This window comes from Pongo abelii, chromosome 19 (assembly GCF_028885655.2).
Source record: "Pongo abelii isolate AG06213 chromosome 19, NHGRI_mPonAbe1-v2.0_pri, whole genome shotgun sequence".
Taxonomy (NCBI): Eukaryota; Metazoa; Chordata; class Mammalia; order Primates; family Hominidae; genus Pongo; species Pongo abelii.
This window is the reverse complement of record NC_072004.2, coordinates 87,519,380-87,663,558: the sequence shown is the minus strand read 5'-3', so window position 1 is coordinate 87,663,558 and position 144,179 is coordinate 87,519,380.

Sequence of the window (144,179 nt, the reverse complement as noted above, 5' to 3'; positions counted from 1 at the left end):
CCCTGCTCGGTCTTTGTCATTGCCCAGTGGGCTGAAGGTCTTTGGGTTCCACAGAGAGTAGCAGGTGGTATGCAGGTAGCAGAGACAGGGAGATGCAGCACCCGCAGGTGCACCCTGGCTTGGATGAGCACATTGGAGGGAAGCAAAGCAGCAAAGTCTTCCCCAGGAATCACCTGCAAAACTTAAGGCATAAGCATAGTGCCCAGGAGCAAAAGCCCATCTGCACTGAACCAGTACCAAGACAAGTGGTTTCACTTCTTTGATTATCAAATTTCACAAGCTTTTTGGGGAGAAGAAGCAGGGCATCATCTTTGGAACCTTCAATATCTCCTCTACGCCTCATTGACATGAAGTTGTACAGTGAGTCTGGAATTCTCAATTGAACTTTGGGTCCAGCCAACTGTAATCAACCTTCTTGTCTAGATAGAATTCCAACATTCAGTTCCCCCTTGGTTACTATTGGATTTGGATATCTTCATCATGTCCACCACCCAAGTCTTTTTTATTTTTTAGGTTTTTATTCTGAAACAACTTCAAACTTCCAGAAAAATCTCAAATATAGTACAAGGAAATTTTTTCATGAGCCATTTGAGAGTGAGTGGCCCATGTGATACTGCATCCCCACAAAAACATTCCTGTGTAATTCTACAAATGGCATAGCTTTCTACATGGCAACATAGCTCCATCCTACATGTCTATAATGCAGCCATCACAACTTGGAAATTAACTTTGATAACTTATTGCCACTTAATATTCAGAGCTCAATCACCTTCACCCATTGTTCCAATAACGTCTTTTGTAGCAAAAAGATCCAGTTGTCATTTATTCATCATGTTTGATTTGAACCATAACAGTTTCTCAGTCTTTCCTTGACTTTCATGGCATTGACAGTTTTAAAGGCTGTAGGCCAACTATTCTTGGGATATCTCTCAATTTCAGTTTGTCTGATGATCCCTAATTATTAGATTTAGGGGATGCGTCTTTGGCAGGGATGTTACATGATGCTGTGTCCTTGTTAGATTCTGGCACATGGTACACAGGTGGGCCTGTCTGAGTCCTCCATCATAAAGTTATCCCTTTCCCCTATGTCATTAGTAAACATTTTTCTTTTGGTGGAGAGGTATTTTGAGACTATGAAAATGTTCTGTTTCTCATACAATTTTCGATTAATTTATATCAATATGTGGACTTGAAGATTCCTATTTTCTTCATTACCCATATGCCATTACTTCATTATTAATTTTGTTGCTCAGATTATCCCAGATTTGGCAAGTAGAACCTCCTCTGAGCTGACTTTTGTGCCTTTTTTTTTGACGTGTCCTCATCATTTCTCTTTTTCTTTTTTTTTTTTTTTTTTGAGACGGAATATTGCTCTGTTGCCCAGGCTGGAGTGCAATGGTGTGATCTCGGCTCACCGCAACCTCTGCCTCCCAGGCTCAAGTGATTCTCCTGCCTCTGCCTCCTGAGGAGCTGGGATTACAGGCATGTGCCACCATGCCTGGCTAATTTTGTATTTTTAGTAGAGACAGGGTTTCTCCATGGTGGTCAGGCTGGTCTCGAACTCCCGACTTCAGGGCATTCGCCCACCTTGGCCTCCCAAAGTGCTGGGATTACAGTGCCCAGCCTGTCCTCATCATTTCTGAGCACCTCCTTGATTTATGGAACAATGATCCAGGTTCATCTTGTACTTTCCCTGCCCCAGCCTGGAAATCAGCCATTTCTCCAAGGAGCCTTGGTTCCGTTTAGTGGAGAATAATACATAGGAAACAGATCTGGGAACTAAGTGTGCTCGTTTGCTGTTGGGATGTTGCCGCTCCCAGGCCCTCTCTGCAGAATCATGAGCATAGACATATGTGGAAGTGTATGCCACACACACACACACACACACACACGAACATACACGTACTGACATTTACATCTATATTTATTTCCGTATTTATCTATGTGTATTGAAAAGCTCACGTTCACATTATTATCTTCATTTTCAGTCCAGCACCTGGGGTTTATTCTCGTTTTCTCCTTTCCTACAGGTGGTACTCCTTTCCCCACAGTGAGGAATTTGTCTTTTGTTATCTTTAGTCCATTTACTTATTTAATTAATCCCCCTGCAGATAACCCAATCCCTCATCACTGTGGTCACCTTCTGCTCCACCTGGATGACTCTTCATCCTGCACAGGCTCCAGTACCCATGCTGGGCCCTTCCCCAGGTGTAGACACCTTCCTCACCCTTTGGGCCTGACATCCGAACTTGGGTCACTGTGGCTCATCCCTGCCTTCTAGTGTGGACAGCTACACTAATGGCTTTCGACCTGATGTGTTCCAGAAAGGAAGAGGAAGAAGGAAAGAAAAGGATGGAGAAAACTATACATGGTCTTTGCAGTGAGAATTTAGTGCCCAGAGTATAGGAAACCATGTAGGCAGTTTGGTCTATTAAATCTATTTTAATGAGGCATATTTTTGTTGGACTGAGCTATATTGCATTAAGATCACTTGTAGTTTCTCCCCGTCTTCTCTTTGCTTCCCTCCCCAAATGACACTGTGATTGCCTCAGGTTCCTCTACCCAAAAGCCAGGGCTTGCTCCTTGCTTTAACTCACTGTCCACTCAGATTAGCGTTTGGAGAGTTTCCTTTGGTGACTGGAAGGGGAAGACAAATCCCTAGTGGCAGCTTCTGTGCCTCCCCCCACTCCTTTTTGGCAGTCTCCCTGTGCCTTCTACTCCTCTATGGCCACTTTCACAGGCTGAGTTTCCAGCTCTTTGCCCACCCTTTCCCCTCTGGAAGCCCCATTCTGTTTGGGAACAAAGTGCCTGGGAGTCATGAAAAGCAGGATGGGGAAAGCCAAGGCCACCCCGATCCTGGCCTGGCTTGTTTAATGCTGTGGGGCCACATTCCTTCTACTCCCTAGGCCCAACCTCATTCTCCTGAGGTTGGGAAAAAGAATAGGGCCCACTGCCCAGTCACTGAGAACAGGCCCTCTGATGCCCCTGGAGGATTTGGGATTAGCTTGCAAAAGCAAAGGGCCATCTGACTCTGCCACCAGAGCTATTTCTACCCTGTGACACCACTTGCCACAGCCTCCCCATCACTCTCAGGCGTGGCCACCGTCTCTTTTTCTCTGACCCTGTGTCAAGGTCTGTTGTCCATTCTGCTGTTTGGTCCACTGTGGGAAGGAGGCAGAGATGTCAGCATGGACTGATGAGTAGGCAGGAAGGCCCAGAAAGAGGGAGCTGTGGTGCCAAAGAAAACCAGCCATTTCACCCCAAAGGATGTGGGGACAAAGGCCAACTCTGCATGTCAGGTTTGGGTTTTATGTGTCTCCATAGGTCCTGTTTGGCTGGAACTTTACATGAAAGATGGGGACAGCTAGTTTTCTTCTCTGAGTCATGGGAGAGAAAGAACACGGCTCCTTGGGGACTTCTAAATGCCAGAGACAGAGAACTCAAAGATGGCTCCAGAGACATGCAGGATATTGGTGTATTGGCGTTTCCACCTCAGCTCCATTACGTCCCTTCCCTGCTCTAAGATTCTTGAATGATGTGAATCCTTCCCTAGAGAATGCAGTGGCCTGGTCATAACTTGTTAAATGCTGTAATTAAAATAGTTCTCTTATTAACTTGGTGATAACGCTTTTTTTCCCTCCTCCTCTGAAATTACATGTTAGCATTTTGTTAATTAAATTTCCAGTTCCAACAGAACTGCCATGTGGTTTTCAGGGGGCCCTCTTCCTGGGGGGGGGGGGGAGCAGGAAGGTGGATGAGCAGGTCAGACTGGTTCTCATCTTTTCTGGGGCCAAACGCCTCTTCTGCAAGGAGAAGATGGAGAGAAGAAAACAGAAGCACTCTACACCTATACAAGGTAGCCAGATTTAGCAAATAAAAGTAAAAGACACTCAGTTAAATTTGAATTTCAGATAAACAACCAATAATTTTTTTTAGGGTTAAGTATGTCCCAAAGATTGCATGGGCCATACTTATGCCAAAACCGTATGGATTATTTCTCTTATAGTAAGACTCAGGCATCCTGTATTTTCTCTGGCAATGCCACATCTACATCTAAACCTTGACTCACAGCTCCAGAGAAGAAAGGTTTTCTGTTCCAGAGAAGAAAGTGTATAATGATTCTTTAATTATTGAATTAGCATCAGGGGTGGTTTTTATTCCTTTAGTCAGCTCCTTATTCTCATACTCTCAAAACATTTTACAGTTATGTGTTTTATTAATACTGGTATGATGATCAGTGTGGATCTATTGCTCTCTTAATCTTTTAAATCGTATCTGGGATGTACCAGGTACTGTACAAGAGGCTGGAGTCACAAAAGTTAATAAGACAGACTTTCATTTACAAAGCCAGATGGTGGCTTTGTAAATAAAACTTTATTGGAACACAGCCACACCCATGTATTTCCTGTTTATGACTGCTTTCACCTCCAGTGCTGAGTTGAATAGTTGTGACCCAGACTGTGTACCCTGAAAACCTAAAATGTTTACTTGCTGGCCCTTAACAGAAAGTTTGCTAACTTGACCTAGAAGAAGAGGTAGTCAAATATGCTAAGAGAGATGTAAGCAAAGTGTGTGCGAACCACAAAGGGTACTCAACCCTTCTGTGCCACTGTGAATGTATCAGAGCTCACATTGGAGCTGAATTTTAAAGGAGTTATCAACAGGTGGGAAGGGGAGAGGGACTGAAATCTGAAGGGGAAGAAACAGCATCTGCAGAAGCACAAAAGGTACTTTGGGGCTATGTCCTGGGGATGTGGAGGGTGTGCGGGTGAAGGGTGGGAAAATACCTCCTTTCAAGTTCTTAGTATGTCAAATGTTTACACATATTCAGTTCTATAATGTACACAGCAGATCTTGAAGTTGAAATTCGAATCCATATTTTATACAGGAGTCACTGAAGGCTCAGAGAGTTGAATTTAATTGTCCAAAGTCTCAAAGAAGGAAGGAGAAGGGTCATGATACTAACTCAGAGTGGACCTGTCTAGAGCAGTCATTCCCAGCAACCTCTATGCCAGCAGTCCCCAACCTTTTTGGTGCCAGGAACCGGTTTTGTGGAAGAGAGTTTTTCCATGGACCCAGTATGGGCAGAGTGTGAGGTGTGGGATGGTTTCAGGATGAAACTGTTCTACCTCAGATCATCAGGCATTAGATTCTCATAAGGAGCACACAACCTAGATCCCTCACATGTGCAGTTCACAATAGGGTTCATGTTCCTATGAGAATCTAATGCCACCACTGATCTGACAGGAGGTGGAGGTCAGGCAGCAACGCTCGCTTGCCCACTACTCACCTCCTGCTGTGGGACCTGGTTCGTAACATGGTATCGGTCCATGGCCTGGGGGCTGGGGACTTCTGCTCTATGCTGCATTGCATGATGCACATGCCCATTGTGACCAACCAACCGAGGGTTCCTGGAGGACAGGGAACATCTCTCACTCTACAGCAGTGCTTCACAACTGGGGATGAATTTGCCCTCTGAGGGACATTGGGCAATGTCTAGAGATATTTGGGTTGTCACAGTTTTGAAGGGAGGTGCTACTGGCATCTGGTGGTTAGAGGCCAGGGATGCTGTTAAACATCTTAGAATGCACAGGATGGCCCCATAACATGGAATGATCCACCCAAAATGTCAATCATGCCATGATTGAGAACCTTGCTCTACATCCCTATGCCCAACACAGGCAAACAAAGGGGCACTTGGTAAACATTTGTTGAACTGGAAAAAAGAAAGGTGTGTTTAGGGAATGGAGAAAAGTTTGGAGTCATTGGTGAGAAGGGTGTAATGGTAGAAGATGGTGCAAGAATATAAATTAGAATTGAATTGCAGGCATGCAACGTTTGACATAGAGGAGTTTTAATTTATTCTAAAGGAGGGACATTTTACTTTAGAAGAGTGACATCATTAGGTGTGCATTGGAGGGTTACACTGACTATATAATAAAGAGATTTGAGTAGGGAGAACTATCAGGTGGCCTCAACTAAGGCAACAGCAGTGGAAAGACAGAGGCAGAAACCATTTTGCAAGAAGTTAGAAGGTAGATTTAGCAGGAGTTGGATGTGTGAAGCAAGAGGGAGAGTCACGAAGATACTTGTTTGAACAGTTACGACACTGATTGAGGTAAGGGATATAGGAGGAGGGTAGACGAGGTGTGCATGCATAGGTGGAGGTGGGAGGGATGATGATGTTGGATTTGCTAATTTGGAGGTGGCTACAGAATTCCCTGTTCCCATGTGGCAATTTTCAGTAGGCCGCTGGAAATTTGAATCTGAAAACTGGTAAATAAGATTGATATGAAGGTATTGATTAGTGCACGTATATTTTTCACATTGATGTATATCCTTCCTTGCATAGTTTTGCCTGTTCTCCTTGCCAGACCATAAGTCCCCATTGTCAGAGATGGTGTAGAGGTGATGAGCTCAGACAGGATTGGGTTTGAATTCTGGCTCTACTGTGTTCTAGCCATGTAATACCAGGATGTTATTTTGGTTTTCTGAGCCATAAAATTTCCTTATCTCTCAAATGGGTGTAATATTAGCTACCTTAGGGGCTGTTATGAAGATTAGATGCAGTTTTGATTGTAAAGCATGTAGGATGTTTTCTGTAAAGGTAGCAGTTTATTTTTTTATTTTTACTTCCGGTGGGTATATAGTATATGCAGTAAGTGTATATATTTATGGGGTACCTCAGATGTTTTGATACGGGCATGCAATGTGAAATAAGCACATAATGAAGAATGGAGTATCCATCCCCTCAAGCGTTTATCCATTGAGTTGCAAACAATCCAATTACACTCTTTAAGTTATTTTAAAATGTACAGTTGTTTACTGTAGTTACTCAAATGTTTCTTTAATATTTTACTCTCTAATCCCAGTGTGCACATGTGCATGAGCACATACGTGCATGCACACACACGCACACACATGCACACACAAATGCACACATGCGCACATGCATACACACGCACACACACATGCACACACAGCCTAGTACAGGATTCTCTGAAGCTTGATGTTGTCCCTAGAGACCAACTATCTTTCCCCATTAAACTAAAATGAAAAAAAACTCATTGTGAAAACTCATTAAGCTTTACACGTATGTTTTATGCATTCTTTTTCTGTATGAATGTTGTTTTAATACGAAGCTGAAAGATGAAGAAACTGAGGCATGAGCAAGATGAAGGAAGCAAATTACTAATCACATTGTCCCCATGTCCAAATATAACAGAACATCATCAAAACGCTCCTTCAAAGATTGGCCCAATCCTAGCTGCTTCTCAACACTCTTTTTCTTTAGGAAAACTTGTCTTGGCTTAGTGTTTCTGTCTCTGTTGGAACAACAGGACTAGAAACCAAGTTGTGGACTGTCAAGACCTCTCTTGGATAATGGAATTTCCTTGATGTATCAAAATATTATTATTATTAGTTTGTTTTTTAGTGGGTGATGGGCTGGTCATTGAGAGATGAGATGGTCAATTCAGTTTTGGATGCTGGCTGGACGGATAGACTCACTGTCATTTAAAATGAACTTGTGACGGACTGGGAGAAATATATATGCAACATATGTGATAAAAGACTTGTATACAGAATACATAAAGGATTCTTACAATTCAGTGAGAAGGCAAACAACTCAATGAAGAATAGCAAAATATTCACCAAAGAAAATATACCAATGGTAAATAAGCACATGAAAAAAACCCTCCAAACCATTCATTAGCCATTGATCATGAAGGAAACACAACTTACATCCCTGAGATACCACACCACTAGAAGGGCTAATATTAAAAAAAGGAAAATCCTAGGCCGGGCGCTGTGGCTCATGCTTGTAATCCCAGCACTTTGGGAGGCTGAGGTGGGCAGATCAGGAGGTCAGGAGTTTGAGACCAGCCTGGCCAACATGGTGAAACCCCATCTCTACAAAAAATACAAAAATTAACTGGGCATGGTTGTGTGTGCCTCTAATCCCAGCTACTTGGGAGGCTGAGGTAGGAGAATCGCTTGACCCCGGGAGGCAGAGGTTGCAGTGAGCCGAGATTGTGCCACTGCACTCCAGCGTGGGCGACAGAGCGAGACTCCATCTCAAAAAAAAAATGAGAAATCCTGATAACATCAAGTGTTGGTAAAGATGTAAAGCAATTGAAACTCTCATACGTTGCTGGTGGGAATGCAAAATGGCAAAGCCACTTTAAAAAACAGCTTAGCTGTTTTTCATAACATTAAACATACACTTCCCATACCACTCAGTAATCCCAGTTCTTGATATTTACTCAAGAGAATGAAAACATATTCACATAAAGACTTGTACTCAAATATTCATAGCAGTTTTATTCCCCAAATTGGAAACAACCCAAATGTCCATTAGCTTGTGATATAACTGACCATGCAGGGAAAAACTACTCAGTAATAAAAAGAAACAGACTTCTGGTACACATAATGACATAGATGACTCTCCAAAGCTCTTTATGCTAAATAAATAAGCCAGACCCAAAGGACGACATACTGCATGCTTCCATTTAGACAAAATCCTAGAAAAGGCAAAACTATAGAGTCAGAAATCAGCTCAGTGGTTGCCAGGGACAGGCTGAGGGATGTGGATTGACTGTAAAGGGCACAAGAGAACCTTCTGGAGCAATGAAAAAGTTCCCTATCATGAGTGTGGTGTTGGTTTTGCAACACAGCTGTCAAACTCATCTAGTTGTAAATTTATAACAGGAGGCTTTGACTGTATATAAATTATACCTCAATAAAGCTAATTTTAACGAACAACCCATGATAATGACAACCTCCTGCCTCAGGACATGTCATTCTTGTTACCTGGAATGCCTTCCCCTTCTTGCACCTTTTGAGCCTGGCTCCCAATCCTAAATTTCCAAATCACTCTTTTTCTACTTCATTACTTCACTGGAATTGTAAAATTTCATTACTACAAAATTTTTGGTCCATGTTAACGTGTTGCTTTTTATAATTTTGCTGGTTTCATCAGTGCATATCTGACATTAAACCAATCCATTGATGATTATACCACTATCCTTAATTATTATTATTGATGGAAATAAATATCTTCAGTGCACACACTATAAGACATGACTCATGGCTGGGCACGTTGGCTCACACCTGTAATTCCAGCACTTTGGGAAGCTGAGGCGAGCGGATGGCTTGAGTTCAGGAGTTTAACACCAGCCTGGGCTGTAACATGGCAAAACCCCATCTCTACAAAAAATTAAAAAATTAGCCAGACATGGTGGCATGCACCTGTAGTGCCAGCTACGAGGGAGGCTGAGAGGTGGGAGGATTGCTTGAGCCCAGGAGGTCGAGGCTGCAGTGAGCCAAGATCATGCCACTGCACTCCAGCCTGGGCAATAGAGCAAGACCCTGTCGCAAATAAAGACATGGCCCAGAGTGGCATGGGTACCACTATGGGGTATGGGGACTGTAGCATGGACTACCTTCAATTACCTTCCCAGTGGCTGTCCTGGCCCATTTTGTACTCTAACCCAGAAAGCTTTACAGCACACCAAGGTACAGGGATTGTGGCTTAGAGCATAATCCAGTCACCTAGCTGGCTTAACTGTGGGTTAACTGCTTTCCCATCTGTAAAATAGGCATGATATTAGTACCTAGGGTGGTCAGGATTTAAATCAATTCCTGTGTTCCAACTGCTTTAAAAAATGCCTGGAACAGAATGGGCTCTATGTAAATGTTTTATTCAAATAATTTTTAAAAATATATTATTTCTAAGATTGGAATGCAAATTCATATTTAGCTGCTCACTTTTTTTTTACTCTGATATGAACTTATTTAAGAGTAAGGACTCCTTAAACATTCCCTGTGTAAACCTGGTGTGCTCTTCTAGCTTAGCTCCGATGGCATGGTCTGAAACTCTTGGTTGAGGTATTGCCCTTCGTTATAGATTTCTCCAGGGCAGGGTCTTTGTCCTAGTTATTTGCGTCCCCAGCACCCAGCACAGTTCTTGGATTACAAATAGTGCCTTGGTAGTGAGGGTTCCAACTGAGGTTCGGTGACATGCCTGAGGTTACACAGCGTTTAAGGGGCGAACTGAAGCCTCTTGAATACCAGTCCAGAAGTCTTGGGAGGGTGGACTTTCTCTGATTATTTTAATCAGCAGAGAATTCAGAAAAACAAGTCAGTTATCAGTTTTGAAACACATGTACTCAACTCTGCAGGTAAATTCATGGTTACATATGTTTCCTTGAGCTGTGAAGTTGAGTTCACACTCCTGAAGTCTATTGCAACTGGACTGTGATGGGAAGTGGCAGGTCTGAGATATCAAACTCCTGAAAGTGTAGTCAAGAGTTAATCAGGTCTCACCTTGGCCTTGGCTTGACTGTCTTCAGGGCTGGCATTTGGGACTCTGGACACTTGGAGCCCACTCTAAGCTTTGTTCCTGACTGACTCATCTTGGAAGACATATGTTCCACCCAGCAGGTCCACTTCCTTTGGTTGGTACCATGTCCCTGCTGTAACACAGGGATGAGCCTGCTTTGCATGGTTTGCTTCATCTCATGCAAACTTAGATGAGTTTGAACACTGTATTGCAAATCCAACACCACACTTATAATAGGGAACTCTTCCATCACTCTGGAAGGTTCTTGTGTGCCCTTTGCAATCAATCCACATCCCCTGGCCTGTCCCTAGCAACCACTGAGCTGCTTTCTATCTCTATAGCTTTGCCTTTTCTAGAATTTTGTCTAAATCTTCTCAGCCCAAGATACCTACCCACCCACTTCTGGACTCCACTAGTTACTAACCATTGATGTGGCTTCCTGAACAGATGCTTCCTATATCAATCTGACTAAAGCAATCAACAAAGGAAATCTCCTGAAACAACTTACAGATTTCAAAGTCAAACTGGAGTTACTTTTTAATTCACCCTTTAACACTCTATATTCTCCTTGATATGATGACAGTATCATCCAGAAAAGGGCAGAGTAGGTTACCTTGGTGTGATGGTATATTAGTCCGTTTTCATGCTGCTGATAAAGACATACCCGAGACTGGGCAATTTACAAAAGAAAGAGGTTTATTGGACTTACAATTCCACTCGGCTGGGGAGGCCTTGGAATCATGGCAGAAGGCAAGGAGGAGCAAGTCACATCTTACATGGGTGGCGGCAGGCAAAGACAGAGCTTGTGCAGAGAAATTCCCATTTTTAAAAACCATCAGATCTCGTGAGGCCCATTCACTAACAGCACAGGAAAGACCCGCCACCACGGGTCATCTCCTATCAGGTCTCTCCCACAACACGTGGGAATCGTGGGAGCTAGAAAATGAGATTTGGGTGGGGACACAGAACCAAACCATGAGGATGAGATTTGGGTGGGGACACAGAGAAAAACCATATCAGATGGTTAATATTAGGTGTCAGCTTGATTGGATTGAAGGATGCCTAGTTGGCTGGTGAAGTGTTGTTTCTGGATGTGTCTGTAAGGGTGTTGCTAGAGGAGACTGACAGTTGAGTTGGTGGACTGAGAGAGGAAGACTGACCCTCAATACAGGTGGGTGCCATCCAATTGGCTGCCAGTGCAGCTGGGATGAAGCAGGTGGAAGAGGGCAGGATAACCTTGCTTGCTGAATCTTCTGGCTTTCATCTTTCTCCCATGCTGGATGGTCCTCCTGCCCTTGGACCTCAGACTCCAGGTTCTTTGGTTTTTGGACTCTAGGACTTGCACCAGTGGCTTGCCAGGGGCTCTTGGCCCTTCCATCACAGTCTGAAGTCTGCACTGTCAGCTTCCCTGGTTTTGAAGGTTTCCAACTTGGACTGAGCCACTACTGGCTTTTCTCTTCCCCAGCTTGCATATGGCCTATCATGGGACTTTACCTTGTGATCATGTGGGCCAATTCTCCCTAATAAACTCCCTTTCATATAGACATAGATCCTATTAGTTCTGTCCCTCTGGAGAACCCTGACTAATACATTTGGTTTAAATCAACAAACGTTTATGGAGTACCTATCATGGGCCAAGTGCTGTACTTGTTTTTCCCTCAAGATTCTCAAGAAGTGACAGCAGCATCTGTCTTATCCCTGGTACTTAAATAAGACATCTCCCGTTGTCCTGGGAAGATCAAGCCATTGAGCATTTATGTGTCTCTGCCCTAGAGAGTTCCTAAGGCCAATCTTGAATTCTCCCCTCTCCTAGACTTTCAGAAGGATCAGTTCAGGAGGCAGGGCACTGCAGAGCTATAGGCCTCCTACCTGGACACCCTGTGTTGTCTGTTCAAGCAAGGAGGCTCCCCTCTAAGCCTGCAGGCTCCTTGCTGTCTGACCCCAGCCATCTACCCTTGCTTCAAATTACAAGTAGGACTAGAAGCCAAGAGCCAGCCCAATGCATCACCGTTCTAAGGAGACAAACCAAGCTGCCAGCCAGCAGGGCTTGGCTACAAAAGCTCAGGAAGCAGCAAGCTTATCCAGAGAAGATGATTTTGTTTCTAAATGCAGCTTCTCTCTCTGCAGAACCTACACATTTCTTCCAATTGCTTTTCTGTTTAAAGATGAGCAGTCTTGTTGGGGGTGCCATCGGGGTGTGTGTGTGTGTGTGTGATGGGGCATGCAATTGCATAGTAATTTGACTGACTTCATTTAAGATAAAGGCATGCCATTGGTTCAGTCCCCGTTAGGTTCTAATTAACCTGGCTCTATTCTGGAGCCACAGAAGACACTGCTGATCCAAGAAGACGCTCTTACAAATGAACCTTCATGGTCCAAAATCTTCATGGTCCACAGGGAGGAAGGATGTATAAGAGCTGTATTTGCATCCTTTACTCACAAAATATGTGAACAGCTTCCCTCCTCACCCTGCCGCCACCATCCTCCCACACAAAGACACACACTCAGCTTATATTTTGGTTTGTCAGCTACTTGATAAAAATTCTAGTAACGGGCAGAGGAGTGACTCCTTGGGGAGGGCCCTGCTAGTTCTTAATCTCAGCAGAGGTGGATAGATCTGGGGACCTGGGAGAAGCTAGGCTCTTGGAGATGCAGCCTTTGCTATTGGTTATTTTGTTGATGTGGATAAACTTTGGAATCCAGAAACTCTGAAAGGAAAGAGTTGTTGATTCTCTGATATTGCATTCATTCATTGATTCATTCATCACACATCCATTGAGCCCGTCCTGGTGGGGACAGGCACAGTGCTTCCTGTGAGAAGTATGTTAGTTTCATAGGCAACCCTGGGAGGGTCCATGGTCATTTCTGTAGAAAAGCCTTGGACTGGGAATCAAGAGACTGAATCTGTCCTGAGTCTTTTGCTCATTTGTTGGGTGACCTTGCACAAGTCACTTCCCATCCCCAGGATTTCAGGTTCTCGCCTGAGCTTCCCTCCAGCTCTGACGCTCTGCATTTCAGCTCCATAAAGCAGGGAGGACCCAGAAGCATGTGCCCGGACAAGCCTCCCTCTTCCCTCTGCTCCTGGCTAACTCTGAGGGCCAGGCTGGGTGTGGCTAGCTCTTACTTTCCCTTCAGGCTTCTCCTCAAGGTTTTCCCTCTTCTTTATCCTCGCTCCCCACAAAAGTAAGGGAGAGATGAACAGAGGAATATGGATGCAGAGAGAAGAATAACCAAAAACCAAAAAAAAAAAAAAATCCTCAAGATTTCCTGTAGCTGGTGAGGAATATCAGGTTTCAACCTGAACAAAAACGTGCTGTTGCACTGCCTGGCTATTGCCTGACTTTGGAACCCAAATGGGTGTTCTCTGTCAATTCAGAGATTGTGGTTCAGAGTGAAGACTGACTTATATACACATTGCCATGGCAACGTTTAGGTAAACTGGCTCAGAGGCCTGAGGATGGATATTATGGGATCGCTTCCTTTCTTCCTTTTTTTTTCTTTCCTCTCCACACTAGCCTAAGGTAAAGAACAGCTGAGCTGGGTTAAGTGATTCCTTTTTGGAGATTTCTTACCTTTGTACATATTTGGCTCTGAATTCATCAGTGAAAACTCAGCTGAGGTATCAGCTGAAGGCATGCTGGGGTCCTTGAGTTTTATTGATAACTACATGATGTCATTGATAATTCATGTTGAATGTGACTGATTATGTTGCTAAGGGGAGAAGGGAACTACGTGTGTGTGTGTGTGTGTGTGTGTGTGTGTAAACTGGATGGGGGGTGCTGGTTGTGACTTTAACTTGAATGTCTACCTTCTCCATTCAGATTTCATCTGTCTGTCCCAGATTCTCTTGGTAATGGTCGTATCCAGTGACACCCAAGTTTTCTTTCATTTGCTTGCCTGAATTTGAATCGTTGTCTACTTAGTGCCTGATAGTCACACACCAAGTAGGGCCTTGAAAAACTAAAATAAGCTTCCTCCAGGGAGACCCAGAGCAGATGCAGAAGACATCTTTGCCCCTTATCTCCTCTGGGGGTTGATGCTGGAGACCTTCAAAAGCCTATATAGAGAGCAATGGGGGTCTTGGATTCTCCTGGCTATTTTATTGTATTGCTTTTCTAACTTGGACTTCTAGGCTGCACACTTGAGGCATCAAACTTGCCTACATGCAGAAAGATTGGCCCAGTGAATACCTGTTCAGGGATTTCTGGAGCTCTTCTAAAGAAGGACAGGCGGCCTTTAAGCAGGATCAGAATCTCGCTTGTCAGAGTTCTGTGAGCCACACCAAGATGGGAATTAGGAAGGGAATCCACAAGGTAACACTGGTGGAATCTGATGGAGTTAGTTCTCCACTAGTCAAGTTCTCCACTCTGCACTTCTTCACAGTCTCCCTGGACTAGTAATATGTTTGTGAAATATAAACTTTTTTTTTTTTCAGACAGGGTCTCGCTCTGTCACCTAGGCTGGAGTGCAGTGGCATGATCTTGGCTCACTGCAACTTCAACTTCCGAGACTCAAGGGATCCTCCTACCTCAACCTCTTGAGTTCCTGGGACCACAGGCATGAACCACCATGCTCTGTTAATTTTTTGTATTTTTGGTAGAGATGGGGTTTTGCCATGTTGCCCAGGTTGGTCTAGAACTGAGCTCATCGCCACGTTGCCCAGGTTGGTCTAGAACTGAGCTCAAGAGATCTGCCTGCCTTGGCCTCCTGAAGTGCTAGGATTAGAGGCATGAGCTACCATGCCCGGCCTGAAATATAAACTTAATTCTCTTATTGAGTATAATCAAGACAGGATATTCTTTTCCAAAGATAAAATGCCAGAAAAGTTACAACTTCTATAGATGTGTGTCTTACATTTACAATAGACAGGTGCCAGAAATCCATGTGTATAGGAAAAATTTGAAGTTGGTGAATTTTAAATATATTTGGTGAAATTGTCAGAGGAAATTCTTGATGATTTCTTTGTAAAGTGCTCTACTTCTTCAAATGTTTCTGTTACCCAGATTTTTCTGCCTTTGGTTGGCTTGGAATTGAGTGTCCCCATAGCTTAGAACAAACAAAAAGTGAACTGGGCCTGGGGAAAAATCAGAGTAAGCAAAAAAGGTCTTTGGCCTCAATCTCTTCTTTTGAGATTTACTTAGCATATTTGGGATATGTGGATACCCTTTCTCCTGGTCTTTAAAATTGCTTAGGTCATATTTTTTCTTTAGAAATAAAATGCTTTTGTCAGGAATTCTTCTATTTTTCTTTTCCTTTTTTTTTTTTTTTGGAGACAGCATCTCGAGGGCAGTGCCACCATCAGAGCTCACTGCAGCCTTGAACTCCCAGGCTCAAGCAATCCTTCCCACCTCAGCCTCCTGAGTAGCTGAGACGACAGGAGTGTGCCACTATGCCTGGCTATTTATTTACTTATTTTTATAGAGATGGAGTCTCACTATTTTGCCCAGGCTGGTCTTGAACTCCTGGGGTCAAGTGATCTTCCCACCTCGGCCTCCCAAAGTGCTGGGATTATAGGCATGAGCCACCGCGCCTGGCCTATTTTTCATATTTTGGAAGCATCTATGGCACAGAGACAACTAAGAAACAAAGAGTTTCTATAATTACCTTTAAAAAGCATTTTGACCCCTATTTCTTTGAGACACTCGACTTCTTTGCCAGCTCTGATAATAAACCCCATTTTTGACATTCAGGGAGCAACTCAACAGGAAGAGGAAGCAGGAACTAACCAGAAGAAGACTGTGGGGATACTGGATGGAGAGGGAATAAATCCACTGTAGGTGGCCCAGGACCTTCTGACTCCAGGTTTGAGTCAACATGGAACTCCCAGGATGCTCCTCATTTAAAGAACTAGTGGCACTTGTTCTTTTGTGGGGAGAGGGGATAAAGAAGAGGGAAAACCTTCTCGTCTGGTCCTTCCTAGGCTCTAACCGATTTTAATATAACTCCATTCCTGGCACTATGGTCCTGGAAGCCAAAAGTGAACTCTTTTCTACTTTGATCCTTAGGGAAATTGGAGCAAATCAAGTTGCTTATTTAAAAAAAAAAATGTCAAGGGTGAGATTCCCTAGGGTGTGGTGTGAGGATTGTACTGGAAAAGGAGGAACACAGTCCAAGCAAACACTGCTGAGAAAGTCTTCCAGCTGGTTGGGTTCCTAATAGTTTCTCTGGGCAAAGGGGAGATCCACTGTCAGATAAAAAGCAACTCATCACCCTCTGAGCAGCAGCTGGGCAAAAGGCCAGGCTGGGGAGAACAATGATTTCTTCGCTCTTAAATTTGATGATTAGTTCGTATTTATTGGAAGCCTGTGATGCATTTAGCCTTGCAGCCAATGTGCAGAAGAAGGAGGCAGCCCGATGGGATTCATTTTTTCCTGTTCAGTTTTTCCAGTTTTCATCAACTGAGTCAGCATCTCCCTAGTTAAGAGTGGTTGAGCTGAATCTCATCTGATCCTCCTATAGCTACTAAAATGGCTCTTAATGCCTTCCCTCTCATTCCAGCCCCCAGATCAAACTGGCCTATGCATATCCACCCTCCCCAACAGCTCCCCCTTTCCTGCATCTCCATCAATGAGATGAAATGGCCTATTTCACTTAAAATACCTCCATGATTGTGGGTTTCTCATTACTGCCTGTAAACAGACCTCTCTAGTGTTTAACATGTTACTTTAATTAGCTTTAGGGATAGAAGGAAAAAGAGAGGGTGTCAGGGTCGGGGGACAGGTTTTCCTTTTTGTTTTTATTTTGTTTTGTTTTGTTTTGTTTTTTGAGATGGAGTTTTGCTCTTGTTGCCCAGGCTGGAGTGCAATGGCGCGATCTTGACTCACTGCAACCTCCACCTCCTGGGTTCAAGCGATTCTCCTGTCTCAGCCTCCTGAGTACCTGGGATTACAGGCGCATGCCACCATGCCCGGCTAATTTTTGTATTTTTAGTAGAGATGGGGTTTCACCATGTTAGCCGGGCTGGTCTTGAACTCCTGACCTCAGGTGATCCGCCCACCTCAGCCTCCCAAAATGCTGGGATTACAAGCGTGTGCCACTGCACCCAGCCTGTTTTTATTATTTATTGAGTGTTACTATCTGTTGGACTCCATGTTGTGTAAATTCCCATGCTCACTCCTCACAGCCTCTTTATGAGATAGGCCATCTTGTTGACTCAATTATACAAATGTGGAAACTGAGGCCGAGAAAGCCTCCATGGTTCCTGGGAGGAACCACTCTGGTACTGCCTCTGTGGCTTCGGGTCCTAGCCACAACTTGGTGTCCCGAAAGGTCAAAAGCCAGGGGAGAAGTACTAAGGGGTACCTTTGGTGTTTGTTTAGGAAAAGAACTGGGGAAACTCATCATAAAGCTCAGGTTTATAGAAATGTTTATAAGGCCAGGTCTGACATGCAAGGCGTCCTGAAGCTTGAGCATCCATTTAAAGCATGCATGCTTATGTTTGAATTTGCTCCTGAGACCAAATTGTAGCTCTCTTATGTTCAAATTGCACTTTTCACCAGTGCATTAAAACATCAGTTGCTGATAAACTCAGCCCAGATGCTCCCAGGAGAAGAGCTGCTTGTTCACTTGTTGAAGAAGCTAGTAGGCCGTCTGGAGGTTAGGCAGTCTTACCTAGTCAGATGTGTTGGTGACTCTCCCTGGGGATTACTGGTTCTGGTGGTCTCTGAGGTTGACCCTAATGCGAATTGTTTCGTCTCCTCTATTTTGCCCATTAGATGAGCCCTGGATGAAATGATTTGAATATGAATAAGCGCTACAGGGAGTTTACAAATGATGCCAAGATTTTTGCAATCCATTGCTGTTTTTCCTTCTGGGGATGAAGTGGGTGGTGGTTTACAGCCAGGTGCAGTGTAGTTTATAGACTGCCAGTGGTAGTGGAGGCCAAGAGCAGAGGGAGCTGATAATAACAAACAGTATCCTCTGGGGAATTTCATGGATGGTTCATGGAGGTCCCTGAGAAAGTCAAAGTAAAATGTAATTAAATCAAGTTTCCAAATAAAACACTCTGGGTCCAGAAGAGATTCATGATCTCGGAAGATTAATTAAACACATTGCTAGGTCCTGGGTTAGTACCGGGCATTCAGGGGGATCTGAAGGGAAAGTTGGATCCTGGTGGAGTGATTTCTCTTTTTCAGAAGAATTAGAATCCTGGGTTAGGGCAGCTGCTGAATGATCTGGAGGGAGTTATGATTGCCCAGAGGGTCATTTCGAGGTAAGCCTTTCCAAAAGAGCACTTCGGTGCAAGATGCAAGCATCATTAGGTTGAAATCAAGAGCGTAAGCCAGCCAGACCCCAGATGCTCTGGGATTCTAGCAGGCTAGCCAAGCAAGTGCATTTTCCCCTGCTCTGTGTCCCAGGAAGCTGGGCTGTCGGGACACTATCAAGAGGCTGCGTTGCCCTTGGGCTTCCGGTGGGGTTCAGCCAATGACAGTGAGGGGAGGAAAGTGAGGTAAGGATATTTCATTCCCCGAACCCCATCTTTCAGGATGACCTTGTGCTGGCTGCATCTCGCCAGAGTTCACAGCTACTGTGGAGCTGCATCATTCTTCCTCTAAGATCTTGCCCCTTCAGGCCTGGATAATGATAGTCCCCACTGTTTCTGGTCCTAGGGTACTGCACTGTTCCCTTCTAATTCTCAACATCTTGCCCACTCATTTGTAAGTAGTTCCTTTATTAAACTCTCCTGAAGTTACCCAATATAAGGGTGCCATCAGTTCCTACCTAAACCCTGAATGATACAAAAGTAGCTACTAATAGGATCCCCATTTCACAGGCAAGGAAACTGCAGTGTAGAGAGACTGAACAACTTGCCAGGGGCCATACCTTGTAAAAGGCCAAATTGGGATTTACATCCAGTTTTGTCTGATCTCAGAGCCTACTGATTGATGACTACACTTCAACGCTTCTGCAGGGCTCCTTACGGTGTCAGCAGTCTCTGACAAAGGCCACTAAGAATTCATTAGCCACTGGCCATTGCTCTTGAGGCCTTTCCTGCCACCCTTTCTGCCTCCTACGAGGTGAAATTGTGCAGATTCACCTGCTTCCTTATTCTACCACTGTTGGGAGAAAGGGCATGAGCCTGTCTGGTGGATAATCTGGACTTGGATGCAGACCACACAGCAGTGCCAAGAGGCCACTTGAGGAGTAACTGAGCTTGGCTTCACTGGCCCTGTGTCCCTCATCTGACACCATATGCAGTGCAGGGACACAGTAGGCAGGAAATGCTTTGTGGGACACAGTAATTGCAGAGCTACTCACTTAGCACTGGGGTCATTTCTGAGCCCATAGATTCATTCCAGGAGGCCCAGAGAATTGGCTCAAACCTCATCCTGCACTTCTCCAGAGCCAGGTCATAGAAAATGCAGGTGCATATGATCAAGAGGATGCTAGATTTTCACCTGGTTTTGTGCATTTTCATAATGCGCCCTCTTCCATTGGCGCTTAGATACTAACAGGTGCTTAGATACTAAGTGTAATTTACATGGTTCATATGCCTGACATGCAGTAAGCTCAGAATATTGTTGAAAAAAAAATGAATGAATGAATGGGCTAAGTGATCATACTTTGGGAGAGCTAAGAAAGTGGGGGATGGTGCTTATAAAATCATTTAATCACTTCCTATCCCTGTTTCAGACCACCAATTAAGGTCAAGGCTGAAAGAAGAAATTTGCTGGAAAAGGAATAATGCTGAGAGTACTTGGTAGGAAAATAATAAGTGATAATAACTGTCATTTTAAGCATGTGGTACATACCAGGCATCCTGCTTAGGTTTAAAATGCACTATCTCATTTATCTTTCCAACCCTGACATTGATGGAATTATCCTCATCTCGCAGATGAGCATCAAGCCTCAAAGAGAAAATTTATATCGCCTCCAAATTTACATTTCTACTAAGTGGCAGCATTGGGATTAAAAGCCAAATCCATCCTCAGACCTCAGAACTTTGGTTAATTATTCAGAGCTCTGGGTTGGATGCCTGGGAGTTATGGCTGCAAATCCAATCTTGTGGTTCAGAGCTGGATACCACTGTCACAGCCCACCACACCTAAAACCTCACCACCCAAAGAATTTCTCTCCCCATATGATTCCTTCCACTTTGTCCCCCCTCTTTGGAGGTTTCTTTCTTGCCAGTTTCCTCTTCTCATTGTGAAATGGTTTTCTCTCTGTTGCTGCCTGTCCCAGCCCTTAGGCGGGAGGTACTGAAACGGATTCACTAGCGTTTGCCCTGACCTGTCTGTCGCATCTCACACCACACCAGGGGATGCCGTGCCTCTCAGCTTTGTTAATCATTTCAATTTGACATTGTGTGTGTTTTATGGTCTTATTTCCGCCCCACTTTGCCCCCATTCAATGATGTTTACCTTTTAAAGCAACACTGGAAGGGAAAAGCTATTTCTACTGCCAGATGTTGAAAAAAAGAAGAAAAGAAAAACACTCCTCCCCCCCACTGCACACATTTCTGCCTCCAGTTTTTCCTCTGTAACACACACAGATAAATAGGAGAGATGAGCAAACTCCAGCTCTTTGTTTGAAATAACGAACAGCAGGGATCTTGTCCTTGGGTACGGAGCCCCTGAAAGCAATGTGTCTCACATTTTAACGCACATGTGAACCACCTGGGGGGGTCACGTGAAGATACAGATTCTGATTTAGTAGGTGTGGGTGGAACCTGAGATCTTGCATTTCATGCCAGGGAGTTGCAAGGTGATACTCTAAGTGAGGCTCCTAAGTTTCCCCAGTCCCCTTCATTTTGGTCCTCTATTTCTCTGTCCCCGATGTGACTCTCACTCAGGGAGATGTGCCATTGTCTCCGGAGCTCTTGTGGGCTTTCCAGACTGCGCCACATCTCCCACGAATGCTGCAGCTTGCTCAGTGGCATCGCCTTTTATGGCTTAGGTTGGAGTCTGTCTGCTAAGCCCTTCCAAGGATAACAGTTAGTTGTCACTGGCTTGGAGACAAAAGAAATGCATTTTGCTGGAGCCAGTTTTCCCCGAAACACTAATGGTACCTTTATCTCGGGTAATTAAAGCTCTGACTGATGAATGCGTAATTACGCATAAGCCCGTCTAAAATGATCGCCTTGGTCTTTCATCTTGAGCTCACCTCATTTAGAGAGGTAACAGTCTTTGGGTGTGCTTTACAGAGTAGCAGTTCTGAGGTGTCTGAGCTGGGTGGAGTCACTTGGGGGGCCGGCCACCTCTACAATTACTGTGGTTGTGTGAAGGCTGGAGCTCTCTCTTTGTCTCCATGAAGTAGTGGCTTTATGTGGCTGAAGGGGGCACTGGGAAAGTCAAGAAATGTGTTGGGGTTTGCCAGGCTGGAGGTTCAAGCTGTGGCCCATGGGTCTGGTCCCAATTTTGTATCTGAGTGCTTTGGGGTAAAGGGGGTGACAGGCCCGTGATCTGTCTTCTGCCCTTGGGCCACTGGGCACCTCTTCACCCTCCCTGTTTGGAAACAGGCTCATTCTTCTTACTCTGGCTACCATTGACCCTAGCTGTGCTAGTATCACTGTCATCCTGCGACCTTCCTTCCCCAGTCTGAGTCAGGGCTGATTTTAGTTGTTTTTTTTTGCCTCCTGGTTGAGTGCTCATGGAAGTACTCCAGAGTGCTAGGTCAATTTCTCGGTCTCAAAAACACTGAAGCAGAAAGAGGCCTAGAGAGTGGTGGCAGATCACATGAGTTCCAGACATAGATGAGCTGAAAACCCTCCTCTCCCTCACATGAGAACTGCAGCAAATGACAACTGTTAAGCCCTTCTGAGCCTCAAATTTCTCATGTGTGAAATTCTACTAACGTCATGGGATGGGTTAAATGAAATAAAGCCTGTACTGGCTTAGCACATGGTCTGGCTATTGTATTGGCTTAGCACATGGTTTGGCTATTGTATTAGCACAATACAATTGTCTGGTTATAGTACTGGCTTAGTACATGATCTGATTATTGTGTTGGCTTAGCATATGGTCTAGCTATTGCTTTTAGTATTTCTGTAACTTGGGAGGCCCATCGTATGCTCTGTGGGTTCTGTAGACCAATAGAAACTATTCAAATCACTACTTTTGAGCATTTTCTTCCTCCCTGATAGGTCTAAAATGCTACTGTACAATCTGAGACTCTCTGGGATCCCAAGGGACTTAAAAAAATAAATGTTGGGATGGGCTTACCTTGAGCTCTCATCTAATGTCCACAAACACAGGGACACTCACTTGAGGGGCAATTAGATTGGTATAAAAAAACAGCATATATCAGGAAAAATAATCTGAAGGCAACAAAAAATAATAGATGCTTAGTGGGTCATTACTACCTGCCATGCTCTGTGCTGTGTATCTTCCTACCACATTATTTTTGCAGTGATCCCACATGGTAGATAGTATCTTCATTGACTCCTGGAGATATGATGGCTTAGAGGGGTGGCTTCCTCCAGTTTATATCTCTACCAACTAACCTATAGAGGACCGTCCTATTCCATTAAAGACAGTGACACTATTGTCTTCTTATGCTGATCTTCTAGCTACTTTTGAATGTTTTCAGTTCACACTCAAGTTTCTCAAATGTACCTCCCTTCCCCTATAAGACATTCATTCTTCAATCTTCTGAAGCTAGGCTTCCCGCTCCCCACCTTGTAGTGATATTGTCACCCAATGGTCAACAATGACCTACTTCTTCAGTGCCAAACTCAAACATTTTCTTATTTATTTTTCTTCTTTTCTGGCACATACCACAGTTGATGAAAGCTCTTTCCTTGGACCCTAGGATGATATACCATACTGATTTACCTTCTTCCTCCTAATCACCACTTCTCTGTCTCTGCTGCCTCTTTTCTTTTTTTATGCTTACAAATGGGTCTTATTCCTATATCATATTCTCTGGGAAACTCATCTAGTGTCAGGATTTCAACCCTCTCCTGTATGCTTACCACTGTCTAAACTTGTATTTTTAAGCTTTGCATTTAACAAGCTACAGGCATGTATATCCTGGCTGTATCTCTCTAGATGTAGTGGCATGATCTCTAGCTCCACAAGTCTAAAATAGAAGTCTGTGTCCCTCTTTGATATTCCATTCACCTTTTGCTTTCTTAGCTTTTGCCAATGTCCCATGCCTCTTCAGGGAGAAATTTCAATTACTTTTGACTACCTTGTATTCCAACCCTCACAACTGACTTAATATCCAAGTGCTACAGCTTCAAATCTTGACCACCCAGTCCTGCTTCCTTTGTGAGACCCTGAACACCTCACACCTGGCTTATTGGAGTAGTTTGTCAAATGCTTTCACTCCTTCATCCACTCTCCAGACTGTGATACTCTATACCACACAGCCTAAGTATTCTGGAAATGCCACTTGCATTATATTGGTCTACTCAGAAAGCCTACAAAATAGGTGACACAGGCCTTAATTTGACTTGAGAAGTTCTCCATGATTTCCATGTCTTCCCAACCTGTTTTTCCCACTGATACCTATGAAAACTCTTGACTTAAGTCAACATAAACTATGTGTTAATTAGGATTAGGTTCAATTGCCAGTAACAGTATAATCCAAAATAACAGCGACTTAAATTGCACAGAAGCTTATTTCACTCTTGTTTTAAAAACCAGGTATAGGCAGCCCAGGACAGCAATGCCAGTTCTGCTCCACCAAAGGCTCAGAGACCCAGGCTCTTGCTTTCCTGTTGGTCTACTTTGGGTGACCTCCATTCCCAAGATCACCTTCATGATTGGCCAATTCAGATCCAGTTATCAAATCCACAGTACAGCCAACAAGAAGTGGGGCAGGAGTGAAGAAGGACACAGTCCTTCCCTTTAAGAACATTTTCTGGAAATTGTAGATATGGCTTCCATTTGGATCTCATTGGCCAAAATGTAGTCACATGACCACATCCAGGTGCAAAGGAGGCTGGGAAATTTCTTTCTTTTTTTGAACTGTGGTTGGCCATGTTTGTATCTGGCTGAGATTCAGGGTTTTATTACTAAAGCAAGAAGGTGACAAAGGGTATTGGGAACAACCAATAACCACTGCTACAGTCAACTATTTTTCCTCACAGGCTATGGATATTTTTGTCACTGTGCTATGGTGCATACTTGCCTCCCTTGCCTGATATCTTATCTAAATCTCTAAGAAACTTGTCAGAGAGACGTTTTCACAGAGTTGAATGAACACTGACCTTGGAGTCACACAGAACCAGGTTCAGATCCCAGCTTTACCACCCACAACTTGCTGTGAGACCTTGAACTCACAAAACATCTTTGAGCCTCAGTTTTCTTCTCTGCAAAATGGAGTAACAAAACTCATATTGCAAGGTTATTGTGAGGATCACATGGGGCAGTTTGGATTAAGTACATACCCCAATGTTTGGAATAGCATATATACTTCAGAAAGGAAAGTTACTTATCTTACCAATAATCATGATAATCAATATATTACCTCAAAAAACCCAAGTTCTTTTCTTTCACAGAGAACTTCCTATCTGTTCCAGTTTGCGAGAACCATTCCTTGCTTTGAACTCTTTTATTAATACACACTCTATTTGAGACACTGATGATAAAATTAATACATGCGGTTTGTGATTTTTTAAAGAAAATTTTTGAACCTCCAGAAAAGTTGAAAGAAAAGTACTTTGACTTTTCTTAATTGCTACTTTAAGTGATTATGTACATATGCCCGGTTTTCGCAACTAAATAAAATATCTCTTGAAGGCAATGACCATGTATTAAACAGGAAGCTTCCTTTGTTTTTGATCTTTTGTTTTTGTTGTTTTTTATCCTCTTAGTACCGCCAATGCTGCTTAAGAAAAAGGTGCATTTCACATCCCTCTGTCTACTCCTGTCTTTGATGATTTTTCACGGATGTCCAAATGGCTGAAGGCAACAATGACTGTGTAGGATAAGATTTATAAGACTTGTCAAAATTGTCTATTATTGTTTTAAGGGTGGTGATATGGTTTGTCTGTGTCTCCACCCAAATCTCATCTTGAATTGTAGCTCCCATAATCCCCACATGTCATGGGAGGGACCTGGTGGGAGGCAATTGAATCATGGAGATGGGTTTTCCTGTACTGTTCTCATAGTGAATAAGTCTCATGAGATCTGATGGTTTTGTAAAGGAAAGTTCCCCTGCACATGATCTCTTCCCTGCCTCCATGTAAGATGTGTCTTTGCAGAAAGTGAAGGCACCTTCTGCCATGACTGTGAGGCCTCCCCAGCCATGTGGAACTGCAAGTCCATTAAACCTCTTCTTCTTTACAAATTACCCTGTCTTGGGTATGTCTTTATTAGCGGTGTGAGAACAGACTAATACAGGTGGGCTCCAGGCAGATATTCCCTCCTTTCACTTCTTTGTACACATCATAACCTCCAGTGGTATTCTTCAAACAAACAAACAAAAACAAAAAACAGTTGCTATGTGAGTGAATGAATGAATGCTTAGATAAATGAATGGCTGTAGAGATTCAACTTAGGGTGACCAGGAAGTGACTCAGATGGTCAGTGAGAGAGCACAGACTCGGTCGTACATAAATCTAGGCCTCTACACAATATACTGCAAACAATAATGATCAGAGGCAATTGATGATCCTGAGGATGCTTCCTATTTTCTCCCCATTTTCCTTACGGAAGTATAAATTAACTAATTTTGATGCCACCTGGCAAATCCCCCTTTAAAGGAATTATATTACTAAGATATAATATACCCCTGGGGCTCTGTAATAGTTTGATTGATAAGAATTCATTTTCTTTCTTTCATGGGTACTACAGGGGGTTAAGATGGCTTCCCAAAGGCAATCAGAGAGAGCTAATACCCTTCAGCAACTCATCCCCTTGGCATGGTTCCATCCCATCTCTTTTGCAGTAGGTAGAAAGGATTATCTTGGAGGCTTGGACAAAATCACTCTCCAACTGCATACTTGTAAATAATAAACCATTGGTCCTACCATGTGCAGTGTGTTGGGTGCATACATTATCTCCACTTTTCACAAAACCTCCACGGTAGGTATTGCTCTTCCATTTTACAAGTGAATTAACTGAGAGTCAGAGAGGTTCACATGACTCAAAGGGGCAGAGACAAAAGTTAAACTCAAGTTTGTCTAACTCAAACCTTATTCTACTGTGGAAGACTCTCTGTGAATATTTAATTAACAAAGAACATGTTTCAGAAAACATAAAAGTTTGCTCCAGCAGGTCTGCAAGCAGGAAGTAAACATGCAGTAATGTCACATTTCAATACTAATCTGGGCGTTGTCTTGCCCCATCTCTCTGCTACCCATTGAACTTCCAGAAAATAAACTCTATGCTTGATGTCCAGTAGAGTCTTATTACTGCTCTTTGTCCAGGCTCTTGAAGACAGGAATTAGTACAGCCATTTATTATTATCTTAAAATTATTTGGACTTTATGAAATGGCCTTTTCTCAAATATCACTGCTTGGTTTAACATGAGAATCACAATTTTGGTGCAGAAGACCAGCTTGCCTCCGACAAAGCAAATGCTCACTAAGTCAGATCGTTTACACTCTCTCTTCTCTCTCTTGGCACATATTATATATATTTTACAGTCAGTAATATACACGTAGACCTATGACACACACACACAATAAACTGTGCAGATAAAGTGCCTTATTATGCCTCGTCTAGATCACCAAATAATGTGCCGGCTGAACAAAGGCTTTTAGCAGAATGATTGCAGAGTATACTCTCTTTTGTCTTGCTTTCTTCTCCTCTTTTCTTCTTTGCTACCCACCGCCCTCCACCTGCCCCACCTCCCCTGGCTCAAAGCACTCCATGCCGGGGCTACAAAGCATCACATTCCTCAACAGGTTTAATCTTTGTAACATTCCAGCATGCAAGTTATTAAGAGGAGATTGTGAGGAGCTGTGAGGATGATTTGATGGAGTCTTTTCCTGGATAAAAAGTTCTTGCCTGGGATTATCTTTACTTTATTTGCAGTAATCCCACTCATCCCCTCAGCTGGGTTTGTGGTTCTTGGGCTGGTGGGCTGGGGGCAGGTGCACCTAGTGTGATTTGCAGGGCTCAGCAGGGCCAATGGGAAGGTGGACAGCCTTGTTGGAGTAAACTGGGGAGGGGTCCAAAAACTCTACTCTGTGGAGAGAGTGCAGAGTTTGATAGTGCCCTGCTGAAACAGCCTGGCTTAGGGGAGTCTCTAATACTTTTTTTCGAAATGCAAAATTAGGCAAAACCACTTTATTGATTGTGAGTTTTCCATTAACAACAGGCTCTAACATACTAATGGGTAGTGCCCACGTCTTAAACAGGCAGTGCCTACCTCCCTGCCACCACCTTTTTTTAAAGCCCTTTTCATGTTTTTCTGTACTTGCTACCTCCAATTTTGTCTAAAAGAGACATGCATTTCACTTCTCTGTTTTCCAAATTATATGATTATTTCCATTAATGTTCAAATATATATAGGCAATGATATATATCCAAACAGATTTTAAGGCACATTGAATGTTATTTGTACCTCATATTAATGGGGAAGGTGGAAATCACTTTTTGATAAGGATTTTAGATGTCAATGGAAGATTTCTTTTCCATGAAAAGCGTATAGTGATAGACACTTAATAGTGTTGTATTGGCTGGGTGCAATAGCTCACACCTGTAATACCAGCACTTTGGGAGGCCGAGGTAGGAGAATTGCTTGAGCCCAGGAGTCCAAGACTACCCTGGGTCACATAGCGAGAACCTGTCTTTATAAAAATACAGAAATTAGCCTGGTGTGGTCCCAGCTACTTAGGAGGCGGAGGCAGGAGTATTGCTTGAGCCCAGGAGGTTGAGGCTGCAGTGAGCCGTGTTTGCACCACTGCACTTCAGCCTGGGAAAAAAACAAACAAAAAAATAGTGTTGTAACGGGCACTGAGCAGATAGCTGGCACGTGGTAGGCAGGAAACAGATGGGGCTACTGTGGCTGATGAGGAGATTGTGGATGAACCCAGAACATGCTGTGATTGCAGAGACTTACTTGCTTTGAGTGGCCACTAAGAGCAAATGGGTCATAGTTTCTGACCATGTCAGAGAGAATTTATTGAAATACAGTGACCAGAGCATCTGTTTTTGTTTTGTTTTGTTGTTTTGTTTTCAACAAAACAACTGAAGTGGCACAGCCTGGTATAGAAATCATATGGATGGATTGGAAGAGGGAATGACTAGGGCCTTGGAGTTAGACGATTGTAAATTCAACCAGAAGTGGTAAAATCTATTTCATCTATATTGGTAGCAAATAGAAAGGGAAAGAAAAGAATAGATAAACATTTCAAAGAAAAAGGGCATGTCTTAGTTACTTATTGCTACGAGAAGTGAAAAGGAGAGGGGAAAAAGTTCCATGCTTTCAAAACTGAGTGCCCAAGAATATGGGAATGAGGGAATGAAAAAAATGTAAAATGGCTTCATGGACTGATATAGGGATATTGAGAGGGGAAGCTGGTTTGAGAGAAGACAACCTGGATATATTAAGGTTCAGAGGAATGTTTAGGGACTAATGAAAACCACCCAACAGGCAGCTGGGGTATGAGGGATGAAGCTTGAACAAAAGTTTAGAACTTGACTTATAAATATGGGAACCACCAGTCCATCGGCCATAAATGAAAGCTCTGAGGATGAAGAAGCTCTCCCAGGGCTGGAGAGAAGAAAAATCCCATTACTAAATGAATAATCCCTACTTAAGATATAAGCAACTCATCAAAAGCAATGAAGTAAATAAATGAAGCCATGAAGAGCTCGGCTGTGAATCTGTGAAACCACTGAGTGTCCACTGTGAGAGATCAAGGACAGTGTCTCTTGTCAACTCTAGGGCATTCCCATGGCCGTACCAAGTAGTGGCAGTTACCAAGTAGATTGAATGCTGCAACCAGAGGCCTGTTTTCCTCTTGGCCCAGAGACCAGGTTTGAGTATCTAACTCAATGTCCTCTTCAATGCAGGACATCTGGCTCATCAAATTTCCTCTTTGGTGTCTTTCCCCGAAATATGCAGTCCTCATTTCTGCCCTTCCCTGAAAATCATGGGATTTGAAATACCCCACTTTGGGAATATTTGCAGATACATTTGGCTCATGGCACTTATATATAGAACCATTTTTTCTTCTCTAGGCCAAACGTTTATTGGAGTCCATGCTTACATTCTACTTAAGGGACTTCAAACTGGAAGAGTTGTATGGTGTTCTATGTTCAGAGACCAACCACTTAATTTACCTCAATCCCTGTTTTCTTATTTAAATAGCAGAGGTGGTCAAACAAGATCTTTAAAAGGCCCATCCATCACATTCTTTTTGAAAATGCTGTTATCATGTTTCTTCACATCTGATTTATCTTTGCATCTTCCATTGCCCATTATTCATATTGAATACTTAATAAATGTTTGTTGATTGAATAATTGGGGTACAAAGGCAAGAATAAAGTAGAATAGGGTTTACTCCTGAACACTGACTGTACTTCCTTCCTTCTCTTATAACGCAGTGTTTCTCAAAACGTGTTCCTCAAGATCCTAGCTCTGTAGGATCAGATATCACTGTTAAATTAAAAAGTGGTAGGCCGGGCACGGTGGCTCACGCCTGTAATCCCAGCACTTTGGAAGGCCGAGGCAGGTGGATCACGAGGTCAGGAGATCGAGACCCTCTTGAATAACATGGTGAAACCCCATCTCTACTAAAAATACAAAAAATTAGCCAGGTGTGGTGGCGGGCGCCTGTAGTCCCAGCTACTCGGGAGGCTGAGGCAGCAGAATGGCATGAACCTGGGAGGCGGAGCTTGTAGTGAGCCGAGATTGCACCACTGCACTCTAGCCTGGGCGACAGAGCAAGACTCCATCTCAAAAAAAAAAAAAAAAAGTCAAAAATGGTAGAATGTGTTTGTGTGTATGCAATTTCCCATAGAAAAATTCTGTCTTCTACTTACTTTGGGAAATTTTGTGTTCAAATTAGTGATGAGCTTGGCTGTCTTCTGCAGGACTTCTCAGAGCATTCACCACACTAATGTATATTGTAAATTTGCTAAAACTAGTTCTGCAGAAGCTCCTCCCCATCCTTTTTAAAATAATATTTTGAGGAACCAATTTTTAGATTGCACTTTGGGAATCCCACTGTGGTTGCTATAAAGTAAATTAGTTCAACCGTTGTGGGAGACAGTGTGGCATTTCCTCAAGGAAATAGAACTAGAAATACCATTTGACCCAGCAATCCCATTACTGGGTATATACCCAAAGGATTATAAATCATTCTACTATAAAGACACATGCACACGTATGTTTATTGTGGCACTACTCACAATAGCAAAGACTTGGAACCAACCCAAATGTCCATCGATAATAGACTGGATAAAGAAAATGGGGCACATATACACCATGGAATACTATGCAGCCATAAAAAAGAATGAGTTCATGTCCTTTGCAGGGACATGGATAAAGCTGGAAACCATCGTTCTCAGCAAACTATCACAAGAACAGAAAACCAAACACTGCATGTTCTCACTTATAAGTGGGAGTTGGACAATGATAACACATGGACACAGAGAGGGGAACATCACACACCGGGGCCTCTCGGGGGGTGGGGGGCTAGGGGAGGGATAACGTTACGAGAAACACCTAATGTAGCTGACAGGTTGATGGGTGCAGCAAACCAGCACGGCACGTGTATACCTATGTAACAAAACTGCACTTTCTGCGCATGTACCCCAGAACTTAAAGTATAATAAAAATAAAATACAATTGCCAGAATACATGTATTAAATAGATACATACATGCTAGAACCAAAATTCGTTGAGATCTTTCAGGATCTCAAATATATGAAAGGGACATTTAGAGAAGCAGTGGAGAGAAAGGCCTCTAATATGTGGACCATAGAAATAGGAAATGTCTATATATATATGGATCTTTGAAGCATGTTTCATCCCATTCAAAACCATGTTTGTACTGCAGGTTTGAAGCTCCTGTAAAGAGAAGTTAAATCAAACTCCGACACACCCTGAGTGCTATAAAATTACTCATGAGAAACTTGCTATCAATTACCAGAGTAAAACAATAGGGTGTTTTTTTTTTTTCTCTCTTTATTTAAAATACCGCTTCTCAGCAAGCAGTCATGAGAGTGCTGTCAAGGGCCGGATGTACTGTTTCCCAGCAGGATTAGACAGGTTGCTAGGGCTCACCCAGTGGGTGAATTTATGGCTTAGCTGGCTTCTGGGTGATACCAGACAGTCTTCTGAGGAGCTTAAGAAGAAAGACTAAGTGCATGTGACTGGTCTAATACTCTTCTTAAGATGTTGCCAACTCCTCAGGCTCACAGTGGTTGTCTGCACCCCTGCAGATTTCTGTTCTGACCCTGGTAGCCTAGGGGCTATGGATTTTTGTGCTACCTATTACTGCCCGCTTGCTGTTAGAGTGGAATAGAGGGTTCCCAAAGGACACTGGGAAGCAGCCCTATTGATTTCTGGGGCAAGCTGCCATATTGATTTCTGGGGCAAGCACTGTTCTTCTGCACTCTCAGGATAAGTGGGAAGAAAATGAGTTGGCAATGGAGTTGGGGTTTGTTCACTGCTCAATCCAAAGGGCAAATGGGAGTGTCTCAACAAATCACCACACTATAACACTTATAATGTTGCACCTGAAACTATATTCTCAACTAGGAAGGAACGTTAGCCATGAGACCCATGTTCTGGTCTTGACTAGTTAAGTAACCATTTGAGCATCATTTCACCTCCTGGGTCTCAGCATTCTCAGCTGAATACTGCCAACATTTACAAAGTACCTTCTGGCACTGAGTAATTTTGCTCACATTCCATAGGTATGATGCTCACATTGAGCATCAGTATCTGTGTCATACGCAATGGAGAAATTGGGCTCAGAAAGCTTAAATGGTTTGCCCAAGGGTCACACTGCAAGTGAAAGAGAGATTCAGGAACTAAACCCAGTGTATCACCCAAATTTGGTGCCTATATAAGTCCATTCTTGCATTGCTATAAAGAGCTACCTGAGACTGGGTAATCTATAAAGAAAAGAGGTTTAATTCATTCATGGTTTTTCAGGCTGCACAGGCTTTTGCTTCTGGGGAGGCCTCAGGAAACTTACAATCATGGTGGAAGGTGAAGGGGAAGCTGGCATGTCTTTCATGGCAAGAGCAGGAGGAAGAGAGCAAAGGGGGAGGTGCTACACACTTTTAAACAATCAGATCTCATGAGAACTCACTATAATGAGAAAGGCTAGGAGGAAACCGCCCCCAAGATCCATGCCTCTCACCAGTTCCCTCCGCCAAAACTGGGGATTACAACTGGACATGAGATTTGGGTGGGGACAAAAATCCAAACCATATCAGTGCCCTTCTTCCTCATGATACTGAAGAAATTGAACTTGACCATCAGCAGGTCCTTTCAGCTTTTAGCATGACCTTACCATAGGACCAATGACTGCTTGAGGGCCATCTACTACTCATGGCAATTGTGGAATCTAATGTTTAAGAGGGCTATCAGGAGTCTATCTCAGCCTTTCATCTGGATAATAAACAGACTTAGAGTTCTCTCTTCTAATGCACTCTTGGATCATTTGATCTCATTTTTAATCAACTTCGCTTTTGGTGAAGCACCTTTCTTGGTACATTTCCTCTGCTCTCTTCCTGCTACAGCTTAAGCTTAACTCATTGGAGCTTAATTACACAGGTCATTAGCTCAATAAATGCTAAATATTTCTCATCCAAGAAATGGGCCGCATAAGTTTCAACAGCTAGTACTGGCTCTCCCACTTTTAATAAGACTTACTTTCCTTTTACTCTCCTCATGTGTGGTTTCTATCTAAATCTCTCCTCTCCTCCCTCCTTCACAGTCCCCCAGGTCAGACACTGACATAGCTACAAGGTCATACTATTTGATTAACTGCATCAGATCCCTTGAGGTCTCTGCCTTCATACTTTCTGACTCCCCCTCTAGCTCTCTGAGTTGTCTATCAGCTTTTAATCTTCCGTTTTGCCTCTATCACTTTCCCTCTTCCTGTCTTGGTGTCAGTTCTCAAGCCTATGTGCAGAGAAGAAAAGTGAAAAAGTTAACAGTCTGAAATCTGATGCTCCACTAACCTGTCTAATCCTGTTGCCTGGTACAGCAGGGGCTGAAATACCTGCACTGCAGAATAATAACCACAGGACATGAAAAGAGAAGAGGAGGAGATGGGCACCCTCTCCTTTTCATTTATCCTGGCAAATGCTTGTCAACATCTACAAGGGTGCCTTAAGGTCAGGAGGCCAAGGCACTTCCAGGTTATTATTTCTCTTAGTATAGCTTGGGAAAGGTGCTTCTTTTACTTGGAGGAGGAGTGGCCAAAATGGCATGAGCTAAATAGAACTTTATGTTCTGAGAAGAGAAAACAAACCCAAGTGATGTGGATTACAATTGTGGACATATCCTCAATTAGGTTATGTGACCATGAAAGAATCACACTTGCTGTTCACTTTATCACTCGAATCACACAACTAATAATACTGTCACCATGAATCTCACAGATTGTAAAGTTAAAAAGAAAAGTAAGAGATGTGGGCTACGTGTGGTGGCTCACACCTGTAACCCCAGCACTTTGGGAGGCCAAGGCGGGTGGATCACCTGAGGTGAGGAGTTCAAGACCAGCCTGGCCAACATGGCGAAACCCTGTCTCTACTAAAAATATAAAAATTAGCTGAGTGTGGTGGTAGGTGCCTGTAGTCACAGCTACTTGGGAGGCCAAAGCAGGGAGAATCACTTGAACCCAGGAGGTGGAGGTTGCAGTGAGCTAAGATCAACCCACTGCACTCCAGCCTGGGTGAAAGAGTGAGACTCCATCTCAAAAAAAAAAAAAAAAAAAAAAAAAAGAGATGTGAAAAGACTTTCGAATAATAAATAAATCATGTGAATGATGGGATAGTTCTTTGCCCTGCAAGCATTGCTTTGTTGGTGAAGTTCTTCCAAGGGTGTATTAAACTCCCATGCGTTTCCCCTTTGGTGATACTATTTTGTGGTTTTATTTTGGGTAACCTATTCATACCTGTTTAAAGATGTGAGAATGATCAGCTGCCCGCTAATCACAGGGTTTATTTGAATAATCTGGCGGGCTAAGTGAACTTCCCCACCCCCCACTTTTTTTGGTTAAATGCACAACTCTTCCACATCTGTGAGCTCAGTTGAGAAGAGTATTCATCCTCTGCAGAAAAGACCAATTTTTCCATCGAGTGATGTGAGTAGCCAGCCCAGCCTTTTCTGATAAAACGCTTACCTCTTGCTTGTTGTCACTTTGCAGCAATGTAACATATCACACAATAGGGGAACTTCCAGGGCTCTTTTAGTTGTTACTTTTACTTCTATTTCATGTCATCATGAGAAGTTCAAGGTAAGCTTTGTTCACAGAAATAAAGACTCTGAAAAGCCACCTCTCAATTATCAGTTTGCAGTGGGATAAACTAGGGAGAGATTAGGTCATCAGCATTATCTAATTGTAACTGTCACTACCCACCCCCAGTGGATAAGTTACATCTGTTCATACTATACTGTTATTATATAAGGAAGTCTCTGAAAGGAATCACATACATTTTAGAACACAAATTCCAGGTTTGTTTGGTCTTTTTTTTTTTTTTGTAAACAGGCTCACTCTCTCACCCAGGCTGGAGGGCAGTGGTACAATCAGAGCTCACTGCAGCCTCCATCTCTAGGGCTCAAGTGATCCTCCTGCCTCAGTCTCCCAAGTAGCTGAGACCACAAGTGCACGCCAAGACACCCAGTTAATTTTTTTTTTTTAAACTTTTAATAGAGATGAGGTCTTGCTATGTTGCCCTTGCTGGTCTTGAACTCCTGGGCTCAAGCAGTCCTCCTGCCTCAGCCTCCCAAAGTGCTGGGATTATAGGCACACACTACCACACTCAGCCCAGGGTTATTGTTTTGAAAAGGGACAAATTCTACACCATGTGAACAGGAGGAACATGCATATAAGACTAGTTGGGCCATCTCTAAGAAAGTAACAGTGATGCTTGCTTTGGTGAAGAAGGCTTGCTTCTTAGGAAACTGGTAAGCAAATCAGCTGCATAACCCTACTAAAGAGGGTTTAACATAAACTTGAGCTCCCACCAGCTTCCCTACTCTTAGGACTCACTTTCTCCAGAGTTTTCAGACACATGTGGATAAGACGCTTCATTAGCACTCAGCAGGATGCTAAGATTGCAAGGCACAAAATAAGTAGGGAGTGAGGGGAAGGGTGGCTTCACTGAGAAAAAAAGTGTGGGATCCATATTGGAGGCAACCATTGATAAGGAAGATGAGGAGTGGGAGACAGGTCAGGAGGAGGAACTTGAAGACCAGCAGTGGTCGAGAGATTTCCTGGATGCAGGAGACATAAAAATGAATTCCAGGATTGCTTCCCCTCATTGGTGAGCTAGGGCTCTGAGACAGAACCAAGGACCATGTCCCGTACAGATCATGTATGCATGATATGTCCATGCTGTGTCCTTCATATTCAGGCTGTGTTCTTTTCTCATCACTTCTCTTTTCCATTCCACAGGTAATATGAGATTGAGGAATACACAACACGTAAATGTAAGCCAAATTGCCTTAGGTAGGAAGGGAAAGCAATGGCAAAATAAAGCATATTGTGTTCATCTCTAAAGGAAATAAAATATCTCTTTATGCACTCTTAGTGCAATTCTGTTCAGGTGGATAATAATGAGTAGCCGTTCAATCTCCAGGTTTGAAAATGGGGTGTCTTTCTTGGTCTTTTGTTTCTGCATGGTTCCGCCAAGATTTACAAAGACATCGAAGGCAGCTGTGACCAATGTCCTTTCCCTTTTCCGTGGGTCTCTGGGCCCTGCAGCAGTCGTCAGCTGGGCTTCAGTCACTTTTCCAAGAGTTACTTCCCTTCGTCTTAGAGGATGGGACTGGTTGAACTGGTTATTGCCAGCTTTCTTGAAAACATTTCCAGATAGGAATGAAGGTTCCTGCCAGGTGGTTGGAACAGGAAGAATTTCTAGGGAGGAGTTCCTGTTGGGTCTAGTTCTCAACTCACTAATTAAAATCTCCAGGTTACCAATTTGTTGGTTCCTTGTACCATATCATTGTCTTTGAGGAGGTTGTGCTAGTGTTGCCTTTGTCTGATTGGGAGATAAGGGTCTAGTCGTGATCCTCAGAGTTGTCTCCTCTCTTGTGTTCTTTTTTTCTCTGATCAAAATTCTGATTAAGAGAGTTGAGAATGACCCTTCATCTTGGATCCCTAGCCATCAGAAATCCAAGCCAATCTGAACCAAGCTTCTCTAAATTTAAGCAGAAGAGAATCACCGCTCATTGAGAACACTTCCTTTCCAAGAGGGGAAGTCATAACACATTGCCATCAACCTGCTTGCCAGTCAGCTTTGCAGGATGTGGGACCAGGTGGGAGAAAAATGCTGACTCTTATTTTTTATAGAAGACATTAGGGTGGAAAATCTGAGCACTGGGCTTGGTGTCAGAAGATGTGAGTTTGAAACTGGGCACTGTCATATGAATCTAGGAAGGTCATCTGAATTCTCTAAACCTTGATTTCTTTATCTGCAAAATTGGAGTAACAATACCCCCCTTGTCTCCTTCAGAGAGTTATTGATGGGGGAGAAAAATTAAAATGATTTTTTTGTGTGAAAAAACATAGAAAGTGAAAAGTGTAAAACATAGTGGGATGTTTCAATTACTCAAAGAATGAGAAGCCAGAGTGTGTCATAAATTTAATCCAAAATAAAAGATGCACCACCCCGCAACTCACTCCCTGATAAATCTTCTCATCTGAAGCAAAATAAAGCATATTGCAACCCTCTGGGGATCTTTGCTAAAAATGTTGACTACTGATCCAGGAGAATTACAGATTGGCTCTGGGTTTAACACTTTTGCACCCACCTGCTGTACAAAGACAGCCTTGTTCGCTTCATAGACAATCTCCTGTTGGCTTTTTGGGTGCCTTCATTTGAACTTGGATGTTTCTAGAGCATGTAAGGCTCACTCTTTAATTCGTTGTTTTAGGGACTTTAAATGCCAGTGTCACAGCATGAGTAGCTTATAATAAGACATTTTCCAGAAGCTCATGGCCCCAGCAGTGACTATGGTAGAAAGGGAGGCAGATCTCAACAGGCTGATGAGTGGGCATGTCCTACACCAGCCACAAGAAGAACCCCAGGCCAGCTGCCAAGTTTCAGCCAGGAGGGAACATCTCTCCTGGAGTTTATAACCCTGCAAAGGAGCGAGTCAATATGAAAAACTGCTCCACACCCTTAATACCACAACATTACTCATGAACACCTTGCTGTTAATTAACAGTGGTAAATACCACACTTATTTCATTTTGCTTACCATTTTCTCAAATAGCAACTCTCAGACACCCGGCAGTGGGATGGAGGGGGCAGTTTATCCCCATAGAGTTTTGGAGGCCTTGCCAAGACTGGAGCTCCAGTGGATTTGATGGGTCTGTCATCAAGGGGCAAACTGAATCCTGGTTTCACTGCCCACATTCTTGTACCAAATCTAGGGTATATGGCCATGACTTCTTTAGGAAGTTCAAGTTGGGACCTGCTGATCTTTGAATACTCCACCAAGTGCTTATTTGATTAAAAAAAAAAACAAAAAAAAAAACAAGTCTCCAATTGCCTGTGAACCTCCATGCTTCCTGAGAGGGCCTCCTGAATGATGGGGTAGCTCTTAGCTGATGTTGACATATGGTCTTCCCCCTTTCCCATTGCTTGGAAGCTCTGACCCAGGGAGCAATTTTCAACTCTGTATAGCAACTCGGTTTTCCCCATACAGACATACCCCCATCCCCACTGGATGTTCAAATCTGACATATCATGTAATGGCCCTTTAAGAATTTTTTTTATCCAAAAATCATGTATTGAAGACTTCATGACAGGCCCCGAAGAGACAAATTTGAAGAGGGCAGGACCGTGGTCTTCAGGAACTCAGAGTCAAGAAGGGTAGAAGAATGGGTAACAAGCTCAACCACTATGTTAACTCATATTTTCAATGATGGTAGAGGGTAAGGGTGCTATGGTAATCCATGAGGGAAAGTAGTTATTTTTGGAGGTAAGAAATGAAATGAAAATTAAGTTTTGAAAGTTGAATAGGAGTTTTTCAGGAAAAGAAGTTTTGGCATTTCAGGCAGAGAGAAAAGCACGTGCAAATATCTCGAGGTATAGAAGAACAAAGCATATTCCACACAGTGAAAACATAAACTTGTCTTGTTTTCTCTTCTTTTTTTTTGAGAAGGAGTCTCACTCTGTCACCCAGGCCAGAGTACAGCAGCACGATCTCCACTCACTGCAACCTCTGCCTCCCTGGTTCAAGTGATTCTCCTGCCTCAGCCTCCCCAGTAGCTGGGATTACAGGTATGCACCACCACACCCGGCTGATTTTTGTATTTTTAGTAGAGATGGGTTTTCACCATGTTGGCCAGGGTGGTCTCAAACTCTAGACCTCAAGTGATCCACCCACCTTGGCCTCCCAAAGTGCTGGGATTCCAGGCGTGAGCCACCACACCCAGTCAAACTTATCTTATTTTCTGATTCTTGCTTTCCTGAAGAATGTATATTAGGTTTGCTTACTTATATTATAGGCATATAATGAATTGCATTAAAGCTAACATGTTTTTGCTAACATGCTATGCATGCTTAAAACATTCTTCTATCATACCACAACAATACTGAACACAGACACTGGATATTCTATTTCTTTTATATTTCATGACTTCGTGCTCCTTACCTCAAATATGGGGCTCAATCTTGGCTCAGCACTCATAATCTCCATTTTTCCCAGGTCCATTGTCTTGGAAGGGAATAATTTTAAATTCCTTTCTTTCAGAATTGACTCCTATTCTCCCCATTTAACTATTGTGTGGGAGTGGGGTTGGAGGAGGGAGGGATGTAGAGCTCAGTGTTTTTTCTCTAGCCCACAACTCATTTCTCTCCTTCCTCCCTCGTGGGGCAGCTATCTAGGTCTTCCAGAGGCCGGTTCTCCTGTTCCATGGTCTTCATTTAGATTCTCAGCTCCTACCACCTCCACCTCATGTCTGACCTCCATGCTCCAATGGGAGTGCATTGTGTCCTTGGTGAGGTTAACATGAGGAGCTTGAGGGTGGTGAGATTTCTTGGCCAGAGTTCCATGGGACTTCAAATTCCATAAAGTGTTTCTGATTCATTCCTTCACCAGCCCATTGAGCTCCAGGTCCTGTGCTATGTGCTGGGGTTGCTACAATGCACAAGAAAAATGGCACCTGCCTCCATGCACCTTAGAGTCGCAGGGCCCTGATCAGGGGCACTTCTGTTGTGGCCAACAGTCATGCTCAGATCTGGGGATCTGGGTTCCCTAGTATCTAAGCCACCTTTCAAAAAGGGCACTCTATACACTGGAAAACCACATTTCCTTTTTGGAGGAGTTAAGAAGCCACCTTTGAGAACTTGGAGAACATCTTGGAGAACTCCAAGCCGTCTTGGAGAACTCCAAGATTCCAGCAAGGGTCAAGGTAGCCTCTGAACTGACACATAAGTTCTGGCGAGCAGGACTGCTGGGGAGAGAAGATGCTCTGGAGAGTTTTGGATGCTTTGGCTCCAAACAGCTTCAGAGTGAAAATCTTATTTAGGCAAGATACTTGGAAATCCAACCAGCATCTGAGTCGTCCTTGGCGGCAATGCATTTAATGTTTCTAAACTTGGACCCCATCACTCATAGGCTTTCACATGTCAGATGTCTAATTCCCAGTAGTAGTTTATGAGAAGGGACAAATGAAATGAACAGACAGCCTTTGAACGGACTGGCTGACCCGGTCACCAGATTGGGGCTCCACTAGTGTACATATCTACCACCAGACCTTGTCCACAAGCTGTTTAGAACCTCTCACCTCTCCCTTCTGTTGGGGCAGGGTGTCTGTTTTGTTCATTGCCATCTCTCCAGTGCTTAGGGGAGTGTCTGCAACAGAGTGAGTGTTCAAGAGATGTTTCTGGGCTGAGTGGCTGAATGTTCATTTTGACCCAGACACAACCATCCAGCTGCCAACACCTTGTGAGAAGGAAGGCCAGGTGCTTGTTCTTCTTTGGCTTAATAACAGTCTGCAGGTACTGTTGTCTTTTATATGCCTGCTTAGCTCATTGTGAATGCCCCATAAATATTAATTGATGGACAGGGAGCTCTGGGGTTTGGCTCCAGCCAGATCCAAGTACTATTTTTTGAGGAAGTTTATAAGAACAGAAGAAGGCAGGATATTATGTTGTGAGTTCTGGGACTCTCAGGACCCCCTCCTACTTCTCCCAGACCCAAAGCCTTAGGAGAAGTGGGTGGAGAGAGAAGGGAAGTACCTAATTATATTCATGAGTTATATAATTATGCTTTCAGGTTCTCACTGGTGGTGGGTTTTAAAGGAGTTTTGAATAATTTCCATTTTGAAATGCTTTGTTTCCTCAGGCTTTGTTTTATTCATTCTTTATTCATCATCCTTTGTCCTTCCGCAGTACCTTCCAGGAGGAATTATCTGACTATCAGCCTATGGACTTGGTAACTATCCACAACAAAACTGAGATCTGCATAGACTTGCCAATGGTTTAACAATAGGATCCAAATACCCTGAATCAAGCCCAAGCTTCTTAGCCTGTTGAAGTACCTTTCATGGTAGCACCTCCCTATGCACTAAAATAGTGGTTCTCAGTATCTTCTCCCCAGAGCAGCAGCCTCAGTATCACCTGGGAACTTGCTGGAAAGGCATTTGCTTGGGTTCCACACAGAACTCCCAGAAACTCTAGGGTGGGACCCAGCAAACTGTGTTTTTAACGAGCCCTCCAGGGTTTCTGATGCATGTCCAAGTTTGGAAGTCACTGCTTTAGGTTCTAGAGCCTACAATAATCCCAGCTAAGGTGACTGCATAACGGCCATCTAACTAGATCCCACCTCAGACCTACTAAATTAGAATCCCCAGGAGTGTAGACCAAGCATCAGATTATTGTTTATTTATTTTAGGCTCCATACAGGTTCTAATGATGCATGGGCATGGCCAAGTGCGACTATACTAAAGCAATTATGTGTTAGGAGCTGTTCCCATGAGCAAGACACCACATGAGAGGCAGCTGTGGGGACTAAGGTATGGACCTCATAGATACTGCCCAAGAACATAACCAGCTTTTGCATGTTGTCTACATCGCCTTGAAGGGCCTGACTGTGGCCAGGTATGCTGCCTATGAACATGCAGATGCTGTGATTTCCCATGCTTTCAAGACCAACTGAAATGGTTCTTGTGACATTTCAATTTGTCAGTTTGGGCAGAGAAGCCTGTTTGAATCTGCAGCTCCCTGAGGGGAAAGGCTGACATAATGAGAGACAAAAGGACATCCAGACAGAAGCACAGCTCAGTTTTCACTCACACTCAGCCTTGGTTGGGGTTTCTCTGGTCTTCCTCATCAGTCAGGACAGGAGTTCTCCAACTTTGGTGTGCAGCAGACTCACCCCAGGGAGCTAATAAAGACTCAGAGGCCCAGGCTCATGGAAGTAGGAGAGGGCCTGGGCTTTTGCATTTTTACAAAGTTCCCCGGTGATTTAAGAACTACTGCTGTAGGCCAGGCAGGCATATGTTTTCTGGAAAGAGCCAGATAGTTAATGTTTTAGGCTTTGCAGATTATGTGGTTGTTGCAACTACTCAGCTCTGGCATTGCATCAGGAAAGTTGCCTTAGACAAAATGTAAGTGAGTGAGTGTAGCTCTGTTTCAATGAGGCTTTATAAAATTGGATGATGGGCCATTTAGCCCATGGGTTGTAGTTTGCCAACCCCCGCTCTAGACAATGGATCTCAACTCTGACTACACACTTAATCATTGGGAAAGTTGTGTTTTTTTTTTTTTTTTTTTGGTTTTGATTGTTTTGCTTTTGTTTTTGTTTTAAATCAATGCCTTGGCCCATTCCCAAAGACTGGATTCAATTGTTCTGAGGTGGATCCCAAGAATTATTATTTCATTTTCTTAGTTAAGTCCCCTTTGATTCCAATGTGCAGCCAGGATCAAGAACCATGAACTTAAGTATTTATTTAATAGGTAGCCATTGAATAATTCAGCCACTGAAGAATAATTCAGCTTCATGTGCTGAGAATGTTAAAATATGAGCCAGATCATATTACTCTTTCATGTAACGCTTCCCAGTGTTTTCCATATGACTCATAATAAAACGGATGTCCTTGTCATGTCTTGCAGTGTCCTTCAAGACCTTGTCACTAGTGACCTCTTTGACCTCACCTCCTACTGCTCTGCTGCTTATATTCTCTGGTCGATCACACTAGCCCCCTTTCTCTCTCTAGAACATTTCAAACATTATCCTGAGTTAAGGTCTTTGCCTTTACAGTCTTCTATCAGAAAAGCTTCCATCGCAGTTATCTATTGCTGTATTACAAATCATCTCATCACTTAGTATCTTAAAATAGCAACAAGCATTTATTTTGTTCATGAATCAGAAAACTTTGCAGAAGTGGGCAGAGATGGCTGGTCTTTGCTCCACAAGCTATCAGCTGGGGTGGCTCAACTAGGCTTCACAGAAAGTTGGTGCTGGCTGTCAGCTGGGAGCTCAGCTGGGTCATTTACCTGCATCTTCAGTTTCTGTTCACATAGGCCTCTTCCAAGGGCTGCTTGAGCTTCCTTACAATATGGCAGCTGGGTACCAAGAGCAGGCATCCAATAGAAAAGAAGTGGAAGATGCTATTCTCTTAATGCCTGGACCCAGAAACTGACAAAACATTAATTCCACCATACTCTATTAATCAAAACAGTTACATAGCTCTCCCAGATTCAAGGGGAGGGGACATAGACACCCCTTCTCAATGGGAGGAGTATTCAAAGTGTTTGGGCCATCTTTTCTTTAACACAGCAACTTTACATATACATTCATGACTCACCTACTCTGACACTTCCTGCAGGTCTCTGCTCCAATGCCACCATATCAGAGAAGCCACCACATGTAGATGGCAGCCCTAACCCCTCACCTCGCCCCATCACTACTTATCCCCTGATCTGCTTTATAGCTGTCAACAGTGCTGAACACTATTGGTCATATTGTGTATTTGTTTATAATGGACACTTATTGAATTACTTGTGCTTGATGCTTAGATGGCTAGAAGAGAAACATAAGGCACTATTTTTGACCTCTGGAAGCTTTTGATCTAGCCAAGGAGAAGAAAAAGAAAAGAGGAAAAAGCCTCAGATGAAATAGATATAGAAATATGATGGCAAAAAAAATGTGAAAATGTTTTTAGGTCTTTGTCAATTGCACACAGACATTAAATGCTCAGGGTGGAGAGACCCATAATGCCTCCTCAAGCCAAACCTTGATGTCCCTACTGGCACAGACTTTAGATGTCACTTGATGCTTTGCACAGAGATTGTTTTCAAGGCCAAAACATCACTCTCAAAATCCTCAGTTTTTGTTGTTCTTGATGTAGAGCTAAAGTAACATGGAAGGAAAATTTTGAGAATTCAGTTGAACCAGTATTTATGGAACATTATTTTGTTCCAGCCATGTGGTGGGCTCTGAGACATACATATGGGGCCTGATATTGACGAGCTTACAGTCTAGTGGGGAGACTGACATTTAAACAGATGGTTTTAATAAATCATAGTAAATACAATAATAAAGGCAATCCTGGAGGGCGTTTTGGAACTGGTAATATCTGTTGGTTCTTAAAGAATGAATAGGAGTAACCTAGATGAAAAGAAGAAAGAAGAGTGGAAGATGGAGTGGGTATAGAGAACAATAATATTTCAGCAAGGAAACAACTTGTATAAAATGAGAAACAGGACAATGTGTTGAGAGAACAACAAGCACTTTATCTTGGAATATCAAGGGAAAGGTAGAAGAAGCGGGCTATGAAGGATACGAATAGTAAGCAGGATTTGGTCATGAAGGGATCCTGCATCTTTTATTAAGAAGCTTGAGGTTTATTGGATGGGTTTTGCACTGAGGATTGAAATGGTCAGAGGTGTACTTTAAATACCATGCTCTGGTTGTAGTATGGAAGATGACTTTGAAAGAGGAGTAGGAGGTGGAGAAACTGGGACCATTAGAAGTCTATTGGGGCAATGCATGGTGGCTTATGCCTATGATCCTAACACTTTGGGAGGCTGAGGTGGGAAGATCACTTGAGGCCAGGAGTTTGAGACTAGCCTGGTCTCAAACATAGGGAGACCCTGTCTCTAACAAAGAAAAAATAGCCAGGTATGATGGCACACACCTATGGTCCCAGCTACTCAGGAGGGTGAGGTAGGAGGATCACTTGAGCCTGGGAGGTTGAGGCTGCAGTGAGTTATGATTGTGCCACTGCACTCCAGCCTGGACGACAGAGTGAGACCCTATCTCAAAAAAAAAAAAAAAAAAAAAAAAGGCTATTGCAAAGTCCAGGCATGAAATGACAAGAGCCTGAAATAGCAGCAGGGATGGGGAAAAAAGGACCAATTCAAGGCACATTCAGGAAGCAATATCAATAGGGCTTATTGATTGATCAATTATGGAAGAGAGAAGAGAATTAGCTGACTTCCAGGTTTCTGACATGGTGGCCCAAGTGTCACTGGCTCTGGATATAAAAGAGAAGGGTCCATATGTGGGCCCTAGAAAGTAGAAATTGTGGTCCATTTTGGCTGCTGAGTTTGAGGGGCTTTCGCGGTACCCAGAAGACATGATAACAGCCAGTTAGGCAGATATCCAAGTCTGAGGACAGAGGAGACATGAGTCCTGGAGACATAGGGCTGGGCTTCATCATCACAAGATTTGACCAGGAGGCTTTGTTAAGTGAGCAGAAGAGACAGACATTCAGAGGACATCATGCAGGCAAAGCAGACTGTGAGTGAGTCCAAGGAGGGGGTTCGAAGATGTAGGAGCAGAGCCAGCAGAGATGGGTGTCATGGAGAATAAAGAGGCAGAGGATGTCAAGTCTCAGGGCACTTCAGGTGAAACGGATACAGAGCAGTCAAATGCAGTGGTGCCCTTGGGTTTGGTAACCATGAATTCACTTCTAGCTTTATTAAGACCATTTCCGTGGACCTTGGGGAGATGCATGCTCCCCCTGGACTGGGGGCGGCCCAAGCTTTCTTCAGCATGGACTTTCTTCCCCTAACTCCTACTTTTTACCCTTCAGGTTCTAGTTGAAATGTTACCTTTTTAGATAGACCACGCCAATACCAGGTAGATGACTTGGCAAATAAGTGCTCCGAAAAAAAAAAAAACCCATTAAAAGAAAATAATTTTTGACTGGGTGCAGTGGCTCATGCCTATAATCTCAGCACTTTGGGAGGCCTAGGCAGGCTGATCACCTGAGGTCAGGAGTTTGAGACCAGCTTGGCCAACATGGTGAAACTCTGTCTCTAGTAAAAATACAAAAATTAGCCAGGCATGGTGGTGGGCACCTGTAGTCCCACCTACTCAGGAGGCTGAGGCAGGAGAATCGCTTGAATCCAGGAGGCGGAGGTTGCAATGAGCCGAAATCGTGCCACTGCACTCTAACCTGGGCAACAGAGACAGACTCAATCTCAAAAGAAAAAAAAATAATTTTTACAAAGCAGACTTTGCCTCTCTGGGCATTGTTGTTATGGGCTTAGTCTGGAAGGAGATTTCAGTTGCTGCAGAACTCTGAGGACTGGGAAAGTTGACAGAGGGGGCAGTTGGGGAATAAATGAGAAAATCAACCTTTGGCAAGTTGCTCTGCCTTCCTGAGCCTCCGTGTCCTCACGCCAATGTGACCAGGCCAAACACATTCATCTTCAAGGATGCAGCTAGCTCTATAAAGCAGCAGAAGATCCTAAGTGCTTAACTCCTCATTGTCATACACATTTATTGAGTTGTATTTCATGCATTCTTCCTACTTCACAACACGTGCCAGGAGGAGGTACTAAAGCCCTCTGAGATGAGATGAGAACACAAGACTGATGGGGCTAAATCACTTGCCCCAAGATCATGTAACTGACAGGTTTCACAAGAATTTTAGTTCTTCCCCTGATACTGGCTTCTAGTGATTCCCCACCTACTTTGGTAAACCCCACCTTCTGAGTGTGGGCTGGAGCCAGCAACTCCTAACAAATAGAAAGTGGCCAAGTGGTGGGGTGGCACTTCCAAGGTCAGGCTACACAAAGGCTGTGCCTCTCTCACTCTCATTGTATCAGTCAGGGCTCGCAGAGAAACAGGATTAATATGGGGTATGTATGAGATAGAGAGAGAGAGGGAGGGAAACAGAAACAGAAAGAGACACAGAGAGACACAGACAGAGACAGAGAGACACAGAGAAAGTAACAAGAGAAAGAGGGACAGACAGAGACAGAGAGACCATAGAGAGAGACACATACAGAAAGTAACAAAGAGAGACAGAGGGATTGAGACAGAGAGGCAAAGAGACAGAGACAGAGAGAGATGCAGAAAGACACACAGAGACAGGAACAGAGACAGAGAAAGACATGGAGAGACAGAGTGAAACAGATGGACACACAAAGAGACACAGAGAGACAAACAGAGACAGAAGCAGAGAGACACAGAGATATACAGAGACAGAGGTAACAAAGACAGACAGACAGAAATGGAGAGAGAGAGAGATTGATTTATTTTAAGGAATTGGCACATGTGATTATAGAGGTCTGGTGAGTTCAAAATCTGATGGGGGAGGCCAGCAAGCTGGAGACCCCTGCAGGACTTGTGGTTACAGCATGAACACAGTTTGCTGCCAGGACTCCCTCTTTCTCAGAGGAGGGCAATCTTTGTTCTATGCAGGCCTTCCACTGATTGGGCGAGGCCCACTCACACTGTGGCAAGTCATCTGCTTTACTCAAAGTCTGCCAAGGTAAATGTTAATCTCATTCAAAAAACACCTTCACAGAAACATCCAGCATAATGCTTTGACCAAATGTCTGAGCACCATGGCCCAGCCAAGTTGACACATCAAATTAACCATCACCCTCCCTTGTTTGAAGGAAAGTCGATTAAAGGGTTGTGAGTTGCAGTGGAGAAGCCCACGTGATAGGAACTGATGGAGCATCAGGCTAACAGCCAGGGAGGATCCGAGGCCCTCCATCCAACAGCCATGTGAGTGGGCTTGGAAGCTCACCCACCCTGATCCCACCCCAGCTGTGCCTTGAGATGACTGCAGCCTGTGAGGTTCACAGGGGCAGAGGACCCCACTACACTGCACCCAGATTCCTGACCCACGGAAACTATGAGATGCTAAATGTTTGTTATTTCAAGCTGTTAAGGTTTGGGGTCATTTGGACATTAGCAATAGACAGCTAAGATGTATGCCTTGTGGCTTAAGCTGGCCCTGGGATTTTTCCCGAACGTTTTACCTTAAATATAGGTATGTGTGCTGGGTGCTTAGTGTAGAGAACTGGTTTGTGACCCATCCAGCATTCTAATGGAATGATGCAGTCAGTGATTGTATTAGTCTGTTTTCTCACTGCTGATAAAGACATACCTGAGACTAGGCAATTTACAAAGGAAAGAGATTTATTGGACTTACAATTCCATGTGGCTGGGGAGGCCTCACGATCATGGAGAAAGTGAAAGGCACATCTCACATGGTGGCAGACAAGAGAATCAATGCCAAGTAAAAGGAGTTTCCCTTTATAAAACCATCAGATCTCTTGAGACTTATTCACTACCACGAGAACAGTGTGGGGGAAACCACCCCCATGATTCAATTATCTCATACGGGGTCCCTCCCACAACACGTTGGAATTCCAGATGAGATATGGGTGGGGATACAGCCAAACCATATCAGTGATTATTTTACTGCTCTCCCTCCCTGTCCTTATTTCTTCCTTGAACAGTTTTTATCCAGTTTCTAGAGTGGGAAACTGAGTTTTGAAGTGACCAGTCCAGAATTGTGGAACGACGTGCCTCCTGGTGCTGGAGTTTGCACTTGGAGCTCCTCCACCCTGTGGATCAACAATCCTCATGTCAAAAGCATGACCTTCCTTCAGCAAGGAGGACACGATCACATTCCACATTGAAGTGGAGACTTATTGCATCTGGGGACGGAATTCGCTCTGCTGAGCCCAGCAGCAGGGCCCTCTCAGTAGGCAGTCCATCCATGTTAATAAATGTCTCACCTACCAGACAGCTTCAATAAGGTGAACGGCGCAGGAGGGGTCATGCTTGTCAGTTTAGTTTTACTGAGACATGGAGGGCCTGTCTGATGAGGCTCTGGGATTCAGCTGTTGTCCTGGAGGGAAGACAGACTGGCAGTTTCTTCCCCAAGACCTGGCCTCCTCCCTTCCCAGACACACTCTTATTTCATTTCCATTTTTGAAGTCCAGGGACTGCTGGAATCACATCGCCCTGCATGTGTATGTGTTGTATGTGCATGTATCACACTCGTGTGTACAATTATGTATCATATATGCGAGCTTTGTTCTATGTTAAAAAAAAATGCTTCCATAGCAGCTATCTCAAATGCTGTCCCAATAGGTAAGCTGTGCAGGCATTATTTTCCCTGCTTTGCAGGTGAGTATAACTGAGTCTTAGAAGGTACCTGGTTCCCTCGAGGTTACCCTGTAAAGGAGGAGTGCTTATCCTCAGCCACTAGGATTCCTGGTGGCTAATCCTCTGAGATGCTGTGTCCTCCTGTTGGACGTCATATCTCTTTGCATCAACTGCAATGAAATTCACAGGACTCAGGAGTTTCCTAGGGATTCTCAGAGTGTCAGAATTTCACCAAAGGAGGTAAATGGCAAAACAGCCCAAGCTTGGGCATCCCCCTGTTCCACAGGCAGGAAATGGAAGGCAAAGCAGAACAGTCCAAGGTCAAATTTGACAACATGAGGGAATCCAGGAAGCATCCGGGTCAGGCCCTTCACTTAACAAACGAACAATGTGAGCCTATATGGGGGAGTGGGTGCCCAGAGTCAGAAGCCAGGGCAAGATGGAGACTTGGGTCTGACCCCCGTGTTGCCGCTCCTGAACCAAAGAGGTTCTGATGGTCTGAAGGAGCTGCAGACGCAGCTGTGTGTCTGTGCTGGTGATGAATCCCCTTCTGCTTCCTATTCCCTCTCCCCAGGAGCAGATTCCCCCTTAAACTCAGCTAAGCCAGCAGGGTGAGCTCCTCCAGAGAGCCGGCTGTGTCAGTCTCCCCTTCCCACACCTGTGCCCCCTCTCCAACTCCGCCCCCGATTCTCAGAGGCTGCACCTGCCCCATTAGGTCTCTCTTCTTCTCCGCGGCCCTTCCTTCTCTCTTTCGACTCTGTCAGGACGTGAGTAATGGGCCCTCTCCTTCAAAGAGGAAGCAAGATTGATGACAGAAAAAAAGGCCAGTGAAGATCTCCTGCTCCAGCAGAAAACATGCTTGTTCCGTGTGGATTTATGAAGTGGTCACATCTCCCCTCCCAGATAAAGCTTGGCAGAGACTCGGCCACCCAGGGTCACATTTCCTCTGCAGCCAAGCGCAGAGGGAAGATTCTCCAATGTGGGTGTGCAAATAGGACCACCAGTGGGGAGCAGAGGCCACTTTTCCAGACCAAGAGGAGTCTAGACTATCGCTCACACATTCCCTGGTCGTCTGGGGCCGCCAGAATTCTGAGAGTGCTTCAGTGGGCTTAAGGTGAGGACTGTCTTCTTTTTTGTTTTTTCGATTACAGGTCAAATCCTGCTCCAAGAAAATGGGATTTTTTTTTTCATGTTGCTCTCCCTCTCATCCTCCCTCCCTCCCTCCCTCCCTCCTTTCCTTCCCTCCCTCCTTCCCTCCCTCCTTTCCTTCCCTCCCTCCTTTCCTTCCCTCCCTCCCTCCTTTCCTTCCCTCCCTCCCTCCTTTCCTTCCTCCCTCCCTCCCTTCCTGCCTCCCTCCCTCCCTCCCTCCCTGCCTCCCTCCCTCCCTCCCTCCCTGCCTCCCTCCCTTCCTGCCTCCCTCCCTCCCTCCCTGCCTCCCTCCCTCCCTCCCTTCCTGCCTCCCTCCCTCCCTCCCTCCCTTCCTGCCTCCCTCCCTCCCTCCCTGCCTCCCTCCCTCCCTCCCTTCCTGCCTCCCTCCCTCCCTCCCTCCCTGCCTCCCTCCTTGCCTCCCTCCCTCCCTGCCTCCCTGCCTCCCTCCCTCCCTGCCTCCCTCCCTCCCTCCCTGCCTCCCTGCCTCCCTTCCTCCCTGCCTCCCTCCCTCCTTCCCTCCCTGCCTCCCTCCCTCCCTCCCTACCTCCCTCCCTTCCTTCTTTCCCTAGGCTTCAGTGCAGTGACATGACTGGCTAACTTTAAAAAAATGTTTTTGTATGTGTGTGTGGAGATGGAGTCTCCTAATGTTGCCCCAGCTGGTCTCAAACTCCCGGGCTCAAGAAATCCTCCCACCCTGGCCTCCCAAAAGTGCTGAGATTACAGACATCAGCCACCCTATCTGGCCAAAATGGGATATTTCTGCCCAATGAGGACATGTGTTCTCCCTCTGGATTTTTTCCCTGTATGATTACCTCTACCTGAAGATACTGTTGACAGATAAGATATAGGATGCTCAGGTGCATTCAAATTTCAAATAAACGAACATTTTTTCTTTAGTAAAGGTATATTCCAAATACTATGTAGGACATGCTCATACTACAAAAAAAGACAAGTATTCCTTTTTGCTAAATTGTGCAGCCTGACCTGAAGAATCATTTTGCTTGTATGTGTTTGTTCTTTGTTCTAATGATGAGTTTAAAAGCACTTTGGAGGAATAAATTCTTGAAAGTCTCCAAGATGAGGGCCTCCTTTTGTGTTTCCTTTCTTGCTACGTGCCTTGGGCCCTGCTTGCCCTTGGCCATGCTTGACTCTTGGCCACTGAATTGGAGAGGCAAAAGGCAGAAGATTTGTAGAACAGTGGTTCTCAACTGGGGACAGTTTTGCCCTCAGGGACATGTGGCAATGTCTAGAGACATTTTTGCACACACACACACAAATTACCTAGCCTCAAATATAAATAATGCTGCAGGTGGGAATCCCTGGAGTAAAGGAAGAAAATGCATGTTTAAAATAAAGGGCCTGAGGCTCAACTACAAACGCACCACCTGAAAGTTCTCCCAAGTCAGCCAGGCGAGGTAGCTCACGCCTGTAATCCCAGCACTTTGGGAGGCCGAGGCAGGCGGATCACCTGAGGTCAGGAGTTCGAGACCAGCCTGACCAACATAGTGAAGCCCCATCTCTATTAAAAATACAAAATTAGGTGGGTGTGGTGGTGCATGTCCATGGTCCCAGCTACTCGGGAGGCTGAGGAAGGAGAATCACTTGAACCTAGGAGGCAGAGTTTGAGCTGAGATCGTGCCATTGCACTCCAGTCCCGGCAAGAGCAAAACTCTGTCTCAAGAAAAAACAAAACAAAACAAAAACCCAAGTCATCAGCAATTGGCACAGACAGCTTGGAAACTGCAGTCTAGCCCCCTCCTCCACCCAGAGCCCTGAGGCCCTGTAAGACCTTCCCTCCAATTTCCCCTTGAAGGCTGCCCCTGAGGTTAATTTTAACCATCTTTCATGCAGACAACAATGTTGGGGGATGGGCGGTCTCCGAGTGGTGCTTAGGCCCTCTTTTCCATCCTCCTGCCCTTCCCTGCCACCAGCCTTCCCTGACAAGGCTCTGTGATGACGGTGGCAATAGCTTTCCAAGGCTCCCAGATATGTCCTTTCTGCCCTGGTGGAGGCTGAAGAAAAGATGCCTCTTTGCTTGCTTTCCAGTGGGAAATGTGAAAGCACTGAAGAGGCAACAACTATCAAGACCCACCTCTTCCCCCATGTCCTTTCTTCCACTGGCAGCCAGGGTCTCCAGAAAGGAGACTGGCAGAATCAGTATTCATTCCTGGGTTCTTACAGCAGGAGAAATAGACTGAAGGTTACCCCAACAAAGGAGAAATACATGCTCATCTTCAGCAAACTACATCAGCTCTCCATACCCTAGAGTTCAGGGAGGTTTGCAAGCTCAGCTCTCCTGCATGCCCCTTCGTCCTTGTGTTTTCTCCTATGTACTCCTCAGTGGAGATGGCAGCGAGCTGAGCCCCCCCAACTCAGTGGTCTGCTGAGGATAGAGGTATTGAAAACGCCCCCATCAGCTTTTCCAAGAGCCCTCCATGTGGTGTGGGAGAGCGAAATCCAGTCCTTTCTTTGGACTGAAAAACAAACCATCAAAACAAGACAAAGGCAAAAAATAAGCAATAAAAAAGCGGGAGGCTTTTCCTTCTTAAGTAAAATCCTGGGACAAGTAACTTTGAACTTGTTTTTTGAACTAGAAGGGGTAAACAAAGTTCAAGTCTTACAGCTTAGATTTTGTTTCCCATAGTCTCACATTTTTATCTATGGCTGGAGAAGCAAAATAGTTTATTTTCTGGGACCTGTGATTTTCCCTCCACCAAGTGACATGAGCCAGTGGCCGCCTGTTGGGTTGCAGTAGAGAAACTCCTCTTAGCAGCCCTGGCTCATCTCCTCCCTCCCCTGCTCTTTTTCTGTCTGCCCCTCACTTTGGCTCCCCAACTCCCTGCCCCACCCTTTCCAAAAGATTTATAGAGCCAAGTGGCTTGAGAACAAATGAGCAGACTTCAGGCTGATGTATTCTGCATACTAATGACAAGATACTGCTTCTGTACCTAGGGGCAAAGCCAGGTCAGGCCAGTTTAACCATAAACTTTATTTATGGGCTTATAACTTTGCAGCTGCGGTAGCTCTGCCCAATCTTCTGAGATCTGCCTCTCTCTATAGATTCATACATATTTTTAAAACAAATTTGGTGGGGGTTGGGGAAGAGAGTGCTGGTAGCTCTCTCTTTATGATCTCCTGAGTAATTCTAGTAAGATGTTTAAGCCAAAGGGAAAAAAGGGGTCAGAGAAGGAAATAATAATAATGGTAGTAGTAGTAGAAGTCATCAAGTAGTAGTAATTCTTCCTCCCAGGGAAAAATAAAGCAATAATAATAATAATAATACTTCCCCCTAAGGCAGGCATTTATTCTATCTAGTACTTCTGAGTTTTCTACAAGTTAATCTTTAGAACCACCAATCTTGAATCTTGAATCACAAAATTAATTGCCTGCTCCAAAATGGCTCAAGACCCTTCCTTCCTGCCAAGGATCTTCTGCATTTGAGCATCTTTAATTTATCAGTGAACTGGTCTCTCCAGTCCAGATAGTGTGAAGCTCAGAGCTCAGCACCCGCTTACCTTGCCTCCTTCAATCCTCACAGTGCCCCTCCTCCATTCTGGTTGTATGTTATAACCATGTTTGTGTAAGTCCGTGCAGCATGAGAAAGAGTCCATCCAGGATTGTAAGTTCAATGCCATGAAAATGGATTGATCTTGCTTGGCCTCTGTGTCATGGACTTAGCTCAAGGACAAAGGTGGTGTAGATAGCTTCAGTCATTCAGTAAAGATGTACTGGTCACCTGCTATGGGCCAAGCACTGTGCTTGGTGTCAGGACACCAGAGTGAACAAGATAAAATAATCTCCTGTCTGGAATGAGTTTGAAGGATGTAGGCAAGTCCATTCCCACCGCTGAGAATGCATTTTAAAGCATGCATTGGAATGCTTGTGGCACCTTGCCCATCATTAGTAAACCATGCCAGATCTTTTCCAAGGTGAACAGCATTGGATGGGTGATTGGAGATCAGCCTTAGTATCATGGGGACTTGGGTCATAATCTCTGCCCATCCGTGGGATAGTCAATCCATTTAACCTTTCTGCACTTCAGCCTGCCCTTCAGAAAGGATCTAAGACATTAGTGGGTGAAGAGAGGGAAGAGTTTGTGAACACCTGTGACCTTCAACAAAAGCTTGAAAAAACAAGGTCACCATTATTGATTACCACTTTTCTCTGATTCACATGTGGGCTGTGCCACTACTGGGGTCAGAAGTTGAATGAGGACATTCTTTGAAACTTGCTCAGAACAAAATGTTCCCCTCTAGGGAAGGAGTCCAGCCAAGTGGTCATGAGATGCCAGAGTCGTCTTCTCTGACTCTTAGGAGCCTATTCTTTCTATTCTACATGGATACAGAGAAAGGATTAGGGCACAAGAACCTTGGGGACATGACAGTAGCAAAGGAACTGTAGGCTGGTGGACAGGCCTTGTCTTGCCAGCTTGTGTGACCTTGGACAAATCACCTTACCTCTCTGAGCCTCGATATACAAATCTTTGAAATGGGTGTAATAATAATTCCTGTCCTAGGTACCTTGCATGGTTGATATATTTGTGAGGTCTATATAAATCTACTACAAAAATGCTACAAATAATTAGTTAAGTGCTCCAAAAATGTTAGTTTTTTTAAATGGCTACTTGAACAGTGGAAATCAGATACTGAGGAGGATTTGTTATATAGATGAAAGGCATGAATAATTGAAGGGTTTGAAGGCTCCACAGCTTTTTAATCACACTCAACCAATGCCGGTGTATAGAAATCTATATAGTAATTATCATTTGTCTCACTGCAGTTTTTAATGGATTCATTGACTTTCCTTGTAGGGCAGGGGTATGTGAGTTCCCAGGAGAGCATAAGGTTCCTGTGGGCAAGAAGTAGGTCTGTCCCTTTGCTGATGTCCCTGTAACACCTGCTGCAGAGGGCTGTGTCCTCAGCTGAAGTCACTCCCCTGGCTGACCAACTGATTGACTGACAGACTAGGGTTAGGGATAGACATTCACAGACATGGAAAGATGTTTTCTAGTCTTATAACGTCTATGATACTCCTTTGACATCCCTGGAGGTGGGCATCTATACATGCTGACTGAATGAAAGCCAGGAGCTATACAGCATCTTGTGCTATTTGCTGGTGCTTGATGCAGCTGGAAGGTGTGATATAGAGCAAGATTCTTCTTCCCCAGGACAGTTAGCATTGGTGTTGCTACTTCAAAACAAAGAGATCTTGAGGAAGTCACTTTGCTATCTGATTTGGTAGTTTGCAGAACTATAAAACAGGAATGCTAAAGGCTACCTTGCAGCTGTTGTGTGGATTGGTATATTCTATAAAGACACTCGCACAGTGCCTGGAACATGATAGTGGTTAATATTATTTCCATATCGCTTTAGTACTGGTGCAGACACGACTCAAGACTACATTCGCTAAGTGTGAAAATGAGTGCGTGGTGTTATCTGACAGCTTTTTTGACAGGAAGGACCTTCCTTCCCACACATCTGCTGCTAGCCACATGGCCCATGCGTCTGTGCCAGTTATCCCTAGTTCTGTTTCCATAGCTCCTGAGGATGTTACTTCTGCACTTCAGCAGACCCCAGAGTAATTGTTTTTTTTCTCTCAGACATAATTATTATTATTTTTTTTTTTTTTTGAGACGGAGTCTTGCCCTGTCGCCCAGGCTGGAGTACAGCAGCGCAATCTCAGCTCACTGCAACCTCCTCCTCCTGGATTCAGGCGATTCTCGTGCCTCAGCCTCCCAAGTAGCTGGGATTACAGGTGTGAGCCATCGTGCCCAGCCCCATAATTTATTTCTTATTTAATCTATCAAATATTTATTAAAAACCTCCCATGTTCCAGGTGCTATAATGGACATTGAGATACTTCTAGGCCAATAGCACTAAGCTTAGAACGTAAACACAATGTAAAACAAACAAACAAAGAAAAAGCCTACTTCTAAATTCAGCCAGAGAAATCTGGATAATATGGAAGGTTACCATTGATTCCCCACCCACTTCCTCAAAAGAAGAGTTTGTAACCCATTGCTGAGGCTCCAGATGTTCTTATTCCTTTTTTAGAGGATATTTTCTTTTCCAAAGCCCATGAGGAGAAGGAGATCCTAGAAAACAGGATCACAGAAAAGATGCTCTGCAATTTGAACTCTCAACTGGGGGGTCATCAGGCTTTTTCTGTAAAGGCCCAGATAGATAGTATTTTAGGCTTGTGAGTAACGTGGTTTCTGTTGCAACTAGTCGAGTCTGACGTTACAACATGAAGGCAACCACAGATAATATGTAAAAAAATGAGCATGACTGTGAACCAATAAAACTTTATTTACAAAACCAGGAAAACTACAAAATTCTGATTAAAAATACAAAAATGTAACAAGTGGCGAGATATTCCATGTTCATGGACTAGAAGACTTGATATTGTTTAGATGTCATTTCTTCCTAACTTGTTCTGTACACTCACCACAATCCCAGTCAAAATTCCAGGCAGCTATTTTATAGAGAATGACAAACTGATTCTAAGGGTTATATGAAAGGGCCAAGGTAACATAATACTGAAGAAGAATAACAACAACATTGCAAGACTCACACTACCAGATATCTCACACTAAGGCTATACTAATCAAGACAGAGTGATATTGGTGAAAGAATAGACTTAGATCAATGGAACAGAATAGAAAGCCCAGAAAAAGACCAACACAAATACAGTCAGTTGATCACTGACAAAGGAGCAAAGGCAATTCAATGGAGAAACGATAATCTTTTCAACATACGATACTGGAGCAATTAGATATCCATATGGAAAAAAAAACTAGACACAAATCTTACACTTTATACAAAAATGAACAAAAAATGGACATGAGCCTAAACATAAAATGAAAAACTATATTATTTCTTGAAGAAAACGTAACAGAAAATCTACATAACCTTGGGTTTGTGACAAGTTCTTATAACACTAATAGCACAATTGATGAAAGAAAAAATTGATGTCAGACTTTATTAAAATGGAAAACTCCTGCTATGCAAAAGACAATCACATAAAAATGAAAAGACAAGCCATAGACTGGGAGAAAATGTTCACAAAACACATATCCAAAAAAGACATGTATCCAAAATACACAATCTACAAACAACTCAATTTAAAAATGGGTAAAAATTATGAACAGACCCTCACCAAAGAAGATACATAGATGGCAAACAGCATATGAAAAGATAATATCATTTATCATTAGGCAATTGCAAATTAAAACAATGAAATACCCGTTAAAATGACTAAAATTCAAAAATTATCAACACCAGCTTTTGTCAAGGATTCAGAGCAACAGGGACTCTCATTCATTGCTGGTGGGAATGCAAAATGATACAACCACTTTGGAATACAATTTGACAGTTTCTTATAAAACTAGTCTTGCCCTACAATCAAGCAATAACACTCCTAGATATTTGCCCAACTGGTTTGAAACACATGTCCACTCAAAATTCTGCATGTGAACTAAACATGGTGGCTCACGGCTGTAATTCCAGCAATTTGGGAGGCTGAGGTGGGTGGATCACTTGAGGTCAGGAGTTCAAGACCAGCCTGGCCAACATGGTGAAACCCCATCTCTACTAAAAATACAAAAAAAATTAGCCGGGCATGGTGGCACATGCCTGTAATCCCAGATACTCGGGAGGCTGAGGCATGAGAATCACTTGAACCCAGGAAGCAGACGTTTTGGTGAGCCAGGATCATTCCACTGCACTCCAGCCTTGGTGACAGAGTGAAAATCTGTCTGAAAAACAAACTGCATCTGAATAGCAGTTTTATTCATAATTGTCAAAAGCTGGAAGTAACCAAGACATCCTTCAATAGGTATGTGACTAAATAAACTGTGGTACATTTATACAATAGAATATTATTCAGCAATAAAAGAAATGAGGCATCAAGCCATTGAAAGACATGGATCGATATTAAATGTATATTGCTAAGTGAAAGAAGTAAGTCTGAGAAAGCTACATGGGGTAAGATTCCAATTATATGACACACTGGAAAAGACAAAATATAGGTCTCGTTGCTCTGTCAGTTGAGAGAACCTAGAGTTGGTAAAGAGATTGGTGGTTGCCAGGGGTTCAGAGAAGAGAGAAGGATGAATAGGTGAAACACAGGGACTTCTTTAGGGCAGTGAAATGATTCTGCATAATATTGTAATGGTGAGTATAAGATATTAGGCATTCATTAGAACCCATAGAACTTTACAGCAGAAAAGTGCACCTTAATGTCTACAATGTTTTAAAAATATTATTTAAGAGTTTGAGCGATCCCAGAGTGGAATGCAGATGTGACAGAAGGATGTAGAAGTCTTACAAATGTATGAAAGAACATCAATTAATGAGGTCAGGGAATAAGGTACTGACCTAAGTAACTTTGAAAGTGAGTGAAGTCTGTAAGACTGAAAGAAAAAGAAGCTGGAGGCCCAGCACAGTGGCTCACGCCTGTAATCCCAGCACTTTGGGAGGCCAAAGCGGGCAGATCACTTGAGGTCAGGAGTTTGAGACTAGACTGGCCAACATGGTGAAACCCTGTCTCTAACAAAAATACAAAAATTAGCCAGGCGTGGTGGTGCACACCTGTAATCCCAGCTAGTCAGGAGGCTGAAGCAGGAGAATCGCTTGAACCTGGGAGGCAGAAGTTGCAGTGAGTCGAGATCACACCACTGCACTCCAGCCTGGGTGACAGAGCGAGACTCCATCAAAAATAATAATTATTATTATATAATAGTAATAGAGAAAAAGGAGCTGTACACAAGCACTGTATTGGCATTTCTACCCACCACCCCCCCCCCCACAATTTTTGTGGGGAAGATAAGGGTTAGCAATTCTGAAACCATTATACATAAAGGCTGGAATTGGACAGTTCAGTAAATGGATCGAAGATTGTGGGAGCCAGGTTTTTCATTGCTAGAATGGGAGTTCACAGATAAGCGAGGGGAGGAGATGGGAATGATCCATGTGCTAATGGATTCGAGTTGGAGATGTAAGTACAAACCCAGATTTAGCTTAACATAGAAACAGATGATTACATGTAGAAATATTCATTGATCTGTGTATATATACAGGTTAGCACACGCGTATATGTCTCCTTGCTCTGTCAGTTGGAAGAAACTAGAAGCACTAACACTCCAGTGACAATGAGAACACCTAGTGCCTGGTCTTAGTTCCTAAAACCATTTGCCTATAGAAAGAACCAGGGCTCATATAGCTGACTCTACTGGATCAGGAAATGCACAAAATGAGCCAGGAGCCTCTCGTAGCAGCAGAAGGTTAAGAAAATGCTCAAAAAACAAAACTGAAACAAAATGAAATTTAAAAAAGCAAAACGATGAAACCCCCACATGTTGGGTACGGTGGCACATGCCTGTAATCCCAGCACTTTGGGAGGCCGAGGCAGGAGGATCACAAGGTCGGGAGATCGAGACCATCCTGGCTAACATGGTGAAACTCCATCTCTACTAAAAATACAAAAAAAATTAGCCAGACATGATTGTGGTCACCTGTAGTCCTAGCTACTCAGGAGGCTGAGGCAAGAGAATGGCGTGAACCTGGGAGGCAGAGCTTGCAGTGAGCCAAGATCATGCCACTGCACTCCAGCCTGGGCAACAGAGCGAGACTCCATCTCAAAAAAAGTAAATAAATAAATAAATAAAGTAATATTCCATATAACCTCCAATATATGAAGTAAATACCCATGATTCATAATGATAAAGATAAATGTCTGGGTAAACAAATGGAAGAGACCAGACACATCTATGCAGAAGGATTCCAAATAATTTAAGTAGCTACTCCACCCCTGAGAAGGTGGAGCATAATTCCCCCCTCCTTAAGTGTGGGCTACACAATAGTGACTGTCTTCCAGAAACTAGAGTATGGAAAGGGAGAAACAGAAAGTGCGAGAAACCCAGCAAACCCTACCTGAGCCAGGTTAATATCGATATCAATAAATCTCATTGATAGCATGGAATTTTTTTTTAATGTCAACAAAGGACTTTCACATAGACATGTAGACAAGCATTTTTTTTTTTTTTTTTTGAGACAGAGTCTCGCTGTGTCACCAGACTGGAGCGCAGTGGCACGATCTCAGCTCACTGCAACCCCTGCCTCCCAGGTTCAAGCAATTCTTGTGCCTCAGCCCCCCAAGTAACTGGGATTATAGGTGCGCACCACCACACTTGGCTAATTTTTGTATTTTTAGTAGAGACGGGGTTTTGCCATGTTGGCCAGGCTGGTTTCGAATTCCTGACCTCAGGTGATTCACCTGCCTTGGCTTCCCAAAGTGATGGGATTACAGGCGTGAGCCACCATGCCTGGCCAATAGCATGGACTCTTGATGTGATGAGGGTGGCACTTTCCATCTGTGGTCTTCCTCCCCAAAGCTCATTATCCCAGTCTAATCAAGAAAAACAAAAACAAAAACAAAAACAGACAAATCTCAATTGAGGAATCTCAACAAAATGCCCCACTAGTATCCCTCAAAACTGTCAAAGTCATCAAAAACAAAGAAAGTCACTCTGAGAAGTTATCACAACCAAGAGAAGGCTAAGGATTCACGATGACTACATGTAGTGTGGTGTCTAGGGTGAGGTCCTGGAATACCAAAAGGATATTAGGGCATAATTGAGGAGATTTGAATAAAATATGGTCTTTAGTTAACAATAATTGATCAATATTTGTTCCCTCATTGTGACAAATGTGCCACCATAATGCAAGATGTTAATAAAGAAAAAAGGGTGTGGGGTATACAGAAAAATTATATATTCTAAATAATTTTGAAAATCTGAAATTGCTCTAAAATTAAAATTGTAATTAAAAAAACATACAGGCAATAGGCTGAATTTGGCTCCTGGCTACAGTTTGCTGACTTTACCCGAGATCAATGTTTTCAAACCTGGCTGCTCATTTTACAAGCTTTATTTTATTTATTTTTATCTTATTTTATTTTATTTTAGATGGAGTCTCGCTCTGTCGCCAGGCTGCAGGGCAGTGGCACGATCTTGGCTCACCGCAACCTTGAACTTCCCGGTTCAAATGATACTCCTGCCTCAGCCTCCCGAGTAGCTGGGATTACAGGCATGCACCACCACACTCAGCTAATTTTTGGATTTTTAGTAGAGACGGGGTTTCACCACATTGGCCAGGATAGTCTCGATCTCCTGACCTCATGATCCGCCCGCCTCGACCTCCCAAAGTGCTGGGATTACAGGCGTGAGCCATCGTGCCTGCCTGGCCACAAGTTTTATTTTTAAAATAGGTAATTTACATGTTTGAGAATAAAGACGTTATGACAATTTTTTTTTTTTTTTTTTTTTTGATAGGGTCTTGCTCTGTCACCCAGGCTGGAGTGCAGAAGCATGATCACAATTCACTGAAGCTTCAACCTCCCTGGGTTCAGTTGATCCTCCTACCTTAACCTCCCGAGTAGCTGGGACTACAGATACATGCCACTGTGACTGGCTGATTTTTTTTTTTTTTGGTCTTTCTGTAGAGGCAGGTTTTTGCCATGTTGCCCAGGTTGATCTCAAACTCCTGAGCTCAAGCGATCTACCTGCCTCAGCCTCACTAACAGCTGGGGTCATAGGCATGAGCCACCGCACCTGGCCCTATGAAAAGTCTTAATCTTACCCATTTGGAAAGTATTCTGTCACTCCTTGTTCCCTGTTGTCACTACTTGTATTATTTTTATTTTCTCCCTTTTTCTACATAAACCATAGTACCCTATAAATACTGTTCTGCCTCTTGCTTTTTTTTTTTCTTTTTCTTTTTTTGGTATGTATTCAGGAGATTTTTCAATATAAGCGCAGAGAAATCTTTCTCATTCTTTTTAACTGATGCATAGTATTCTAAGTTAAGAGTTTATTTAGCCAGGCTCCTGTGAGGGTTGCCTCCAGTCTTTGCTATTACAAATTATTCTGTAGTGGACAATCTTACATGTCTGGAGTTAAAAGCTTGAGGAGGTCTGACTTTGATGTCTGCACTCCACTTCAAGTGAATCAAATCAGAAATTCTTAGGGTAGGTCCTAGGCATCCTTATTTTACTTATTTATTTACTTTTAGATGAAGTCTCGCTCCATTGCCCAGGCTGGAGTGTAGTGCTGCGATCTCAGCTCACTGCAACTTCCATTTCCCAGGTTCAAGCGATTCTCCTTCCTCAGTCTCCCAAGTAGCTGGAATTTCAAGTGCCCACCACCACACTCGGCTACTTTTTGTATTTTTAGTAGAGACGGGGTTTCACCATGTTGGCCAGGCTAATCTCAAACTCCTGACCTCAGGTGATCCACCTACCTAGGCCTCCAAAAGTGTTAGGATTACAGGCATAAGCCACCATGCCCAGTCGGCATCCTCATTTTTAAATAAGTCCTCCAATGAATCCTAACATGAATCCCAGACTGAGCAGCACTGCTACAGAACAAACACATTCTGGAAGTTTAGCGGAAAATGGTTCTCAAGGCAGGCAACACATCAGAATCACTGCAGCACTAGATAAAAGTCTATACAAATATCCATGTACAAGGCTCACCTCAGAAAAAACTGGATCATAATCAATGGGAGGAGTACCCAGCGTATTATTTTTTAAAGCTTCTTATGTGTTTCTAATGCACAATTAGGGTTAAGAACCATCAGTCTAGGGCAAAAGTGCACCTTGTTAGAGGGAGAGCTGGAGAACCGCCTTTTCTTCCCTTGGATCTTCCAGTCTACTCTCTGTCTCTCTATCCCCTCCCTACACCTGCCTTGGAAAGTCGCTAGGAAGTAGACCTAGGACAGGATGAACGGCAAATCAGGGTGAGTGCCCACAATGCAAGAGTGGGGTGGTGGGCTTTTGTCAGCCCACGGGCAGCATGAACATGAAGGGAATGCCTGCCATTGGAGGGTGTGCATCACTGCCCATCCGTGAGCTCCGGATTAATATTTTGCCAGCCCTTGATGGACTTTTGTTTCCTTCCGGCAACCTCTCTTTGCCATCGTCAGAGCTGTGGTGAGCTCTGAGGATATGGGTGTACGAACCGAAACTTTTCTTTCCTCATCTTTACTTAATTTTAATGAGTTGGCTTGAAATCTAAGCCATGACATACTTTGGGCATTGCTTCCTCATTGTGTCATGGGAAAAGACAAGGGGAAATGAAGTTTTAAAGAAAGGAATATCCCTTAGTAATTGACATGTGTTGAGTGCTTACTCATGGTACTCTTGCCCCAGATGTATGACGTTTTATTTTACAATGGGAAACTGAGGCACAGAGAGGTTAAGAAATTTATCCAAATTAACACAGTTGGGTAGTGTCAAAGGAAGTGGATCTCAAAACCAGGTTTACCCAGCTCCAAAGCCTAAGCTCTATGCTATCCTGCCTTCTTCCTATAGAGATTGAGAATTTTCTCCTGATCTCTGTATATCCTCGAAGACTGTCATCTTCAATGGAATCCAAAATGTTGGTGGCCTCCACCTTGAGGAAGCATAAAAGGGATCTATATATATATATATATTCTGCTCCTATTCCAAGATTAACTTTCTGCAGGAGGCAAAAGCAATTACTTTGCATCTCCAGTGAAGCCATAGGTCTTTGTCATAGTCGTGTACTCAAGGGTTCTTCAAAAAGTTCTTCCTGGAACTCCACAAATACCACCTGCTCTAACAACGATTACAGTAACCATTAGGATTTCCAGGCGTATAGAAGTCTTACCCTCATTGCCTAATTTAACCTACATTCCACCTTATTAGATAAGCAAACTGGGGCCCCAAGAATTTAAGTAACCTGCCCAAGGTCACAGCACTAGGAAATATTACTGCCAGTTTCAAATTCAAGTCTCATTTGACACCAGAGCTTGTGCTCAAGCACTGCCCTGCCCATTCCAGTGTATTTTCTAGGGAAGCTTTCTTTTTCAACCCCTGGTGAGTCTTTCCACTTTCCTCTTGCTATCCCTAAAGACATTCAAAACTTTTAAGTCTCTTTCTCTTTCTTCCCCTACCCAAGTGAGGGAGAATTAGGCCACAGTGGATGGATTTATATGTGGAGTTAACCCATGTCTTCCCCAACCATGGCCAGACAAATTCCAGGCATTAGAATCAGGGGCAAGGAGCTGCAGTGAGAACCCAAGGGTTAATATTGCTATAGTGGGAAAGTTATCTGCTTTGTTGTAAAACACAGCTTCCCAGCACTACAGAAGGGGCTATTAGCATGCAAATGTACTTTGCCTCATGCTTTTTAATGTTTTACTTCTCTTAATTGCTGAAACCGGTTGTAATTTCTGGGCACTGCTGGCTTCAGGGAAGCAGTTTCCTCTAAAGGGAGTTATCATTGCACCTGGAAAGCTTTGAATTCTAATTTTATTAACCAGTTGGGTGAGGCATTTTCACTACTTCTCAAAGGGAAAAAAATAGTTGGTTGAAGTTAGAAACCTTCTCATTGTACTTAGTTTTCCTCTGAATTCTTTGGTTTGGAACCTGGTGTTCTCCGTAAGAGATCAAGAATCACATATGAGGCCGGGCACGGTGGCCCACGCCTGTAATCCTAGCACTTTGGGAGGCCGGGGCGGGTGGATCACGAGGTCAGGAGATCGAGACCATCCTGGCCAACACAGTGAAACCCCGTCTCTACTAAAAATACAAAAAAATTAGCCGGGCGTGGTGGCGGGCACCTGTAGTACCAGCTACTCGGGAGGCTGAGGAAGGAGAATGGCGTGAACCCGGGAGGCAGAGCTTGCAGTGAGCCGCGATTGAGCCACTGCACTTCAGCCTGGGTGACAGAGCAAGACTCTGTCTCAAAAAAAGAATCACATATGAGATTTGATAAAGATAACAGTTTGTTAAAGACTTTAAATATCAGACTCCCAATTATAAATTTGCACTGAAAAATATTTCTAATTTTTTTCTCATTCCAGGGACAATCTAGATGAGTAAATTACTTCTAAGGTGACTTACAAATCTAAAACTCTACTATCTATGAAGTAGAAATGACTAGAGAAGGGAACCCCTGCTATGGCAAGACAAATTTGCTGCTAGCACCCAGCAAGGCCTTCTCAGCCAGTTTAAGGAAATGACTTCCCACCTTATCTCCATCGACACATACATCACAATGGAATTGTTTTTTCTTTTCAGCAGTGGATGCAGAGATTCTGAAACTGGGCAGGGGTTCCAGAAGACAAGTCATTTTTCTAGACCTTCCATAGACGCCATTGTTGATCAAGCCATTTTCATTTTCAGGAAGTATTTTATTATGGAACTCCTGAAGACAATCAGCCCTACCTGGCACTGGCTTTCTGGTTGAAAAGCAGCATTGTGGAGCCTGAAACAACATCAGAGGCAACTGCTCCCCCTCCCTGTGGATTTAGGAACGCTATGTGCAGAGGTCTGTATTAGAGAGCCAGCTAGAGTAGCCAGCAATGACATAACTATGTAGGGAGAAGACGCAGTTGTCACCTCGACCCCACTGGATACAGAAATGTCAATGGAAGAACAAATTCCGCGTCTGCTGAATTGTTCTGTCAATGCTTGCATTTTCTTGTCATTTACTGTATGTTATTGATCCACTTTTTTTTTTTTTTTTTTTTTTTTTTTTGGCAGTTCTCCTGTTTGTTAGTTTGCTGTCCCAGTTGAATTCTGAGTTTCCGGGAATCTCTAGGGCAATGAGAAATGATGGAGAACCAATTCTTATTATCTGATGAAGGAAAGAGCCATGTACCTACAACAGCAAAGGCTCAGACAAGCCTTCTCATGCCTTGGGTTCATGGTCACGTGCTGTAGGTGTCTTGTCTTCCCATGCGCACCTGTCTGCATCCTCATGGTGCATCCTCAGGATGTCCTGTACAGTGTCTTACCTATGGTTATGCTTTTATAACAATGTGCTAATAAAAGCATGGATTACAAAACAAAACAGAAGATATGGGTTTCCCTGTTGATTTAGATATGCACAAGCTTTCCGAGTTGGAAGACTGTACTGTCTAGACTGTCTGGAGTCAAAGCAGTGTTGAATCTATAACAGCAAGAAGCTATTTCAGCAGAGCCAGATGTCAGGTTCTGGGTTGAGCTTTGATGGAAACTAAAGAGAGGACGAGAGGAGTTTGCTTCCGGTGCAGAGGAGGCTGGAATATTGTACGTGAATGAAGTGATGAGCTTTAAAGATTCATCCGTGCTGTTAGCCCACTGTATCAAATGCTGGATGCTTTCATTTTGACTTTTTAAGTTTCTTTTTAGTGGTAGTTGGGAGTGGAGGTGGTTAGTGAGAAGAGAAAGACTTTTTCCTTTTTGAGCACCTCGTTTGTACCATTTACATTCATTGACAACTCAGAAGAATCCAACAGGTAAGTTTTATCTCTATTTTGCATTAAAAAGAAATTGAGGGTTAGAGTCCCACGGATGCCCCAGGCTACAGGAGCAGTGAGAGTCCTAGTGCTAGGATTTACATCGGTTCTTCCTGATACTAAAACGTTCCCTTCCACTGCCCCTCCCCAGAACTGCCTTCCAGAAGGACCAGAATTGCCCATTTGCAGAAACTGGCAGTGGGGAGGGACCGTTCGAAGGCAGCCTTAGCCGCAACTGGCCGAGCTCTGCTTCCCAGCCACCCACCAGCCCTTCCCCTCCCCGACAATTTCCACTTGTTTCCTTCAGAAGAAACATGACTTTTCCCATTGACGGAACTCCCAGGCCAACAATACGCCCATGGCATGCCCCCCTTCCCTGGACCCGGCTTTGACGCTGGCATGTCCCTCTCCCCACCTCCCACCCCACCTGCCCTGACCTTCCCTTGTCGGGGACGTTCTGCATAACAATGTCTGGTCCGTGCTGCCCGGGGCTGCCCTTCTGCTATTAGCACCTAATGAAAATGTAACCGTATTTAACCCCCCACAGTCCTGGATGGCGAGAGAGCCCAAGTGGGTTTAATTCCTTTGTATGATAAGCATCCCGCTCTCCACTTTCAGGGTCCATCCCCTTTCTCCCTGGAGAGGACGCGGAGCTGTGTATGGCTAACTCGGACCTCTCAGCTGTCCGGGGCACAATGGGGAAAGTATCTTTTGTGGCAATAACGGCTTTGGGGAGGGGAGAGGGGAGGGTCCGGGCTGGTGGGGAGGGGGTGCAGTTGAAGAGGAGGAGAACAATGTGTGAGAAGCTGAGGCTCTGGGTTTCCCACACGGACCAATATGTGCCCCCACCCCCCTCTGGGAGAGACAGATCTGCAGCGACCAGCCCACAGCTGATCCCGCCTTGATTGGCTTTTTTTTTTTTTTTTCATTGTGCTCTCAAGGGACGAAAATCCTTTTGTGGCGTGAAAGGAGAGGCGTTCCTGCCGTCCCCTCCCTCGAACTGATTGGCTATGTCACAAGATGGCCAAATCCACCCGGATTAATGTGCGGCCGGTCGGGCCGCGGTGTGAGGACGTCTGTGTCCGCCCCTTTGGGCGAGCGTGTCTGCTGCCCTGGGAGCAGGGGAGGGGGACACGGAGGGGCAGGCCACCACTTTCTTCATATTTATTATTCCCCCCCCCCAGCCCCCAGCCCTGCAGAGATGTTTATTCATGGGCCACATTTGCTGGCTGGCAGGCGACATGTCTCTTGTTAGAAGGAATGCCTGGGAGTCCCCAAGGAGCCAGGAAAATGGGGCACATTCCATAGGACCCGCCTTTTCGCTTTGCTCAGAGTCCTTCGGGGCTTTCCCAACCCACCTGTAATCTTAGCTTTCCCCACCGACCAGCTTCCAGCCCTTCATGGGGGGTGGCCCCAAGCAACTCACCTGGGGATTCTGGGTTCTCTTATCTTCTGTCCCCAGTGCTAAAAAGAAGGCATCTTCTCCCTCTGCTCTTTGCACCTTTAGTCTCTGCTACCTGAGCCACTTTTCCCCTGCCTAGCTTCTTGTATAAATCAATCATAAGCCTTTAAGACTCAGCTCAGATTTTGTCTCTGACTGTCCTGATGGGGAGACCACTCTTCTTTCTCTGAGGTCTCATATTATTTTTGTACCTCTTTGATCACATTTACCACTTTTTACCCTAAATAATTATGGTTTGAGGGCATACCGTGCCTCCCCTCCCGACCTATAAGGTCTCTGAAGATGATACTTATCTCTGGTCCATCCTTGTCTAACCACCTGCCCCCAACTAATGCTGGTCATAAATGTGTGTCCCTGGGAGGCATCGCTCACCAGCTGTTGATTGAATGAAATGGGTGAATGCATGGAGGGAAGCATGTGGCTAGACCCACAAGTCTTGGATCTCTGTCATGGATGCTGGGATTAGTCTAGAAGGTATATAATGCCTCTTTCCCCTACTTCTAAAATGTTGCAAAATTTGCTCCAACATAGCTTCCCATGTGTCTGTCCGGTGTGTGGCTTTAACAGTACCATGCATTTTAAAAAAGTAGACACTGCAGAAAAGGATAGTCCCAACGCAAAGAGGACAGAGAGACCTATGCCCAAATTTAGGAGGACAAGACATCCCATTGAGTCGTTCACAGGCCAGTCTGTCTATAGGGTCAACTACTTGGCAGTCAGGCTAATTATTACTTTTGGATTGGCAGCTGGAAATGTCTTTGTTGTTTTCTAACATAATTGATGTTGACTTTTGGAAATGGGACAACCTGCAATGTACTTAGGAATAAGGGACTGGGCGTGGTGGCTCAAGCCTGTAATCCCAGCACTCTGGGAGGCCGAGGCAGGTGAATCACCTGAGGTCAGGAGTTCGAGACCAGCCTGGCCAACATGGTGAAACTCTGTCTCTACTAAAAATACAAAAATTAGCTGGGTATGGTGGCGCACGCCTGTAATCCCAGCTACTAGGGAGGCTGAGACAGGAGAATCGCTTGAACCCAGGAGGCGGAGGTTGCAGTGAGCCGAGATCACTTCACTGCACTTCAGCCTGGGTGACAGAGCGAGATTCTGTCTCAAAAATAAAATAAAATAAAATGAATATGGGCAAGGAAGAAAAATAGAAAAAATGTGGAAGAAATTGTAGTGTTTTATGGATAAGCCAGGTCAAGGTTTCACAGGTTTTAAGTGAGGAAGTAACAGTAGACGAAGTTATGTTGGAGTTGTAAAATTTTACCAGTGCTAGCAAGAGTTCCTATGAGACCATGGCTTGTTCTGGTTCTGAGTGGGGGGCATGTCAGTAAGTCTGTGGCAAGGAATGGGTGTGGCTTCTAAGTGGGTTGACCAACTTTTAGATGATGAGTAGGACATCTTTCAGGTATATGGTTGAGGGCCTGGAAGGCTCCTTCTTCCGGGAGAAACTGGAGAAGTGGAATGCGATCACAGAGACACTTTCACCTGTGCTATTAAATATTGCTTAACTGGTTGTGTTTCAGCCACTCACACTTTGGCATGAACTGATTCAATCAAATTGCTTCTCTTTTAAATCTTAGCTGATATTAGCTTCTCTAGGTAAAAGAAACTTGATTACTAGGAGTAGACCCAGGAGAAGCTGAATGAAAGTTAAGAAAACCCTAATACCCTCTGAGAAAGAACTCTAAGAGGGAGAAAAATGCAGAAAAGGAGGAGTGTGGTTGTCAAGCAAACTTCTCCTTCCTGCTCTTTCCCCACATTTTGCCTAAGATCATTCCTGTCTGGGAAACAAACTGGCAATGACTTCTTACTTTTCTATCCTTCTACTCCCAGAGCCCTGCATCCAATAGTTGGTGCTGCAGTCGTGCTCCCTTCTAGGTCAAATAAGGAGGCCTAAGAACCCAAAGCACCATTCAAAAAGAAAGAACAAAAAAGCCACATGAGTTCTTAGTTCCAATTAAGCTTTACAAAGTATTATTTGGAATACAATCCTTTCCCAACCTGGGATCAGTGCTTAGACTGGATGTGGGGAAGTGAAGTGAATTGGGGGATGGAGGAAGTGGCCAGGCCTCTGAGGGCATCTGATCCTTCTTGTTGGATTAGTGCAGAATCCACGGGGTTATACATAGCATGCATCTAGCATACATTTCAATATGTCAGCCAGCGTGGTCCTGCATCAGTCTCTTGGGGTGTTAAAAATACAAATCTGGTCCCCCAGCCCAGACCTGCCTTTTCAGGATCTCTGAGAGAGGGCCCTGGGAATCTGTGTTTTAACAGGTACTCCAGGTCATCCAAGTAGACACGTCTCACTGTGAGTGAGTAGAAGAGCTAAATGCAGACCCACTGTGGCTCTCTCAGAGCTCAGGCAGCATCTATTGTGCCCTCCTGAGAAGACGTTTAACCAAGAGGAGGTTGATGGTGATTTCTGAGTTAAGCAGCCTTAGGAGTGATTAACACTTAAAATCAAACCTTGAAATTTATTTTCAATTCAATTTATTAATTCCAAGAGCCTATTAATTTTTCCTAAAAAGGATTAGTGTTAATAGAGAAAAAAAGTTAATATTCGAATATGAGGAACCACCTTCCAAGGCATAGGAGGTTAGAAGGTGGTTTTGAAAAAGTCATAGGAAAATGAAGATTTTGAGAAAATGTTCTTTTTAAAGTGCTTGTCGGCCAGATGTGGTGGCTCACACCTGTAATCCCAGCACTTTGGGAGGCTGAGGCAGGCAGATATCGAGGTCAAGAGATCGAGACCACCCTGGCCAACATGGTGAAACCCCGTCTCTTCTAAAAATACAAAAATTATCTGGGGTGGTGGCACGCGGCCTGTAGTCCCAGCTGCTTGGGAGGCTGAAACAGGAGAATCACTTGAACCTGGGAGGTGGATGTTGCAGTGAGCCAAAATCTCTGCACTCTAGTCTGGCGACATAGCCAGACTCCGTCTCAAAAAAAAAAAAAAAAAGTGCTTGTCTATGTGTCTATGTGAAAGTCCTTTGTTGACATTAAAAAGTTGAGTGCGTCTCTCTAAATAGGCTTATGCAAATTTCTATGCATTTGTTATCTGCATATGTGCATAAATAATACATTTATTCATTCTCATCCTTCTAAGAGCTCAGACTTTAAGACATAACTTTGAGAGGGAACTTGGCATGAATTGGCATCACTCTGGACATATAAGTCTCCATTTATAACTGAAGGTTGGATTGGGCTTAGAACTGTTGGGGGAAAGGCTGAACAGGAGATGGTCCAATGTTTATTAAAAAAGGACATCTCAGATAGGTTTTGGTTTATCAAAGGGAAGCATTAAAATGAGTATCGTTTTTCTAAAGTTAATCTGTCCTTTTATACATAAAAATACAATTTTTTCTTGAATCAAGAAGAAACAACTTCAGTTGTGTTCTTGGTCTTAAGAAAATCTGCTGCACACATTTTATAAACGTCGAGTTAATTAGCACTGAGTTAGTGATGTCATAATGAATTATTTCTCATCAAAGCAGATAGGTCAAGAACAGCTTCCTAGGACAAACAGTTTTCTATAGCAAACATGTTAACAAAGTAGTTTCCTATAACATTCTTTGCCTCAAGTTTTCAAAACAGCAATATGGAGCCAAAATGTTAGAAACCTCAAATTTGCTTTGTGAATTGTCCATGTTTTCCTATAGATTGTTTTCATTTTATTTTTTATCATAGTTACCCTAGTTCTCTGACTTTTTTTTGAAGTATAATAACATATCTATGGAAAAGTGCACAAATCATAGGTGAGCAGTTTGATGAATTTTATAAACTGAATATACCTGTGTAATCAGCGACTGGATCAAGAAACAGAACATTAGGAAAAGTCTCTGTCTCTTCCTGATCTCTTTCAGCTACTTCTCCTCCTTCCCCAAAAAGGGAAGCCCCTATCTTAACTTTGAACACCATAAATTTATTTGGCTTATTTTTGAATTTTATGTAAATGAAATCACATAGTATGTATGGTTTTGTGTCAGGTTTCTTCTGCTCAACATTCAGTCTGATTGTTACATAAAGTCCCAGGTTATTTATTCACAGTTTGGTAAAATATTTCATGGCATGGAAATACCACAATTTATTTTTTTATTCTACTGGAGGTAGATATTTGGGTAGTGTCCAGTATGGGCTATTATGACTAGAACATACATACAGTTTAAAATCTTTTTTAAGCCATCTGACAAAGCTTGTGAGATGAATACAGTTTTGAATTGCTAAAATCCTATTGATTTTTTGACATATGATGCTAAAAAAACCCACAAATTCCCAAATTGTAAACATGTCATTGTGCTAGGTGTTCTGATAGAAAACAGAAATTTTCTAAAATTGACAATTTGTTTTTGACAATAAATGAATTCAGTAAAGTTTGCAAAATGTTGCAGGAAACAAAATCAATATACAAAAATCAGTAGCATTTCCGTATGCCAATACACAGCAATCTGAAAAAGAAATTTAAAAAGTAACCCCATTTAAAATAGTAAAAAATAAAATAAAATACCTAGGAATAAACTTAAGTAAAGAAGCAAAAGATCTCTACAATGAAATCTATTGATGCAAGAAATTGAAGAGGACACCAAAGAATGGAAAGATATTCCATGTTCATGGATTGGAAGAATCAATATTGTTAAAATGTCCATACTACCCAAAACAATCTATAGATTAAATTCAAACCCTATCAAAACGCCAATGACGTTCTTCACTGAAATAGAATAATTCTAAAATATATATAGAACCATGAAAGACCCAGAATAGCCAAAGCCATCCTGACCGAAAAGAAGAAAACTGGAGGAATCCCATTACCTGACTTCAAATTATACTACAGAGTTATTGTAACCAAAACGGCACGGTGCTGGCATAAAAATGGAGACGGAGACCTTGACTAATGGAACAGAACAGAGAACCCAGAAATAAATTCATTCATCTATAGAGAACTCATTTTCAACAAAGGTACCAAGAACATGTATTTGGGAAAGGACAGTCTCTTCAATAAATGATACTAGGAAAATTAGATATCCATATTCAGAGGAATGAGATTAGACCCCTATCTCTCACCATATACAAAAAAAAAAAATCAAAATGGATTACAGACTGAAATCTAAGACTTCAAATTTGTATGAAATTACTATAAGAAAACATTGAGGAAACCTTCCAGGAATTTGGTCTGGTTAAATATTTATTGAATAGTATCCCCAAAGCACAGGCAACCAAAGCAAAAATGGACAAATGGGATCACATCAAGTTAAGAGGCATCTGCATGGCAAGGAAAACAACCAAGTGAAGAGACAACCCACAGAAAGAGAGGAAATATTTGCAAACCATCTGACAAAATATTAATAACCAGAAAATATAAGGAGCTCAAACAATAGGAAAATATCTAACACTCTGATTGGAAAATGAGCAAAAGATCAGAATAGATGTTTCTCAAGACATACAGATGGCAAACAGGTCTATGAAAAGGTGCTGAACATCATTGATCATCAGAGAAGTGCAAATCAAAATTACAGTGAGATATCATCTTAACCCAGCTAAAATGTCTGTTATCCAAGAGACTGGCAATAACAAACGCTGGTAAGGATATGGAGAAAAGGGAACCCTTCTACATTGTTAGTGGGAATGTAAATTAGTACAACCACTATGGAGAACATTATAGAAGTTCCTCAAAAAACTAAAAATAAAACTGCTGTATGTTCTAGCAATCCCACTGCTAGGTATATACCCCTAAAGAAAAGAAATCAGTATATCAAAGAGGTATCTGCACTCCCACATTTATTGCAGCACTATTCACAATAGCCAAGATTTGGAAGCAACCTAAGAGTCCATCAACAGACAAATGGATAAAGAAAATATGGTGCATATAGAAAATGGAGTACGATTCAGCCATAAAAAGAATGAGATCCTGACATTTACAACAACATGGATAGAATTAGAGGACATTATGTTACATGAAATAAACCAGGCACAGAAAGACAAACTTCACATGTTCTCACTCATTTGTGGGAGCTAAAAATTAAAACAATTGAACTCATGGAAATAGCAGAATGATGGTTACCAGAAGCTAGGAAGGGTAGTGGGGTGGGGTGGGGGGAGTAGGGGTGGTTAATGGGTACAAAAATATAGTTGGATAGAATAAATAAGATCTAGTATTTGATAGCATATCAGGGTGATTACAGTCAACAATAATTTATTGTCCATTTTAAAATAATTAAAAGAGTATAATTGGATTGTTTGTAACACAAAGAAATGATAAAAGCTTGAGGGGATGGATATCCCATTTACCCTGATGGGATTATTATGCATTGTATGCCTGTATCAAAATATCTCACATATCCTTAAATAAATACACTACCATATACCCATTAAGTTTTTTTAAAAATAAATAAACCATGTCTGTCTGCCACTATAAAAAAGAAAAAAAAAAAAGAAATTGTCCCTGATCTCCTGATATTATCATAGAAAACAGGCCAGAGTATTAGCCTGAGAAAGTAAGTACATGGAGGATGTGAAGGTACTGAACGAGCATGGAACAATGACATAACATATTGAAATGTTCACACTTTGCACTTTGAAATTTTTATGTAGAATTATTAATGTAACCTGTATTATCAATGCCTGTGTTTCATGTGCACTTGGCCTGATTTACACAGAGAGCCTAGTACTGCTGGGCCCTGCGAGAACTGAGGGCTGAGCCTGGAGAGTCTTATCAGCTGGCCTTTCCATCTCTCCCATCTCTCGGGGGCCAAATGGTCTCTCATTTTCTGCTTCGCTCAATCTATCTTCTTCCCAATCCCTTTTCCAAATTGCTTTGCTGCATTTCCTTGTAGTTTCTGCTACTCCATAACGTTGTGCACGTGACTTTGGTTGGCCCCACGCTGAGCCAGCTGGGCACTCTGCTTTCTCACCTCATTACTGCACTCTACCAGCTGATTAGCAACAAATCTTTATCTGCATTTTCTAATCCTTAAATGCCCAGGGGTGGAATCTGCTTGGTTCAGCTCATCTTTTTTCACTTGGTGAATTGAATTGCTTGCCTGAGGGTCGGGGGCGATCTACTTAGCTACCATTTGTGTGGTGGGCACAGATTACCTGCCTGTCCAGGGCAGGGGGCTGTGGGTGAAGATTCTTCCAAAAGGGAGAGTAGGTGAACTTGCACTTGGTTGTCTAGTGAGGCTCCATGTTTTCCTAACTGCACTTGAATTTCTCAGAAATACTTGGAAAATAAGCTCTATCCTGCTCCATGTTATTTTGGTTGGGTTTTGCCCTGAAGGAAAGATTCCCTGCACAGGGTCCTAAGGAATGTCAAGTACATTCTTTAGACACTCATTTAGTAGGCAGTGTTACATAAATGCAGGACCAAAAAATGTTTAATACCTTGATATTTGCCTCCACACTTTAACACATTTAGGTTTGCAATATCTGCACAACTGTGACAGATATTGCAAAAATATTGCAAAGACTACTTATTAGCATGGTTTAGAAAAGTTACCTGTATCAGATGGGCTGGGAAGCTGGGACTGGATAAGCTTTAAGGTCCCTGCTGACCTGAGAATTCTGTGAACCCAAGAATGAAGCTGGAGCCCTCCAATTCTGTCTGTGGCCTGGGATGAAGAAGGCCCTTCTTTCATTTGCTGTGTGGAGATAGCTTCCTTAGCATTCATCACTGTCATCATTAATTTTGATATTGAAGTTCACCAATTCATTCACTCATTTTACACTTTTATCCAAATGCTACATTTTCCTTCACGCAGCCCAGAAACAACAAGCACTGTCCTGCACCACAGGGATGGTGAGCACACGTTGGGGCAGTGAGCCTGCAAGCTGTTGCAGAGCCCTGTTTAAACTGGGACTGGGGAAATGAATGCAGGTGCCCAGGGGCCCCGCTCTAAAATAATGGTACTTCTTAAAGAGTAGCAAACACATTCTTGATTCTAACTGGCTTGGGTAGGTCCTTGGCTTTTTTATGAGGAAGGTATTCTGTGATTAAGAACACTTTTTCAGCCGGCCGCGGTGGCTCACGCCTGTAATCCTGGCACTTTGGGAGGCTGAGGAGGGCAGATCACAAGGTCAATAGATCGAGACCATCCTGGCCAATGTGGTGAAGCCCTGTCTCTACTAAAAATACAAAAATTAGCTGGGCGTGGTGGTGCACACCTGTAGTCCCAGCTACTCAGGAGGCTGAGGCAGGAGAATCGCTTGAACCCAGGACGCGGAGGTTGCAGTGAGCCAAGATTGCGTCACTGCACTCCAGCCTGGACAACAGAGCGAGACTCTGTCTCAAAAAAAAAAAAAAAAAAAAAAGGAACACTTTTTCTTAGCAGAAGATGTCTGTACTTTAAAGCATTGTTTTCCCAAATCTATGCTCCTCTCTCTTCCTATTGGCTCTGATGACCGCTTTTTCAAAAAGTTATATACATACATGTATATATGTATATTCACACACATGCCTATATACACATACATACATATATGTAGGCATATAATTAAATGGGTTGCATATATACAATACTTACATACATATACACGTGTGTGTGTATGTGTGTGTGTGTATGCAGCCATGCATCGCTTAACAACAGGGATACATTCTGAGAAATGCATCATTAGGAGATTTTTGCCATGTGAACTTCATAGACTACTTATACAAACCTAGATGGTGTAGCCTACCACACACCTAGGCTATAGGATATGGCCTATTGCTCCTAGGCTACAAATCTGTACAGCATGTTGCTGTATTGAATATTGTAGGCAATTGTAACATGATGGTATTTTTGTATCTAAACACAGAAAAGGTACAGTAAAAAATACAGTATTATAGTCTTATGGGACCTCCATCATTTATGTGGTCTGTCCTTGACCAAATGTTGCTATTCCAGGCATGACTGCATACATAATTTTATTAAAAAGCAAAGTGGTCACAGAGCCAATATGACTTGCCATCCCTATGAATCCCTACAATGTTGGAGCAGGAGACACCTCTTTGTTTCTATAAAGAGAAACATAGAGAGTGAAGATGATTTGCTCAAGGTAGAAGAACAAGTGAGTAAGAGGACTGAGGGCTAGAACTCTGGTGTCCTCTTCCCAGGCCAGTGTACTCTCCCCTGCTTTTCCCCCTGGCCGCCTCCCCTCTGCAATGAGGTAGGCAGGGCTGAGTTAACAGGGAACAATTGCCACGCTCCCCCAAGGTGGGATGTGTGCAGAAGCGGGCCTGGTGAGGCAGTGTCTGGGACTCTTCCTACCCTTGGGAGGAGCAGGTGATTCTGAGAGGACAGACCAGCTAACATGCCCAGGTGCCCATGATGAGCACGCCGTGTTTTAAGGCAAGGAGCGAGGCATTTCTATCCCCTCATATTTTCAGTGCCTATCTCAGTGCATGGGACAAAACAGAGTTCCAAAAATGTTTGCAGAACCAACTTTCTTGTTTAATTGACTTTCAAATGTAAATAACTGTGGGACCGGGCTTGTGTTTTAAACCATCACTTGCCATCTATTCCTGGGCAGAGATGGATGAATGAATGTTTGGAAGACAGGTTTTATATCAGGGAGAAGGAGATAGTGTGTAATCACTGGGTTCTGGGAATAAGCGTAAAATCAGGAGTTAGAACAAGTACAGACCAGGGAGACAATAGCACCAAAGACAAATATCGAGTATTTTACAATTTGCACCAAGACCATCCTGCCCCCAGGGCCATGGCACCCATCAGAGAGGCCTCTCCCTATGGCCAAGCCAGCACCCTGGAGGAAATCAGACCATGTTCTTCCCTTCCTGGGTGTTTGTTCATTATCTGTTTCCCCTGTTGACAGATGTTTCCTGTCTTTTCCTTACTGGCTTTAATCTCATGGCTAGTCATTTGAGACCAATTTTTAGCCTAGCGTCCTTACCTCTTGAACAGTCACTGCTATGGTCATTGCTGCCAATCTTACCCCCCTATACCCTGGCATGATTCCTGTGGGCCTTCTCATCCTTTGATCTGTTTCTTAGTCCTAACCTCTGTCCACCCACAGTATTACCATTTATCTCATTATATCAGGCTCTAGATATGTGTGCTTATTTCATTTGATTCTCATAATAGCCTTGTGAGAATTAAAGTAGTAGGTACTTATTTGCCCATTTTACAGATGAAGAAACTGAGCTTTCCTATTCAGTAAGTGGCCAAGTTGGAATTCAGACTCTCAGTTGTCTGACTTTAAAATTTCTGCTCTTTTAATTACATCAAATAATTGTCTTGCACCATGAGTTCTTAAATTCTATGCTCTCCATTAATGCCATAAAATGATCACTGGTGGGTCTTCAACAATCCAGTCTTACTCAGGTCTGTTGTTCATTCTTCCTTCCACCTTTGACGTATCCTTAGCGTTCTGGCTCCATCACGTCCATAGTATCTGGCCAATTGTGCCACACTTGTGCTGTCCTGCCAGTCATTAAGGTACATCAACAATTTTGTGAAGTCTTTTCTTTGCATTTATCAACATCAGTTAGAAATTCATTAGTTTTAAGAGTTGAGCTGGCATTTTAAAATTAAATGTGGAAAAAGGGATTTGATGATACTCTGATGTCGTTAAACAGGATTTAACCGGGAGTAGAAAACCGGGAGTAGAAAAAGTCTGGGCGAGGTGGCTCATGCCTGTAATCCCAGCACTGTGGGAGGCCAAGGCAGGTGGATCACCTGAGGTCAGGAGTTCAAGACCAGCCTGGCTAACATGGTGAAACCCCGTCTCTACTAAAAATAACAAAAATTAGCTGGGCGTAGGGGTGGGCACCTGTAATCCCAGCGACTCGGGAGGCTGAGGCAGGAGAATCACTTGAACCCAGGAGGCAGAGATTGCAGTGAACTGAGATCCTGCCACTGCCCTCCAGCCTGGGCAACAAGAGCGACACTCCATCTCAAAATAATAATAATAATAATAATAATAATAATAATAAAAATAAAAATAAAAAGCCTTGGTTTAGGGTGTCCACATCATTCATTAATTCTTCATTCATTCATCCAACCCATCAGAAATATTAAGCATCCACTGAAGAGGGATACTGAACAGAAATTGGGGATACCAATATCAGCAAATCCCAATGGCTTCTTTCCAGGGTCTGAGCCCCCCAGTTCCCAGCCTAACAACCTGTCTATAATGCCTCTCACTGAGGCAATTTAAAAGAACTCTGGAGAAAGGTGTAGGGGTCGTTGTCATTAAATGCATTTTGCAATCACATGGTCAGATTAACCCTCCTGCATTTAACAGATCTCCTTCTCAGTTAGCACCCCTTGTCATCTCTTGGATCTATAAATAGTGGTGTCAAGCCTGGAGACATCTCTGCAAACATCAAGGGCAGATTTATACTCCAGGTTATGAGAGCAACACAGCAGCTTGACCCTAATTTCCAGAGTACTGAAAGCTCATCTTTAGGCAACATTTCTTATTGGTCAGTCCTGCCAAGTTTCAAGAACGTAAAGGAGGAACAAAAGATAGCTCAAAAAAGAGCCAGAAAAATGGAACTGTTTCTGGAGGGTTATTTAACCTGGAGCAGCATGACTTGAGGAGAGTTAATACCTACCTTTTTACCTGCGGAAGGAAGAAGTAGGAAACTAGCACCCGCAGAGTATGTATCATGGGCCACGCATTTCTGCTCCAGCTTCTCCTGCTAATCCCTGTTATATCCCAGTAAAATTGATATTATTGCTAGACTTTTACACATGAGGAAACTGAGGCTTGGAGAGGGCAGGTGACTAGCTCCAGTGGCTCAGTCTCTTGGCAGCAGTGTTAGCTTTGGATCTGATTGGGTCAGCCCATGCCCTGTGCTCCACCACAGTGAGGGTTATCCTCTGCTGATGGTAGTTGGATCTTGTTCCATTCTTCACTACCCCTGAGATACAGAAGAAGAAAAGGCAAATTTTGCAAACTGAAGACTTACATTTAAATTGAGAGTTCAACTGAGGAGAAAATAATCCAGGAAACTTACTGATCAAGAGCTTGGGGAGGAGACAGACCTAAGTTCAAATCTTGGCTCTGCCAATACTTTTCTGTTTATTACTTATATGGCCTTATGGGAGTTTTCAGTCTCATTTTTCTCATCTATAAAATAGGATTGGGGGATTAAATATTATAAGTATAAATTGTAAGCCATCCTTAACACATAGACAGGCCCCTGTATTAGCAGGTATTATTGATATGAGGGTCTTTGCCACATTTGGGCTCTGTGATAGATTTTCTCATCTTAGGCATATACTTTTGGGCCAACCTTGGAGTGACGATGCACTTGGCATGTTCACATGCTGAGTACACTCACCTTCCTTAAAGAGCCTCTGCAGTTGAAAACCAGTCATTGGAATAATTCTGCTGCAAAGGACTCTGATCCTTTTCCCTCTGGCTTTCAGATCTCAGAGCTGGAGCTGTAGAAGATGGTCTAGGAGTTCAGGCCATGTGTTCCTCCACTCTCTCCTTCAGAAAAAATTAGCAGAGATCTGCAGATGCAGGTGCATCTCCTTGTGATTCCAGTTGGTGAAAGACATGATGCAGAATATAATGCAGAAAAAGCTTCGCTGTGCCATGCCATGCAGAAATGGGATCATGCAGGCAGGGATCATGAATGCTGATGACTGTCAGTGAACTACCCACAGATTCCAGGTCTGATCCAGCCACACACAGAGAAGGGAAGAGCCAGAATTTCTCAGCTGCAGCAAGAGGTTCCCTCTAAGAGCACAAGTTCCCTAAAGCGTCCCTGTTAGAGACCCCATGACACCTGGAGCTGCAAGACTGTCCCAGGCAATGACTTTGTTGATAGAAAAAAAAGGAAAAGCATTTAAGTTTGAATGAAAACCAGGACCCCTCAGAATTTGAGGGGTTCCACATGTGCTTTTCTTGAGGATCCCCGTATATTAAAAATATTTGCAAATTCAAGGTTGTAATAATTTGGTATTTTTAAAACATTTATGTTGAATAAATGCACGCTCATTTTCAACAACACTCAGAATTGCAATGATGTATTCTCATGTGGAGATTAAGTCAAAACCCTGAACTTAAGGGTGCTTTGGACATAATGCCCTGTCTTGCTGTAGGATTGGCTGGGTAAAGGAATTCTCCTGACATCACCATCTTGCTAATGCCGTAGGACTCCTGGTCCTTTATTAGCCTTAACTATGATCCGAGAGAAGTTCTAAGGCTTGGGGCTCATGGTCAGGGTGAGGTTTTCTAGGAGTCCAGCCCAAAACTCCAATCACTGGGACTTGGCTGGAATGAAACAAGAACAGCAAAATCTGACTTCCCAAATCCCAAATTTGGCCTTCAGGACCCCCTCCTCCTTGGACCAGATCCCTCCCTATTCACACCTCCCACCCCCACCACCCTGACAGCAGCTGGAGTCTGTGCAGCAAATTCCCCCACACTCCTCCTGAAGCTCTCTGGACGCTGCCCCAGTGGGCTCGGGGCTTTCGATGAGATTTGATTTTCCCGATGGAGGTGAAGTGGCCTTTGAGGCCCCGTGGGAGGGGGCGGTGGTGGGGAGGCGGGCAGCCCGGCCGGGACTGCTGACTGTGTGAATGTGGCGGGCTCATTGTTCCTCAGCTTTATTCTTCAGGCCTCGATGGGGCTGATTTAGAAATCCTAATCAGGGAGCTCTCAGGGCTTCCCGGGTGTGACACAACTTGAGCGGCTCTGGAGGATTCTTTGTTCTCTGATGACAGCTGACTTGGTCGCCAGTGGGAACAGTTTGAGCATAACTCGACACTGCATGTGTTGGCAGCTGCGGCCTTAACTCTTTGTTACCCACTCCTGAGTTCCCTCCACTTGCCCGATCCTTCCTCAGAATGACAACTCTTAAAAGTACCTTTCTGTGGATGGATGAGGAGGGCAGTCAATGCTGAATAGGGGAGGGGCACATTGTGTCCCACAGCAGGGACATTCTTGGAAAATCAAGAGTGTCCCCACCCCCATGCAATTCCACTTTGCCAGCAGTAAAGGCTGCCAAACGATGACCATTCACCTTCCACCCAGGTGCTCGGGTAAACTTTTTTTCAGCCTGGCAGAAGCGACAGGAGACAGAGGGACAGGGATCTACAATGCTCACGCTCTGGGGCTTCTTCTGATCTAAAAACAGAGGCAAGCAGGTCAGGATGTCTGCTGAGAAGGCTTCAGAGCAAAAGCAGAAGGGAATTGGATTTGGAGCTGGGTGATCCTGCACTGGACTACAGCGTCTCCATTTGACCAAACCCTGGTCAAGTCGTTTCCATCTCTCCAGGCCTGGGCACATTCATCTGTCAAAAGGGAGATGGTTATAATTACAGTGTGACCCCACGGGATTGCTGAGGATCAAATGAGATAGTGCGTGTGAAGGTCTGTCATAGGCGTTACTAAATGACTGCTGCTGTGGCTCTGATGCCATAAACTCTCTCCAAACAGAAGATGCTACTGCTCAGGAGACAAAGAAGAGGTGAAAGCTGCAAATGTCTTTGAAATCAAATTGTTATGTAGTTTCTCTCTCGGGTTCTGAGCTAGGAGGGCAGCCACAAGAAGTTTGTTAGAAAGTGATGTTTGGTATCAGATTGGTTATTAATTCGACAAACTTTGAGTACCAGCAATAAGCTAGGTTCTGAGGCTAACAGATAATTAAGACATAGACCTGGCTTCAGGGAGCTGTGACAATAAAAGTGGGTGCATAGTTAGGATCCTTTGTTGCAAATACAGAAACTGGAGATTCAAGCATGATCAGGGTCTTCTTTCTGGCCCTGCTTCCGCTTCTCTGTGTTTATTGGCTCCATCTTTCTGTCTCATAGGAGGTTCCTGTAAAGCAAGGTGGACAACAGAGATTGAAACCATTCCTGAGTTAGGCATTGCATAGAATTCCTGGTAAGGGGCCGGGCATGGTGGCTTACGCCTATAACCCCAGCACCTTGGGAGGCCAAGGTGGGTGGATCACTTGAGGTCAGGAGTTCGAGACCAGCCTGGCCAACATGGTGAAACCTCATCTCTACTAAAAATACATAAATTTGCTGGGTGTGGTGGTGGGCACCTGTAATCCCAGATACTCAGGAGGCTGAGGCAGGAGAATCGCTTGAACCCAGGAGACGGAGGTTGCAGTGAGCTGAGATTGCGCCATTGTGCTCCAGCCTGGGTGAGAAGAGCGAAACTCAATTAATAAAAAAAAAAAATTCCTGGTGAGGAAACTCATTGACCCAACCATGGTCAAATGCCCACTCAGAACTGAGCAATTCTGGCCATGGGGTAGGTTCATGTTCTAACATGGTCATCTCTCAACTCCTGTGAATGGGGACAGGGTGATTTGGCCATTTACAAAAGAATTACTGGGGAGACAATAGTACAGGAAACCAATAGAGGAGCGAGAGCCAGATAATAAAAAGAGTCTAGATGTTATTTATCCCTAGGCCAAAGGGAACCACTGAAAAATTTAAACTGAGGAATAAAATGGCTGTGTTTCTATTTTTCAACTGCAATGTTAACAGCAAATGGATAGGAAGAGGTGATTTGGGAAATAGACCTATCAGCAGGCTATTGCAATAATCCAAGCATGAAATTGTGAGCGTCTAAAGTGGAGTGATGAACAATGAGGATGACCAGAAGGTGACAAATACAAGAGATATTGAGGAGGTGGAACCAACATAATCATTAACTAGATCCTGGAAGAAAGAGTGAAATATTAAAGGTGATCTTCAAGTTTCCATTCAGAAAACAAGTTTTTAGATATAGATTATAGCAGTTGTCCTGGACTGCTTGGGTCTGATAAATTGGTGGGTCAGTGAAATCCCCAGATATTTTCATATCCATTTTTAAATCAATCTAGCATCTATCTATCTATCTATCTATCTATCTATCTATCTATCTATATAATCTGTCTGTCTATCTATGTATCAATCTATCCATCCTATCTATCTAGTTAAACCCTTGTGGAAGTCAGTGTGGCGATTCCTCAGGGATCTAGAACTAGAAATACCATTTGACTTAGCCATCCCATTACTGGGTATATACCCAAAGGACTATAAATCATGCTGCTATAAAGACACATGCACACGTATGTTTATTGTGGCACTATTCACAATAGCAAAGACTTGGAACCAACCCAAATGTCCAACAATGATAGACTGGATTAAGAAAATGTGGCACATATACACCATGGAATACTATGCAGCCATAAAAAAGGATGAGTTCATGTCCTTTGTAGGGACATGGATGAAGCTGGAAACCATCATTCTCAGCAAACTATTGCAAGGACAGAAAACCAAACACCACATGTTCTCACTCATAGGTGGGAATTGAACAATGAGAACACTTGGACACAGGGTGGGGAACATCACACCCTGGGGCCTGTCGTGGGATGGGGGGAGGCGGGACGGATAGCATTAGGAGATATACCTAATGTAAATGACGTGTTAATGGGTGCAGCACACCAACATGGCATATGTATACATGTGTAACAAACCTGCACGTTATGCACATGTACCCTAGAACTTGAAGTATAAAAAAAGAAAAAAAGAAAGAAATAGTATCCTATTTTCTTATGGTGGAGGAAAAATTGGAATTCAGGACATCAACTTAGAAGCAATTGATACTGTTGCTTCTAAATGAGGGCCTAAAGTAGGTGGTGGCAGCAGACATGGCAAGGTGGGAGCTTTATGAAAGACAACAAAGAGGTGGGCTCTTAGGGGCTTGCAAGTTGCATGAGGGGGCCAAATGAACAATGAAGAGCAATGATGATTTCTAGTTTGGAGCCTTGGCAAAGGAAAATGGCATTTCTGTTAACAGAATTAGAGGAGTCAGCAAGATGACACTGATTGGTTTGGAATTCAATGAGTCTAAGACACATACAGATCTTTATCTGAGGAGGAAAAAAATAATAAAACATATATGTATTAGATCCTGGAACAGGTAAGGCCAAGATACTAGAGACAGTCTTTTATCATGACATCTTTTGAGGTATCTGTGAGCATAACGATTATAGGGCCAGGGCAAATGATAACTGCTATTGGAGAATATGTTTGGGACTAGAACTAGAGACTTCCTGCTTTGGGGGAAAATGTTTAGGACTAGATGGATTAGTGTTATTTCCAGTGACGGCTCCACCTAGCATCTGTCTATTCATCCATCCATCTAGCCACCCATTCATTTACCTATCCACCTATCATCAACCCATTCATCCATCTATCCAAACAACAAAATAACCATTATTTCTTGAGCACCTCATATTTTCTTGACTCTGCACTTTTAGAGAGCCAAAGAACAAAGTACAACTTAATTTCTGGATTAGGGGAATATAGCCAATAAATCATGAAATCTTCAAAAGGAACATTTGGCATCAACTTGTCAGTACTTTTGCTCGTATAACAGGTCAGAATAACTAGGAAGTCTTTTTGCAGACCAATCATCTAGTTAATGCTTTGTTTTAGCTAAATGGCAAATAGGTTAATTCCAATAGAATGCCTAAAAGTCTTCTTAGCAATTAGTATTGGGATTATTTACATTTAAAATATTCATTTAAAATTTAATTTCCTTACCATTTTCTGTTTTGATCACATGGCCACCCTTGACATCTGTCTTTCACAGTGGTCTACACTTTATGATCAGAGAATGCAAATTCATTTTAATACCAGTTTTAGCCACATATAAAGATGAATCTGTCTTCCAGAGTGTGTATAATACATTGCTGTTTTCTCTGATATTTCCCCCCATGCTTCAACAAGAACCACTAAGAGTTGATTGTACTTCAATACCTTGGACAATATAAGCCTGGCAGGACAGTTTTGTGGACTCCTCAGCCTATACTTCTCCAAAGAGGAGATTTCATTTTTCATCTCAGTCTCCAGGGCTCCAAAACTTACTTTTGTTAATCATTAAGAGCAAAATTGTCAAACAGATGACAGTTTGGGTGAGTATACTGGTAAAGATCTTTAATTACTTAAAAAATTGAAACCAATTACTAGGACTTATTTTTTTAAAAATAAGATAGCCTACCTCAAACTGGCTTAAACAATGCAGGGGGTTCATTGACTTACTCTACTGGAAGGATAATGAGTAACGTGGAATTCAGGGTTGGTTTGCTCCAAACAGATCAATGAAGTCATTAAGGACCTGTTTTACTTTCTCTTTGCTTTGTGTACCGTGGTACCATCTTTTTCTTCAGGCCAGTCTTCTTTAGAGTGGCAACATGGCTAACGCTCTACGTTTATTACCGTCAAACCACTCCTAGAGAGAGAAGGTTGGTTTCGGTAGCTCTCTCTGACAAAGTTAGAGACTTACTTCCTCAGAAACCCTCGAAAATCTTCCCTCAGGAGTCAGATAAGGAAGTGCCATATGTTGACTGGCACAGACTTTACTTATTGCAAACCAATCATTATGGCAGGAGGACAAGAATCCAATCTCTGATTGGTTCAACCTTGCATCTGGGTGGGGTCAATCTTCATTTAATCTCATGACTACTACACAATTGAGGAAACATAGAAGGATTGCTGGAGCTTCAACTCTAATTTCTACTGTAGTAAAGCTTTAAAATTTTTCAGTATTAAACCAACCAGCATGAGTGCCTTCTATAAGCAATGAACCCTGCTAGGTTTTTGGCAATTGACTGCAAAAATCATTATCTTGACCTTTATGGTTACTGAAATAACAAAGCACTGATCTGAAAGCTTAGAGTGACAGGCTGTCCTGTAGCTTTTGTGGGGTGATTGTGGAGAGTGGCTTGTTATAAGACTCATGGCAGGTACCTAGAATTTGAACAATGCAAATGACTGAGTTCCAAGGTACCTAAGTAGGAACATGTTATTTGCATTAAAAAGAAGTAGGAGTGATTGAGAAGTTTCTTTCCTCCCTTCCTTCCATGTGTGTGTCTGATCACAGTTGTTTGGGGAAAATTATGTCTACTAGACCTGTTGGGCTGTGGTACAACTCCAGTTAATATTTTTAACATTGGCTTCCTGTTGCCCAGAAAACTATCAGGGAGGAATAGACCGCAATATTAGTTGTCTCCCTTTTTCTCTTTCCAACTTTTGGGTCTCTGCCCAAAAGGAGCAATGAGGATATGTTCATTGCTCGTCCCAAAGGGAGTAGGTGGGAAAAAATCCTTTGATGGTAGTTGGGCCTCGTCTACTTTTCTTTTTTTCTTTTCTTTTCTTTTTTTTTTTTTTTTTTGAGACAGAGTCTTGCACTGTCACCCAGGCTGGAGTGCAGTGGCGCAATCTCGGCTCATTGCAAGCTCCGCCTCCCAGGTTCACGCCATTCTCCTTCCTCAGCCTCCCGAGTAGCTGGGACTACAGGCACCTGCCACCACACCTGGCTAATTTTTTGTATTTTTAGTAGAGACTGGGTTTCACCATGTTAGCCAAGATGGTCTCAATCTCCTGACCTCGTGATCTGCCCTCCTCGGCCCCCCAAAGTGCTGGGATTACAGGCATGAGCCTCCACGCCTGGCCCTTGTCTACTTTTCAAAGTGGTTGAAGGAGAAGGTACAGGTGACTGAGTCTCCCAATCATTCTGCCTGGTTTCACAGCTGCTTGAGCATATACCCAGCTGTCCATCTTAGAGGTTATCCAGGATTGCAGGCGAGGTAGATGAGAAAATTAGGAATGGAAATTGAAAGAAAAGAACTTTGGTGTGTGGGATCAACATGTATCAGACTGATACATGTATCAACTCCAAGTAGAGAGAAGGGAGGCCTCTTGTTCCAAGGACAAAACTGGTCTGTTTGCAACTTTGACCCCAGCTCCCCATCTTACATCCTTTCCCCTTTAGAACTTGGATGGACTGAAGAATCTTGTCGGCATATTGATTCCCTGAGCACCCATGTCCACCGGACTGTCTTTTATGGCTATTTCCGTATCTCCTGGCTTTGGTTGGCTGGTGTCTCTGTGGTAATGGAGAGTGGGGAGGGGGACGTGGTAGCATTTCAATCCATGTGTCATATCAGTTGCCACTGTTTGTTTTTTTTGTTGTTTTTTTTTTTTTGGAGACGGAGTCTTGCAGTCTCGCTCTGTTGCCCAGGCTGGAGTGTAGTGGCACGATGTTGGCTCAATGCAACCTCCACCTCCCAAGTTCAAGCGATTCTCGTGCCTCAGCCTCCCAAGTAGCTGGGATTGCAGGCGTGCGCCACCATGCCCAGCTCATTTTTGTATTTTTAGTAGAGATGGGGTTTTGCAATGTTAGCCAGGCTGGTCTCAAACTGCTGACCTCAGGTGATCCGCTCGCCTTGGCCTCCCAAAGTGCTGGGATTATAGGTGTGAGCCACCCCACCTGGCCAATTGCCACTGTTTTGTTCCACCTGGTATGTACTCTCAATTGTGTCCTGGAGAAGGAGAAGCAGAGCAGAGGGATTCAGCTGAAGGGCTGCCCCTGCCTTCCGAAACTGGGGGTGGGGACATATCACTGATGGAACCGGACGGCCAAGGCATCTCCAGCCAAGGCATGGAGATGGTAATAGAATGCCCACCTCTCCTGGGAGAATAATTATTCTGTAATTCAGATTTTATGTTTTAGGAGGGAGTGTGGCATTTGTATCAGCCCAAAGGCCTTTACTTTATTCTTGAATTAAGAGGCAAGTAATTCAGATATAACCATCCCATAATATACTCTAAGATGTGATCTTTCTTTTTCTGGGTTGGAATTTTACTTAAAAACCGTTAGGGCTACCACTGTGCCCCTGCCTTAAACAGAGCATGAGTGTGCTCCTTGTTTTGTTTTGGGCCCCATCCATATGCTGTGCATTCATTTCCATCATTCACAAAAACACTGGCCTCCCACCCCTCAATGTCAGCCTTAAACAGGTCAAGCCGGAAGTTGAATGGAAACATTCATTGCTGGCCAGGCCTGTGAATGCCACTGGTTGGGGTCTGGTGAACCCTTAGTTTTGCTCTACTCCTACCTTTGCCCTTCGCAAAGGCTCAGACAAAGTTCCTCCCAGACTCATGAAACGCTGGATGAAACCCTCTCTTTCATTCCATGAGGAATTGAATGGCTCCTTCATATTTGCACTATTTGGCCTCTGCATCCTTTACAACATCACCCTTCCTCTAGAACTTCTTCTCTTTGGCTTCTATCGCAAGGAATGCTGTGTTCTCTTCCGTCTCTGCTGGTACTTTTTGGATCATCCTTCTTGGTTCTTTCGTTTCCTCCCACTCTTTAAAAGGTGGTACTGGCCCTTCTTTTCATATTGTTCTTCCATGTCATCTACTTCTACAGCTGTAACTGAATTTTCTCTCTCTCTATATATATATTTGTATCTTTAAATATATATACATATACAAATATATATGTGTGTGTGTATATATATATAGATATATATATATTTTTTTCACAGCTCCAAATGACCATTGAATGTAACTGTGAATTCTGAAGTGGAATCTCAAACCTTGCCTCTAACCCAGATCCCTCTCCTAAGCAACCAGCTCTGAGAGACAGCTGTCTGGATGGGTACAAATTATTGAAAAACAAATTTGAGTTTCTCTTAAAATTTCTGCCTGCCATTTTCTCTGGCTTTGACGGCATCTTTATTCTTCCAGTTGCTCAGACTCCAAATCCTTGTATCATCTTTAATGACTCCCCTGTATGACATAACTCTCATCTTCCTCCTCCTCCTCTTTTTATTTTTATTTGTTTATTTTTTTGACATGGAGTCTCACTCTGTCACCCAAGCTGGAGTGCAATGGTGCAATCTCAGCTCCCTGCAACCTCTGACTCCTGGGTTCAAGTGATTCTCCTGCCTCAGCCCCCCAAGTAGCTGTGACTACAGGCATGTGCCACCACACCCAGCTAAGTTTTTGTATTTTTAGTAGAGACGGGGTTTCACCATGTTAGACAGGATGGTGTCCTCCTGACTTCATGATCCACCCGCCTTGGCCTCCCAAAGTATTAGAATTATGGGCATGAGCCACCATGCCCGGACTCCTCTTCTATCTTTTCCTCATTCTTCTCCTCTTCTCCACTCCTTACCCCCTACTTTGTCTTTCCTGAAGCCTCTGCCACTTCTGGCCAAGTCATCCTGTGCTCAAAAACTTTAATACCTCTTTAATCCCTAGAAATCAAAGTTCACTTTTTGCTTACTGTCACACAAGTTTCCCCCAGACATGGCTTGCACTCTGACTCCAGACCTCCTCTTCTGCTAGTGTGCCTTTGACTAAGCTTTCTGTAGCTGGGACTATTAAAAGGAACATCCTGGCCGGGCGCAGTGGCTCACGCCTGTAATCCTAGCACTTTGGGAGGCTGAGGCAGGTGGATCACCTGAGTTCAAAACCAGCCTGGCCAAAATGGCGAAACCCTATCTCCACTAAAAATACAAAAATTAGCCGGGCATGGTGGCAGGTGCCTATAATCCAGTTACTCGGGAGGCTGAGGCAGGAGAATCACTTGAACCTGGGGGGTGGAGGTTGCAGTGAGTGAGCCGAAATCATGCATTGCACTCCAGCCTGGACGAAAGAATGAAACTCTGTCTCAAAAAAATTTTTTTGACACAAAAACAAAAACAAGGCACATCCTTTGGTGAAATACATTGAAAACTGTATTAGTCAATTTTTACACTGCTGATAAAGACATACCTGAGACTGGGTAATTTATAAAGAAAAAGAGGTTTAATGGACTCACAGGTCCATGTGGTTGGGTAGGCTTCACAGTCATGGTGGAAGGTGAAAGGCACATATTACATGGTGGCAGACAAGAGAGAAATGAGAACCAGGCGAAAGGGGTTTCCTCTTATAAAACCATCAGACCTCGTGAGACTTATTTACTCCCACGAGAACAGTATGGGGGAAACCACCCTCGTGATTCAATTACCTCCCATTGGGTCCCTTCCACAACATGTGGGAATTATGGGAGCTACAATTCAAGATGAGATTTGGGTGGGGACACAGCCAAACCATATAAAAAACCTTCATGGTGTGTTTGGACCAAGTTATTCCACTTCCAGGAATTTATCTTAAGGAAATGATCAAACATCTGCACAAAGATACGTGCAGAAGAAGATTCATTACAGCATCATTTGCAATGACTAAAAAATGAAAACAGTATCAGTGTCCAATAATATCAATACAATGGAATACTAGGCAACCATTCAAAAACAATACACACTTATTTCCTGATATGGAAAGATATTTCCAGCATTTTTCTATGTTCTAAGGGAAAAGGAAGTTATGGAGTAATATATATGATGCTTGCATATAGTATTTATATATGTAAAGGAATAAAACAACTCTAGAAGGAGATAAGAGAGATCATAAAGCAGCTCTGAAGTCTCCATGGAGTTACCAGACAGGCTGGCTCAGGATGTGGTGTTTTCTTCATGAATTCTAGAGTTAAGCATTGCTTTGGAATTGCTGGAAGGAACAGGAAGTGCTATAATACATATACATATCTATATATCTCCCTCTCTCTATAGATATATTTAAACAATTTCTGCCGTAACTGGACTAACAACATAGAGGAATGAATAGTTAAATTTGCAATGTGCTGCCGGGCACGGTGGCTCATGCCTGTAATCCCAGCACTTTGGGAGGCCGAGACAGGCGGATTACCTGAGGATGAGAGTTCGAGACCAGCCTAACCAACATGGAGAAACCCTGTCTCTACTAAAAATACAAAATTAGTGGGGTGTGGTGGCACATGCCTGTAATCCCAGCTACTCAGGAGGCTGAGGCAGGAGAATCGCTTGAACCAAGGAGGCAGAGGTTGTGGTGAGCTGAGATCGCACCATTGCACTCCAGCCTGTGCAACAAGAGCGAAACTCCGTCTGAAAAAAAAAAAAAAAAAAAATTTACAATGTGCTGAGGCAAAGCAATTTATTTATTTGTTTTCAGACAGGGTCTTGCTTTGTTGCCCAGGCTGAATACAGTGGCACAATCATGGCTCACTGCAGCCTCAACTTCCTGGGCTCAAGCAATCTCCTACCATAGCCTCCCAAATAGCTGGGAGGGTACACTACTACACCCTGCTAATTGTTGTATTTTTTGTGGAGATGGGGTTTCACCATGTTGCCTTGGCTGGTCTCAAAATCCTGGCACAAGCGATCCACTTGCCTTGGCTTCCCAAAGTATGGGATTACAGGTGTGAATCACAGAGCTTGGCTGCAAAACAATTTTTAAAAATTCTTAAAAGAAGACCAGGCACGGTGGCTCATGCTTGTAATCCCAGCACTTTGGGAGGCCAACGTGGGCGGATCACTTGAGGCTAGGAGTTCGAGACCAGCCTGGTCAACATGGTGAAACCCTGTCTCTACTAAAAATACAAAAAATTAGCTGGGCATGGTGGCGGGCGCCTGTAATCCCAGCTACCCAGGAGGCTGAGTCAGGAGAATCGCTTGAACCTGAGAGGCAGAGGTTGTGGTGAGCCAAGATTGTGCCATTGCATTCCAACCTGGGCAACAAGAGGGAATCACACACACACACACAAATCTTAAAAGAAAACATCCTCCACTGTTTTGCCCCTTGCCTTTGTTGACCTCATCTTTGTGCCTAGAAGGCTTCATTTACCCATGTTAGTAAAGCGTTATCCATTCTCAAGTACAGTTAAATTCCCTCTGCAGGGGAGGATCGAAGGATCTGGAGCTAGAGGTTCCAGGTTTGTATCCTCCTTCTGCCCTTTACTAAGCTGAGTTTCCATCTCTGTAAAAGAAAAAGGGGTCATCCAGTTTCAGCTTTCTTATACAATTTTCTTTTCTTATACAAAAATCAATTCAAGATGGATTAAAGACTTAAACGTTAGACCTAAAACCATAAAAACCCTAGAAGAAAACCTAGGCATTACCATTCAGGACATAGGCATGGGCAAGGACTTCATGTCTAAAACACCAAAAGCAATGGCCACAAAAGCCAAAATTGACAAATGGGATCTAATTAAACTAAAGAGCTTCTGTACAGCAAAAGAAACTACCATCAGAGTGAACAGGCAACCTACAAAATGGGAGGAAATTTTTGCAACCTACTCATCTGACAAAGGGCTAATATCCAGAATCTACAATGAACTCCAACAAATTTACAAGAAAAAAACAACCCCATCAAAAAGTGGGCGAAGGACATGAACAGACACTTCTCAAAAGAAGACATTTATGCAGCCAAAAAACACATGAAAAAATGCTCACCATCACTGGCCATCAGAGAAATGCAAATCAAAACCACAATGAGATACCATCTCACACCAGTTAGAATGGCAATCATTAAAAAGTCAGGAAACAACAGGTGCTGGAGAGGATGTGGAGAAATAGGAACACTTTTACACTGTTGGTGGGACTGTAAACTAGTTCAACCCTTGTGGAAGTCAGTGTGGCGATTCCTTAGGGATCTAGAACTAGAAATTCCATTTGACCCAGCCATCCCATTACTGGGTATATACCCAAAGGACTATAAATCATGCTGCTATAAAGACACATGCACACGTATGTTTATTGTGGCATTATTCACAATAGCAAAGACTTGGAACCAACCCAAATGTCCAACAATGATAGACTGGATTAAGAAAATGTGGCACATATACACCATGGAATACTATGCAGCCATAAAAAATGATGAGTTCATGTCCTTTGTAGGGACACGGATGAAATTGGAAATCATCATTCTCAGTAAACTATCGCAAGAACAAAAAAGCAAACACTGCATATTCTCACTCATAGGTGGGAATTGAACAATGAGAACACATGGACACAGGAAGGGGAACATCACACTTCGGGGACTGTTGTGGGGTGGGGGGAGGGGGGAGGGATAGCACTGGGAGATATACCTAATGCTAGATGACGAGTTAGTGGGTGCAGCGCACCAGCATGGCACATGTATACATATGTAACTTACCTGCACATTGTGCACATGTACCATAAAACCTAAAGTACAATAATAATAAAAAAATAAAAGAAAAGAAAAGAAAAAGAAAAAGGGGTCATAATGCCTCATTAACAGGCAAGGCATGAGGACTGAACAATGTATGTAAGAAGCATTTTAAGAACTGCAGAGTGTCATGCAGCAGTCAGGGAGTGTGATTCATGATTATTATGAAGGCCCTGGGATTTAACTCTGTGGACCGAATTGCCACACGAGCAGCTGGCGCCACTTCAGCCTCAGCCTTGAGCCCGGTGTGGATACAACCCAGCTTCACATTGGTTGGAGCCCTGGTACCGACAAATAGGCTGTGTGGGTGAAAGGGGGTATGATTCCTCCCCACATGTCCCCAGCATTTCCTGTTCCTTCCAGTGTTTCCAAAGCGATGCTTAACTCTAGAAGTCATGGAGAAAATGCTGTGTCCTGTCTGAGCCAGCCTGTCTGGTCGCTGCATGGAGACTTCAGATTTGCCTGTTATCTCGTTTCTCTTCTAGTCCTGTATTCAGGATCTGGGGAGTTGAGTGGTCCCTAGGAGCTGGAGGCCCTCAATGCTACCCACTGCATGGATGATAAAGAGGCCTCCATTTCCCATCATAGCCCTGGCTGGAGAACAGGCTGGCGGCACTGTGTGTGTGGGGTGTCTCTGTGTGTGTGTGTGTGTGTGTGTGTGTGTGTGTGTGTACTAGTTTAAAGTCTTCTCTGCACACACACAAGATGATTGGGCCTACTGCATGCTTTTTAAAGTGAGTCAGGACTCCAAACCACCTACTCAGGTCCGGAATAGTTCGAGTGGGAAGGAGAGACTCTGGGAAGAAGTAAGGAGGGACCCGAGGGTGATGCCAGCCTCTGACGAGATCACCATGACGTGGGGCATGGAAAATAGGCGCAGTCTTATTTATCCTGGTCTATGCGTTTGCCTATGGGAGAAGGGGTGGACTCCAGATGATCTGCAGGGACTCTCAGAGGTGAACTGCCATCCAGAAGAAGGACTTGGAGGGATAAGGGGGTGCGAAAGCCCAAAACCATTTGTCTTGGCCTGGTTGGAAGCTGCTTGGCCAGCCTGACTGAACCTGTCAACAGCTAGAAAGTGAGGTCAGCTGGGCTAGAGGCATCGTTAGCTATCACCACAGCTTGCATCTCAACCTCTTGAATCATCCATGATGAAACTCTTTATCAGCCTGGGAGGAGGCAGCCCCAGGGAACAAGACTCCTGGATAAGGCTTGATTTTGAGCAAGGCTACATCCGGAAGGACTGGCCAGGATGAGTTAGCCCCAATCCACACTCCAAGATAACCAAACAAGTTGACTTGCTGAAGGGAGTTATTTAGTATTCTCCATCTGGGATCAGGGGAATGCCAATCTTCTTCTCCCAAATCTGGGCTGACTTAACCCTCAAGGTCCCAGGCAGCGGATTTTCCAGGCTTCATCATCTTTGCCTCTGAACCTCTACTCCCACTCTCTGGAGGGATTCCAAAAAAACCACCAGCTAAGGGATCGGGCATGGAAACAGTTTTACTTCTGGAGAAAGATTAGGGCTTATTATGTGACAGGGAGTGATAACACCAGGGGACAATCAGGAGTTTCGTCAGAGATGTTCTGCTAAAAAGAAACAACTGCAGTCTTGAAGCAACACATTTGAGAGATAGGAGAGAAAGAGAGAACGTCTTATACCTCCCCCGACCCCCCGGCCTCTAAATGCTTCAAGGCTGCTCCAAATTGCAGTGGGGAGAGGCTGGCTTCGGGAGCTGTCTTCTGAATGACAAGGAGGTCCTGCCTGCCTGAAATGGTAATCCTGGGGTTAGAATCAGGAGGGAGGCTGGAATTTTTAGTACAGCCTTGAAAGAAAATATCAGCCCACACCGCCCCACCCCTGGGAAGGGAATAGGGTAGGAGGCTAGCAAAATAAATAAAATCTGCTGTCTGTCCTGACCAGGCATAAATTGTTACTTGATCGGCAAAGGAAAAAATGAGCCAGATATTCTTCCTGGGCTTGTTTTCCATCTTCTCATCCTCTCGTCCCTTATCAATGTGTTTCTAGAAGAGTCCCAAAGGGAGCAATTGCATGAGAGTTACAAGAAGGTCAGTCCTGGAAAATAAAGTGTGGAGCTGAGAGGGGCTGAGCAGAGAAGATGGGGGGTCTTGCAACACCCTCAGGGCAGCATACCCACACTGGGAGACCCCTCGTTGGCTGATAACGTCAGAGTGAGGACTGGCTGTTTGTATTCAGTGCCAAGATTTCCCCAAAACCACATGGAGAACACACCACCAACTGAAAGGAGGAGAAAAGTGCACTGCACAACACCTCCATTGACCATGTGTGTTAATGCTTCAAAAAGAAATTCAGTTATCATGAAAGTAACCAGTTTGGGCCAGGCATGGTGGCTTATGCCTGTTATCCCAGCACTTTGGGAGGCTGAGGCGGGTGGATCACAAGGTCAAGAGATTGAGACCATCCTGGCCAACATGGTGAAACCCCATCTCTACTAAAAATACAAAAATTAGCTGGGCGTGGTGGCGCTTGACTGTAATCCCAGCTACTGAGGAGGCTAAGGCAGGAGAGTTGCTTGAACCTGGGAGGCAGAGGTTGCAGTGAGCTGAGATCATGCCACTGCACTCCAGCCTGGCAACAGGGAGACTCCGTCAAAAAAAAAAAAAAAAAAAGAAGAAAGAAAGAAAGTAACCCAGTTTGCAGTTCTGGGGAAGTTTGAATTATCCTCCTTTGAGCTTTAAGACTGCTGTTCTTTTAAATTTTTTCTATGTTGACTTCACTGGGAATCAAGGGGGATGATTGAAGCTGGTCCCTTCACCAAGCTCTTCAACCCTGTTGCTGCCACAAGCCATCTATGGTGATGGCTGGCTTGGGTGTTTTTATGAGTGTTGATAATTTCATTAGAAAGTTATTTCATAGGCCTGGCGTAGTGGATCACACCAGTAATCCCAGCACTTTGGGAGGCCACAGTGGGGGAATCACTTGATCCCAGGAGTTCAAGACCAACCTAGGGAATATAGCGAGACCCTGTCTCTACAAAAAATTAGCGAGGCATGGTGGTGTGCACTTGTGGTCCCAGCTCCTTGGGAGGCTGGAAGGCTGAGGTGGGAGGCCTGCCTGAGCCCAGAAGGTCCAGGCTGCAGTGAGCTATGATTGCATCACCGCACTCCAGGCTGGGTGACAGAATGAGACCTGCATAAAAAAAAAATAAATAAGAAAGTGATATTGTTATGTTCTCAGGCCAATGATAAGAGCCAGGCAAGTCACCTGAAAGGTGCATTCATTCGTTTCAGTGGTTGCCATAGTGCTGCCAGCCATCTAGGTAAATGAAACTGTGGTGTGTTGGGACCACGCTGGGTGAGCTATTGAGATGGGTAAAATTTGCTTGGGCTCTGGGGACACAAAGTGACCAGAGGAGTACGAAATGGGAAGTACTTGACTCCTTCCACATAAAGACAAGTTAGGTGCTCCTTGGAGCATGGCCGCTGGAGATGTCTCTTAAATTGTCTCAGTACAATTTGCCTGAACTTATTAGACAAGATGTGGACTGAGACATGGGTGGCCAGCCCTGGGAATGAGTTAGCTGTGAAGGTTCAGAAAAGTCAGCTTTGTAATCTGGGTGCTGCCTAAACTTCCTGTGTTTTCTTTGTTTGTCTTCCTTTTGGTTTTCTTTTCCTAGTCTCTCCCACACTTAAATTCCAGTCTCTCATATGGGCTAAGGGAAGCCAAGAGAGAGAGAGCTGGCCACATTTGGGCCAGAACTCTGAAGGACAAACAATAATTCACTCCCAGGCTGACATAGCTGTGGATGTGAGAGTCAGAGGAAGAGATGGGGGAGGGGAAAGCAGAAACTCAGGTGCCATGTTGACATTGCCAGGTCAACCCCCATCTCCTCACCTGGAGAATCAGCTTCCAGTTTTAAAGCCTTGGGGACTTTGTGTTTTGTTTGAATAAGGGAAGCTGTTTCCTTTACATCCTTTCAAAAATAAATAAATACAAGACTATCATATCATTTTACAGATGCTGCTACCAACAAACAAAGGGTCAGAGCTCTGGCCAATTTCTACAAACCAGAAGATCAGAAGGCAAGGAGTACAATGCAAGGGAGGATTTTAGAGACTGAGAAAGCCAATTAGCTGGTTTATCTATGTTTCATGTTACTCCCACCACTGCTGCTAGTAATAAGAGCATGCCTCCATTACTACCACCCTTATCACCATCATCATTACTATCACTATCACCACCGTCATCATCACCACCACCAACACCACCATCACCATGAACACCACCACCATCACCATCACTACTACTGCCACCACCATCACTACCACCATCATCACCACCACCATCACCACCATTGCCACCACCATGAACACCATCACCACCACCCCCACCATCACTACCATCATGATCACCATCAACACCACCATCATCATCACCACTACCACCACCACCACCACCACCATCACCACCACCACCATCACTACTATCATGATCACCATCAACTCAACGCCACCACCACCACCAACACCTCCATCATCACTACCACCATCATCACCACCACCAACACCACCATCACCATGAACACCACCACCACCATCATCACTACCACTATCACCATCACTACTACTATTACCACCATTATCATCACCATCATTGCCACCATCATCATCACCACCATTGCCACCACCACCACCACAACCACCACCATCATCACCACCACCACCACCACCATCACTACCATCATGATCACCATCATCACCACCACCATCAACACCACCATCACCTCCATCATCACTACCACCATCATCACCACCACCAACACCACCATCACCATGAACACCACCACCACCATCATCACTACCACTATCACCATCACTACTATTACCACCATTATCATCACCATCATTGCCACCATCATCATCACCACCATTGCCACCACCACCAACACAACCACCACCATCATCACCACCACCACCACCATCACTACTATCATGATCACCATCAACGCCACCACCACCACCAACACCAACACCTCCATCATCACTACCACCATCATCACCACCACCAACACCACCATCACCATGAACACCACCACCACCATCATCATTACCACTATCACCATCACTACTACTATTACCACCATTATCATCACCATCATTGCCACCATCATCACCACCATTGCCACCACCACCACAACCACCACCATCATCACCACCACCACCACCATCACTACCATCATGATCACCATCATCACCATCACCATCAACACCACCATCACCATGAATACTACCACCACCATCATCACTACCACTATCACCATCACTACTACTATTACCACCATTATCATCGCCACCATTGCCACCATCATCATCACCACCATTGCCACCATCATCATCACCACCATTACCACCACCATCAACACCACCACCATCATCACCACCACCACCATCGCTACCATAGTGATCACCATCAACACTACCATCACCATCACTACTCCACCACCACCATCACCATTACCACTACCACCATCAATACCACCACCACCATCATTACTACCACCACCTCCACTATCACTACCATCACCACCACCACTATCACCATGACTGCCACCACCACTGCCACTTTTGGTCCCACTCCCTCTACCACAATTACCACCTCCAAGTAGCTCTCAAGAACACCAAAGTTAGGGTCAGCTGACCTTAACCAAAACAATGCATGCCAGATTGTTGAATCAGATGGGGGCCACTGAGCCTACAGATGCATTATTCTAGCTGATGGGACTGAAAAAAAGAATTTATTTTATAAAGGTAACCCTAAAACTACTGGACAATAGCAGCAACCTGATGTGAAGTTTCCAGTCTCAGAGCCAGAAGACCTAGGTTCTTGTCTTTGCTCTGCCATCTGCCAACTGAGTGACCTCGAGCAAGTCACTTCTCTTTGGGGACTCAATGTCTTATCTGTAAAATCAGGATCATCAAAACCTATGGTCTTACAGAGTTTAAAGAAGAAAACACATGAAAACACTTATCACATTATCAGACTGATAAAATGTGCTAAAAATCCTTCCCTTCATCCCTCCCTCCCTCCTTCCCTCTCTCTTCTCCTCTCTTTGTTCTTCCCATTTTCCCTCTTATCATTACTCCTAGATCTGAGATCCTCATCTGTCCCCAACCTCAATTCAAACTCCAATACAGAGTCATCAATATAGGGCACTAATAAACATTTATAACTACTCCTCTAGTTCCTAACATCCTATTCACAATGTGCATTTTCCCCAAAGAGGAGAAAAGCTAGCCCCAGTACCCAGGCACCCAACATGTGAAGGACGGATGAGGAGCATGGCAGGGGAGTGGAGAGGGGAGGTCCAGCTCCTCCAGAGAATGAGGTCAGGCCCTGTGCGAGGGCTAATTAAAAGGTCAGGCTTCATTTCTTGTGTCTTCCAGGAGAGCTCACAGGGTGAGCAGGCGGGGGAAGGCCAGGCTTCCTGAAAATGCCTGCCAACTTTGTATTGCAGCTGCTTGCTGGAGAGCTGGCTCAGGAGAGCTGTTTGCTTTGGCCAGATGTGCTACACGGAAACAGTAGTAGGACAATGTTGGGGGAGTGGCAGGGACTAAGGCAGAGGGGGCCCTGTGCATTTTCAACAGAGAGAAAAGTTTTCTTTGCAGGCGGTGTTATGCCTCAGGCTGCCTCAAGGAGCCAGCTGTAACTTGGGTTCAAGATCCTGGCCAATAGGGATGTCGGATGATGGGGCCGTGTGTGATGGGAAGAGCATCTGCGCCTGTTTGTGAAGAAGCGGGTTGTGTGCCTCATGGAAATCAAGCGAGAGTCTGAAGAGAGTCAGACTTTGGCTTATTCTTGCCTCTCTGCGTTTGGGTTGAATTATCATGGGATGATAAAGAGCTTGCAGCTAACGGGCATGTGTGCTGTCAATCCAAAGAAGAGATGACCTTAAGCTGGGTGGGGGACAGGAGCAATGTAGTCAGGACATGGTACCAGTAGATGTGGCAGATCCAACAGGGGCTTCTAGGTGTCACTATTACCAGTCTTAACTTTTTTTTTTTTGCAATAGTAAAATAAGATTTCTTGAGCACTATGTGCCATTCCAAGTGTTAAGTGCTTTACATACATAACCTCATTCAATCTTTAAAAAATAAATTTAGAGATGACAACCCTACAGCTCAAGAGGTTCAGATAGGTACATTACACAGCCAATACAAGTAACAGATAAAATTTAGACTAAGATCTGTGTGCCTATGAGCCTGGGTTCTTAGTAGCCCTGTGATGCTGGACCAGGTAGTGGTAACTCCTTCCCACCAAGTTTTACAGCTTACCCTAAGGACCACCCATGGATGAGACTGATAAAAGGTTGAGGATTTCATGGATGATAATATAAAGGGGAGAAGCTGAAATGAAACCAACTGTAATCCCAGTACTTTGGGAGGCCAAGGCAAGAGGATTGCTTGAGGCCACGAGTTCAAGATTACCCTGGGTAACATAGAAAGACCCCATTTCTACAAAATAAAAAAAAAATATATATATGGTGGTACATGTTCACCCTGGCTACCCTTTAAAAAAAAAATTAGAGGCAGGGTCTTGCTATATTGCCCAGACGGGAGTGCAATGGTGTAATCGTAGTTCACTGCAGCCTCAAACTCCTGTCCTCAAACAATCCTCCCGCCTCAGCCTCCTGAGTAGCTAGGATCACAGGCATATGCCGCTGTGTCTGGTGATCTCCCTTTCGTGACTCTGGGAAAAGGTAGATGATCCTTCAGCATTTTGCAGAAGTGGAGTCTCTGAGAACCAACCTTGATCTGCAAGAATAATTTGATTTCTTTCTACCGTGCTAGAACTGGACAGAAGAGAAGGCTGAGCAGGCTGACAGATGAAGACAAACTCATGCCTAGGAGAATTGCAAGGACAGACTTGAATCTCACGCTTCGGTCTCTTGAGCAACTCTGAAAGGCAAGTGTCTTCCGCACGATCAATGTCGACTGAGGAAACCCCAATGGAGTTTCCAGGGTCCACCATGGCACCTGCTCCTTCCTCCAATAGAAGACAACTGATTATTCCTGGTCCCTTGGTCCCATACCTTGTTGTGCTCTGGTGGGGAATAGATACCTAGTAAGGATTTTTCTACATATTTTGCTCTCTCAGAATTCAAAACATCTGGGTTGGGAAGCAGCAGTGCTTGACTGCTGGGGTTGTCTGGGGGCCTCAGAACTAGTGAAAAGGAGTTGGAGGAAGAATCAGCTACTCCATGATTTAAGGAGAACCTCAACTGTGTCTGTATCCTCTTAACTTCCGGTCACCGCAGTGGGTCCCTCCTGCCAGCTCAGCCACCAGTCGGTCGCTGCAGAAGAGCTGACCACCCCCACCCATCCTTTGTCTGGGGAGGAAATTTGGATTCGAAGGCTCTAGCCCAGAGCCTGACCCCAGCCTGCTGCTGCTCCGCTGTAATCTCCTCCCCCTCCTTCCTCCTGTCTGACTTTCTCCATGTCTCAAAGAGCAGGTTTCAAAAATAAGAGGCTAACACACCCTTGGCAAGTGCTGGGAAGAGGGAAATGTGTTTGACACATGCTCACCCAGAGTGCATGGAGGGCTCCCAGCAGGATACAATTAATGATCAAGGGGGAGGAGGGGATTGCAACAATATGTTTTTTTTTCCCCTCCCCATATCCCTAGTTCCTGGAGTTTGGCAACACTTCATGGTGGAGAGAAAAGCATCCCAAGGATCTGTACATAAATAGCTGGTGCACATCGGTCTCAGGTGTAAATAGAAGGAAGTCCAAGGTATGTTGCTCATCCTATACTACAAATGCAAGGATTTGCAGGAAAACTGGGGCGTAAACTGGAAAACAGCTCGCTAAAGGGCATTAGGAAATTTTCCCCCAAGTTTAATCTTTTGAGCCTTCAGGCTAATTTTGAAAAAAAAAAAGAAAGAAAAAAATTAGAGAAGTGAAGCAGGATAATTAAAGTTATTAAAACCTGTTTATAGTTAGGCTAAGAAATCCACAGGCACCTGAGCTTCATAGGGGGTCAGCATCAAAAATGGGAACATAACTTTTTGTTCCACATCTTTAGAAGGCCAGTTTGGTTCCTGGGCATTTTAAGACTAGAGAGCCAAAAACCTCCCTCCTAATGAGAAAATTTTATTGTAGAATGGTTGAATCTCAGAGTTTTCTTACACAATGAGGTAATGATGCAATAGATCTCCCTCCTCCCACGCGGAGGAGGCCTCTGTAGCCTACCAGCTGCCGAAGAGGCTGCATGTGATAGAAACACTCCAGGAATCCCCAGTTCCTTTCCTCCCAGATGCCCCAGGAAAGAAAAATAAGGAAATAAAAGAAAAAATCAAGTTGATTATAAAAAGTTTAAGGGAAATCAGATTTAGAATTATTGGAGTAACTGGGCCGGGCACGGTGGCTCACGCCTGTAATCCCAGCACTTTGGGAGTCCAAGGCGGGCGGATCACGAGGTCAAGAGATCGAGACCATCCTGGCCAACATGGTGAAACCCCGTCTGTACTAAAAAATACAAAAATTAGCTGGGCGTGGTGGCACGCGCCTGTAGTCCCAGCTACTCGGGAGGCCGAGGCAGGAGAATCCCTTGAACCAGGGAGGCAGATGTTGCAGTGAGTCGAGATTGTGCCACTGCACTCCAGCCTGGCGACAGAGTGAGACTTCGTCTCAAAAAAAAAAAAAAAAAAAAAAAGAATTATTGGAGTAACTGTGTGTATAAACCAGCTGGAAAAACTGTTAGGAAAGTCTGTTTTTCCAGGGATGACTTAGTTTGGGGTAATAACAATACTCAATGCCTATCTAACCCCAGTAGGCCCGTGTGTGACGCCCTTTGTGATTCTGGACTATCTTTCAAGGTTAAGTAGGGCAGACTTTAAAATCCCAATCTTATAAAGAAAATAAAGCAAACAAACTAAACCCCTAGAGGGTTCAAATGACTTGAGTAAGTTGCACAGCTTTCAAGGGTTAGGGTTAGGACCCCATACCCCTATTTTGGCTTTGCTTGTTTGTTTTACTCCTGTCCACATTTCCTTCCCCTTTAGCATGGTGCACAGGCGTAGGGAGATAACCTGGATGATTTTGTAAGATCAAGCGGTTGGCATGTAGAGGAAACCAAGCCAGGAAGGTCTTAGGGCCCATCCTCTCTCTTTCCAACCCCTCCTCCTGCCTTTTCTCAGGACAGGGTTTTCCAGGACGTTCAGGGCACCAGATACTCAGCTGTAGAAATCAGACGCATACGCTCTTTGCATATATTGAGGAAACTGGGGAGAAAGAAGCAGAGATGTCAGACACTGACGACCCATCCCCCTTCATAAGCATCTGCAGGTTTGCCTGCTCTGCTCTTGGGTGATTGTTACCTGTCGTATGCTCCGTGATCTTGCTTGACACAACGCAGAAACTAAGTGAGGCGATCTGGGTGTGGACTCAAGAGAGCTTGGGCCAAGGCAACTTCCTCCAAGCCGAAAACCATAGGACATTTCAAAGACCAACATTTGGAGTGCCAACCATGGGTGGAAAGGCCCTTTTGGAAGTGCCTTGTGTTGAGCCTGACATCAAAAGTTGGAAAGTGACTTTTGACCAGTGCCAACAAGTGAGTCTCTGTGCTTGTGTCTTACACAGGGAAGAGGTACAACTGGGCTGGACATTGAGAGAGGTTTGTAAGTGTAGGGCTTTTAATGGTCCCATCCCTGCTCCCTGGCTAGCAGGGGGATGGTGGTGGGGCTGATGGAAGAATTCCACATTCCTTTTGCCCATCCCTTCTCCTGGCCAATCCAGTCTGTCTCTTCCCTTTCCCCATGTGACAGTCACTGTCACAGAAAAGCTTTCAACAAATATTAGCACAACCTGAATTTGGCTGCAATTCGTCTTGTTTCCAGTGCCATCTCAGGGTTTGCTGAGGCCAGTCCTTTGGTGCCTGGCACCCTGCAGAGATTTATAGAATTCCAGAACAGGGAGCAACCTTACAATTCTTATTGTCCAACCTCCCCTCTTGGGAGACGGCTCCCAGCCCTACACCCGCCTCCTCTATCCTGCGCTGGTTCTCCACCATAGCTTGTGTGCTTTTTACCTTGCCAGTATATAAAGAGTGATTTTAGGTGTCCCAAGCTGCTAAACAGCGGAGGGGGAACGAAACTACCGTGGGGGTGACAAATCCCCAACCTTAATCTTGGCCCTTGAAGTAAGGGCCGCTTGAATACAACGTGCTGTTTATGCAAATCCCATGCAAATCAGGGCAACTGGATTAACTGGGGGGAAAAAAATCCCATGGTCTTTCTGAGCCTTCCCAGCACTCAGTGTTGGCCTCAGAAAGGATGAGGTTTTGTTTTGTTTTGTTTTGTTTTTTTAAGTGCTGTTTTCTGTTTTCGAAAGGTTTCTGCACTGGTAGCCTCAGCCAGTAGAGAGTCAGTCTCCCAACTTGGCTCTTCCATGCACCAGGGCCTGTGTGTGAACAGGGAGGTTTGTTTTAAGCTCTGTCAACAGGGGCCTGTTGGAAGTGACCACACCTTAGCCAGGCTTGCCAAGATCCCTGTAGGGGGTGAGCATGGGGAAGTGGCCGGTAGTGGCCAGGGGATAGGGAGGGTCCAGTTGAGGGACATTCGCTCAGTTAAGAGATCAGTGTGTCTCCCCATCACCAGGACAGTTGAAGATCCTTCTTTTGGGTGGGAACCCTCTGTTTGTAAGATCCTGAATATCCTATTTGAAAACACAGCCCGTTGCCATTTGACATCCTTGGAGACTCCAGCTCAGCCACTCAGCTTGCATATTTATGCAAAACAAAATGCAAATGAGCCCACTGAGCCCTTTGTCTATATCCTGCCAAGCTGGGAACCTGAGTCTCCTGACAGACTCCTTCTCCATGCCTTTATCCTCCCCAGAAAACTTTCCTAATTAGGACGTGTAGTCTCTGAAACTTTGCTAGTACAGTGAAATTCAACTCAACAAATAAGCTTTCTGAACTCCTACTAAGCACAAAGTATTATGTTAGGTTTCTAGTGAGTTGCAAAGAAGAAAAGACATTAAAGTTATTGACCTTGACGAGCTCAAGATGTCTTTCATGAGATCTCCAGTTCTGGTTAGTCTCTCATTTAATTATTCATTCAACAAATGCATATTGAACACCTACTATGGGCAAGTCTGTGTACTTGGCACTGGGATGCACTGAGCGAATAGGAGAAGGCTCTTGCACTCATGAGTTTCCATCCCAATGGAGAAGAAAGACAAAAAGAGGTAGTGACCCATAAAAGAACAAGATAATTACAGATTGTGATAATGGCTGGGATAAAATAAACAGGGTGACATTTTATTATGACGGAAATGCATTATGGCCTGGTTTGATGTCTTTATAACAGTTACATCTATTTTTTAAGTGAATTAAAAGCAACCACAGGAAAGGCAAACGGCAGAAGGCATTTTTGCTTATCACCTGCATCTTTGTTTGCTTTCATTAGAATAATGATGTTCCATTAGTCAATGAATTCCATAAATATTTATTGAGTGCCTCCTTGAGACAGGAGTGTTCTGGACACCGGGGATTCATTCATAAACAGAACAGACCAAAGTGCCTGTTCTCACGGGCTCATCCTGCAGACCCTATGCTAGTCTATGAGACATGTGTTTGTGTGAGGTGGGAGGATGGAGTGTCATGAGGTGGGGCAGTAATAGTGGCTGTAGAGTGACAGGAAGGTGGTGAAGGTGGCACTACAATGAAGTGCAGCCCAGGTGCCAAAGGCAGCAGGAGGAAAGGATCAGTGAACAGGTTTGAGGGGCTGGTGTGAAGTCAGTGAAGGAGACATGGAATGAGGCGAGCCTGTCAAGGTAAACAGGGGAAGAGGATGGGCCAATGGAAGGTGTTTAGAATTGATCATAAGTGTGGTGGGAAATGTTGGTGGATTTTGAATAAGGAAGTGATCTGGTTAGATTATGGTTTATAACAGGTCACTTGGTGGTGGCTGAGCAGTGGTGAGACAAGAGAACAAGAGAAGAAGCTGGAAATACGGAAGATTTTTGTAGTAGTTTGGGCAAAAGGTAGTGTCGGTATTAATTAGAGGGACAGTGGGAAAGACTGAAGGGGACAAATGCAGCTGTCTTTTGAAGGCAGTGCTCACCTGACCAGCTGATGGATTAGATTTGTGTGTGGCAAAAACAGAAGAGTCAAGAACGACTCCTAGGTTTTTGTCTTTAGTGACCAGGTGAACAGCAATGCTGCTGTATTCTTTGTGTAAGGCTGGGAGGAGTGGTTTGAAGGGAATGAAGGGTTGTGTTGAAGACATCTGAAGGTTGAGATGCCTCTTGGACATCCAGTTGAAGGTAATGAGAAGGCAACTAATGTAAGTCTGGAGCTTAGAGCCCAGTTAGTTTTTACAGCCAGCATCTTAACCCTTCTTCTGACCTATTTCCAAGACTTCGTAAAGACGCTGGATGAAGTGAAACGAGTCTTTGCAGTTCATGGGAGGGAATGGAAGGGGCCACTCTTGAGGGTTAGGGACCACGTGCATCCTTTGCACTTTCCTGGGGCAGGAACAGGGCATGGCATCCTCAAAGCCTTTTCATTGCCAGTGGTTCTGACCTTCCATGGGTTACCAGGCTTGTGTCAAAGAGGTGACTTCCTGGAGACAGAGTGGGGGAATTGTCCGTCTAATCTGAGGGAGGGTTCGGAACCCCAGGTGTTCTTTCCTGAGAGTGCCTGAAATGAGGCCAACGAAGAAGAAAGCAGCCTTGTTTTTCAGGCCATAGCAGCTCTTGGCATTGCAGGTGAAGAAACTAAAGTCTGCAGAAGAGACATGGTTTGAGCAAGTCTGCACTGTTCAATTTAAATGCAGAGCTGGGCCTTGAACCATGGGTCTCATTTGCTTCTCACGTTCCTTTATATAGGGCTTTGCAGACAGTACCAGCATGGATGAACTGGCCACAGGTGTGATGTAAGAGAGGGGCAGGCTCCCCGATAGCCACCTTTTGCATCTTGACACAGTCTCATAAGAAGACTGTTAAAGATGAGTTAACATTATCTGAGTGTTATCTAGATATGAATTAATATCATCATTATCTGAGTGCAGGAGCACTCAAATAACCAACCCATCTTTCATGGCTTTGTGTGTTGCCTGTGTTGACGATTCTATTTATCAGCTCACCTGTGAACAACTTCTGAACACAAAATATCAGACCATTAGAAAACAAAGCAAAACAAAAGGGATACGCCGCTGTTGTGGTGACAATAAAGTGTTTTCATTTGCAGAGGTTTTCGTTTGTAAGGCTAGATCTATTGGTGAGTAGGTCGTGGATGTTTGTGCTGGTTCCCTGTGGACACCCCCACTAACACCCATAACAAATCTCATTGTGTGTATTAGGAGACATCTTTAGATATAAAACTTAGAAACTTGAGTTTTCTGGGTAAGAGCTGGTTATGCATCAATTAAAAGAGACTAAATACTAAATAGTTTTAGTAAACACGTGCAATGAAACTTGATTGGTTCCTGGTGAGGTTGCTGGGCCATCCCAGTTTGCCTAGGACAGACTTAGGGGAGATGTTTCTAGGACTTTCAGGGCTAACACTGGGACATGTCCAGGCGTACCGGGACAGTTGTCATCTTACTTCCAGTTCAGAGGAAAAAACAGAAACAAAAATGAAAACAAACAGCTCTAAAAGACATTTTTAATACAACTGGAGGCTTTTAATGTGGGCTAGGTAGCAGATGATGATGGCAACCATTGTGACTTTCTTAGGGGCATCAGTGGTCGGTGGTTACCCAGGGGATCACTGATATTCTGGACATTTGAGAGGCGAAGTATCCTGCAGTCTGCAACTTATCATCAAATGGTTCAGGAATAGAACACAACACAACACAACACAGCAATCCAAAATCACACACGCACATATAATGATAAATAAAATATGACAAAAAAATTAATAATTATTAGGGGCTAACTATACGGATGGTTCCTATACTATTCTTTCAATTTTTTTCTGCTATTTTGAAAATGTTTATAGCCAAAAGTTGAGAAAATGCTTTTGAGTGGAAAGGCCACTACTGCCTTCTTCTTAAGGATAACATTTTTTGTAGAAACTGAGATTTGGTAATTCAGCTCTTTGTCACAACTCTGTTGTGAAGGTTGCTAGATGCTATGAGAATGCAGTTATTACAGTTATTAATTTTTATCTTTTAGTAAGTTTTTTTTTTTAGTAAGCAAAGACCTATTGAGGTTATTAATCAGAAGTGGGAAAAACTTAAGACAAACCTCCACCCAATAAAGAAAATAAAACAGGCCGGGTGCGGTGGCTCACGCCTGTAATCCCAGCACTTTGGGAGGCCAAGGCGGGCAGATCACCTGAGGTCGGGAGTTCAAGACCAGCCTGGCCAACATGGTGAAACCCTGTCTCTACTAAAAATACAAAATTAGCAGGGCATGGTGGCGCATGCCTGTAATCCCAGCTACTCAGGAGGCTGAGGCATGAGAGTCGCTTGAACCTGGGAGGCGGAGGTTGTGGTGAGCTGAGATCGTGGCATTATACTCCAGCCTGGGCAATGAGTGAAACGCCATCTCAAAGAAAAAAAAGAAAAGAAAAGAAAAAGAAGATGGGAGGGATTAGATTCTGGGAACAACTTCTAAATGGGAGTACAGACTTTCAGGGTTCATGCAGTCGGCAGAGAGACCCAACACAACTCAAATTTCTCTTCATGCTTCTTCCACATGGACAGCGATGGGCGAAATCAGAGAGAGAAAGGAGCTAAAGTGTAAGGAAATGAAGCCATCAGTGAAGGTGGTGGGATAGGGGCCTGAGTAGACACAGGAATGATCCCCTTCCTTGAAGGAACTAAAGAAAGTATTATAAGAGCTTTAAAACAATTGCAATGGCTTTTTCATACCTCCGTGGAAACTTAAAAAAAAATGCTAGCTAAAACATTTAATTAAGCAGACTTGAATCTCAGGGTAACCAGAGAAGTGTTTGACTTTCTAGACAGACTTGCAGAGAAATCTCCTTACCAAGTTCAGGCCCAAAGGTGAGGTCAGTAGGAGGGGGACTCAGGGATGAGATGTTAGTAGGAAAATTTCCAAATCATATCTGAGTGTTTCTTTAAAATGATATGCTTAATCCTTTTATTGTCCTTGCTGTTGATTAAAAGTTTGATTTGAATTAAATAAATAAAAGGTGAAAACATGTCATTGGGACTTATTTTCAGATTAAAATCCAGATAGCCAATCAATAAATCTTGAAATGATTTTCTCAGACTGTGAACCATGTAGACAAGACATCGCTGCTCTCCTGCTTGTGTAATTTTGCAGTGTAGACAAATAACCTCAAAGAAGGATAACGTGAATTTGGTTAAGAACTAGTTCAAGATCAGACAGACATGTGAGGGAATCCCAACTCTATTTGCTCACTGCATGTGTAATCTTAAACCAGCTACTTAAACCCCTTTAAATTTCAGTATCCTCATCTGTAAAATGAGGTAAGATAATAGTACATTCTTCTTAGAGTTTGGGAAGCTTAAAAGCGTCCATGCAGATAATTAGCATGATATCCAAAGTATAGTTCGCTTTCAGTAAGTATCTATTATTATGTCACTTGCTGCTAATAAAATAGAAATAGGTCTGATGAACCATATTAAACTTGCTTCCTTATACATATCTCCCTGCCCCAGAATGATCTCACCATGACAGGGAAGTGAACTAAACCCAGAAAAACTTACTTTGAGGGCCACACTTCTACAAGACTTCTTTAGACACATGCGGCATTCTGGGACTATGACCTTGGTTAAATAGTTGGCTCTTAACACACAGTACTTTTTTTTTTTTTTTTTTTTTAATGAAACCACATGCTCTCATTTAGAAGGACGTGAAAATGTCCACAGTCTTGGAATTTGGAGTTAAGTCCTGGGAATGAGGGGAATGAGAAGGCAGGACTGAAATGAGGGGAGTGCAGGCTGAGAAAAACAGAGAAGTAATATTCTTCCCCTGCTCAGGAATACCTGGCCCCAAGCACTCACTATGGAGGGCAGGTGAGCAAGGAAGGGCTCCGGGACACTTTATGGAGCATAATAACCACTGCAGCTGTGCAAGCAGAGATCAAAGATCAAATCAAATTTCAAGCTGCAGGGACCTCAATCCGATCACCTGCAGAGGTCAGGGAAAGGAATTTTTCTTCCCTGAAGAGCCCCAAGATTGGCTGAATTCCCAACAGGGGGTTTGGCACTGCCTTGAAGGATCACATTACTGGCTACTGCCCAGAAGCAAGGGGACACGGCCTTGGGGTTGATGGGACTGGTGGGGCCATTGCTATTGTTCCCCCGCAGAGTGTCTGCCAAACCAAATGGGAGAAACTCAGAGAAAGCCCAGGGCCTGGTATCCAGGGGCTCCAGCTTGGTCATTGCTCGGAAGCCTCCTTTTGAATGTCCACTCTTAAGGTAGGTACCTTGAATGCTAACTGTTGAGGCTTTTGTTGGTGTTAGGTTGGTTTCTATTGCATCCTCCTTTGAAAGGAGGCATATAGTTGATGAGCCCAGGCTGAGATGGGACTTCTGCCAGAAGGAGGATGGACAGCTGACTTGCAGGGCCATCTGCACTGTTTGCACATCCACCCCATTTTTCCCCCCGTGCCAACCCCAAAACACACACAAAAGAAAGTAGCTGAAGCCGGGAAGCTCAGGCCTGTGCCCAGCTTTGTGGATACTTGTTCAGTATGCTCTGCTGGAGACAATTCCATCTGGTCAACACGAACACCCTGGCATCTCTGCACAGTTGGAGAGATGCAGGTGGCCTCCAGCCTGAGCTCTGAAAAGCTCCATGGAACTATCTGAACTTGGATCTTCAACTTCAGCCCCGTCTCTTTCCTTGCCTCTCCCTACTCCCATTTGATGACATTACACAAGGGGCGGGGTTGGGGGGGGGAATTAGGAGGATTTATTGCAGTGGTGGGAAGATTTAATTAGATGATAAAGGGAGAACAAAATTTAGTTCTAGAAAGATTCAGTAGATTGTTTTTAAATATCCCCAAATGGTATTTCAATGGTCTTATCAGAGGACGCTCTTCAGGGTAAGAAGGCAGTGTGTATAAAGCATGGGGAGGAGTGGGTGGTGGGTAGAATTAAATGTATTATTAAGTGAATAGGGAGAACCAAGTGATGGTGAACTTGGCCACTTGGGCTGTGGATGTCAATCAAACTAATGTGTTGGGGGAAGGGGGGAGGAAGTTTGTCACCCGTTTTAATATCAGAAATTCCTTTACGTGGGTGGTAACTGGGGAACAGCTGCAGGTAGCTGAATCACAGCCCAAATCCTTGCAAAAACGCTGGTGGGACCCCTGCCAACAACTGAGCAATGGCTTTTCAAGCTGGAATGGAGCAAGTGGGACTAAGTGAGGCGAGGTGGGGGGGATCGGGGCTGGTGCTGGGGGTGGGGAAGCAAGTTTTTAAAAAGCTGAGTTTTGAAGCCGGTGCATATTTAATAGGATTAGAACACATGAGTTAGAGGCTGAAAATTCTCAACCTGCCTCGTTAAACAGCCAGCCTGCAGGAAGGCCCGGCTCTCAGAGCAAAGGCAGAGAAGCAGGGAGGGAAGGAGGGAGGTGAAACACCTGGGCTTTCTCCAGGGGTAGCCAAGGCTAAAGGAGACAGTTTGGAAGTTCTTTTTCTCTCCTGCACTCTCTGTGCAGCCTCAGAGAATCCATGCTTCCCATTCTAGCCCCACTTGGTCCATTAACACACCCAGTTTGTCAATAGTGCCTTCAGGTGCCATGTCCCTGTTTGCCTTGGCCCAGGCTTGTCCACCCACTGCCTTGGTCAGCCCTGGGAGGAGAAGCATTTGCTTTTGCCTCCTCATGCGAGGTGAGTGGGCCCAGCCCCAGCCTCAAATGTCTCTCTGGATTCTGGCTGGATGTGTCTCAGAGGCAGTTCTGAGTTTTGGGTTTTCAGGTGACAGGTGGTACAGAAGGGTTAGGGTGGGCGGGAACATTTTTCTTCTTCTAACTGCGGATCCTTATTTGCTTTCCTGATGACTTTAGCCCGTGGGTGACAGAAGACTGTCCTGGGCCCTGAGAATTTAGCTGAATGGCATGTGATGCTGAAAGAGAGCTGGGGTTTCCCTGGCTTCGGGCTCTTGCACTAACTCGGGGAATGACTTCAGATAGGAACTCTTACCTCCTGGGACTCCAGTTTCCTTATTTTCATCCAGAGGCCACAGGTTATTCCAGCCTTTCTTAGGACAACTTTCCATGCTACTGAAATGAGAAACACATCCCAGCAATACTACAAATATTTGGTCCAAGACACTATGCAAATCACATTGTGAGGGTCAGGGATGACAAATGTAACCATATTTACAAGACTGAGGACCTACTGGGCGCTTGCCGCTGTGGCCCAATGTGTGTCTAAACGTGAAACCATCAGCTTGTTCTTCACAGCCTCCTAGGTACTGTCCTTAGCAGCTGAAAGAAATGCAGCCTCCCTGAAAATAATTACTAGAAGTTGTCGAAGCTTAAGTACATGAATAACCTCCTTCCTTGATTTTTCATTATGCAAACTGTCCTCTTCCTGATGTTCTAAGTTAGAAAGAGGAGAGTAGATTTGCTCAGAAGAACAGGAAGTGTTTCCTTGATGTTCTCTCTGTCTTTCAGTCTGGAGTGCAGTGACACGATCTCAGCTCTCTGCAACCTCTGCCTCCCAGGTTCAAGCGATTCTCCTGTCTCAGCCTCCCAGGTAGCTGGGACTACAGGCATCTGCCACCACGCACAGCTAATTTTTGTATTTTTAGTAGAGACAGGGTTTTACCATGTTAGCCAGGCTGGTCTCAAACTCCTGACCTCAAGTGATCTGCCCACCTCGGCCTCCCAAAGTGATTGTATTACAGATGTGAGCCACCACGCCTGGCCCTCGATATTCTCTCTTAAAGGTAGGTGAGGCTGGAGCATAGAGATCAAGAACCTAAGTTTTAGGACTGGATGGGGTTGGGTTCAAAAGCTGGCTGCCACTTATTAACTGGGCCAACTTGTGAGAGGTATTGACTCTTTCTAATCTTCAGTTTTTTCACTCTAAAAATCAGTCAAAAATAGGATTACATGCAAACAAAAACAACATCTGCATGTAACATACTTGGTAGACAGGTACACATTTCGTGTACCTGGAACAGAGTTTTACCAATGGTTATTATTAATTGTAACTAACACTAAATGAGCTTTTTGCATGGGTGAGGTGTGTCGGTCAGTGTGGCACCCTTCATTCATTTGTTATCCTCAGTCCAGCAGCCTGCTCGGCCAGACTATCTGCCTTCTTGGTTCAGGCAACTTCCCAAGTCTTCTTTCCTGACTTGACACTCAGGCCCAGGACTTGGCTTAGATAAGGACCTGGCCCCTGCCTGGGGTGGTCCTGGAGGGCCCCTGTCTTTGGACAACCCAGGGGAATTGTCGAGCCCCAGAACCCGGATGCGGGGGCCTCAGGAATCCAGGGAAGCTGGGACCATTCCGACAGCTCTGGGGAGCCCTGAGTGAACAGTGTGTGTCCTGCCGGCTGTGTAAACACAGTAACCAAATACACTGATGGTTTCCAGGGCCCACCAGATGGCAACAAGTACAGTGGGTGATGCAGTTTCCGTTGCTTCTCCTCCCTTCTGATTTTCATTTGCTTCTCGTGCCTTGGGGTAGGACAATGTGAGATACCTAGGAAGCTTTGCTGTAATCCTGAATCTTTAGGTATTTGCATCTTCCTTCACGTTGTCTTTCAGGACTTTGTTTATGTGGCATCTTCTCACTGTAGGCTGCTTGGACCCAAATCAACCAACTCCCAGTATATCTACCCTTTCCAATTGTCTTTCTTCCACAGCACTCACTATCTGACATCTATAATTTTAATTACTCCAGTGTTTTTTTAAGTTTTTTTTTTTTTTTTTTTTTGACAGAGTCTTTCTCTGTCGCCCAGACTGGGGTGCAGTGGCACGATCTCTGCTCACTGCAACCTCTGCCTCCCGGGTTCAAGCGATTCTCATGCATCAGCTTCCTGTGTAGCTGGGATTACAGGTGTGCGCCACCATGCCTGGCTAATTTTTGTATTTTTAGTAGAGATGGGTTTCACCATTTTGGCCAGGCTGGTCTCGAACTCCTGGGCTCAAGCGATCTGCCAGCTTTGGCCTCCCAAAGTACTGGGATTACAGGCATGAGTTACCATGCCCAGTCTGTTTTTTTAGTTTTCTGATTCCCCTCCCCTGCACCAAAAAGCAAGTATCTAGAAGAGAAGATTTTTTTTTTTTTTGTCTTTTTGTACATGACTGTATCTCAGAGCCTCTAACAGGGCTATGTTTTTTGAATGCAGGGTCATGCGTGTGTTTCTCCTGGGCTAGGCTAAGCATGAAGCTGAGTCCTGCTGAAATATTTGCTGGAGTCTTAGGGACATAAAATAATTTATTTGCAGACTTTTCTAGGAGACTTGGGGATCACAAGATCAAAACAGAGACCTTCACACTCAAGTTTTTAAGATAGAGAAAAGTTCCTTGAGCAAATGCAAGAAACAGTGAGTATGCTGGAGTCTAGCAAATTGGCTCTGTCACCCCCCCACCTCCCTGTTTGGGGCGGTCCAATGGGTAATTTATGGAGAGAGCCAATGGGGGCTAAGGATATAGTGACTCTAGCCGTTTTTAAAAATGGATGCAGAGTCTCCTGACACATTCAGTCCACCCCAAGCATCCTCTCCACCCAGCTCTTGCACTTACCAGAGACAGGAGCTGGTGCCTGGCTCTCTAGCTCCATTCTTTCTTGGAGAACAGCCTGCAGCTGCCGGCGGCTGCAACCCAGGCTCTCCCTTTAATGCTTGAATCCACTTTCCCTTTCCCAGAAGTGAAATATGCTTTTATATTTTATTGTACGCATATTGTTTTAATTGCTTTTGGTGGTGAGAGTGAAGGTAACAACAGTGGCTGCTGTCCCTGGATGGTCACCAACTGTTAGTATTCCTGGCTCTGTCTCCACTCAGCATGGGCTCCTCAGAGAAAACAGAGCAAAGAAAAGGAAACTGGTCTTGGGACAGATGGAGTCATTTGATAGGAAAGCTGGGAACTGGGGAGAAGGGAGGAGAGGAGAAGTGAGGAGAGAGAAGGGGAGGAGAGGGGAGAGAGGAGAAGAGAGAGGAGAAGGCACACTGAGGTTGGGCTTGTTTGTGTGTATTGGTTTGGTTGCAGGGGTGACAGCCTGAGCTGGATCTGAGAGTTTTAATCTTGTAGCTACCCTTCCTGTCACTCCAGAGAAATAAAAGTCAAAGCTCAAAGTGATTTCCAGTCCATTTTAGGCTTCTTGCCATTTTTATTCATCGGATGTGCCCAGCAGCTCCTCTTGGTGGAGTCAGCCACTTTGCCAACGTCTCTGTCATTCGAGTTCAGGCTGCAGTTATGTAATAATGTAATGAAACAATGAAGGCCATTTCTTTTCATTGTTTTTTCCTTGCTTGGATAAAAAATTCATATCTCACTGCTCTATTTTCTTCTTATCCTTCTCCTCCTCCTCCTCCTCCTCCTCCTCCTTCTCCTTCTTCTCCTCTCTCTCTCTCTATGTGTATGTATATGTATATATACACCCACACACACAGAGAGAGAATATATGTATGAGATCATATATATATGATCATATATATATATTTCTTCTCATATATGAGATCTTAAGGGAGGGGCACAAAAAACAGACAGTTGAGGAGATATTTAAGGAGACTGTTTAAACTGTCACAAATTTCATTGTATTTTATGATTTAAAAGCTAACATGAAAGAATTTTCCAACGCTGCAAGCTTTGAGTGTTCCCTAAACTGCTGTGGTCCCTACTCCTAGACCAAGGAAGGACACAGACAAAGACACAAGCGCACATGCTATACCCTGCAGATTCTGTAACTGACTATAGAGGTGATATGCAAGGTAGGGGAAGGGATGAGGCAGGGGTGGTGGGTGGATGAGGGGCAGCTTTTCAGAGTTTGCCTGGCAGTCAAAGGGAGGAGGGTCATTTTAGGCTAGAAAATACCTCCACAAAGGTATTGAGGGTGGAAAGATCATGGTACTTTTGGGGAGCTGATAGTCATTGTATGTGGATGGCATGTTGGGGGTGAGGCCTGAGGAGGTGAATGTGGACTTGGGATGAGGCTATAGGACTGGCAGCGGGTCAGGCTGTGGCCCCCTGGGTTTGCCACTTTAGCACATGGGGCTCATTCTGTGGGTAACTGTAAGGCATGGGAATAGTTGCAGTAGTTAAATAATGCAGCCAAGTGTGTGTTTCAGAAAATGAGTCTCACCAATTCAGAGGATGGACCAGAGGGTATGTGAGAGTACAGTGGGGAGACTCATTTGTTCACTTGCTGGTAGCAATTTTTTTTTTTTTTTTTTTGTAGACAGGGTCTTGCTGTGTCACCCAGGCTGGAGTACAGTGATGCCCAAGCCATCCTCCCACCTCAGTCTCCCAAGTAGCTGGGGCTACAGGTGTGTGCCACAACATCCAGCTAACCTTTTGTATTTTTTGTAGAGCTTGGGTCTTACTATGTTGCCCAGGCTGGTCTTGAACTCCTGAGCTCAAGCAACCCACCCACCTTGACCCCCCAAGATGTTGGGATCACAGGTGTGAGCCACTACATCCTGCAATAGCAAATATTTATAGATGAGAAAGCCAATGATAAATATATATAGGAACTAAATGTATAATATACATGAACAAAATATGTGATATGTATCTAAATATATGATATAACTAAATATATGATAAATATATATGATATATAGTTATATGTAGATATATATTTATATATAAAGAAATACAAAGCCAATGATAAATATTTTATATATGTGAACTAAATGTATGATATGTGAACAAAATATGTGATATGTAACTAAATATATGATATATATTTATATATAGATATGATTTATATTTAGTTACATATAAATAAAGTTTGCTAAAAGAAAACAAGGTGAGTAAGGATAAAGAGTCACAAGGAGTCACATTTTAAATCAATTGACCAGAGAAGAGCTCTCTGAGGAGGTGGAATCGGAGCACAGAGTTGGATGAAATGATGGATCCCAGGCCTGCCAATATTTGGGGGAATTGTAATAATATTTTGAAGAGAATAAGCGTGGCCCAAATTCGATGGCAATGATGGGGAGAGATAACAGAGCATTTGCAGAGGTAAAATGGAAAGTTCAGCTAGCTATGGCAAGTGAGAGAAAGAAAAAGCCTCTGGGGGTGGGGGGATGGTTCCTGTATTTGTTTTTTTGTTTTTGCCTTGGTCATCTGGGTGGGTAGTGGTACCATGAACTAGGACAGAGAATGAAGGAGAAAGAGTATTTCTGGAGAGTGAGATAATGAATGTGTTGTCCTTCAGTGGCTAGTGGCACGTCCTGGCATTTTCTTCCATTTTTCTAGGCATTGTTCTAGATCTTGGGAAAGTTTTATATAATATTCATTCTCCTTTAAGAACAGGAGGGAAGATGTCAACCCCAAACATCAAGAGTTTAGGAATTGGTCTCATATTTTACTTGGCTTGTTTTCTGTTTTCCTCCTTCCCCCTTTTTCATGTCTTTTCTTTTTGAGTCCAGCCAATGAGACCACTTACCAGACAAGGTCAAGTCTTCTTAGACCTTCAGAGAATGTGATTCAGACACTGTCTTAAAACAATACTATTTACCGTCTTTGTGCAAGGCCTCTACTACTCAGAATCCCGCAGTCCTGCTGCAAGCCTGAGTTTAAAACCAGTCTATGCATATCCTGCATTTTTAAGACTAACTGGAAAAGGTCGTTGATGACAAGGGAGAAAGAGGTGACAATGAATTTTCTGAGCTGGATTCTGGAAGAAGTTTTCAAACCAAAGATTTGTTATGGTCTAGAGATTTCTGAAAGACATTTGCAAAATTGCCGACAGGGTCAGATGTTCGAGTTTTCTCCTTCACCTGCACGTTAAGGGCTATTCCAGTGTTCATTTAAGGGACACTCTAGTGGCACTTGAATTGCTTACATATTTCCCCATCATTTTGCTAATTATACTGTGGCTTAGTTCACCTTCTGTGCTGTTATTGTTAAGCTGGAAAGGGTGGCTGTTGGTAAAGCCACCTTCCCATGGGGCAGGGGCTGCTACCTGTGTTGGGGCTTGCAAGGATGGCTGGCTAAGCCATGGCTTGGCCTGAGTGAGCATGTGCTAACTCCTCAATGGAATGGTCCATTGCCCATTTCAGCTTCTAAACACAGATATTGTGCCATTTCTCATGTTTCCATGGCTGACTTCTGAATTGATCGCCTTTGTTTTCCAGCCATGCTAAGATTCTGGTCCAGATTGGGAACCTGGGCTCTTTCTAGCATTCTCATTGCTGACTCCCAGACTCTGAACACCCACTCTGTCTTCTTCATGAAGGGCGTGTGGTGTCAAGGAGCTATTGTAAGTGGCGTAACATGAAAGACCAGCTCTGGTTTGGGGGAAGGACTCTTAGTGTGGATGCATGTAAAAAATTTTAGTTCAAACCAGAGGGGTGTGTCCCTTCTGGAAAAGGTGGGACCCATGGCTCCCCACTGTCCCCAGGCTGAATACCAAAATCCTGTGATGGCCTCTGGGGCCTCCTGACCCTGAGAGACCAACCCGTGCCTGCCTCTAGGATTCATCTTGTGCCTTTCTCTGCCACAACAATGAAGCCCTACCAACTTTAGCCCTGTTATTATTGTCCATCTCCCTGTCTAGGCTGTGAGTTCCATGAGGTCAGGGATCATGTTCCTCTGCTTATCTGGTTTTGCTGGTTGAATGAATGAGAGGTTGTAGATGAATGAAGGAATGAATGAATGACTTGGAGAGCTCAAAGTTGGAAAGCTACCTTGGCACTGTATTCAACAGTTCAGCCTTCCAAGCTGGGGCTCAAAGAGGCGTCCTTTTCTAATAAACTACCCAGGACAGACAAGGGCCTCGAACTCTGGGGAAGGTGTTATTACTCTGAAGCCACTTGTGAATGTGGATCTGAGTCTTAGGCTAAGACCAAACGATGCTTCCACATAAACCTGTACAGCCAAGAAGATCCAGGTTTTTAAAGGAGGGCATGCATTCTTTAGAGAATGGAGGTGAAATGTCAGGCCAGTCTTTAGAAGGGAACTCTGAGAATGATTTGACAGTTGATTTTTTAAAAATGTGATCCAAGGTTCACTTTGTAGCTTTAAAAATAAGCAAACTCAAAAAAAAAATAGTAAACTTGCCACCACTTCTGCAAAATAAAAGAAAAATAAAAGCAGGTCAGATGTTAAGCCCGTATCACCTTGACAGAGTGTGTTTAATATGTATAGAAGCAGAGGGAGGTTTAGGCAGCCGATTTTCTTCCGTTGGGAGGCAGATACCCTGTGCTGCCTGGGGAGAAGCTGAGTGCAGACAGGGTTGGGAAGGCAATCCTGTTGATCCCTCCAGAGACAGGGAAGACCTGGGGTTTACTGCACTGTAAAGAACCACTTAGCAGTGCTGACTTCCTCCCAGCAACTTTCATGTTTTTATACTATTTGTCTTGCAATTCCTTAAACCTTGGAGTGGAAAGACAAATGCTTCAAAAGATAGGATATGCTTGCATTTGGACTGGAGAAGCAAGGAAGGGGTAGTGCCTGCTGTCAGAAGAACTCAGATCAGACATGGTCTATAGGCAGTGGAGGTCAAGCATTGGAAGTCAGTTTTGTAGACTCTCCAGAAATTGCCAGAACACATGCAATGTGTTTGGCTTACCTCTGCTTCCTACTTTGAATTTTCTTTAGGTCATTGTTGCTATTTTTATCACTAGGCTCTACCTGCTATATTAACCCCTAAGAACCCAGAGAGGAGTGAGGAGCGCTGATGCTTGTGGAAGCAGTGGCAGGAGGGACTGGACATCAGTTGGCCATCTGGGAATGTGTGTGATGCCTGTGGTTGTGGCATGGTGTGTTGGAGAGGATGAATGCAAGCCTGGCTGTACCCATTGCCCAGCAATGTGAACTCTAATTGGGGCACCTGTTTCTGGGTCTCAGGTCTTGCATCTGTGAAAGGAGACAATCGGATAGATGGGCAGAGTCATCGCTTTCAGAGTCTTTGAGATGGTTCTGTCTGTGTTGGGAGACAGTTCCGTGCATAAGGCTCCTGAGAGCCAGGAGTTTGCTTTGACCCTTCCATGTCGATTGTCTCATGGAAGATCCTTTTGGAAAAAGCCACATGTCACTAGTGTAGAGGGGTATACCAACTCAACCACCTACAGAGTTGTGTACGTGTGTGTGTGACACACACAGAGGAACAGAGGATGGAAGACAGAGCCTCTATCACCAGAGTCCCGGTGTGCATATTAGGTTTACATCCAGTGACTGGAAAACACCAGGCTGGGTGCAGTGGCTTATGCCTGTAATCCCAGCACTTTGGGAGGCCAAGGCGGGTGGATCACAAGGTCAGGAGATTGAGATCATCCTGGCTAACACTGTGAAACCCCATCCCTACTAAAAATACAATAAATTAGCTGGGCGTGGTGGCACACACCTGTAGTCCCAGCTACTTGGGAGGCTGAGGCAGGAGAATCCCTTGAACCTGGGAGGCAGAGGTTGCAGTGAGCTGAGATCGCATCACTGCACTCCAGCCTGGTGACAGAGCGAGACTCTGTCTAAAAAAAAAAAAAAAAAAAGAAAGAAAAACACCAGATCCTAGCTTGGGAGCTTGGGTAACAGCCTAACGCAGAAGATAGGAGGGGTGTATGGCCAAAGGGAGGGTCTCAGTTTGCTGAGCAATCAGAAATGTCCCTGTTTGCCCTTGTCACTGCTCCATCCCTCACCCCTGACCCTTGCGTCGTCTCTCCTGTGAAGAGCCAATGTGGAGCTTTTGAGCCTGGCCTTGCTTACTGCTACCAGCTCCACGGCCACTGTGGCTTGGGCACAGCCAGAAGGCGTGAATTAAGGGCTGTTACTGAAGCCAGAATGTTGCAATCAGGAGTTGGCTGGTGAGGCCATGGGTCACCAGAAGGGCCACTGCTGACTTATTTCCATGTCCCATAGTCCTGCCAGGAGGCCCGTTGAGGCACAGAAAGCAAACACAGGGGAGGGCTCCCATCAGAAACAGTCTGTGACCTTCCCTGGCCTAGCGACTTCACAACAGTCAAATCCTCCTGCAGCTCCCTTAGGATAGTGGAGGTGAAAAGTGTGCATCCGTGTGCCTATGGGGATGTCTTTGTACTTTATGCATTTCTGCAGATGCATGCTAATCTGTGCAAAACATGCATGCATTGCGTGTGACCATGCAACACTCACGGGAAGAGAGCTTTCAGGGGATACAAAAGCCTCTAAAAGTCTTGCGTGTGGTGCCAGCGGGTTCAAAGTGACCAGCCTCTCTGGCTGTGTCTCAGTGTCCCCGGCTCTTTTGTTAGAAGGCTTGAAGGAGCCATCCTGAATAGCGTGGCTAATGTACAAGCGGATCAGTCTGCCCTCCTGTCACTCAGTGGATTTGACCAATCAATCAGTATCAGGTCTGATCAGTATGGGAAGGCGATGAAGGAGAACTGTTTTGAATACAGCCTTGAAAGGGATAGGGAGAGCAAGCAGCAGCCCGGTTTCTGTTTCTCTCTCTGTTACTGCCTCACTGTCCCTGCTTCATGCTTGGTGACATTCTTTGGCAGCAATGTTCTGTCTTTGACTATCAGATTCCTTTTGGAATGGAATGTCCCCTGCTAGTTTTATGGGCCTCTTATGGGTCTTTTGGAACTGTTGTCCTGTACTTTTAATATGCATAGTACCTCACCTATTGACTTCATATAATGGTTCCTATTTACATGTTGCTTTGCATGTGATTTGCATTACATTAGGTCAGTCCCCATTCCAATGAATATTTATCAACAGTCACATACCATGGAAGATGCTATATAATGAGAACGAGGACTAGGGATACAAAATCCTCTAACTAAATCTTTGAGGCTTTTCACCAGCAGCCTCTAGCCCTTTCCAGTCCGCTAATCCATCTCTCCACCTACTTTTCTTTGACAGTTTCTTAATAAGGGTTGATCTTCTTGGGATAATCACTGGTTTGGCTTCTTAGAGTTTAGTCCAGCCTGAAATATGTACCTGAAGAGTCAGAGCATACTAAAATTGTACACGGATATGGTTCTTTCAATGATTCCTACCAATAATTTTGTGGATTTCTTGGGCTCTTCCTTTTAGATGCATTGAGGGACAGCCACAGGTTTAACTCCATTTACATTGAAGGAAAGAAGAAACTGAGACAGAGAATTTAGGAGGAATTTACCGAAGACTATTATACCAAGTTGAAGCCCAACCTGAGGCTAGACTAGATTCAATTCAACATGTATTTTTGGGACCCTATAATATCTGAATACTGCGTTTGATGAAGAGAGACACACAAAAGAAAAGTGTCCTGTCCAGAGTTCGCAACACATCTTGCTTATGCACATGCAATCCTGAATTCATTTTGAAGTAGTTTCACTGGCTTGGATGTTCTACTGGTCACAGTGAACTTGTGTAATATTTGGCTCCCATTGCTTCAAAGATCCTCCACTAGAGTATCAGGGACCCTCTTTAAATGGGATTTTTGTAAAAGTCAGAGTACTTTAGGTCATGCTTTAGTAATAAATACACTTGAGAATATCAATTGCGTAATTATTCAAAAAGATGGCTGTCTCTCCTCCAAGGGATGACTCAAAGATCCTGGCTCTTTTTGTCTTCTCTGGCTGGGTCATTGTGGAGTCGTTTGCTTCTGGTCACAGGGACAGGAATATGCAAGATATTTCAGGGGTCCAGCTGAGAAGTGGGGGGAATTGCTTCTGTCTGCATTCCGGAACTCAGTCACATGACCAACAGTACTGCAAGGAAGACTAGAAACTATAAATATGCACATGTGTGTGGATGAACACTAATGATCTCTGCCAGAAACACTTAGCTGTGGGCCTCAGACAAACCACCTGTTTTCTCTAATCCTTACTTCCTTATCCATAAAATGGGGACAATACCCCCTTGCTTGTAGAATTCTTGTGAGGATTAAATACATATGAAGTTATCTACCAGCACAGTGCCCGGTACAGAGCAGAGGTTAAAGGAATGTTCTCCTCTCATTTTGATCTCATCCGTTCTTTCTACTAATTGTTTCTGAGAGGTTGTAGGAAAAGAAGGGGCAGGATGGTCTACATATGGTTTTCATTGGATAAATCAGGATGTGAGAAGACTTCTGTTTGTATTCTTTGCTGATCTTCTCAAGGCAAATGAGTAATAGCTAGCTGTTTGGAAAGAAGAGGTCTTCCTAGCCCATCTCAAGCCCTTCCTGACTGTTTTGGTGGTTGTGTTTCCAAGCTCTGTTAGAAAAGATAATAGATACTGCCCATGAGCCCTAGGGCACTGAAATCTAAAGCCATAGCAGTTTTCTGGGTTGTTCTTGTGAGTTGCACATAGAGAAAGGCAGATTGCATGCCCTCCAAATTATTAAGACAGGTGCTGAGAGCTGACTCAACTATACTTTGCTTACAGGATAAGCTGAAGGTGGGTGGAGGCTGTGTGTACAGATGGGCTCTCTCTCTGACTCAAGTCTCAAAGGTGTTGACACCAAGGGCACAGCTTTGAGAAATGCTCTATTTAGAAAAGCTTGGCCTATGTCCTGGGCTGTGTTCTCATCACCGAGAATATGTTAGAAAAGTCAATCACATTGGAAATCTGGCCTTCATCTCTTTGTGTCCAAACTCCCATTTAGGCTAGCTGGTATGATACACTTTTTTTTTTCTCTGTGACCCCTTGACAGTTTAAGCTTATTTTAAAAATAATTTTTTGAATGTCCAATTTTAATAAATTGTGGAAATCAGTATGGGCCCATTGCCTAAAAGAAACAAATATTGTAGTAAGGTAAATAACTGCTTTAGAGATACTGTGGGTTTCGCTGGGTGTGGTGGCTCATGCTTGTAATCCCAAACTTTGGGAGGCTGAGGCAGGCAGATCACTTGAGGTCAGGAGTTCGAGACCGGGCTGGCCAACATAATGAAACCCCATGTCTACTAAAAATAAAAAAAAAATCAGCTGGGTGTGGTGGCATGTGCCTGTAGTCCCAGTTACTTGGGAGGCTGAGGCAGGAGAATCACTTGAGCCTGGGAGGCAGAGGTTACAGTGAGCTGAGATAGTGCCATTGCAGTCCAGCCTGGGTGACAGAGACTCTGCCTCAAAAAAAGAAAAAAAGAAAAAACACTTTGAGTTGCAAATAGTGAAGTTCAAATAACACAGGTTTAAAATTTTAATTGCCTCACAAGGAGGTCTGGGGGTTGGTGGTGCAGGGCTGTCTTGGTGCTCAGTGATGATCAACAAGTCCATGCTTCCCTCTACCTTTCTACACTTTTCTTAACTTACTACTCTTTCTAAACTTAGCTTAGCTTGTTGGCTTTTCATCCTTATGGATGTAGCCTCATGGTCACAAAACAACTTCTGCAGCTCCAGGCATCACATCTGCATTCAAGGCAAGAAGAGGAAATAAATAAATAGCCGTAGCTCTATCTGTCTCTTTTATCAGGACAGCAAAAGTTAATCTTAAAATACACACTAGGAAAAACAATTATTTCCAAGTGAAGCCAATATCACTTAACTTTAATTCCAAATTCTTTGGTTCATTTGTATTTCTGGAATCTCCCTTTTCTCCCTTACTTTCCTCATAAAGGGAACCCTAGTCCATAATTCGGGATTGTATTCACCTCTTTTCCTCTGGCATATCTCTGAAAGATGGAGGAAGAGACTTCCAAGAATAAGACAAAGAGAGATAAAGTAATATCCAGGACATAGAGAGAGGTTTTTTGATCTATTTCGATCAATGTAAACAAGTACAGTTCATATTGTTTCCCCTCACCCCACCCTGCCCAATCTTATTGATAAATTATTTTAGGGAGACAAAAAATGAAATCTTTTACAAATGTAGAAATTGGCTTTTTCCTATTTGTCTAGGAATGGATCTAGTACTTGGAGAGGGGATTGTCCATACCTGCTTTAACATATGTAAATCAAAACTGACTTCAGACACCAGTTTGTTCAAACATTAAAAATAAACCAATATTAGTTCTTTCTTCTATTCTCCCTTCTGTATTCTATGGCAGTGAAAATGAAGGCCCAGGAATTTTTAGGAACTGTTCAAAGATTCCTTGGAAAGATTGCATGTAAAAACTAGATATTTCATTTCATACTACTCAAGGCACATATCCAAGGCCAAGCTTATGGCATTCATTGTTAATCAGTCACTGTCAACTTCCTCCTCCACATGGCAGACATTGCTAATCAATCACAGCCAGCTTCATGCTGATTTGTCATTTCACAATACTTTTTTTTTTTTTTTGACGGAGTCTCACTCTGTCACCCAGCCTGGATTACAGTGGCGTGATCTCAGTTCACTGCAAGCTCCACCTCCCAGGTTCACGCCATTCTGCTGCCTCAGCCTTCCAAGTAGCTGGGACCACAGGCGCCCGCCACCATGCGTGGCTAATTTTTTTGTATTTTTTAGTAGAGACAGTTTTTCACTTTGTTAGCCAGGATGGTCTCGATCTCCTGACCTCGCGATCCGCCTGCCAGGGCCTCCCAAAGTGCTGGGTGGCTTAAGCTACCATGCCAGGCCTTCACAATCCATTTTAGTGGAGTCCTTCAGGAACCTACCACAAGCCTAACAGGGTTGATTGTTGAGATGCAATGAAACCTATTTGTCATGCATGTCACAGACATCTTTCTTTGCTTTATTTGAATAGATCTAAAAACCAGAAGACTACCTTATTTGTTCAAGTAAACTCTGTTTAATTTTTTTCTAAGATGAGAAATTTCCATGCAAACTTATTCTATCACTGGTATCCCAGCTTTTATGATTGTTACCCTGGAATATACACAGCTGGCCTTGGAGATGTTCCTATGGAGAGGTATCAATTTATTCTATGCAGGGAGCTCCTCCAGAGAGGAATAGTCATTGGGTGAGGTGGCATGCAGCCTCTTATCTCATCTGAGCTTCCAGCTCTCCTTCCCACAGCTAGGAACATTTGCCAGTGGATGAGGTATCTTTTATAAAGGGGCCTCTCTCTGGAATGAGCGATGATAGCATATCCCTTTTCCCACTGGCCTCTAACATAGCTATAGCCTGACACCAGGGAACTGATCTCTACAAAGCTTTGCTGAAAGGACCTGAGAAATATAGATCTTTAGATTATGCAAAAAGAGTAGTGAAGAGCTGATTTGGAAGAGGAGGGACAGAAGGGTTGATATTCCACTGATGGTGAGGGTAGCCAGGTAATTAGAGTGGCTGATGTTGCTAACTATCCTCATTGACCAAAGAGCAAGTTAGAACTTGGCCCCAACTAAAAAGTACTAGCAAATGGATAACCCTGTTTGAAGCATATCTTTCTTCTCAAGGCATTTTTGTTGTTGTTGTTGTTTTAGTTACGTCTTCAACCTTCACTGGATGGGTTGTCAAGTCTGGCTTTAGAGGTGAGAAATGAGGAATTTGAAATTTGCACATGTTTGGCTGGGTGCCGTGGCTCATGCCTGTAATCTCAGCACTTTGGGAGGCCAAGGCGGGTGGATCACAAGGTCAGGAGATTGAGACCATCCTGGCTAACACGGTGAAACCCCGTCTCTACTAAAAATACAAAAAATTAGCCGGGCGTGGTGGTGGGCGCCTGTAGTCCCAGCTACTCGGGAGGCTGAGGCAGGAGAATGGCATGAACCTGGGAGGCAGAGTTTGCAGTGAGCCGAGATCGCACCACTGCACTCCAGCCTGGGAGACCGAGCAAGACTCCGTCTCAAAAAAAAAAAAAAAAAAGAAAAAAAAAAAAAGAAATTTGCACGTTTGTATAACATAATTTTCATTTGCAAATTACTGTCACTTGATAGAGACTCTTTGAGTTCAGAATTGTGAATGCACATGCAGTGCTTTTGAACTTCTCTGCCCTAAGGTGGACATTCTATAGGAGGTAAATTTATTCTTACAAATTAATATCAAAATAGTTGCTAATATTTATTGAGTTTTTACCCTTGCCAGACATTGTTTTAAGCATATTATATGGGGATATTTTATCCTTCTAACCCTTTAAGACAACTACTATTATCAACCCTGTTTTTAGATAAGAAAATAAAACCCAGAGAAGTTAAGAAGTTTCCCGGGGTCATACAGCTAAAAAGTGGCAGAACTTGGATTTGAACCCAAATAATATGGCCTATGACTCCCAACACTTTACTGTCCCTTTTGCCTGTGAAATGCACTGATTATGGCTCAACATGTGTTTCTCTTGAATAAGGTGAAGCGATTTCCTCTCTAAGGAGCAGTACTGGTTCTAGACATCATTCTCCACCCTAGCTGGTGTCTTCTGCTTCTTTACGTGAGGAGAATGCCCCAGATCCTCAAGGCACCAGACTGGCTTCTGGATCTTTCTATTTTTTTCTAACTTATTTAAATGTAGCCCTTCCTAGTCTTTCTTCCACTTCCTGATGATGTCCACTGGGCCAACATTCCAAGGGCAGCAAAAAACTTTAGCCAGGGAGCCCCAGTTGTTGTTGTTTTTCAACTTCCTTTGATCCTATTTTGTGGTTGACTTGGCGAAAGTCCACATCTGTCACCAATGGGCTTTAAAGCCTATATCGAATTTGACTTCAACACACCCGGTTCTAAGGCATCCATTTCCTTTCAATATTGGATGAATAAATGGGTTTTCTCTTATTCCACATTCATCTTTCTTGCTGTCTCTCTCTCTCCTCCCCCTCAATAATCCTTCAGACTCAGGAAGGACCTTAGCATGTTTCTGTTGCTGTGCAGCATATGTTGTGTTCTAATCCTTCCTGTGTTTGCTGTAGGTATGGCGGCTCTCCAAGTCAAATTACTGATGTTGTTGAGGAGGTCAGCAGGGCATCTTTCTGATGGGGGATGGGGAGGAAGATGTCTCTGGCGATACACTCTTGGGGCCGCCTCCGCCTCTTGGCCTGACTGGTGCTTGTTTGACGCTGAAGTGCTAGACCTTGGGACCCCAAGCTGTGAGCTGGCAGAAAGGGAAGGAAGAGATGAGTTTTACCTATTGGTCTTGTCATTTGATGAAGGAGAAGCTTGTATGAGGCAGGCCTTGGGCAACAGATGTTGGTGGAGGATCTGCCAAGACGGGGTTGAGGCCGAGGGAGTGATGCATATGTTACTTGACACGGGAGGATTAGGGAAATCATGAGGAAGCATGCCTGGGCCCTTCACACTGTGACACCTCGGGGAAGTGAATTATGAGGACAGAGCAGCACAGTCCACGCACACACAGGGGATGATGGGCTTAGGGCAGGCAGCTTGAATGATGCCTTTGCTTTTTTCTCCCCCACCAACGGCCCCCCACTCCCCTGCTGGGACGATTGGCAGGCATAGTGTGATGTTTTGTGCGAGTTGTGAAATCTAAAGCAGAACTCATTTGATGGAAGAGCTGCCTTCAGGGTTGTCTTCCATTGTTCCGCTCTGTTAGTCTTCCCCGCCCATCTCCACATCGATAAGGGGTTCTAATGCGATGCCCAGTCCTTTTTCCTGGATTTTGCAAATAAAGTTGTATGGAAGGTAGCCAGAGGGTCCAACCATCCGTCTTTGTTGATGGCACAAGGGGGCATCTAGGGAAATGAAAACAATTCAATGGGCTCAGGCCCTCAAAAAAAGCAGGCAACAGGGACATTGGACATTTAAGACTGGGTTACATGAGAACCAGGTAACAAGTAGGAAGGAAATGGGTTAGATCCCATGGTTTCTTCTTTTTCCCTTTGTGTTGTGGTTTCTTGGGTCTCTGCATTCTCCTGGTGGAGCTAGAGGCAGCAGAAGATGCAAGCACTTGTCTGCCTCCCCCTATCTGTGAAATTGTTTGTGTAGGGTAGAGAGTGGTGGGGAGTGGTGAGTAAAAGAAAGAAAGAGATGATGGAGGCTGGGTGTGGTGGCTCATGCCTGTAATCCCAGCACTTTGGGAGGCTGAGGCAGGCAGATCACAAGGTCAAGAGATCGAGAACATCCTGGCCAACATGGTGAAACCCGTCTCTACTAAAAACACAAAAGTTAGCTGGGTGTGGTGGCACACGCCTGTAGTCTCAGCTACTCAGGAGGCTGAGGTGGGAGAATGGCGTGAACCCTGGAGGCGGAGCTTGCAGTGAGCTGAGATCACACCACTGCACTCCAGCCTGGGCGACAGAACAAGACTCCGTCTCAAAAAAAAAAAAAAAAAAAAGAGAGATAATGGAAAACTGGCCTAGGAAAGACACATATTGGTAATGAAAAGGCTTTTGGAAATGATTCCAGGATCTCAGTTTCTTTTTTGGGCTGTCGCACATCTGGAGGAGGAGTAAGAACAACCCTACTGAAGTCCATGGCTGAATTCAGCGGCTTCTACTAGAAAAAGAGGTCAAGGTTTATTTCCATTAAACGAAGCAAGCCTCTCAACCAAGTCTTGGTTCCCATCTGCAATTCCAACCTGTTTGGAATTGCTAGGGCTGTCATTGCAAAGTGTCACAGGCTGGGTGGCTTAAATCATTTTCTCATTGTTCTGGAGGCTAAAAGTCTGAGATGAAGGGGTCCGCCATAATTGGTTTCTTTGGAGACCTCTCTCCATGGTTTGTAGATGGCTTTTTCTTTTTCTTTTTTGAGACGGAGTTTCCCTCTTGTTGCCCTGGCTGGAGTGCAATGGCACGATCTCAGCTCACCGCAACCTCCATCTTCTGGGTTCAAGCGATTCTCCTGCCTCAGCCTCCCGAGTAGCTGGGGTTACAGGCCTGTGCCACCACGCCTGGCTAATTTTCTATTTTTCGTTTCTTCATGTTGGTCAGGCTGATCTCAAACTCTCGACCTCAGGTAATCCCCATGCTTTGGCCTCCCGAAGTGCTGGGATTACAGGCATGAGCCACTGTGCCTGGCCATGTAGATGGGTGTCTTTGCCTTGTGTTGTCCTCACACAGTCATTCCTCTGTGTGTGTCTGCATCCTAATCTTTTCTTACTGTAAGGATAACAGTTATATTGGATTAGGGCCTACCCGTAAGACTTCATTTTACTTTAATTACCTCTTTAAAGGCACCGTCTCCAAATACAATCACATTCTGAGATACCAGGGGTGAGGACTTCAGCATATGAAGTCACAGGGAAGGAGGGAAGTTAGCCATGACAGAGGAGTCCACACTTAATTCTTTTTTTTTTGAAATGGAGTTTCGCTCTTTCGCCCAGGCTAGAGTACAATGGCAAGATCTTGGCTCACTGGAACCTCTGCCTTCCAGTTTCAAGCGATTCTCCTGCCTCAGCCTCCCGAGTAGCTGGGATTACTGGCGACTGCCACCACGCCCGGCTGATTTTTGTATTTTTAGTAGAGGCGGGGTTTCACCATGCTGGCCAGGCTGATCTCGAACTCCTCACCTCGTGACCCACCCGCCTTGCCCTCCCAAAGTGCTGGGATTACAAGCATGAGCCACCGTGCCCAGCACAAGCCTAATTCTTTATCAGCCATTCAGAGTTTAGCAGGGATCTGAGAGCTGGCTGAGAACGAGCCCCACGGGTAAGGAAAGCCAGGCTCAGGGGAGTTCAATAACTTGCCCAAGGACGCAGAGGAAAAATCTGGAATTTCAACACAGGTCACTGGGACTGCAGTGTTCACTCTGTTTCCATCACACAGAGAAGGAGAAAAGATGGAGGGAGTGTGAGGGTGGGATGTGAATCTGGAAGGAGCCGTTTGGGCTAAAGGAGAAGCAGCGAGGCTGAGGATGCGTGTGGATGGAACCTCAATTCCTGACTCATCCCTGACTGACAGTGACTGACACCATGCTGTCATTCCTGATGACAGTCACTCTCACAGCCCGTGACTCTCCAGCCCCACGCCCGTCACCCATTTCCAGTTTGAAAACATGCCCAGTACTGCAAGGTCATAAACAAATCAAGTCTCTATAACATGCCTGTGCTTCTAATCCTTCCAAAGGATTTCAAACTTTCAAGGGTGCCATATACAAGCAGCACTAAATAATTATAAAAATTCACAAAGTCTCTCTTCCGTCACACGCAGACACATATACATGAAAGTTTTTGATGGTTATTTTTTATAGTTTCAAATTTTGTAGTTTCTGGAAATTTCACATCTCTAGTGATTCTAAGTAGAAGTGAATTGAGCTCTGGGGTTTATTTTAGCACATGGTTTATTTTAGTACCAAGTACTGAAGTATAAAGGGAGTTGACTTTGGTCTGGGCCATACCATGGATATAGGCAAATAACAGGGATCATCACCGCTATAGCATCTGCAATGCAATTGACACAAAAGTTAAGCATTTTGCTTATATTAAGCCATATAAGCTTTCCCTTTGGGACACACACTCTTTATTATCATTATCATTTCCATGTTACAGATGAAGAAGCTATGGCCGGAGAGTCTGAGTAACTCCCCATGGTGGAGAGTTCCTGAGAGGAAGGGCTGGGATTAGATCTGGGCAGTCTGTGTCCAAAATCCCCTATAGTTGAGAACCATTGGTCTGCACCCTTTGCCCTGATAGAGTACTGAGTATGGAGTCTGAGCAGTATGCCCTCCTGTGATTGAGGCCTCTCTATTACATTCTCCTCTGACTTGAATTCTGCTCATCATACAACCAGGAAGCCTTAAGAATGGGGTTACAAGGCTTTGATCCCAATCCTGACTTTTCAATGCTAGTACTGTTATTATCAATTAATAATAGTTATCATGGGTGGGCGCAGTGGCTCACGCCTGTAATCCCAGCACTTTGGGAGACTGAGGCGGGTGGATCACGAGGTCAGGAGTTCGAGATTAGCCTGGCCAATATGGTGAAACCCCACCTCTACTAAAAATACAAAAATAATTAGCCGGGTGTGATGGCATGCACCTGTAGTCCCAGCTACTTGGGAGGCTGAGGCAGAAGAATCGCTTGAACCCGGGAGGTGGAAGTTGCAGTGAGCTGAGATCATGCGACTGCACTCCAGCTTGGGTGACAGCAAGACTCCGTCTCAAGAAAAAAAAAAAAAAAGTAATAATAGTTACCATTTATTTAGCATCTGCTTTGTTCTAGAACTTCTGTTAGGCATTTAAGATAAATTGACTTCTGTCTTCTCAATAACCCTGGACATTATTATTTTATATATATATATATATATATATATATATATATATATACACACACATATAATTTTTTTTTTGACAAGGTCTTGCTCTGCTGCCCAGGCCGGAGTGCAGTGACTCAATCATGGCTTACTGCAGCCTCAACCTCCTGGGCTCAAGCAATCCTCCCATCTCAGTCTCCTGAGTAGCTGGGACTACAGGTACATGTCACCACACCTGGCTAATTTTTGTATTTTTTGTAGAGACTGTGTCTCACTGTGTTGCTCAGGCTGGTCTTGTACTCCTGAGTTCAAGGGATCCCCTGCCTTGGCCTCCCAAAGTGCTGGGATTACAGGTGTGAGCCACCATACCCAGCCTATTATCTGTTATTATCTTCTGTTTACAGATGAGCAAAGGCATACATTATTGAATAATTTGCAATAGGGAAAAATTGGAAACAAACACATGTGCAAATTGCAAATTTCTTACTCTTATATGAGTTTTTGTGCCCTTATGTGAGTTTATTTTATTCTAGATTCTGAGAACTTGAAGAATGCATATTTGAAATGACAAATATTGCCATGTTGCCCTACAAAGGACCATAGTTATTGACTCACCCACTGTCAGTGTATGGGGGTGCCTGTCTTTCCACACTCTCTGCCATGCTAGGTAATGTCAATTTTTTAAAAGTTTTTGCCAGATATTTGGAACAGTGTTACCTAACTAATACAGTAACCACTATGCATGTATGGCTGTATAAGTTGATTAGAATGAAATAAAATAAAAAATTCAGCTCCCCAGCCATACCAGTCAAATTCCAAATGTTTGATAACTGCACATTGCCCTAGAGGCGATCATATTAACAATGACGATACAAAGCATTTCTGCCATCACAGAAAGTTCTGCCAGACAGTGCTGCTCTTGGACAAAAAAATGAAATCTCATTGGTGTTTCATGCCTGTTCCCGATACTAGTAAGATTGATGAACTTTTCATACAATGATTATAGAAAACTCCTAAGCACACCTGCTATGTAACAAGCATTAATCTAAGTGCATGATGCAGATAATCCACTTAATATATTGATTGACCTGTTGTTTGAATGCAGACAAGAAGGCTCAAGAAGTGAAAGGGAGTTTGAAGGTGCCCCAGAGAGAGGACTAACTGAGCCCGCAGGTCCCTGGGGAGGATTTGGAGCAATTGGTCTTTGATAGCAGAAGGGACTTGTTTTCCCCTGAAGCATCAGGGAAGGAGGAGGAGAAGATGAGTAAAGTGGGGCTGCATCTGTAGGTTTAGTGGGGATGGCTTCCATCTTCTCTGTGAAATATAAGGCATGATCATCACCTGGAAGGGAAGGAACAAGGGAAATTTCCAACTGGAGGGTCAAGGAAAGCAGAGGTAAACCATAACCACTCACTAGAATGGGAACATGAGCTGTCTAAAGAAACATACACTATTTCTGGCTATTTTGAGGGACCAATTGAGGTTGGGGATTGTGAATTTATCATGACAGCAATGTAGTTATAGATCTGATTTTCATTCAGCAGCTATGCTGGCATTAAACTTACAGCAAGGTGTGCCCTCTGAGCCTGAGTTTTCTCAGTGTGGAATGCTTAGCTTCTGAGAAGCTTAGATGAAAGCTCCTATGTAATGGCTGGGGGTGCTGCCCAACATTCAGTAGAGCCCCAGGAAGATTCTGTTGAATGAATGAATGAAGTAGCTGTGTTTTTTTTCCACCTTTTCCACTTTCTGCCCCCACCTCCAAGCAAATTAGTTTATGCGTCCTTTCAAATTTGGTCAAATACCTAAAAATGTGAGCAAATCCTGGTAGAGTGAGCTTTGGCAAGCGCATGTCCTCCAGCTGAAATTCAGAAATGTGCCACCAGCATGGCACATGTATACATATGTAACAAAGCTGCACATTGTGCACATGTACCCTAAAACTTAAAGTATAATAATAATAATAATAATAATAATAATAATAATAATAAAGAAATGTGCCACTCATCTCCCTAGGCAAGTAACCCTGTCCAGCCCAGCCCAAGGTCCCTGAGGGGGTCTGTCCTTTCTTTAGCTCTTAGCTAGTCCACAGCCATCCAGGCCATTTCCTCTTTGTCTTGGCTTGGGGTTGAATGGATGTAGCCCTCCCTTCGGTTGGAGGTGTAAGCTGCAGTAATGTTGGCTTCCTGAGGTCTCTTCAGCCTCTGACCCCTGACAAGCAGGTAGAATGAACTTCTTTAGAGAATTATATGCACCTTGGAATCTTCATAATGAATTCCCAACTAACCAATCAGAAAAGAAAATGCAGCTTGGGAAGTGAGGGTGAAGGGAATGGGAATGTCTCCTCAAGGATTTTCTCCCTGGGCCTAAAGTATTTACATTCAGATTTGCATATAATTTGCATATAATTTGTCTGGCTACAAAGCCTTTCTGTTGTTCGGATAATGTGTAAGCTACAGTTGATTTCTACTATGTCCTTCTCTGCCCCTGTCTTTCTTTACCTCATCTACTCAGATGTGTGGTAGAAATGTCACGACTGTCAGGGACCAGTTCGGTGTTTGGGACAAGGGTAGGCTCTGGGTCACATTCTTTCTGTGTTAGCAATGCTGCATGATATTATGCATTTTATTGTTGCAAAACATTTTGGACAGCAAAAGAAACCTGAACGGGGCTGCCTAGAGTAGGGTTGGAAGCAATAAGTAGAGGAGTGAACTTGGCTCAGTTAGAAAGGGGAGTTAGTCAGATAAACCAAAAAAAAGGTGACGTCTGGGAAAATTAATTAATAACCCTTGCTAACATTTTATTTAAAATGCTTACAGCATGCCAGGCGTCATTTTCAGCACTTTCAATGTATTATGTGTTTAATCATCGTAACAGCCTTAGGAGGTGAGTAACAATTGTTACCTCCTTTTTATAGATGAGTAAACTGAGGCACACAGAGTGTAAGTAACTTGTCTAAGATTCTGCAGCTAGAAAATAGACAATCAGGATTTGAACTTGATCTTCAGAACCTGGAACTGTGCTTTAAACTAGTCTAGTGTGCTGCGTACAGAATAAGAAGGCATAGTTATAGAAGTGAGAGCGAGTGCCAGCTCTTAACTTTAGGCTGCAGGGATCAGATGCTCAGGCCAGTAAAGGGTTCGGGACAAAGTATCTGGATATCCACGGGGTGGAGAGGTGAAAAGAGGGTTTAGAGGCTGCGCCTACAGTACCAATGAGCTGTAGCTCTGCCGTCACTTCCTTCTGGCTTGGTCTGAAGCCACCCTTGTTTGCTCTTTCTCTTGGCTCTTGGGTTAGAGTTGACAGAGGACTCGCTTCAGGGTAAAAACTGGCCTCAGCCGGTGGCAGTGGCCTGGTGGCTGAACTTAAGCCTGCTGATGTGGATAAGCGGGAATACTTGGTCAGTGGCCGGGACTAAGAGGTTGGCAGGACAAACAATGGCAAGGATGAGTCACTGCTTTATAGTCAAACCCGTGGGATCTGTCTTATCAGGCCCCGAGTGACCCACAGGAGAATGCTGCTTGCTAGAGAGAAGAGATGCTGCTTGGAATCTTTCCACAATGGGAAAAGGGAAAAGAGGAGTCGCTGCTCCGTGGAAGCCTGGAAATTACTTGGTTTCTCTGTTTAGTCAAACTCTTCGTTTTCAGCGTTGATCTGAAATGTAACTTTTCCCTGGTTTTTATTCATTTTTAAAAAACATTGTATTTTGTTTATGGCGATGATGTTGACTGTTCCGGGATGAAAAGGAGCCAACAGCAGCTGGGAAATGAAGGGGGATGTAGCTGAGAACAAACCTTGCAGAAGGGAAGGGGAGAAAAATAATTAATGAAAGATGGCGTAGAGGCCGGTTAGTATTGGCTGAGACAGTGTGAGAAACTTCCTTGTGCTGAGGCAGTGTTGTCGAGGAGAGAGTGTTGTCATCTGAATTAATTTGCATGACAATAGGCTGAACCCTTATTATGCATAGGGATGCTAATGGGCACCAGCCACAGTGCATTTCCATGGGAAAAGCCTCTTCCTTTGAGGAGACAACCTCTTCCTCCTCCCCTTCCCCACCTCCCCTCCCCCTTCCTCCTCTCCCGACCTCTCCTCCTCCCCTCCTCTCTGTTCTCCCCTCCTCCCCTCCTCCTTTTCCATTTTTCTTCCCTCTTTTCCCTCTTCTCCCCCTCCTCCTTCTCACAGTGGAAGCCCCAGCCCCTCTCCTAGTGGAATATACCCTTGGGGTGGCCACTCTTAATGGGAAGGAGAGGGTGCTATGAGATGGAAGGAATGAATGCTTTCCAAAACCTCTCCAGACCCTCATTTCTCCTTCCCACCTCTTAGGAAATGACCAAGGAGGAGGTGTGAGTGCATGTAGTATAATCGAAAACAAATGGATCCCAAATATTGCCAGCCTAGTTGTCACTGGAGATGTTGGGGGAGAAGCCACTGTGTGGGAGCAGGTGGGGCAGAAGATACCGAGGTTTAGGGTGAGAGTTGGGCCCAGGAAAAAGGGCAGAGACAGCCTTTATTCAAGGACTTTGAAAATGTGTTTCGGTGCAAGCCATTCTCTTGTAGTGTTTCCATTGCACGCCCTTGAAGAAAGACTTAAAGCTTGGCGTGGTGGGGCTGCTCTATCTCACTTCCAACACCACACTTGGGGAGGCCGGAGAATTCAAGGGCACAGTCTGGATCCAGATTATCTGGGTTCAAATCCCATCTCTGCTCTTTACCAGCTATCTGATACTGACTTTTTGACTTAACTTTTTGTTGCCCTAGTTTCTCCACAGGTAAAATTGAGATATTAGTGCCTTTTCCCCATCAGGCTGTTGTTTGAGACAAGGCATGTGAAGTGCCTAGAACACACCTGGCATGTTGTTCAAGGAATGTTAGGTATTACCATCTTCCTTTCTTCTCTAGATAGTTCTTCTTCCACTCCATTGTCTCTTGTTCCTTTAGAAGATCTCTTCAAGTGTTAGGTGACTGATGGCTCTGACTAATCCCCCAAAGCCCTATGAGCCTCTATCCCTGTTCCGCCTGCCCGCCCCCCACGCCACTACCCTGCTGGTAGCAAAAGAAGTGAAGACCAGGCTTCGTGGGACTGGACCGCTCATGATCACATTGTGTCCTTGGGAAGGGTCTGTCCCTGCTTTGTCACACGGGAAGATAAAAGGTCAGCTGATGAAACTGATTGTACTGTGGGTGCTGGGAGTTCTCAGCAGCTTATCTATAAAATGCCTCATGGTATAAAGTGTTCTCTTTTGTCCGGAACAAGATTTGATTGTCAGAGTTGAAATAACTGCCTCTTAAGTGATTTTGACTTGCTTAGCTTTGCCTCACGGTGTCACTGAGGAGGAGAGATAAAGGCATCTCATTAATGGGGCTGCTGACCTACCCAGAGGCTTGAAGGGTGAGACTTGGACACTTCAGCAGCAGTTCTCACGCTTTTTTTTAAAGCTCATGTTTGAGAAATATAAATATTTCTATATTGTCATTTAATATCTCAAAATGGATATTTTCACTAAATGTAATTAAAACAGGTGATAATTCTAAATTTTCTTTTTATAAGGCCTTGATTTGAGGGTGTGATGAGGACCAATCAACAGTCTGGTGTTAACTCATGAAGCTCTAGCGTGATACCTGTGTCAGAGGCGTTTGAATCAGAGCAACTCCATCTTGAATAGGAGCTGGATAAAATAAGGCTGAAACCTACTGGGCTGCTTCTGAGGCAGTTAGCCATTCTAAGTCACACGATGAGATAGGAGGTCAGCACAAGACACAGGTCATAAAGATATTGCTGTTAAAACAGGTTGCAGTAAAGAAGCTGGCAAACCCCACCAAAATCAAGACGGTGAGGAGAGTGACCTCTGGTCTTCCTCACTGCTACAAGCCTGCCACCACCATGACAGTTTACAAATGCCATGGCAACATCAGGAAGTACCCTATATGGTCTAAAAAGGAGAGGCATGAATAATCCACCCCTCATTTAGCATATCATCAAGAAATAACCATAAAAATGGGCAGCTGGGTGCGGTGGCTCACGCTTGTAATCTCAGCACTTTGGGAGGCTGAGGCGGGTGGATCATGAGGTCAGGAGTTTGAGACCAGCCTGGCCAACATGGTGAAACCCTGTCTCTACTAAAAATACAAAAATCAACTGGGCGTAGTGGTGCACACCTGTAATCCCAGCTACTCGGGAGGCTGAGGCAGGAGAATTGCTTGAACCCGGGAGGTGGAGGTTGCAGTGAGCCGAGATCGCACCACTGCACTCCAGCCTGGGCGATAGAGCTAGATTTCATCTCAAAAAAAAAAAAAAAAAAAAAAGCCAACCATCAGCCCTCAGGGCTGGTCTGTCTATGGAATAGCTATTCTTTTATTGTTTACTTTCTTAATAAACTTGCTTTCACTTTACTCTGTGGACTTACCCTGAATTCTTTCTTGTGCAAGATCCAAGAACCCTCTCTTGGCGTCTAGATTGGGACCCCTTTTCGATAACACCTGGGTGGTACCCATGACAGGGTGGAGGGATTTGAGGCAGATATCAAGCTTCTTTACCCTTGTGCTTAGGATGGCCATATCTTACAAACATTTTTTGACTGTTCAATGCTATTAATAGAAGGGTGTTAATGTGAGGGAACATCTTCAGGGGAAGATCATTTGAGTTCTACTTCACCATGGTCCTACCTGGCACTTTAATTTAAAAAAAAAATTAGATGAAGTCATAAAAGAAATGCTTCTGAAATGTGTTGATGATCAACAGTTGTACAGGATAACCAATATTGATAGTATTACCAATCAGAATTAAAAATGATCTGAGGAGTCTGGTAGCCAGGCATCAAAACAAGCCAAATGAAATTCAATGGGGTCAAAAGTGAAGTCCTGAGATTTTTAGTTTCAAAAATCCATTGCACAAAGATCATGATGATGAGGAACAACAAACGTGGAAACAGTTTTGATGGGAATAAAGCAGGATGTTTGGGTTAATGACAAGTTCAGTAAGAACTGAAGGTATTGAGAAAGCAGCTAGGAATACTGACTCCAATCTTCTGGTTAATTAACAAAGACATGTGTCATCTTCACTTTAAAAAGAGACTCTTTCCCACACCTTCATTTGCAACTTTGTTGTTTGGAATTTGGAATGTATTTTTTTTCCCCTAGAAACACTGTTATAAATTAACCAGGCTTTGATAAAGCTTCAGCTAAAATCTAGCAGAACAACAGTACAGTAAAAATAATCACTTTGATTCCAATTTGCAGACAGAAGGACAACCCAGGCCTCATTACCTCCAGGCTGTACAGGTGGTTTGCTCTTAGTGTCCCCAGACCCTGCTTCTCAGCAATCAGACTCCTTTTCATGCAGCATGTCCCTCTCGTTCCCACACAGCTGGCTGAGGGCAGCAGGAAAGGGGGTTACCAGAGCTGCCACCACGAAGAAAGATCAAGAGTGTGAAGCAGGAGATGGCAAAATTCAAACACTGAGCAGGCTCCATTTTGGGAAAAGCCTTTCTTAATTGATTTATTCAATGCCTAGAATAGTAACCCCAGGTAAAACGTTATTATCTGGAGCTATATATTACGTTGGTGTAGAAGTAATGGAAAAAACCGCAATTACTTTCCCGCACAGAAGGCTCAAGGCCTAGACTGCATTCTGCGGGCATTTCAGGACTTGGCAAATTTTTTTTGTATTTTTCAGAGACCTTTGTTAGATCTCACTGCTTATATTGTCATTTCCAGACAAAGGGAGAGAAACTGTAGCAACCTCATGGGGGTTTCCAGTTTTTAGATGGTTAAAAATTTCTTTTTAATCAGGAAATTTCAGTGTGGCTTATTTTATTTTCTCCTCTTTCTCCTCCTCCTCCTCCTCCTTCTTCTTCTTCTTCTTCTCCTCCTTCTTTCTTCTTCTTTCCTTCTTCCTTCTCCTTCCTTCCTTCCTTCCTTCCTTCCTTCCTTCATTCCTCCTCCTCCTCCTCTTCCTCCTTCTTCTCCTCCTCCTCCTCCTTTTCCTTCTTCTTCTTCTTATTTTTTACTTTCTATTTCTCCACACATCTCACTTTTGAATATGGTTAAAATAATGATGTGTCACTAATGAGGTCATCTCATAATAAGAACCCTTGGCTTGGGTACAGGGAAGTTGAAGTATTTCCATCAACTCTCCCAATCTTGCCGGGATGAACCAGATGAAAGCTAGCTGAGCAAGAGTCCTGACCCTTCTTGGAGCATCGTGTTTTCCTTCTGAATCTTTGGAAGGAGTAGGAATCTTAGCAATTAGGAAATAAACCATTCTACCAAATTTTCATATTGCCCCAATGACATTTACAAAGTGACCAAAAAAAAAAAAGGGGGGGGGCTACTCTTTATTCTGGTTGCAAATGCAAATAAAATAAAATACTGATCATTTTCACAGAAGGCGCAGTCTCATGAGAGAGACAGGTATGAGAAAAGATGATTGCAATGTAATGTGGTAAATGGTAGGAGGAGAGAATAAGAAAGTGGTCTGAGAGTGCAGTGGAGAGGCTGACACAGCCCAGCAGGAGGGGAGGCTTCCTGACTCTCAGCTAAGGCTTAGAGGATGAGTGAGCAGGAGTACCCAGGAGAAGAGATCAGAGGATCAGCACAGAGGACTCACTCATGTGCAGCCACAGCTAGGGGAGACACAGCAAGGAGCATCAAGGGGTACGGCATTGCTTTCTCCTTAAAGAGCAAAGCAAGGAGAGGCAAGAGACAAAGCTCTTCAGAGTAGAGAAAGACCATATAACCAAGAACTTTCCAGGCTGGATTAAAGAGATTGGACTTTATTCTATAAGCAAGGGGGAGGCTTTGAAATATTTTAGCCTGGGAGATTGGTACAATCAGGATTGTTTTAGATTGATCACTCGCTGGACAAAATGGAGTATGAAGTAGACGAATGTAACCCTTGAGTTGGTGAAACCCGTAAGAAGGATGATGCAATAATCTAGGAGAAAGGATTTCTAACTAGGACAGTGGTTGCGGGGGAGAGGGGTATGGGTTAAAGGAATGTTTGGTACGTAAAATCAGGAGGCCTTGGGGATTGATTGTAAAGGCATGGGAGTAGGGAGAGTTGAGGATGCTTTGAAAATTTTTAGCTGGATGGTGTTGAGACCCCTCACTCTAACAGAAAATAAAGACTTGGGGGACAAAATGACTTCCGTCTTGGACAAGTTGAAAAACTATATGCAGATGAAGCTATCTAGCCAGTGTGTCTGTTTGTTTGACTACACCTCCGTGTCCTCATTAAGATATTAGTGGTTATGGAGTGCCTATCACATACTGTGTTTAAGGCATTGTTCTATTCATTCTAGCTTTATCAGGGTGAATTGAGCATGACTTTTGCCTTCAAAGAATGTACAGTCTAATAATAGGAGAGAAGATATAACTACACAAAATACTACTCCAAGAAAAAGTTCTTATTGCCATAAAATGGAATTCAGGGGTAATAACAGAAGGCTTTATAAAAGAAGGAGGTAACATTTGAGATGAGATTTGAAATCCAAGTAGAATTTGAATATACAGAGATTTACAGTTAAAAAGAAAGGCATCTCAGATGGAAGGAGGAATATTAGCAAAAGCAGACCCAAGAGATTTGGGGATGAAAAAGGAAAGGCAGAATGGGGGAGAAGAAGAGGAAGTAGGAGGAGGAGGAGAAAAAGAAGGAGGAGTAATAGGTTATTGGATGTGAATGGAGCATAGAATGGTTGAAGAGCAGAAGAATAGTAAGATACCAAATCAGCAAGGTAAGTTGAGCCAGGATTATGGCAGGCTTGCTTGTGTGTCTTTTATCGGTATTAGTTCCCCACCATCTTGGCTCATGAAGTCTGAGCAATAATCAGTCTTGCCCCACACTTTCTTTGGAAAGACACATGCATTTACTCTCGGCATCACCCATCATGATGCTTGGCTATGGTGCTTCTCTTCTGAGTTGGTGGCCACGGCCCCAATGCCAAGGATGAGAGACCTGCTCTGTGCACCAGTGTTTCCTTCTGCTTTGCTACAGAAATAATCTGTAGACTCTATGATTCATGCCCGTGCACTCAGCCACTGACAAGCATGTTCACTTGCCCATTTTGCTATTTGCCCCTGGTGAGTATCTACTTGCGCATCAATTTCCAGGGGCAGAGCAGACTACTAAAAATCAACAGGCTGGTATCTGGTGGGACTTAGTTGCATAGCTGCTCCAAAGAAGTGATCAGGGTGAAAAAAAAAAGTAACTGGTGCTACTGTGTTGACTTATAACCTGTATAAGCATCTGACATATGCAGAGCCGTCCTTTCTGGTGGCTGACTCTATCTCCCCTTTCAGAGTTCCACCTGTCTCCACGGCTTCTGAGAGATTCTAGCTCTGAGAGTCGAGGAACCTTTCTAAGCTTTCGTTAATGTAAAGGGGTTTGGACATGAACTTGAATGGCTATTGAGCTGATTTTCCAGCTGACAGGAGATGGTTAATTGTATGCTGTCTATAGGAGTCTTATAAATCTGTCTGGCCATGTTAAAGGCAGTTTGAAATTTATGGCTTGAGACCATTGGGGGTGAAAATGAACTCAGGGCCCAGCAAGGGTAATAATCCCTTAGATGGAAAATAAAGTCCAGTGGGCAGATCCCAGAGCCCTATAAAGAGAGATGATCAAAAGTAAACATGGTGCAAGTTCAGCAGCTCTGGTGGTATTATGTTCTCTCCTTCTGGGATATCATCTGTCTTTTCAGAAGCATATACAGTCAGTTGAGAGTGTGACTAGGAGTTGGGGGTTATAAAATAGTCTGCTTACGTGCTATAGGGATGGGAACTCTGCATCCTTTCCAGGAATCACCTCCTCCCTGATATGGTTTTTGATTCTAATAATCAAAAGGCAAGAGAGGCAATTTATTATGACAAATAAGTGAATAGATTTCTTTTTCTCCCTTGAATCCTGAGTCAAAATGCAATAATGACACTCATAGAAGGAAGAAACCCAATCTGTCTCCCAGGGAGAATATGGGGAACTTCTCCAGAGTTCTTCTGTTGAGGGATACATTCTAGTGTCATTTTTGGGAGGAGGCAGTATCTGCCGTGGTGTGAGCTGCAGCCCCCCTGCCCAGAAGCTTAGGGTCATAGGTGAGGAGCTGATCTGTGTCATTTGCTGCCAGCTCCTTGCTTCCTAGTTTAGTTTTCAGGCCTACTCTGATTCTCAGTGTCTCATTAGTTCCTCTGACTGCTGCTTCCTCTTCTGTATACCTAGAAAGTAGAGCTAAAGGGCCCTATCTCACAAGGTCATAGTGCAGATCAAAGGACACAGGTGCACAGCACAAGGAGCTAAACAAATAGAAGTCCAATAAATGGTGTTGTCTTACTTCTCGTTTGCATTTGCAGGGCACACAAGCAATGGAAGGAACACATATGCAGTGGTTAGTGGAGGTTTCCGCTGGGAGCTGGAGACCAGGGGTTCTTCCACTTATTTCTATGTATCTGTAATAAGGTGTTCACAGCATGCCTGATATCTTTATAGCTAAAAAGGAAAGCCTAACTGCATTCATAATAAAGAAAATTGAGGGTCTTTTATCATGCTCTCCACACAGTGTGATAGCTAAGGGGAAATATGAATAGTAGTTACTTGGACTCACAGAGTGTATGAGAAAAGGCAACAGCTGTGACCATAGTTTTCAAGGGTTCTCTAGCTCATGGGCTGAGCCAGTCCCATTCCTTCCTTCAGCATCCATGCAGCCACCTCAACACAGAT